At 34.6% G+C, this 121,896-nt stretch overlaps 4 protein-coding genes across 6 annotated transcripts; 2 read left to right on the top strand and 2 right to left on the bottom strand.

The window, feature by feature from the left end:
* The first annotated feature begins 56,795 nt into the window (after positions 1-56,795).
* Positions 56,796-67,103, top strand: LOC130046644 (P2X purinoceptor 7-like). 2 transcript variants are annotated; one of them, XM_056146761.1, is made up of 4 exons: positions 56,796-56,952; positions 57,254-57,424; positions 57,648-57,887; positions 58,003-58,509. In XM_056146761.1, the coding sequence occupies exons 1-4, from the start codon at positions 56,941-56,943 to the stop codon at positions 58,264-58,266; spliced, it is 687 nt and encodes a 228-aa protein (XP_056002736.1). In that variant the 5' UTR covers positions 56,796-56,940; the 3' UTR covers positions 58,267-58,509. The 2 variants fall into 2 exon arrangements, with proteins under 2 accessions (XP_056002736.1, XP_056002737.1); XM_056146762.1 differs by lacking the exon at positions 56,796-56,952 and adding an exon at positions 66,949-67,103 and having other exon boundaries at positions 56,976-57,424; positions 58,003-58,272.
* Positions 58,955-68,564, bottom strand: LOC125661280 (uncharacterized). The gene is made up of 12 exons (XM_056146740.1): positions 67,997-68,564; positions 67,344-67,466; positions 67,005-67,124; positions 66,382-66,468; positions 65,759-66,050; positions 65,297-65,579; positions 63,798-64,031; positions 63,603-63,679; positions 63,386-63,490; positions 63,007-63,224; positions 61,294-61,458; positions 58,955-60,730 (listed from the first exon to the last, which is right to left on the bottom strand). The coding sequence occupies exons 1-12, from the start codon at positions 68,191-68,193 to the stop codon at positions 60,481-60,483; spliced, it is 2,151 nt and encodes a 716-aa protein (XP_056002715.1). The 5' UTR covers positions 68,194-68,564; the 3' UTR covers positions 58,955-60,480.
* Positions 68,565-75,677: 7,113 nt separating this feature from the next.
* LOC130049329 (uncharacterized) lies at positions 75,678-77,594 on the bottom strand. 2 transcript variants are annotated; one of them, XR_008797824.1, is made up of 3 exons: positions 76,768-77,067; positions 76,338-76,470; positions 75,678-76,094 (listed from the first exon to the last, which is right to left on the bottom strand). XR_008797824.1 is itself a non-coding variant. In XM_056146770.1 (3 exons), exons 1-3 carry the CDS (start codon positions 77,469-77,471, stop codon positions 76,085-76,087), a joined length of 432 nt encoding a protein of 143 aa, XP_056002745.1. In that variant the 5' UTR covers positions 77,472-77,594; the 3' UTR covers positions 75,678-76,084. The 2 variants fall into 2 exon arrangements, 1 of the variants encoding a protein (XP_056002745.1); XM_056146770.1 differs by lacking the exon at positions 76,338-76,470 and adding an exon at positions 77,232-77,594 and having other exon boundaries at positions 76,768-76,949.
* Positions 77,595-80,078: 2,484 nt separating this feature from the next.
* LOC125660801 (flavin-containing monooxygenase 5-like) lies at positions 80,079-114,562 on the top strand. Its single transcript, XM_056147750.1, has 9 exons — positions 80,079-80,490; positions 93,119-93,237; positions 94,935-95,149; positions 95,681-95,810; positions 96,221-96,363; positions 102,535-102,629; positions 102,789-103,251; positions 112,098-112,263; positions 113,830-114,562. Exons 2-9 carry the CDS (start codon positions 93,126-93,128, stop codon positions 114,087-114,089), a joined length of 1,584 nt encoding a protein of 527 aa, XP_056003725.1. The 5' UTR covers positions 80,079-80,490; positions 93,119-93,125; the 3' UTR covers positions 114,090-114,562.
* Positions 114,563-121,896: the final 7,334 nt, after the last annotated feature.

Genomic DNA, 121,896 nt, shown 5'->3' on the forward strand with positions numbered 1-121,896 from the left:
TTGATAAGAACAAGCTCGTTTAGATGAACATTTCCGCTTCAATGACTTATTACAAAATATGAATAGTTTCTGAGATATTCTCATAAACCTTTGGACCCTTCTGGGCCCCTAATTTAAAGGGTCAGCCCCTTTTGCTTGATATCGTAAGAAAGTTCATGACATTTCAAACATTTTTTGTTCAACAAGTATTTAGAAATTCTTTACCGTTCTCGAGTTATTTCTAGAAGTAATTTTTAGGGGCCAAACTGTAGCTCCCTAACGGGGCCACATAGGGTAAAGACGAAATATGCATATTGTTCAGGTCATCATTCTGAACAACCTTTGTTCTTTATTGCTTTTCAAAATATTTGTCGTTTTCGAGATACAAGGGGTAAAACATTTATGTTTTTGGCCCTTAAAATCCCTTATTACGTAACATATGACCTAAATTTTTATATGAATAGATTTGGATTGTTGAGATAAACATTTTTTGTTTTTTGACTTATACCAAAATATTAACGATTTTTGAGATATTTGATCTAGACTTTGATCCCTTATAGATCCCTAAATTAAGGGGCTAGGCCCTAAATCTTGTATTTTCGATAAGATCTTGTAAATGTGCACAACTTTTGTTCTACATGTCTTAACAAAATATTTGCAAGAAAAAAGATATTGGAGATCAAAGGTCAAAAATCGCCGAAATCGGCGAAAAATTTTGGCATCCATTTCTTCAGGTCCAGGCGAGTGTTTAGGTAAATCGCCTCCGGTAAAATCGAATCCCCCACAAATCTTCTAAAATGTTTACTCTATCTTGTGTAGAAATTTCAAGACTCTAGCTTCAAAACTAACGGAGGAGATGTGTGGACAACAAGGCCCTTCAAAAAGTCACTAAAAGAGAGATAACTCCTGACCGGAATTGACGTCAAGTACGAAATTATGCAAGCAAAGTCTCCTCACGAAGAGACATCTTTCCTGAAAATTTCGTGAAAATCGATCGAGAAATGGCTGAGAAAAACGCGTGTACTACCAAGGAAAATAATAATAATAATAACTAGTACTTATTGTAACGGGGACCGTTACAGATGTTCCCCAAACATTCCCCCATTTAGTAAGTGGTGACATTTATTTCAGTACAAGTGGTTTTGACTATTGCAAACTGTGTAGCATGTGAATATATAACTATCTTATAACGTTCAGTCCATTTCATACTAGTTCAAATCAGTTATAAAGATCTGAGAATTTTGTGCACGTGCACGTACGTGCATGCACGTGCATATAAATAATTTTAGAAGTCTTACTATATGAGTACAAGAGAAGTTTCACAACTGTTCAATGAAAAACGAGAAATTAACGACAACTCAAAACTACAAAGACCGAGATCAATGCACGTGCATACACGTGCGCTTGAGTACCACACAACAATTTTGTTGATGCTAATCAATAGACATTTGAACAATATATTTACTATATGAATTTGGTATCGATCGCTTCACTCTTAAGAAAGTTATTGGGATTTCAAAATCGTCCAATCATAATTAAGCGCACGTGCATGCGCGTGCAGGGAAGTGATTTTGAGACTATTAATAAATTGACAGGCCCAAAACATACCTGCAACCTAATTTTCAAACCTATTCATTGCAATCTCAAAATGTTATAGACCAATATTCAAAAAATTACAATGCACGCGCATTCACGCGCACGCGATTTTGATAATGGAAAATTTGTTGACACCATTTCATAGACATTCATATCATAGATCCTCAGGGTAAATTTGAATTCATTTCAGTTTTTAATTCAATAGTTATGACCATTTCAATGAAAAACGAGAAATTAACGGCAACTCAAAACTACAAAGACCGAAATCAATGCACCTTCATACACGCTTAATTCTGATTGGACGATTTTGAAATCCCAATAACTTTCTTAAGAGTGAAGCGATCGATACCAAATTCATATAGTAAGTATATTGTTCAAATGTCTATTGAATAGCATCAACAAAATTGTTGTGTGGTACTCACGCGCACGTGTATGCCCGTGCATTGATCTCGATCTTTGTAGTTTTGAGTTGTTGTTAATTTCTCGATTTTCATTGAACTGTTGTGAAACTTCTCTTGTACTCATATGGTAAGACTTCTAATGTATCGAGATGGTCAAATTACTTATCAGCACGTGCATCCACGTACGTGCACAAAATTCTCAGATCTTTATAACTGATATGTAATAGCATGAAATGGACTGTACGTTATGAAATAATTATATATTCACATGCTAGACAGTTTGCCATGGTCAAAACCACTTGTAATGAAATAAATGGCACCGCTTGCTAAATGGGGGAATGTTTGGGGAACATGTGTAACGGTCCCCGTTACAATAAGTACTAGTTATTATTATTATGTTCCCCAAACAAAGTTTGGGAACATATTGGTTTTACTCGGTTTCTTATTATTATGTTCCCCAAACGAAGTTTGGGAACATATTGGTTTTACTCTGTTTCTTATTATTATGTTCCCCAAACAAAGTTTGGGAACATATTGGTTTTACTCTGTTTCTTCTTCTTATTAGGGCTTTCCACCTTTCAGTGGAAAGTCCTATTGTTATTGTTCTGTTTATTATTATTAGGGTTTTCCACCTTTCAGTGGAAAGTCCTATTGTTATTGTTCTGTTTATTATTATTATTATTATTATTATTATTATTTTCCTGCCGTCAAAAAAAATCTTCGTCTTAAGACTTATCGAAAAACTTTATAGTCCATCATATAGTACTTCTTGAGAAACGAATACAGTTCACCCTGCGTAATTGAACTTTGACCCCTTACGGAGTTATTTGACCTTTCGCAGAAATCATTGTTAGCACTTCTACTTTGTAACCGTAAATGATAGGAGGATGAAACCTTTTCTAAAACATAGAGGGTAATTAGTAGAAGCGAAGAATTTCAAATGAAGGGATTCGGTGTCCCCTAAAGGGAGTTAATGCCCCCTCATGTTTTGCGATTTGTCCCCTACAAATTGACGACTCCTAAAGTCTTCGTCGTAGAGAGACGGAACCCACTGGGACGGGTTGGGTGACCTTGACCTTGAAAAAGTAGGTCAAGGTCAAAGGTCAAGGTCATCCAGAATGGCCAGAAAATGGCACTTTTTATACGCTCTTTCCCGCTTCAGATAGCATCGAAATATCACATGGGTCAGCATGGAATTCTGGACCGGTCTCGGAATCCTGAATTACAACTCTGAACTTTGACCGCTCTGCGAAAGGCGGCGACTTAACGTCGAAAACCCCGTTATCGCTACTCCCACTAGACCGCAAGTCGTGGAGAGGCGAGACCTTCGCCGACGAATTCCAGATGAAACACTCTCGCACAGAGAAGTTGACCGAGGGAAATCGAGAACCCCGAAGCACGGTTCTCGCCCCCGAAAGTCTCCGACGTCGTCGTTCGAGCCCACAACTTCTTCACGGATGTAGATAGAGACGCGGGACCACTTAAACGAAGCCCCGTGACCTCTCTGACCTTCAAAATCAGGTCAAGGTCAAAGGTCAAGGTCACACTTTCTCCCCCATGGGTTTTTGAAGTTTGACCTTGAACGTGGGTCAAGGTCAAAGGTCAAGGTCACGCATCCAGGGGCCAGTCTCCACGAGTAAGGCCAACCCACCCATCACGCCTGTCGTCCCCAAGGAAGAAACCCCCCACCCTTCAAGTGATCTGTCTGTCATCAGCTGTTTATAATACACTATTTTGACCGGTTTCATGCCCAACAACAGGATTTTTGAGGTTTGACCTTGAAAGTGGGTCAAGGTCAAAGGTCAAGGTCACGCATCCAAGGGCCAGTCTCCACGAGTAAGGCCAACCCACCCATCACGCCTGTCGTCCCCAAGGAAGAAATCCCCCACCCTTCAAGTGATCTGATTGTGATCAGCTGTTTCAATACACTATTTTGACCGGTCTCATGCCATGCAACAATTACAGGATTCTAGCTAATCTGACCTACACCTACACATCTGACCTACACCCATTTCTTCCATTTCTTGACTTTCTTGTCAATCAAACATGAATTCCATTTACATTCATGAAAAGACATAGGCCAGATTCAATTGTCTGCCTGCATCAACATAAAGACTAAGTTTTTTTTTTTTATAATGATGATGCAACTTTACTTGACAGTTGAACTCATTGACATTCCATCCCGACTGTCATTGTAAACAAATAAACACTTACCTGCAGGATCAGATGGGATGCAGTACTCCTATTCTCCGTTCAGATATCCTACATGCACTCAGACACTTTCTAATTCACCGGCCGCCATTTTGGTTGTTTGTTGTCAAAGCCTATCAATCCGTATATGCATGCCTCCTTGGGTGAAATGACTGAAAGACATTGTCTCCGTGAATTAGAACACATAGGATGAGCCATTACAAACTGTATATTCAATTCCACAATCCACAACACACACGGTCAAATCCAGTGCATCTTCACAACATCTGACAACATGAGGCTTGTATAGACTCCCAGCATGCACCAGCAGTTACTACAATCTAGGAAAATGGCACATCCGGTTTCTTTGCACCTCCAAATATCACATCTAACAGGTCTAAAGTCACCCCAAACACCTGCACAAGTCCCATTACACTTTTACCTGATATGTGCATATGTGCTGGCTACCCAACACCCACACCCCTTTTCTCCCTCAAATTTGACGGGTACTTAATGCGAAACCAAGCATTGAACACACCTCAACACTCAAATTTAGGCGGCAAATTTGAATTTCTTTTCTAGCCAAATCAATTTTTTTTTTTTTTTGGGTGAGGGTGGGGTGGGGTAGGGGCGGGGGGGGGGGGGGGCTTTTAGCATTTCAACACTACTGAAAAACCGCTAGAAGGTGGGAAGCCCTCTAATTGTTCGCGAACAATTAGGATCACTAGTTATTATTATTCTTTCTTTATTCTTGTCACACTTTTTTGTCCACGAGTGTTCTCAGAAACTACTGAAGGGATCAAGATAAAACCTTTTTAGGATGATAGAATACTCTATGTAGATGTGCGGAACGAACGTCATTTTGTCTGAAAATGCATGCATGTGCATGCACGTGCATTGGATTTTTTGTTTACAAACTTTCGAATCAGTCTAACTTTTTTTATTTTTCAATGAAATCGTTTGATATTTATATTGCAGGTATAACATGGGACCCTTAACTGTTTGGCATCGTCAAAATTTCAATTCTGCACGCGCATGCACGTGTACTTTAATTTGATTGGATAATACAAAACCGTTTATAACTTTCATGTAAATTAAGATTATTTAATGATATTTACAGGATAGGTGAAGATTATAAATATCTACAAATCTATGTTATAAAAATTGAAAACGCGCATGCGCACGCACGTGCATTACCATTTGAATATTCAATTCTTTCAATGACCATAACTTTTTTGTTTTTTGTCAAAATCTTTTCAAACTTGTATTGTATATGTATCTTGATACTCTTAACAAAGCAAAACAGTCAAAATAACTATCTGGCACGTGCATGCACGTGTGCTTAATTCTGATTGGACGATTTTCAAATCGCCATAACTTTCTTATAAATGATGGAAACAATATGAAATTTATACTGTAAGTATATCTATCAAATGTCTATTGAATGACATCAACATTGATGCTGAGTAATACTTACGTGCCCGTGTATGCACGTGCATATCATTTCTTTCATTTTTGGGTACTAAAATGGTCATAACTATTGAATTAAAAACGGAAATGAATTCAAATTTACCCTGAGGATCTATGATATGAATGTCTATGAAATGGTGTCAACAAATTCTCCATTATCAAAATTGCATGCGCGTGAATGCGCGTGCATTGTAAATTTTGACATCTAAATTTAATTATTGGTCTATAACATTTTGAGATTGCAATGAATAGGTTTGAAAATTAGGTTGCAGGTATGTTTCGCGCCTCTCAATTTATTAATAGTCTCAAAATCACTTCCCTGCACGCGCATGCACGTGTGCTTGAATTTGATTGGATAATACAAAACCGTTTATAACTTTCATGTAAATTAAGACAATTTGATGATATTTACAGGATAGGTAAAGATTTTAAATATCTACAAATTTATGTTATAAAAATTGAAAACGCGCATGCGCACACACGTGCATTGACATTTTAATATTGAATTAATTCAATGACCATAACTTTTTTGTTTTTTGTCAAAATCTTTTCAAACTTGTATTGTGGATGTATCTTGACATTCTTAACAAATGAGTACAGTCATAATAACTATCCGGCACGTGCATGCACGTGTGTTAAGTTCTGATTGAACGATTTTCAAATCGCCATATTTTTCTTATAAATGATGGAAACAATATGAAATTTATACTGTAAGTATATCTATCAAATGTCTATTGAATGACATCAACATTGATGCTAGGTCGTACTCACGTGCGCGTGTATGCACGTGCATAGCTTTTCTTTCATTTTTTGGGTACTAAAATGGTCATAACTCTTGAATTAAAAACTGAAATGAATTCAAATTTACCCTCAGGATTTATGATATAAATGCCTATGAAATGGTGTCAACAAATTTTCCATAATCAAAATTGCTTGCGCGTGAATGCGCATGCATTGTAATTTTTGACGTCTAAATTTAAGTATTGGTCTATAACATTTTTAGATTGCAATGAATAGGTTTGAAATTTAGGTTTCAGGTATCTTTGGTACCTTTCAATTTATTATTAGGGTCAAAATCACTTCCCTGCACGCTCATGCACGTGCGCTTAATTCTGATTGGACGATTTTGAAATCCCAATAACTTTCTTATGAGTGAAGCAATCGATACCAAATTCATATAGTAAGTATATTGTTCAAATGTCTATTGAATAGCGTCAAGAAAATTGCTGTGTGGTACTCACGCGCACGTGTATGCACGTGCATTGATTTCGGTCTTTGTAGTTTTGAGTTGCCGTTAATTTCTCGTTTTTCATTGAACAGTTGTGAAACTTCTCTTGTACTCATATAGTAAGATTTCTAATGTATCGAGATGGTCGAATTATTTATATGCACGTGTATGCACGTATGTGCACGTGCACAAAACTCTCAGATCTTTATAACTGATTTGTATTAGCATGAAATGGACTGAACGTTATAAAAGAGTTCTATATTCACATGTTTCACAGTTTGCAATGGTCAAAACAACTTGTACTGAAATAAATGACACCACTTGCTAAATGGGGGAATGTTTGGGGAACATCTGTAACGGTCCCCGTTACAATAAGTACTAGTTATTATTATTATTATTATTATTATTATTATTATTCTTTCTTTCTTCTTGGGACTTTTTTGTCCACGAGTGTTCTCAGAAACTACTCAAGGGATCAATATGAAACCTTTTTAGGATGATAGTATAGCATATGTAGATGTGCGGAACGAATGTCATTTTGCATGAAAATGCATGCATGTGCATGTACGTGCATTGGATTTTTTGTTTACAAACTTTGGAATCAGTCTAACTTTTTTATTTTTCAATGAAATCATTTGCTATTTATATCGTGGGTATAACATGGGACCCTTAACTGTTTGGCATCGTCAAAATTTCAATTCTGCACGCGCATGCACGTGTGCTGCAATTTGATTGGATAATACAAAACCGTTTATAACATTCATGCCAATAAAGGAAATTTATTGATATTTACAGGATAGGTAGATATGCTAAATATCTACAGATCGATGTAAAAAAATTGCAAACGCGCATGCGTACGCACGTGCATTGTCTTTTGAAGGTTCAATTCTTTCAATGACCATAACTTTTTTGTTTTTTGTCAAAATCTTTTCAAACTTGTATTGTATATGTATCTTGATATTCTTAACAAATGAGTACAGTCATAATTACCATCCGGCACGTGCATGCACGTGTGCTTAATTCTGATTGGACGATTTTCAAATCGCCATAACTTTCTTATAAATGATGGAAACAATATGAAATTTATATTGTAAGTATATCTATCAAATGTCTATTGAATGACATCAACATTGATGCTGAGTCATAATCACGTGCGCGTGTATGCACGTGCATAGCTTTTCTTTCATTTTTCGGTTACTAAAATGGTCAGAACTATTGAATTAAAAACTGAAATGAATTCAAATTTATCCTGAGGATCTATGATATGAATGTCTATGAAATGGTGTCAACAAATTTTCCATTATCAAAATCGCGTGTGCGTGAATGCGCGTGCATTGTAATTTTTGAGGTCTAAATTTAAGTATTGGTCTATAACATTTTGAGATTGTAATGAATAGGTTTGAAAATTAGGTTGTAGGTATGTTTTGGGCCTCTCAATTTACTAATAGTCTCAAAATCACTTCACTGCACGCGCATGCACGTGCGCTTAATTCTGATTGGACGATTTTGAAATCCCAATAACTCTCTTATGAGTGAAGCAATCGATACCAAATTCATATAGTAAGTATATTGTTCAAATGTCTATTGAATAGGATCAACAAAATTGTTGTGTGGTACTCACGTGCACGTGTATGCACGTGCATTGATTTCGGTCTTTGTAGTTTCGAGTTGCCGTTATTTTCTCGTTTTTCATTGAACAGTTGTGAAACTTCACTTGTACTCATTTAGTAAGACTTCTAATGTATCGAGATGGTCGAATTATTTATATGCACGTGCATGCACGTACGTTCACGTGCACAAAACTCTCAGATCTTTATAACTGATTTGAACTAGTATGGAATGGACTGAACGTTAAAAGATAGTTATATATTCACATGCTACACAGTTTGCAATGGTCAAAACAACTTGTACTGATATAAATGTCACCACTTACTAAATAGGGGAATGTTTGGGGAACATCTGTAACGGTCCCAGTTACAATAAGTACTAGTTATTATTATTATTATTCTTTCTTTCTTCTTGGGACTTTTTTGTCCACGAGTGTTCTCAGAAACTACTCAAGGGATCAATATGAAACCTTTTCTAGGATGATAGTATAGCATATGTAGATGTGCGGAACGAATGTCATTTTGTCTGAAAATGCATGCATGTGCATGCACGTGCATTGGATTTTTTGTTTACAAACTTTGGAATGCGTCTAACATTTTTATTTTTCAATGAAATCGTTTCCTATTGATATGGTAGGTATAACTTGGGACCCTTAACTGTTTGGCATCGTCAAAATTTCAATTCTGCACGCGCATGCACGTGTGCTTCATTTTGATTGGATAACACAAAACCGTTTATAACATTCATGTTAATTAAGGAAATTTAATGATATTTACAGGATAGGTAGACATGCCAAATATCTACAGATCAATGTAATAAAATTTGCAAACGCGCATGCGCACGAACGTGTATTGTCTTTTGAAGGTACAATTCTTTCAATGACCATAACTTTTTTTCTTTTTTGTCAAAATCTTTTCAAACTTGTATTGTATATGTATCTTGATATTCTTAACAAAAGTGTATAGTCATAATTACCATCCGGCACGAGCATGCACGTGTGCTAAATTCTGATTGGACGATTTTCAAATCGCCATAACTTTCTTATAAATGATGGAAATAATATGAAATTTATACTGTAAGTATATCTATCAAATGTCTATTGAATGACATCAACATTGATGCTGAGTCATACTCAGGTGCCCGTGTATGCACGTGCATAGCTTTTCTTTCATTTTTCGGGTACTAAAATGGTCATAACTATTGAATTAAAAACTGAAATTAATTCAAATTAACCTGAGGATCTATGATATGAATGTCTGTGAAATGATGTCAACAAATTTTCCATTATCAAAATCGCGTGCGCGTGAATGCGCGTGCATTGTAATTTTTGACGCCTAAATTTGAGTATTGGTCTATAACATTTTGAGATTGCAATGAATAGGTTTGAAAATTAGGTTGCAGGTATGTTTTGGGCCTGTGAATTTATTAATAGTCTCAAAATCATTTCCCTGCACGCGCATGCACGTGCGATTAATTCTGATTGGACGATTTTGAAATCCCAATAACTTTCTTAAGAGTGAAGCGATCGATACCAAATTCATATAGTAAGTATATTGTTCAAATGTCTATTGAATAGCATCAACAAAATTGTTGTGTGGTACTCACCCGCACGTGTATGCACGTGCATTGATCTCGGTCTTTGTAGTTTTGAGTTGTTGTTAATTTCTCGATTTTCATTGAACTGTTGTGAAACTTCTCTTGTACTCATATGGTAAGACTTCTAATGTATCGAGATGGTCAAATTACTTATCAGCACGTGCATGCACGTACGTGCACGTGCACAAAATTCTCAGATCTTTATAACTGATATGTACTAGCATGAAATGGACTGTACGTTATGAAATAGTTATATATTCACATGCTAGACAGTTTGCCATGGTTAAAACCACTTGTACTGAAATAAATGGCACCGCTTACTAAATGGGGGAATGTTTGGGGAACATGTGTAACGGTCCCCGTTACAATAAGTACTAGTTATTATTATTATTATTCTTTCTTTCTTCTTGGGACTTTTTTGTCCACGAGTGTTCTCAGAAACTACTCAAGGGATCAATCTGAAACCTTTTTAGGATGATAGTATAGCATATGTTGATGTGCGGAACGAATGTCATTTTGTCTGAAAATGCATGCATGTGCATGCACGTGCATTGGATTTTTTGTTTACCAACATTGGAATGCGTCTAACTTTTTTATTTTTCAATGAAATCGTTTGATATTTATGTCGTAGGTATAACTTGGGACCCTTAACTGTTTGGCATTGTCAAAATTTCAATTCTGCACGCGCATGCACGTGTGCTTCAATTTGATTGAATAATACAAAACCGTTTATATCATTCATGCCAATCAAGGAAATTTAATGATATTTACAGGATAGGTAGACATGTCAAATATCTACAGATTGATGTAATAAAAATTGCAAACGCGCATGCGCACGCACGTGCATTGTCTTTTGAAGGTTCAATTCTTTCAATGACTCTAACTTTTTTGTTTTTTGTCAAAATCTTTTCAAACTTGTATTGTATATGTATCTTGATATTCTTAACAAAAGTGTATAGTCATAATTACCATCCGGCACGTGCATGCACGTGTGCTAAATTCTGATTGGACGATTTTCAAATCGCCATAACTTTCTTATAAATGATGGAAATAATATGAAATTTATACTGTAAGTATATCTATCAAATGTCTATTGAATGACATCAACATTGATACCGAGTCATACTCACGTGCCCGTGTATGCACGTGCAAAGCTTTTCTTTCATTTTTCTTTCATTTCAATGCACGTGCATACACGTGCGCGTGAGTACCACACAACAATTTTGTTGATGCTATTCAATAGACATTTGAACAATATACTTACTATATGAATTTGGTATCGATCGCTTCACTCTTAAGAAAGTTATTGGGATTTCAAAATCGTCCAATCAGAATTAAGTGCACGTGCATGCGCGTGCAGGGAAGTGATTTTGAGACTATTAATAAATTGAGAGGACTAAAACATACCTACAACCTAATTTTCAAACCTATTCATTGCAATCTCAAAATGTTATAGACCAATACTTAAATTTAGACGTCAAAAATTACAATGTACGCGCATTCACGCGCACGCGATTTTGATAATGGAAAATTTGTTGACACCATTTCATAGACATTCATATCATAGATCCTCAGGGTAAATTTGAATTCATTTCCGTTTTTAATTCAATAGTTATGACCATTTTAGTAACCGAAAAATGAAAGAAAAGCTATGCACGTGCATACACGGGCACGTGAGTGTGCATCAGCATCGATGTTGATGTCATTCAATAGACATTTAATAGATATACTTACAGTATAAATTTCATATTGTTTCCATCATTTATAAGAAAGTTATGGCGATTTGAAAATCGTCCAATCAGAATTTAGCACACGTGCATGCACGTGCCGGATGGTAATTATGACTGTACGCTTTTGTTAAGAGTATCAAGATACATATACAATACAAGTTTGAAAAGATTTGGACAAAAAACAAAAAAGTTATGGTCATTGAATTAATTGAATATTCAAATGTCAATGCACGTGCGTGCGCATGCGCGTTTTCAATTTTTGAAACTTAGATTTGTAGATATATATAATCTTTACCTATCCTGTAAATATCATCAAATTGTCGTAATTTTCATGAAAGTTATCAACGGTTTTGTATTATCCAATCAAATTGAAGCACACGTGCATGCGCGTGCAGAATTGAAATTTTGACGATGCCAAACAGTTAAGGGTCCCAAGTTATACCTGCAATATAAATATCAAACGATTTCATTGAAAAATAAAAAAGTTAGACGCATTCCAAAATTTGTAAACAAAAAATCCAATGCACGTGCATGCACATGCATGCATTTTCAGACAAAATGACGTTCGTTCCGCACATCTACATAGAGTATTCTATCATCCTAAAAAGGTTTCATCTTGATCCCTTCACTAGTTTCTGAGAACACTCGTGGACAAAAAAGGGTGACAAGAATAAAGAAAGAATAATAATAATAATAATAACTAGACACGATCTCGTTGCGAGCAACGAGTAGGTCTTCCGTCCGATTTGTTGATGCACTCGGAGTTAAAAAAAAGAAAGACAAATGAGTCCCAATTTAGTTTCCGACGTTAAGACACTTTAGATATAATCAATTTTTCATATCATAAGCTTCTGAAGCAAAGTTGCGGTGAAATTCGTTTGAAATTCGACTCTCCAGGCGAGCCATAAGGCCCGCGGGCCTATTTCTTGATGTCATTTGTTAGCCCTCTATAGACTCAACAACTTTAGTTCTATATGTCTTTACAAAATATTTACCTGTAAAAAGTTATTGAGATCGACCGATATCGACAAAAAATCGACTCTACAGGCGAGCCATTAGGACCATAGGCCTATTTCTTGATATCAATCGATAGATCTCGATAAACTGAACAACTTTTGTTCAATATGTCCTTACAAAATATTTACCAGTTACAAGTTTTTGAAATCGACTGATATCGACAAAACTCGACTCTACAGGCGAGCCATGAGGCCCACACACCCATTTTTTGATATTGATCGATAGGTTATGACACATTGAACAACTTTTGTTCAATAATGCTTTTCAAAAAATATGTCGTTTTAAAGATATGAGGCGTCAAATATTTACGATTTTGGCCCTTAAAATCTCTAATTATGTAACATATGACCTACTTTTTGATTTGATAAGATCAAACTTGTTGAGATGAACATTTCCGCTTCTACAACTTATTATAAATCATTAATAGCTTCTGATATATTCTCAAAAACATTTGGACCCTTCTGAACCCCTAATTTAAAGGGCCAGCCCCTTTTGCTTGATATCGTATGAAAGGCCTTGCCATTTTAAACATTTTTTGCTCAACAAGTATTTAGAAATTCTTTACCGTTCTCGAGTTATCTCTACAAGAAATATTTAGGGGCCAAACTGTAGCTCCCTAACGGGGCCACATAGGGAAAAAACGAAATGTACATATTGTTTAGATTATCATTCTGAACAACTTTTGTTCTTTATTGCTTTTCAAAATATTTGTCATTTTCGAGACACAAGGGGTAAAAAATTTATGGTTTTGGCCCTTAAAATCCCTTATTACGTAACATATGACCTACTTTTTGATTTGATAAGAACAGGCTCGTTTAGATGAACATTTCCGCTTCAATGACTTATTACAAAATATGAATAGTTTCTGAGATATTCTCATCAACCTTTGGACCCTTCTGGGCCCCTAATTTAAAGGGTCAGCCCCTTTTGCTTGATATCGTAAGAAAGGTCATGACATTTCAAACACTTTTTGTTCAACAAGTATTTAGAAATTCTTTACCGTTCTCGAGTTATTTCTAGAAGTAATTTTTAGGGGCCAAACTGTAGCTCCCTAACGGGGCCACATAGGGTAAAAACGAAATATGCATATTGTTCAGATCATCATTCTGAACAACTTTTGTTCTTTATTGCTTTTCAAAATATTTGTCGTTTTCGAGATACAAGGGGTAAAAAATTTATGGTTTTGGCCCTTAAAATCCCTTATTACGTAACATATGACCTAAATTTTTATATGAATAGATTTGGATTGTTGAGATGAACATTTTTTGTTCTTTGACGTATACCAAAATATTAACCATTTTTGAGATATTTCATCTAGACTTTGAGCCCTTGTAGATCCCTAATTTAAGGGGCTAGGCCCTAAATCTTGATATGTTCGAAAAGATCTCGTAAATGTGCACAACTTTTGTTCTACATGTCTTAACAAAATATTTGCAAGAAAAAAGATATTGGAGATCAAAGGTCAAAAATCGCCGAAATCGGCGAAAAATTTTGGCATCCATTTTTTTAGGTCTAGGCGAGCCTTTAGGCAAATCGAATCCGGTAAAATCGAATCCCCAACAAATCTTCTAAAATGTTTACTCTATCTTGTGTAGAAATTTCAAGACTCTAGCTTCAAAACTAACGGAGGAGATGTGTGGACAACAAGGCCCTTCAAAAAGTCACTAAAAGAGAGATAACTCCTGACCGGAAGTGACGTTAAGCACGAAATTTTGCAAGCAAAGTCGCGTCACCAAAAGACATCTTTGTTGAAAATTTCGTGAAAATCGATCGAGAAATGGCTGAGAAAAACGCGTGTACTACCAAGGAAAATAATAATAATAATAATAATAATGAAGAAGAAGAAAGCGAACAATAATAGTAAGGTCTTCCGCAGGAGACGGAAGACCTTAATAATAAGAAAAGTGAAAAATCAACAATGAATAATATAAGGGTCTTCCGCTGAAGACGGAAGACCCTAATAATAAGAAGAAAAGTGAAAAATCAACAATAGAATAATAGAAGGGTCTTCCGCTGAAGACGGAAGACCCTAATAATAACTAGATGCGATCTCGTTGCGAGCAACGAGTGGGTCTTGCGTCCAATTTTAGATGTGATGAGATAAGAATTCGACTGGGGTTTTCGTTCATAAATAATGATACAAATATATTGTCTAGACGTACAATTTAGCTTCGGTAATGTTTTATAAATATTGATCATTTAAGTGCTATAAATTAAAGAATATCTGCGGCTCTCGGCCACTAATTAAAGGGGTCAGCCTTTTTTTCGACAAAAAAGTTAATAATGTTATTTACTGCGATACAAATTCGACTGATCAGGCGAGTCATGTTGCCCAGAGGCCTATTTTTTAAAATATCATTCTAGATATATCTTGCAAAACTGAACAAATTTTGTTCTACATGTCTTATTAAAATTTTCTTGAGAAAAAAGTTATTTATTGCGACATTTATCAGACTGTTAATGCGAGTCATTGTCTTGATATTGTTTGAAAAATCTTGCAAACCTGAACAACTTTTGTTCTACATGTCTTATCAAAAGTTTTTCGAGAAAAAAGTTATTGATTATGACACTAATCAAACTGATCAGGCGAGCCTTGAAGCCCGTTTGCCTTTTTCATGATGTTGTTCGAAAGATCTTGCAAACTGAACAACTTTTGTTCTAGATGTCTTATTAAATGTTTCTTGACTAAAATGTTAAAGATTGCAACAATAACCCAACTGTTCAGGTGAGCCATGAGACCTGCAGGCCTATTTCTTAACATAGTTAGTTAACGTTTGTGAAACTGAACAACTTTTGTTTTACATGTCTTATCAAAGGTTTCTCGAGAAAAAAGTTATTAATTGTGACACTAATCAAACTCTCCAGGCGAGCCATGAAGCCCGTTCGCCTTTTTCATGATGTTGTTCGAAAAATCTTGCAAAACTGAACAACTTTTGTTCTAGATGTCTTATTAAAAGTTTTTTGATAAAAATGTTATAGACTGCAACAATAACCCAACTGTTCAGGTGAGCCATGATACCCGCAGACTTATTTCTTAACATTGTTAGTTAATGCTTACGAAACTGAACAACTTTTGTTCTACATGTCTTGTGAAAAGTTTCTCGAAAAAAGTTATTAATGTTATTAATTGTGATACAAATTCGATTGTTCAGGCGAGCCATGACGCCCGGAGGCCTATTTTTTGATATCATTAGATAGATCTTAAAAAACTGGACAACTTTTATTCTACATGTCTTATCAAAAGTTTCGTGAGAAAAAAGTTAATCATTGTAACAGAAATTCAATGGTTCAGGCGAGCCATGAGGCCCATGGGCCCATTTCTTGATAGGGCACGAAAGATCTCAATAAACTGTACAAATTTTGTTATATATGTCTAAACAAAATATTTACGAGTATAAAGTTATGCGACATTTATCACTGTTAAGGCGAGTCATAAGGCCCGTGGGTCTTTTTCCTAATATCGTTTGAAAGCTCTTGCAAAACTGAACAACTTTTGTTCTACATGTTTTATCAAAAGATTCTCGAGAAAAAAGTTAGTAATTGTGATAATAATCAAACTGTTCAGGCGAGCCATGCGGCCCGTTCGCCTTTTTCATGATGTTGTTCGAAAGATCTTGCAAAACTGAACAACTTTTGTTCTAGATGTCTTATTAAAAGTTTCTTGACAAAAATGTTATAGATTGCAACAATAACCCAACAGTTCAGGTGAGTCATGAGACCCGCAGGCCTATTTCTTAACATTGTTAGTTAACGCTTGCGAAACTGAACAACTTTTGTTCTGCATGTCTTATCAAAAGTTTCTCGACAAAAAAGTTATTGATTGTGACAATAATCAAACTCTTCAGGCGAGCCATGAGGCCCGTTCGCCCTTTTCTTGATGTTGTTCCAAAGATCTTGCAAAACTGAACAACTTTTGTTCTAGATGTCTTATTAAAAGTTTCTTGACAAAAATGTTATAGATTGCAACAATAACCCAACTGTTCAGGTGAGTCATGAGACCTGCCGGCCTATTTCTTAACATCGATAGTTAACACTTGCTAAACTGAACAACTTTTGTTCTAAATGTCTTGTCAAAAGTTTCTCGAGAAAAAAGTTATTAATGTTATTAATTGTGATATAAATTCGACTATTCAGGTGAGCCATGACACCCGGAGGCCTATTTTTTGATATCATTAGATAGATCTTGCAAAACTGAACAACTTTTATTCTACATGTCTTATCAAAAGTTTCGTGAGACAAAAAGTTAATCATTGGAACAGAAATTCAATGGTTCAGGCGAGCCATGAGGCCTAAGGGCCGATTTCTTGATATGGCACGAAAGATCTCAATAAACTGTACAACTTTTGTTATATATGTCTAAACAAAATATTTACGAGTAAAGTTATGATTTAAAACGTGGAAAAAAATTGGGCACTTTTATAATTTCCATTTTCGACCCCTACCGAGCTTCCATACTAGGCACTTCCGGAAATTTTGAAAACCCAGGTGCACAATTACAACATGTCGTCTAACATCACTGAAAATTTCAGCACTCTAGCTTATGTCGTTTTTTAGTTTTTGTCTGGACAAAATGGTCATCTGAAAATCGATAAAAGGGGAATAACTTCCAACCAGAAGTGATTTTTCAAAAATTGAAACGGCGGTACAAACTTCAAATGGCAACGCATCAATCCTGCAAATTTGAAGCAAATCGATCCAGCCATCTCCAAGAAATCTTTTGCACAAAAATTGGTAAGGAGAAAAAAAAAGAATAATAATAATAACTAGATTCGATCTCGTTGCGAGCAACGAGTGGGTCTTCCGTCCAAATTTAGATGTGATTAGATAAGAATTTGACTGACATTTTCGTTCATAAATAATGATACAAATATATTGTCTAGACGTACAATTTAGCTTTGGTAATGTTTTACAAATATTGATCATTTAAATGTTATAAATTAAAGACTCTCTCTACCTCTCGGCAACTAATTAAAGGGGTCAGCTTTTTTTCGAGAAAAAAGTTAATAATCTTATTTACTGCGATACAGATTCGACTGATCAGGCGAGTCATGCCGCCCGGAGGCCTATTTGTTTTATATATCATTCTAGATATATCTCGCAAAACTGAACAAATTTTGTTCTACATGTCCTATGGAAATTTTCTTAAGAAAAAAGTTATTGATTGCGACATTTATCAGACTTTTAAGGCGAGTCATAAGGCCCGTGGGCCTTTTTCTTGATATTGTTTGAAAGATCTTGCAAACCTGAACAACTTTTGGTCTACATGTTTTATCAAAAGTTTCTCCAGAAAAAAGCTATTGATTGTGACACTAATCAAATTCTTCAGGCGAGCCATGAGGCCTGTTCGCCTTTTTCTTGATGTTGTTTGAAACATCTTGCAAAACTGAACAACTTTGCTCTAGATGTCTCATTAAAAGTTTCTTGACTAAAATGTTATAGATTGCAACAATAACCCAACTGTTCAGGTGAGCCATGAGACCCACAGGCATTATTCTTAACATCGTTAGTAACGCTTGCGAATCTGAACAACTTTTGTTCTACATGTCTTATCAAAAGTTTCTCGAGAAAAAAGTTATTAATGTTATTAATTGTGATACAAATTCGACTGTTCAGGCGAGCCATGACGCCTGCAGGCCTATTTTTTTATATCATTAGATCGATCTTGCAAAACTGAACAACTTTTATTCTATATGTTTTATCAGAGTTTCGTGAGACAAAAAGTTAATCATTGTAACAGAAACTCAATGGTTCAGGCGATCCATGAGGCCCATGGGCCCATTTCTTGATACGGCACGAAAGATCTCAATTAACTGTACAACTTTTGTTATATATGTCTAAACAAAATATTTACGAGTATAACGTTATGCGACATTTATCACTGTTAAGGCGAGTCATAAGCCCCGTGGGCCTTTTTCTTGATATCGTTTGAAAGATCTTGCAAAACTGAACAACTTTTGTTCTACATGTCTTATCAAAAGATTCTCGAGAAAAAAGTTAGTAATTGTGACACTGATGAAACTGTTCAGGCGAGCCATGAGGCCCGTTGGCCTTTTTCATAATGTTGTTCGAAAGATCTTGCAAAACTGAACAACTTTTGTTCAAGATGTCTTATTAAAAGTTTCTTGACAAAAATGTTATAGATTGCAACAATAACCCAACTGTTCAGGTGAGCCATGAGACCCGCAGGCCTATTTATTAACATCGTTAGTTAACCCTTGCGAAACTGAACAACTTTTGTTCAACATGTCTTGTCAAAAGTTTCTCGAGAAAAAAGTTATTAATGTTATTAATTGTGATACAAATTCGACTGTTCAGGCGAGCCATGACGCCCTGAGGCCTATTTTTTGATATCATTAGATAGATCTTGCAAACCTGGACAACTTTTATTCTACATGTCTGATCAAAAGTTTCGTGAGAAAAAAGTTAATCATTGTAACAGAAAATCAATGGTTCAGGCGAGCCATGAGGCCTATGGGCCCATTTCTTGATACGGCACGAAAGATCTCAATAAACTGTACAACTTTTGTTATATATGTCTAAGCAAAATATTTACGAGTAAAAAGTTATGATTTAAAACGTGGAGAAAAATGAGACACTTTTTAAAACTCCATTTTCGACCCCTACCGAGCTTCCATACTACGCACTTCCGGAAATTTTTAAAACCCAGGTGCACAACTACAACATGTCGTCTAACATCACTGAAAATTTCAGCACTCTAGCTTTTATTGTTTTTGAGTTTTTGTCTGGACAAAATGGTCATCTGAAAATCGATAAAAGGGGGATAACTTCCAACCGGAAGTGATTTTTCAAAAATTGAAACGGCAGTACAAACTTCAAATGGCAACGCATCAATCCTGAAAATTTGAAGCAAATTGATCCATCCATCTCCGAGAAATCTTCTGCACAAAAATAGGTAAGGAGAAAAAAAAAGAATAATAATAATAAGAAGAAGAAAAGTGAAAAATCAACAATAGAATAATAGAAGGGTCTTCCGCTGAAGACGGAAGACCCTAATAATAAGAAAAGTGAAAAATCAACAATGAATAATAGAAGGGTCTTCCGCTGAAGACGGAAGACCCTAATAATAAGAAGAAAAGTGAAAAATCAACAATAGAATAATAGAAGGGTCTTCCGCTGAAGACGGAAGACCCTAATAATAACTAGATGCGATCTCGTTGCGAGCAACGAGTGGGTCTTGCGTCCAATTTTAGATGTGATGAGATAAGAATTTGACTGGGGTTTTCGTTCATAAATAATGATACAAATATATTGTCTAGACGTACAATTTAGCTTCGGTAATGTTTTATAAATATTGATCATTTAAGTGCTATAAATTAAAGAATATCTGCGGCTCTCGGCCACTAATTAAAGGGGTCAGCCTTTTTTTTCGACAAAAAAGTTAATAATGTTATTTACTGCGATACAAATTCGACTGATCAGGCGAGTCATGTTGCCCGGAGGCCTATTTTTTAAAATATCATTCTAGATATATCTTGCAAAACTGAACAAATTTTGTTCTACATGTCTTATTAAAATTTTCTTGAGAAAAAAGTTATTTATTGCGACATTTATCAGACTGTTAATGCGAATCATTGTCTTGATATTGTTTGAAAAATCTTGCAAACCTGAACAACTTTTGTTCTACATGTCTTATCAAAAGTTTTTCGAGAAAAAAATTATTGATTATGACACTAATCAAACTGATCAGGCGAGCCATGAAGCCCGTTTGCCTTTTTCATGATGTTGTTCGAAAGATCTTGCAAACTGAACAACTTTTGTTCTAGATGTCTTATTAAATGTTTCTTGACTAAAATGTTAAAGATTGCAACAATAACCCAACTGTTCAGGTGAGCCATGATACCCGCAGACCTATTTCGTAACATTGTTAGTTAATGCTTACGAAACTGAACAACTTTTGTTCTACATGTCTTGTGAAAAGTTTCTCGAAAACAAAGTTATTAATGTTATTAATTGTGATACAAATTCGACTGTTCAGGCGAGCCATGACGCCCGGAGGCCTATTTTTTTGATATCATTAGATAGATCTTTAAAAACTGGACAACTTTTATTCTACATGTCTTATCAAAAGTTTCGTGAGAAAAAAGTTAATCATTAAAACAGAAATTCAATGGTTCAGGCGAGCCATGAGGCCCATGGGCCCATTTCTTGATAGGGCACGAAAGATCTCAATAAACTGTACAAATTTTGTTATATATGTCTAAACAAAATATTTACAAGTAAAAAGTTCTGATTTAAAACGTGGAAAAAAATTGGGCACTTTTCTAAACTCCATTTTCGACCCCTACCGAGCTTTCATACTAGGCACTTCCGGAAATTTTGAAAACGCAGGTGCACAACTACAACATGTCGTATAACATCACTGAAAATTTCAGCACTCTAGCTTTTACCGTTTTTGAGTTTTTGTCTGGACAAAATGGTCATCTGAAAATCGATAAAAGGGGGATAACTTCCAACCGGAAGTGATTTTTCAAAAATTGAAACGGCGGTACAAACTTCAAATGGTAACGGATCAATTCTGAAAATTTAAAGCAAATCGATCCAGCCATCTCCGAGAAATCTTCTGCACAAAAATCGGTAAGGAGAAAAAAAAAAGAATAATAACTAGATTCGATCTCGTTGCGAGCAACGAGTGGGTCTTGCGTCCAAATTTAGATGTGATTAGATAAGAATTTGACTGACATTTTCGTTCATAAATAATGATACAAATATTATTGTCTAGACGTACAATATAGCTTCGGTAATGTTTTACAAATATTGATCATTTAAATGTTATAAATTAAAGACTCTCTCTCCCTCTCGGCAACTAATTAAAGGGGTCAGTTTTTTTTCGAGAAAAAAGTTGATAATGTTATTTACTGCGATACAAATTCGACTGATCAGGCGAGTCATGCCGCCTGGAGGCCTATTTTTTGATATTATTCTAGATATATCTCGCAAAACTGAATGAATTTTGTCCTATGGAAATTTTCTTGAGAAAAAAATTATTGATTGCGACATTTATCCGACTGTTAAGGTGAGTCATAAGGCCCGTGGGCCTTTTTCTTGATATCGTTTGAAAGATCTTGCAAACCTGAACAACTTTTGGTCTACATGTTTTATCAAAAGTTTCTCCAGAAAAAAGCTATTGATGGTGACACTAATCAAACTGTTCAGGCGAGCCATGAGGCCCGTTCGCCTTTTTCATGATGTTGTTTGAAACATCTTGCAAAACTGAACAACTTTTGCTCTAGATGTCTCATTAAAAGTTTCTTGACTAAAATGTTATAGATTGCAACAATAACCCAACTGTTCAGGTGAGCCATGAGACCCGCAGGCATTATTCTTAACATCGTTAGTTAACGCTTGCGAAATTGAACAACTTTTGTTCTACATGTCTTATCAAAAGTTTCTCGAGAAAAAAGTTATTAATGTTATTAACTGTGATACAAATTCGACTGTTCAGGCGAGCCATGACGCCCGTAGGCCTATTTTTTGATATCATTAGATATATCTTGCAAAACTGAACAACTTTTATTCTACGTGTTTTATCAAAGTTTGGTGAGGAAAAAGTTAATCATTGTAACAGAAATTCAATGGTTCAGGCGAGCCATGAGGCCCATTGGCCCATTTCTTGATACGGCACGAAAGATCTCAATAAACTGTACAAGTTTTGTTATATATGTCTAAACAAAATATTTACGAGTATAAAGTTTTGCGACATTTATCACTGTTAAGGCGAGTCATAAGGCCCGTGGGCCTTTTTCTTAATATCGTTTGAAAGATCTTGCAAAACTGAACAACTTTTGTTCTACATGTTTTATCAAAAGATTCTCGAGAAAAAAGTTAGTAATTGTGACAATAATCAAACTGTTCAGGCGAGCCATGCGGCACGTTCGCCTTTTTCATGATGTTGTTCGAAAGATCTTGCAAAACTGAACAACTTTTGTTCTAGATGTCTTATTAAAAGTTTCTTGACAAAAATGTTATAGATTGCAAGAATAATCCAACTGATCAGGTGAGTCATGAGACCCGAAGGCCTTATTCTTAACATCGTTAGTTAACGCTTGCAAAACTGAACAACTTTTGTTCTACATGTCTTGTCAAATTTTCTCGAGAAAAAAGTTATCAATGTTATTAATTGCAATACAAATTCGACTGTTCAGGCGAGCCATGACGCCCGGAAGCCTTTTTAAAGATATCTTTAAATAGATCTTGCAAAACTGAACAACTTTTATTCTACATGTCTTACCAAAAGTTTGGTGAGAAAAAAGTAAATCATTGTAACAGAAATTCAATGGTTCAGGCGAGCTATGAGGCCCATGGGCCTATTTCTTGATATGACACGAAAGATCTCAATAAACTGTACAACTTTTGTTATATATATCTAAACAAAATATTTACGAGTAAAAAGTTATGATTTAAAACGTGGAAAAAAATTGGACACTTTTTAAAACTCCATTTTCGACCCCTACCGAGCTTCCATACTAGGCACTTCCGGAAATTTTTAAAACCCAGGTGCACAACTACAACATGTCGTCTAACATCACTGAAAATTTCAGCACTCTAGCTTTTATCGTTTTTGAGTTTTTGTCTGGACAAAATGGTCATCTGAAAATCGATAAAAGGGGGATAACTTCCAACCGGAAGTGATTTTTCAAAAATTGAAACGGCGGTACAAACTTCAAATGGCAACGCATCAATCCTGAAAATTTGAAGCAAATCGATCCAGCCATCTCCGAGAAATCTTCTGCACAAAAATCGGTAAGGAGAAAAGAAAAGAATAATAACTAGATTCGATCTCGTTGCCAGCAACGAGTGGGTCTTCCGTCCAAATTTAGATGTGATTAGATAAGAATTTGACTGACATTTTCGTTCATAAATAATGATACAAATATATTGTCTAGACGTACAATTTAGCTTTGGTAATGTTTTACAAATATTGATCATTTAAATGTTATGAATTAAAGACTCTCTCTACCTCTCGGCAACTAATTAAAGGGGTCAGCTTTTTTTCGAGAAAAAAGTTAATAATGTTATTTACTGCGATACAGATTCGACTGATCAGGCGAGTCATGCCGCCCGGAGGCCTATTTTTTTTTATATCATTCTAGATATATCTCGCAAAACTGAACAAATTTTGTTCTACATGTCCTATGGAAATTTTCTTAAGAAAAAACTTATTGATTGTGACATTTATCAGACTGTTAAGGCGAGTCATAAGGCCCGTTCACCTTTTTCATGATGTTGTTTGAAACATCTTGCGAAACTGAACAACTTTTGCTCTAGATGTCTTATTAAAAGTTTCTTGACTAAAATGTTATAGATTACAACAATAACCCAACTGTTCAGGTGAGCCATGAGACCCGCAGGCCTTATTCTTAACATCGTTAGTAACGCTTGCGAAATTGAACAACTTTTGTTCTACATGTCTTATCAAAAGTTTCTCGAGAAAAAAGTTATTAATCTTATTAATTGTGATACAAATTCGACTGTTCAGGCGAGCCATGACGCCCGCGGGCCTATTTTTTGATATCATTGGATAGATCTTGCAAAACTGAACAACTTTTATTCTACATGTCTTATCAAAAGTTTCGTGAGGAAAAAGTTAATCATTGTAACAGAAATTCAATGGTTCAGGCGAGCCATGAGGCCCATAGGCCCATTTCTTGATACGGCACGAAAGATCTCAATAAACTGTACAACTTTTGTTATATATGTCTAAAAAAAATATTTACGAGTATAACGTTATGCGACATTTATCACTGTTAAGGCGAGTAATAAGGCCCGTGGGCCTTTTTCTTGATATCGTTTGAAAGATCTTGCAAAACTGAACAACTTTTGTTCTACTTGTCCTATCAAAAGATTCTCGAGAAAAAAGTTAGTAATTGTGACACTGATGAAACTGTTCAGGCGAGCCATGAGGCCCGTTGGCCTTTTTCATAATGTTGTTCGAAAGATCTTGCAAAACTGAACAACTTTTGTTCAAGATGTCTTATTAAAAGTTTCTTGACAAAAATGTTATAGATTGCAACAATAACCCAACTGTTCAGGTGAGCCATGAGACCCGCAGGCCTATTTATTAACATCGTTAGTTAACCCTTGCGAAACTGAACAACTTTTGTTCAACATGTCTTGTCAAAAGTTTCTCGAGAAAAAAGTTATTAATGTTATTAATTGTGATACAAATTCGACTGTTCAGGCGAGCCATGACGCCCGGAGGCCTATTTTTTGATATCATTAGATAGATCTTGCAAACCTGAACAACTTTTATTCTACATGTCTTATCAAAAGTTTCGTGAGAAAAAAGTTAATCATTGTAACAGAAACTCAATGGTTCAGGCGAGCCATGAGGCCTATGGGCCCATTTCTTGATATGGCACGAAAGATCTCAATAAACTGTACAACTTTTGTTATATATGTCTAAGCAAAATATTTACGAGTAAAAAGTTATGATTTAAAACGTGGAGAAAAATGAGACACTTTTTAAAACTCCATTTTCGACCCCTACCGAGCTTCCATACTAGGCACTTCCGGAAATTTTGAAAACCCAGGTGCACAACTACAACATGTCGTCTAACATCACTGAAAATTTCAGCACTCTAGCTTTTATCGTTTTTGAGTTTTTGTCTGGACAAAATGGTCATCTGAAAATCGATAAAAGGGGGATAACTTCCAACCGGAAGTGATTTTTCAAAAATTGAAACGGCGGTACAAACTTCAAATGGCAATGCATCAATCCTGAAAATTTGAAGCAAATTGATCCATCCATCTCCGAGAAATCTTCTGCACAAAAATCGGTAAGGAGAAAAAAAAAGAATAATAATAATAAGAAAAGTGAAAAATCAACAATAGAATAATAGAAGGGTCTTCCGCTGAAGACGGAAGACCCTAATAAGAAGAAGAAAAGTGAAAAATCAACAATAGAATAATAGAAGGGTCTTCCGCTGAAGACGGAAGACCCTAATAATAACTAGATGCGATCTCGTTGCGAGCAACGAGTGGGTCTTGCGTCCAATTTTAGATGTGATGAGATAAGAATTTGACTGGGATTTTCGTTCATAAATAATGATACAAATATATTGTCTAGACGTACAATTTAGCTTCGGTAATGTTTTATAAATATTGATCATTTAAGTGCTATAAATTAAAGAATATCTGCGGCTCTCGGCCACTAATTAAAGGGGTCAGCCTTTTTTTCGACAAAAAAGTTAATAATGTTATATACTGCGATACAAATTCGACTGATCAGGCGAGTCATGTCGCCCGGAGGCCTATTTTTTAAAATATCATTCTAGATATATCTTGCAAAACTGAACAAATTTTGTTCTACATGTCTTATTAAAATTTTCTTGAGAAAAAAGTTATTTATTGCGACATTTATCAGACTGTTAATGCGAGTCATTGTCTTGATATTGTTTGAAAAATCTTGCAAACCTGAACAACTTTTGTTCTACGTGTCTTATCAAAAGTTTTTCGAGAAAAAAGTTATTGATTATGACACTAATCAAACTGATCAGGCGAGCCATGAAGCCCGTTTGCCTTTTTCATGATGTTGTTCGAAAGATCTTGCAAACTGAACAACTTTTGCTCTAGATGTCTTATTAAAAGTTTCTTGACAAAAATGTGATAGATTGCAACAATAACCCAACTGTTCAGGTGAACCATGAGACCCGTAGGCCTATTTCATAACATCGTTAGTTAACACTTGCGAAACTGAACAACTTTTGTTCTACATGTCTTATCAAAAGTTTCTCCAGAAAAAAGTTATTGATTGTGACACTAAGCAAACACTTCAGACGAGCCATGAGGCCCGTTGGCCTTTTTCGTAATGTTGTTCGAAAGATCTTGCAAATCTGAACAACTTTTGTTCCAGATGTCTTATTAAAAGTTTCTTGACGAAAATGTTATAGATTGCAACAATAACCCAACTGTTCGGGTGAGCCATGAGACCCGAAGGCCTATTTCTTAACATCGTTAGTTAACGATTGAGAAACTGAACAACTTTTGTTCTACATGTCTTGTCAAAAGTTTCTCGAGAAAAAAGTTATCAATGTTATTAATTGTGATACAAATTCGACTGTTCAGGCGAGCTATGATGCCCGGAGGCCTTTTTTGTAGATATCATTAGATAGATCTTGCAAAACTGAACAACTTTTATTCTACATGTCTTATCAACAGTTTCGTGAGAAAAATGTTAATCATTGTAACAGAAATCCAATGGTTCAGGCGAGCCATGAGGCCCATGGGTCCATTTCTTGATATGGCACGAAAGATCTCAATAAACTGTACAACTTTTGTGATATATGTCTAACCAAAATATTTACGAGTAAAAAGTTATGATTTAAAACGTGGAAAAAACTTGTACACTTTTTTAAACTCCATTTTCGACCCCTACCGAGCTTCCATCCTACGCACTTCCAGAAATTTTTAAAACCCAGGTGCACAACTACAACATGTCGTCTAACATCATTGAAAATTTCAGCACTCTAACTTTTATCGTTTTTGAGTTTTTGTCTGGACAAAATGGTCATCTGAAAATCGATAAAAGGGGGATAACTTCCAACCACAAGTGATTTTTCAAAAATTGAAACGGCGGTACAAACTTCGAATGGCAACGCATCAATCCTGATAATTTGGAGTAAATCGATCCAGCCATCTCCGAGAAATCTTCTGCACAAAAATCGGTAAGGAAGAAAAAAAAGAATAATAATAATAACTAGACACGATCTCGTTGCGAGCAACGAGTAGGTCTTCCGTCCGATTTGTTGATGCACTCGGAGTTAAAAAAAAAAAAAAGACAAATGAGTCCCAATTTAGTTTCCGACTTTAACACACTTTAGATATAATCAATTTTTCATATCATAAGCTTCTGAAGCAAAGTTGCGGTGAAATTCGTTTGAAATTCGACTCTCCAGGCGAGCCATAAGGCCCACGGGCCTATTTCTTGATGTTATTTGTTAGCCCTCTATAGACTCAACAACTTTAGTTCTATATGTCTTTACAAAATATTTACCTGTAAAAAGTTATTGAGATCGACCGATATCGACAAAAAATCGACTCTACAGGCGAGCCATTAGGACCATAGGCCTATTTCTTGATATCAATCGATAGATCTCGATAAACTGAACAACTTTTGTTCAATATCTCCTTACAAAATATTTACCAGTTACAAGTTTTTGAAATCGACTGATATCGACAAAAATTTACTCTACAGGCGAGCCATGAGGCCCACAGACCCATTTTTTGATATTGATCGATAGGTTATGACACATTGAACAACTTTTGTTCAATAATGCTTTTCAAAAAATATGTCGTTTTAAAGATATGAGGCGTCAAATATTTACGATTTTGGCCCTTAAAATCTCTAATTATGTAACATATGACCTACTTTTTGATTTGATAAGATCAAGCTCGTTGAGATGAACATTTCCGCTTCTACAACTTATTATAAAATATTAATAGTTTCTGAGATATTCTCAAAAACAGTTGGACCCTTCTGAACCCCTAATTTAAAGGGCCAGCCCGTTTTTATTGATATCGTAAGAAAGGCCTTGTCATTTTAAACATTTTTTGCTCAACAAGTATTTAGAAATTCTTTACCGTTCTCGAGTTATCTCTACAAGAAATATTTAGGGGCCAAACTGTAGCTCCCTAACGGGGCCACATAGGGAAAAAACGAAATGTACATATTGTTTAGATTATCATTCTGAACAACTTTTGTTCAATAATGCTTTTCAAAATATTTGTCGTTTTCAAGATATGAGGCGTCAATTATTTATGATTTTGGCCCTTAAAATCCCTTATTACGTAACATATGACCTACTTTTTGATTTGATAAGAACAAGCTCGTTGAGATGAACATTTCCGCTTCTACAACTTATTATAAAATATTAATAGTTTCTGAGATATTCTCAAAAACATTTGGACCCTTCTGAACCCCTAATTTAAAGGACCAGCCCGTTTTGCTTGATATCGTAAGAAAGGCCTTGTCATTATAAACATTTTTTGCTCAACAAGTATTTAGAAATTCTTTACCGTTCTCGAGTTATCTCTACAAGAAATATTTAGGGGCCAAACTGTAGCTCCCTAATGGGGCCACATAGGGAAAAAACGAAATGTACATATTGTTTAGATCATCATTCTGAACAACTTTTGTTCAATAATGCTTTTCAAAATATTTGTCGTTTTCAAGATATGAGGCGTCAGTTATTTATGATTTTGGCCCTTAAAATCCCTTATTACGTAACATATGACCTACTTTTTGATTTGATAAGAACAAGCTCGTTTAGATGAACATATCCGCTTCAATGACTTATTATAAAATATTAATAGTTTCTGAGATATTCTCATAAACCTTTGGACCCTTCTGGGCCCCTAATTGAAAGGGTCAGCCCCTTTTGCTTGATATCGTAAGAAAGGTCATGACATTTCAAACATTTTTTGTTCAACAAGTATTTAGAAATTCTTTACCGTTCTCGAGTTATTTCTAGAAGTAATTTTTAGGGGCCAAACTGTAGCTCCCTAACGGGGCCACATAGGGTAAAAACGAAATATGCATATTGATCAGATCATCATTCTGAACAACTTTTGTTCTTTATTGCTTTTCAAAATATTTGTCGTTTTCGAGATACAAGGGGTAAAATATTTATGGTTTTGGCCCTTAAAATCCCTTATTACGTAACATATGACCTAAATTTTTATATGAATAGATTTGGATTGTTGAGATGAACATTTTTTGTTCTTTGACTTATACCAAAATATTAACGATTTTTGAGATATTTGATCTAGACTTTGAGCCCTTATAGATCCCTAATGTAAGGAGCTAGCCCCTAAATCTTGATATTTTCGAAAAGATCTCGTAAATGTGCACAACTTTTGTTCTACATGTCTTAACAAAATATTTGCAAGAAAAAAGATATTGGAGATCAAAGGTCAAAAATCGCCGAAATCGGCGAAAAATTTTGGCATCCATTTTTTTAGGTCCAGGCGAGCGTTTAGGTAAATCGCCTCCGGTAAAATCGAATCCCCCACAAATCTTTTAAAATGTTTACTCTATCTTGTGTAGAAATTTCAAGACTCTAGCTTCAAAACTAACGGAGGAGATGCGTGGACAACAAGGCCCTTCAAAAAGTCACTAAAAGAGAGATAACTCCTGACCAGAAGTGACGTCAAGCACGAAATTTTGCAAGCAAAGTTTCGTAACCAAAAGACATCTTTCCTGAAAATTTCGTGAAAATCGAACCAGAAATGGCTGAGAAAAACGCGTGTACTACCAAGGAAAATAATAATAATAATAATAATGAAGAAGAAGAACGCGAACAATAATAGTAAGGTCTTCCGCAGGAGACGGAAGACCTTAATAACTAGAAACTTGTTGCCATGGCAACAATAAGGTCTTCCGTGCTCTCCGTGTCCAGTAAATCACCTTAAATTCTTCATTTGTTATAAAGTGGGAAAAAAATATTCGAGTAATCTGGGGGAAATCCACCACGCTAACCATTAGGCTAGCAAGGACCTCGCTTCAAAATTAAAACTACGAATATCTAGAGTTTCGTTTGATCAATTTAAAAACAAATATCATATTCAGCATTCTATAAATAGTCTCTATTTATCTTACCTTTATCAAAGAAAAACATTAAAAAACAAAAAAGTTCAAAAAATCCATTTTTTAAATTCGCTTCCGGTAGCGACCTGAAGTGATGACGACGTACGAAATAGTGCTCACGCAAATCTATAAGTCATGTTCTATCATCTCTAATAAGTCTCCAGTTCATATATTTAGCCCTTCCTGTAGATCACCCGCGGACAAAGTTTAATTTGAAAATCAGGAAATTGTCCATAACTTAAAACCGAAATGGAATTTTCCAAATTTTTTTTCTGATTAACAACTTTCATAATATAATGCATTTTTCCTGAAAGTTTCACTGAAAACCACTGTATAGTTTTCGAGATAAATTTGGTCAAAATAATAATAATAATAACTAGACACGATCTCGTTGCGAGCAACGAGTAGGTCTTCCGTCCGATTTGTTGATGCACTCGGAGTTAAAAAAAAAAGACAAATGAGTCCCAATTTAGTTTCCGACTTTAAGACACTTTAGATATAATCAATTTTTCATATCATAAGCTTCTGAAGCAAAGTTGCGGTGAAATTCGTTTGAAATTCGACTCTCCAGGCGAGCCATAAGGCCCGCGGGCCTATTTCTTGATGTCATTTGTTAGCCCTCTATAGACTCAACAACTTTAGTTCTATATGTCTTTACAAAATATTTACCTGTAAAAAGTTATTGAGATCGACCGATATCGACAAAAATTCGACTCTACAGGCGAGCCATTAGAACCATAGGCCTATTTCTTGATATCAATCGATAGATCTCGATAAACTGAACAACTTTTGTTCAATATCTCCTTACAAAATATTTACCAGTTACAAGTTTTTGAAATCGACTGATATCGACAAAAATCGACTCTACAGGCGAGCCATGAGGCCCACAGACCCATTTTTTGATATTGATCAGTAGGTTATGACACATTGAACAGCTTTTGTTCAATAATGCTTTTCAAAAAATATGTCGTTTTAAAGATATGAGGCGTCAAATATTTACGATTTTGGCCCTTAAAATGTCTAATTACGTAACATATGACCTACTTTTTGATTTGATAAGATCAAGCTCGTTGAAATGAACATTTCCGCTTCTACAACTTATTATAAAATATTAATAGTTTCTGAGATATTCTCAAAAACATTTGGACCCTTCTGAACCCCTAATTTAAAGGGCCAGCCCGTTTTGCTTGACATCGTAAGAAAGGCCTTGTCATTTTAAACATTTTTTGCTCAACAAGTATTTAGAAATTCTTTACCGTTCTCGAGTTATCTCTACAAGAAATATTTAGGGGCCAAACTGTAGCTCCCTAACGGAGTCACATAGGGAAAAAACGAAATGTACATATTGTTTAGATTATCATTCTGAACAACTTTTGTTCAATAATGCTTTTCAAAATATTTCTCGTTTTCAAGATATGAGGCGTCAATTATTTATTATTTTGGCCCTTAAAATCCCTTATTACGTAACATATGACCTACTTTTTGATTTGATAAGAACAAGCTCGTTTAGATGAACATTTCTGCTTCAATGACTTATTACAAAATATTGATAGTTTCTGAGATATTCTCATAAACTTTTGGACCCTTCTGGGCCCCTAATTTAAAGGGTCAGCCCCTTTTGCTTGATATTGTAAGAAAGGTCATGACATTTCAAACATTTTTTGTTCAACAAGTATTTAGAAATTCTTTACCGTTCTCGGGTTATTTCTAGAAGTAATTTTTAGGGGCCAAACTGTAGCTCCCTAACGGGGCCACATAGGGTAAAAACGAAATATGCATATTGTTCAGATCATCATTCTGAACAACTTTTGTTCTTTATTGCTTTTCAAAATATTTGTCGTTTTCGAGATACAAGGGGTAAAAAATTTATGGTTTTGGCCCTTAAAATCCCTTATTACGTAACATATGACCTAAATTTTTATAAGAATAGATTTGGATTGTTGAGATGAACATTTTTTGTTCTTTGACTTATACCAAAATATTAACGATTTTTGAGATATTTGATCTAGACTTTGACCCCTTATAGATCCCTAAATTAAGGGGCTAGCCCCTAAATCTTGATATTTTCCAAAAGATCTCGTAAATGTGCACAACTTTTGTTCTACATGTCTTAACAAAATATTTGCAAGAAAAATGATATTGGAGATCAAAGGTCAAAAATCGCCGAAATCGGCGAAAAATTTTGGCATCCATTTTTTTTAGGTCCAGGCGAGCTTTTAGGCAAATCGCCTCCGGTATAATCGAATCCCCCAAAAATCTTCTAAAATGTTTACTCTATCTTGTGTAGAAATTTCAAGACTCTAGCTTCAAAACTAACGGAGGAGATGTGTGGACAATAAGGCCCTTCAAAAAGTCACTAAAAAAGAGATAACTCCTGACCGGAAGTGACGTCAAGCACGAAATTTTGCAAGCAAAGTTTCGTAACCAAAAGACATCTTTCCTGAAAATTTCGTGAAAATCGATCGAGAAATGGCTGAGAAAAACGCGTGTACTACCAAGGAAAATAATAATAATAATAATAATGAAGAAGAAGAACGCGAACAATAATAGTAAGGTCTTCCGCAGGAGACGGAAGACCTTAATAATAAGAAAAGTGAAAAATCAACAATAGAATAATAGAAGGGTCTTCCGCTGAAGACGGAAGACCCTAATAACGAGCTATAACTGTGTTGGGATGCCAACACAAATGTCTCCGAACACCTCCCCATGTCAAAAATGCTTTTTGATGTCAGATATGCACTCGGGATTCTCAAAAAACCCTAATAACTGAATTTGGTTGAAATCCGACGGACTTGATTTTTGGCCGCCATTTTCTTCAATGGCGGCCATTTTGAAACATTTGAAAATTGATTGGAAGGAAATACTGATGCTAGAAATGAATTGTGGACCCTCCATTTACCCCAGAACACAAATATTGTAGAGATTTTAACACTTTGAAATATTTCGGTATATGGCGGCCATTTTGAAAATGGCGGCTCCAAAAAATATTTTGATGGTGGAAATGGACTCGGGGTGACCATATTACCCTAGAAATAGAATTTGGTTGAAATCCGACAACCTTGATTTTTTGACGTTTTTTGGCCGCCATCTTGAAACGGCGGCCATTTGAAAATTTGAAAAGTTGAATGCACCCCTCCTAGTGACCCCCTATCAGCTCACAAAGTTTGAAGTTGATCTGTCGAAGCACTTTCACAAAATCGGTCGGACAAATTTCTCACTAAAGAAGAGGAAAAATAAGAAGAAAAGAATAAGAATAATAAGAAACGGAGCAAAAACAATATGTCTCCGACACTTTGTGTTCGGAGACATAATAAGAAAAGTGAAAAATCAACAATAGAATAATAGAAGGGTCTTCCGTCTTCAGCGGAAGACCCTAATAAGAAAAGTGAAAAATCAACAATAAAATAATAGAAGGTTCTTCCGCTGAAGACGGAAGACCCTAATAAACAGTACAATCACCAGAAGGTCTCCCGTTGGTAACGGAAGACCTTAATAAGAAACAGAGTAAAAACAATATGTTCCCAAACTTTGTTTGGGGAACATAATAATAAGAAACGGAGCACAAACAATATGTCTCCGACACTTTGTTTTCGGAGACATAATAAAGAAACGGAGCAAAAACAATATCTCTCCAATACGTTGTGTTCGGAGACATAATAATAAGAAACGGAGCAAAAACAATATGTCTCCGACACTTTGTGTTTGGAGACATACTAAAAAACAGAGTAAAAACAATATGTTCCCAAACTTTGTTCAGGGAACATAAAAAATCCCCATAGCTACATGAACTTAACTATTGTTACATGTAGCATGCACAAGTTATCTAGGCCTAAGCAATTTATGAGTGGTTTTCTACAACAAAGGGGGGGGGGGTCCCAGATTTGGCTACTTAAATACGGCACATAGATTTAATTTTGAAAGATTAAACCCCTTCCCCCTCCATCTGCCGGTTATATTGCTGATATACGAGTATATAAAAAGATTACTGTCATTTGCAATTGATGAGTAAATTCGTGTCATCAATAACTGCACAAAGATACCAAATGCGCGTCAACAACATGGCGGAAAATCGTCTGAAGATATTTGCAAGATAGGCCTACTAATTATTAATTGTATATTATTTAACGTCCCTCTCGAGGATATTTCACTAATATGGAGATGTCACCATTGCCTGTGAAGGGCTGCAAAAATTTAGGCCTATGTTTGGCGCGTATATGGCCATTGAGCAGGAAGGGATCTTTATCGTGCCACACCTGCTGTGACACGGGACCTCGGTTTTTGCGGTCTCCTCCGAAGGACCATCCCATTTAGTCGCCTCTTACGACAAACAAGGGGTACCGAGGATTTATTCTAACCCGGATCCCCACGGGACTACTAATTATTGAAAGAATTAAAAGAGCGTATTCAGTCATCCGGTGGGGTATTCTCTTGTGGTTTTAAAACATTAGCAAACTGATTTTATTGAAGTAAATGTCTTTAGCATTTATTTATGAAGCAGCTAGATTTGGCCACTGTAAATTACAACTTGTAATATTTATCTAAATAAGTAAAATTAGTAACGTTTGAATTAGCTTAATGGATGTTTTCCCGCAGGGGACAGGAAGGCTTAGGGGTTCAAATGATCTGATGTATGCTGGTCACTGCATTTTGTTTGTCAATTAAAACGCATAACACAACGTCTAATTATCCACGATCACGTAACATCATTCCATTAAAAACGGATGTGTTCGCCCCGATCACCTGTTTTCACAGAGTCAGTGAGTGACTTTGCCTCGAGTGGTTTCGACTCATTATACCTATGTGACAGTATTTAGTAATTATAGGTGTCATATTTTTAAACGTTGATTTTAGTTTGCTTTGACAACTCGTGTTTTTGCTTTTTGCACTGGGAAGCTATTTTGATGGATCTAAAACAGTGATACTTTGCATTTATTTGATGAATAGAGTATTTATCAAATAATTGTATTGGTTCAAAATTTCTTAAAAAGATGAAAATTGAGGAAGTGAAATTTATGTGACTTTAACCGACTTATTGCTAAACTTATTCATTTTACTTGTATAAAAATAGGTGAAGTATTCTGAAGAAAAAAAAGGTTTGTATCATCTGTTCCTTAAATCGTAAATTATTTGGTAGTGATCAGCAACTTATTATTGAATTTGATTAATTTAGTGTTCATTAATCATGTTAATCAAAAACCCACTGATCAAAGGAACCACTTGGGGTGAATCCACTCAATGAACAAGGAATGGGGGTTGAAACCACCCAACGCGAACAAGTAATCTGGGAGAAACCTCTCGGATTCAGAAGTCAGTAGCCGATCTCGTAGGTGGATCCCGGAATTGTTGGGGGAAGGGGAATCAATACATGGCCGTTTAGGCAGTTTTTACAAACCCCTAAATCTCCGCCCCTTTTACACTGCCTATATAGTGCATGTTTTCCGGCTGTTCTTAAGAAAACGGTACATAACTGTATATTGAAAAAAAAATAATAATGTCATACTTGTACAGAAAATATGTACAAAACAAACTTATCGATTCCACTATGTTAAGCTTGATTTGACCTTATTTGACCTGTTGATTATTACAATTCACCATTTGGTGTCCAGCTGCGAGTGTATTGTTAAAACAATTATTCTTAAGCATGACCAGGCAATGGTTACCTTGATCTATTTTAGGTCTGAGAGCATAATTAATTAAATCAGTTAATTATTATAATCTTGTTTGTATATTTATAACTTGCATACCTCATAAACGTATGTTGTTTATAAATTTATACATATTAAAAACACAGGCACCTGAAGTACGAATTTCTTGTACGCGCCGTGTGATTAGTTCGCAAAGACATTGCTTAGTCTCGGGATCATCCGAAGGGTATCGGGATTATTCTCGGACCAATCACACGACACATTATCAATTCGTAATATGTGGACTCCTTTTTGGCTGCCAGTGGAAGAGATGAAGCCCTGTCCGATCAATGCACGCAAGATTGTGTCAAATAAAAGAGATGAGATGGGTTTTAAGTTGAAGAGACTTGTAGTATGACATCTCCCCGACCTGCCGCTCGCCAAAATTCCTTAGGTAACGCTGTAATTACTTGGAAAATGTGCCCCGAAACAGGGACCCCTTGTTTGTTTACAAATTTGTGTTTGATACCTTGTGTATTTTATTATATCAGTAGAAGGCCAATCTCTAAAGCTTACAAAAAGCGTGAAATGATTACATGAATCGAAAGAGGGATGAGATAGACTGGAAATTCACACATTTCAGAGAAATTATTGAAACCAAAAAAAAATATGAAAAAGGGGGGGGGGGGGTTAGTAATAATCCATACTTCAGGTACCTGTGATTAAAAGGAGGTCTTGTGTACAAAGTGGCATTTTTTTTTTTTTTTTTTTGTTAATTGTATAAGTCATCCAGCATCTGTCCTTATTTGTGACTAGATTGAGTCAACTCAAAATACTCCAAATACATGCATAAGTGCCAGCAAGTTAACTTGATCATCAAGCAAGTTAACTTGATCATCAAGCAACTTAACTTGATCATCAAGCAAGTTAACTTGATCATCAGAATTATGTTGACCAATGAATCTTGTTCATAAAGATGGATATTGTAGTAGACTTGAGTGTCTCTTGAGATATAAGACATCATTTATTGACAGTGTGTGGTAGGCTCTGTGACATTAAAAATATTTGGGTGAAGTGGGGTAAGTAATTTTAAGTCCCAGTTTTTAATCTTTTAAAAACATTTAAAAAATCATGAATTAAACTTTATTTGGTATTAAAAAACACTTTTAAAATGAACATACTGACTATGATGAACAGTTTGCATTGGTGTTGGATCTCAAAGATTATCTGTTAGTGATGACGTGCATGATCTATTTTAATGATTAGCCCCTTTACTTTAGTGATCAGCCTTTCTGTCCATCCATCTGTCTATAGCTGTCCGACTCAATCTGATTTCAATACCTGAATACAAAATTGTCCTCTTCTACAGTTCTTTAGAACTACCTTTCTTCATAATGACATATGCTTACACTAGGGCTCTGGTCTAGAAACAAGATTTCTAGTTATAGCACTCTATGCTAAAAAGTGTTTTACCTTGGATAAAGTGCATCCAGTTGAATGTTTTAGTTGTTAAAGACATATTACACTCTACAATGATGGTTTTGTCTTTAAATATGTCATTAATGTAAGAAGATCAGGTGTACTCACACTTTGATTTCCTTGCCATCTCTTTATTTAAGACTGAATAAATCCATGAAAATCATTTTGGAAAAACAATTGGAAAGTTCTTGAATCAAAGTTTTTAGTCATATTTAAGAACCTTACAGCCCTTAAATGTGGGCTGAAGATAACATAAATTTGAGCTAAAAGTTTGACTATGTTTCTGCTAAAGTTAAACCTATCATTTTTTATTTAAGTATCATGTTTCAGCCATGCTGCTTTTATCCTTGTTGTATAATTAATGAACTGTATATACATGTATTTAAAAAAAAAACAGATTTACAGAAGATTAAGAATTACATTCAACATATATGCAAAGTGTTATACATAGTAAATATATTAGAGAAATGAATGGTCAGTAAACATTCTGACCTTACAGTATAATTTAAACTGTACAATGGAAGAAAATTTGATAAACTGTACAATGGGAAATTGTGTATGAAAATGACATACACACAAATATATATTTATTGACATTGATATTTTATTTAGAAAAGAAGGATGTCACCAGATTCTGAGGCTAAAGTTTTTTGCGAAGTAGGCATGCTCTAGGACAGTTTGATATCGAATAAATAATTATCATACTATCAAGGTACTATTTTCTTTCCTGTTGTAACTCAAACATGAGATGTTTCTTATTCTTTTTGTTATTATGTCGCTTTGCACTGCCTGTATTTTGAGGAATATAAACAGATTAACATAAAGGAGTGTAACACTTTACAAAATACAAATTTTAAAAATCAATCTTTTAAATATTGATCTATATACAATGTAGCTGTACCATTATGAAATAATGCACAAAGAATATATTTCATGGTTAAAAAATAAAATGATACACGAAGAAAAAAAAATTAGGTTAAGGAAATGCACCTGTATACATTTGCACACTGTATAATCTAAATATACTGTATCACACATTTTTTGTGCCTTATTTTTACCTACTGTGGGAATTGCATTTCTATATTATTTTTTATACAGGGTCTGGTGTGTTTAGCACTACAGCACATGCAAAAGGAGATTTTCTCCTCTAGTATGCTGGGGATAAGATAACAAAGGCAGTGCAGAGGAAAGAATGAAAACTGAGATTTTCTACAGTAACTATAGTCATAAGGGTCAGGAACTATGATTAGAAGAGTCATAATCAATATCTTTATGATATGAGCTGACAAAATTAAGATTAGAAACAAATATACCAGGGTCCAGAAGAATACTGTTTAAAACTATTATGCTGCCTACTGACATGACATTGTTAATATGCCCCCTTCTCATGACCAACTAACTCGATATCAAATCAATATACCGGTACCTATATACCCTACTGACCAAATATAAGATTTTAGATGTTGCTTTCACTTGACATGCTTGACCTCGCAAGGACCCCAAATAACTGACATCACATAAGCATCATATGACATCTTAATGGACTAAGCAGTTTTTACTTCATCGAAAATTATCAACATGATAAAATCGGTACGCAGACACTCATAGGGGTTATATGGAAATATATGGGGTCTTTGAAAATATTGCATATTTAGCTCATCATCTTACACTTTGGCCATTATGCATTTTAAATGAACCCCGTATATTTCCATATTATCCCTCCAAGTGTCTACATAACTTACAATATTTTCCTGTTTAACATTTTTAGCTCACCTGAGCTGAAAGCTCAAGTGAGCTTTTCTGGTTCTCCGTCGTCTGTCTGTAAACTTTTACATTTCCAACTTCTTCTCAAGAACCAATGGGCCAATTTCAACCAAACTTTGCAACAAGCATCCTTGGGTAAAGGGCTTTTAAGTTTGTTCAACTAAAGGGTCATACCCCCTTCAAAAGGGAGATAGTCACAAAAATGCAGAAGTGGGGTGGGGTAATTTAAAAATCCTCTTCTGAAGAACCACTGGGCCTGAAGAGCTGAAATATGCATGGAAGTTTCCTGATATAGTGGAAATTCAGGTTTATCAAAATCATAACCCCTTGGGGTAGGATGGGGCCACAACAGGGGATCAAAATTTTACATACATATATATAAGGAAAATCTTTAAAAATCTTCTCAAGAACCATTGGGCCAGAGAGGCTGAAATTTACATGAAAACTTCCTTGCATAATGTAAATTCAAGTTTGTTTAAATGATTGCCCTAGGGGGTAGGATGGGGCCACAATAGGAAATCAAAGTTTCACATGCGATTCAAGTTTGTTGACATCATTCATGGCCCCTGGGGCTAGGATGGGGCAGAATGGGGGATCAAAGTTTTACATACATATATATAGAGAAAATCTTTAAAAAGCTTCTTCTCTAGAACCACTGGGCTACGAAAGTAGAAATTTACATGAAAGCTTCCTGACATTCTGCAGATTCAAGATTGTTGACATCATGGTCCTACGGGGTAGGATGGGACCACAATAGGGGATCAAAGTTTTATATGCATATATATAGGGAAAGTATTTCAAGATCTTCTCAAGAACCACTGAACCATGAACGTAGAAATTTACATACAAGCTTCCTGAAATAGTGCAGATTCAAGTTTGTAAAAATCATGGCCCTGAGGGTAGGATTGGGCCACAATGGGGGATCAAAGTTTTACATGCAAGTATATATATATATATATATATATGTGTGTGTGTGTGTGTGTGTGTATATATATAGGGGGGGGGGGATTTCCTCAAGCACCACTTTGCCCGGAAAATCAAATTTCATATGAAAGCTTTCTGACATTGTGCAGGTTCAAGTTTGTTAAAACCATGGCCCCAGGGGTAGGATGGGGCCACAATATGGGACCAAAGTATATAGGGAAAATCATTAAAAATATTCTTCTCAAGTACCACTGCGCTACGAATGTTTACATTTATATGAAAACTTCCTGACATAGTGCAGATTCAAGTTTGTAAAAATCATGTTCACCGAGGTAAGTTTGGGCCAAAATAGGATCAATGTATGGAGGCAAAATCTTTGAATATGGGCCAAGGTGACTCAAGTGAGCGATGTGGCCCATCGACCTCTTGTTAAATATGTGATATTTGATTGTTTTTTCATGTAACTTATTAGTACATGTACTAATAAATGATACCATTCGCAATGCCCAAAAATGTTGATTTTTCCTAATTTTGACACTAAAAATTCCCAATTCAGCTCCTAAAGCTTATACTCTTTATGACACTGCTCCCAAGATGGCGATTTAAATGTTTTGTGAAATTATTTTTTATCAATCGATTTGTTTCTCTGTCATCGTAGCTCAATGGTTAAAGCATTGGGATGGTGAACCGCAGATATCGAGTTCAAATATGCCAGTCTCATAGGATGAAATGTACAAATTAACTTTTTTTTTTTTTTTTTTGCTTTTTTTTTTATTTGAAAGTACAGATCAGTCCTTTAATTGCAAGGTGAAGATAACGAACAGTGATCAATCTCATAACTCCTACAAGCAATACAAAATAAATGGTTGGGCAAACACGGACCCCTGGACACACCAGAGGTGGGACCAGGTGCCAAGGAGGAGTAAGCATCCCCTGTTGACCGGTCACACCCGCCGTGAGCCCTATATCCTGATCAGGTAAATGGAGTTATCCGCAGTCAAAATTAGTGTGCCAAGAACGGCTTAACAATCGGTATGAAACACGTCAGACAGCATTTGACCCAATGCGAGATTGTATTGACGAACTAGATCGTTATAACGACCATATAATTTGCGAAATGCTGACTTCAATCGATACTGTTGAAATCCCTGTACCATCAACTTGTTTGTCAGAAGCTTACCTCGATTTAAAAACTGACTATATCCAGAACAAGCTCTCGCAGAAGTGGACGACTCTGTGGTGTCCTTTATTTCGAGCTCACAGGAATATGTTGTAGTCAGCCTAGTATCTTATATTGACAGCTTAAAAATGTGAAAACAATGTGAGAACTAGAGATATTACTGTCTAATAATTTAAAACAATATAAACTTTGTAATGGAGAACCACTGGAACCTCATACTTAGTATAAAGATGAGCTGAGGGTGTGTTATAACCTTGCCCAAGGTCATTCCGACAAGTTCAAAGCCAATAGCAGAAAAGTATTAACATTTTTTTATATCAATAACTTTAAGTTGAGAATCATTGGAAGCTCATACTTGGTTTTAAGATTGTTTATGACCTAAAGGTGTATCATGACCTTGGCCCAGGGTCATAAGAACAAGTTTAAGGTCACTGGCAGAAAAATTCGAAATTCATGATAGGTCTATAATATTCTAATAGAAAACCATCGAGTGTCCATATTTCTCTCAAAGATTAGTTATGACCAGGGTACATACATGTATGACCAGGCCTGGAGGTTATAAAACTTTTACTGTACTCATACTCAAACTCAGCCATTTTTGTTTTGAGTATAACTCTGAACTAGCTTCGAAATATACTTTAAAAATTTGAGTATGTACTCCATTTTAGTGTGAAAATGATTTTATAACAGTTTTATAACCTTCACTTTTGAGTATAAGTGCAATTTAGAATACAGAGGTTGAGTCTGAGTAAGACAACATGTTCAAAAAAGTTTTATAACCTCCAGGCCAGGACTTCGATTGAGCTATCTGAGTTTCATAGCATTGCATGTGTTTAATCTTTCAGGTAGTTCATATAGATTCTGACAAGGCCATAGAGAAGGAACTGGGGAAAGGTAAGCACTCGCTTACTAGTTTAAATGCAAATTTATTTTAATTGGGAATTGTTAAATTATTTTCTTCTTAGTTTGGCCTTATAGGGGTATTAATGCTCATATTAGATTGATAGAAATACCCAATATACATTTTAGTATTCACATTTTTTGTGGTCTACCTAATGCCCATTTATTGCCAGTCTCCATAATGACTATCAAAGTACTGGTTGCTATAGGAGACAAAGAACATACACATTATCCCTGATCATAATAATAACTTTAAATATTTATAATTTTAATTATTACCTTCTATGAAATGACAAATCACTGCAGTAACCATATTATCTGTCTGTTCATTCACTCATTTGTAAGTCTGTTTGTCTGTCTGCAAAAGTTTAACTCTGTGATGTCGTAACCCATATAGATCATAGGAAGAAGTTGATGTTATATCACTTTGTCTGACATTCGAGCATCAAACCTTTAAATGTGATGCTATAATAGTTTGTTCGCTTTGCAACTCGTTCATATCTTATACAAATGATGTTGACCTTAGAAGGAAGACACCCAGGAGAAGTTTTGAGTTTTATCACATTGTCCCTGTAACATATTTATCTCCAAATGAGCCAGTCACATATTCATCTCCAATGATATTAATGTAACAGGAAGGGAGAAAATGCAATCGACCAGACTGGTATTCGAACTATGGCCCCCTGAATCTCTAGTTAGGTGCTCTACCAACTGAGCTATCTAGCCACTGGCGGTGGAACCTGGCTGACAGCTACAATAAAATACATATAACAAATTCTTAAGTACATGGTTTTAGTTTTCCTTTTTATGTCATCAACATTTTTTTTTGCAGATGCTACCGGACTGGGTGGTATAACTGATTGCATTTCGGAATTGACTAATGATTCTGTTTTTTTTCTGAGGACGGTAAGTTTTTTTGCTTGACCATCAGAATAATCTTGAGAGTATATATTTACTATGCTGGTTGTCATATAACTCAGTCATTTAGCGTCTTTCAACCTTGAAATTTCTATTTTTAGTATCTTTGACATCTTCAGAACAGTTCACAGAATTTAACAGCAGGTACATGTATGTTATATTTGAATGTAGAATCAAATTAAAGCTAGTCTGATTGAACAATACAATTCAAAACACAGTTGCAGTTTTAATATAATACCAGGCATAAGCATATTATACATAATTATGTTAAGGCTGTATCATTTAATCTTTAAAAGGTACTGTTGATTCTCTTCAACTAGAGCAGACACTCTTTTATGTCTCATGTCTTTACCAAAAAGAAAAAGAGAAAATGGAATTTTTTGTGATTGTAAATAAATAAAAACTCATTTTTGAATGTGTACTTGCCCAGTCATAGTTTGGCTAATTTCAGTAATTGTCTTAGCAGAAACCAAGGAGATGCTGCAAAGACAGAAAAGAAAAATGTAAGTAAACTCTGTACAAAGGATAATTGAAATGTATTGGGGAAACTAGATGTAGTTTTAGTTTCACCAATATACAGGCAAAGGAATTAAGGGGAAATACTTGCTATATTCGAGTTAAAAATTGACATAACGAGTGAAAAATCACAAGTGATAGCAGCTTTTTGCGAGTGAAAAAAACCCGATCTTTTTCCCGGATTTTTTTGGTTTATTGGCTGTACTTTGACGTTTACCCAGATTTTGTCTTGTGCATAGACATGCTTTACAAAATGAATATACAAGTATTGAAAAAGTAAACGTTGATCGAATAAATAACCAAGACCAAGGTCATCTCAGTCAGTGATGTCGAAGATGGCCTACTTCATGCACACTTTGGGCGTCTCAGATACGTCTGATTTAAATAACAAGCATGCTGATCTCGTCCGTATTTACATGAAACAACACATGAAAGTGTTAGTGTCACGCTTCACGCAGTGTCCTTTTGTAGTCTATAGTCAAACACTTAGATTTCGTGGGTTTTTTTTCAACTAGAATTTTTAGATGAAATTTCCAAAAGTTTTGAACATATAGTTTGAATTGACGCAAACAGTCATCAAGATTTCAAACCACATGATGTTGTAAATATGTGGTAAATCTCTGGACAGCGAGTTCGCCGCACAAGTGTACCCTACGACCCTCATCATGCACCAATGATACATGTATGTTGTCTGATAATTCATTAATATTTGAATGAAAGAATTCTCAATATTATTTTTATTATAGCACTTTAAAGAAGATTTTATAAGATGTTCCCTATATTTTGATATAGATACATGCTTGTTTTCTTAAATTCCTGTAAAAAAGCAATCGATTGAAAAATGCTAGTAAAAGGTAAATTCTGCTAGTTGGAAAATAATCCACAAGTAAAATTTGCTAGTAGTGAAAAAGTACAAAGGTGTATCTGTGACACGTGTAACTACCGTGATCAGACATATTGACGTTGTTAACATTTGGTTGAAAGTGAAAAAAAAAATATATTTTTGATTCTTTATTAAATTACAATTCAAGTAGGGTAAAACATTGATTCATTTGCAATTATTCTTCTTTTTTGGAGAAAAAAAAAGGAAAGAAAAACAAAGATAACTTAATTTAAATATAACTTCAAAAATATATATCAAGAACGCCAGCCTTGAACATTAACACATCTTGTATAACCATTTGGGTCTCTCACACCCATATAATTGTCTGGTATTACATAGTTCGTAGTTGTGTAGTCATTGTATACCCCATTTCACACACCACTTCCAGAAAATCACCCTTGCTTTCTGCATTTAGGGAGTTGGTGTTGATTGTACCAACACCGGCAGACTTTCTTAAGAATCACCCTTTTTATTACCATGCTGTTTCAATTAAAGGATTGTTTCAGACACACCCATACTTATAACACATATATACCATTCCCAAGACAGCGAGAAAAACAGTAGCAAAAGTAATTTTCATTGAAAAAGAAATAATTCTTTATAATATCGATTTCATATCACGCTTTTACATATAAGTATGTTAGATGATCTGAGCAAATCATAAATACGTTGAAGGAAACGTGGACACATTGATTTCTTTTACTTCAGATAAATACCCTTACAATTCTAAAGACCTGTGATCGTGAACTATAAGTCCAAAATTATTTTTAGAGTTGAAAGTAATCCAAATAGTTTGCATAAAATCAACTGGAATTTTCAAATATACATATATTATCCCTAAAGTAACCTGACCCAAAGAGTTGGATCACGTTGAGATTAATTCTTAAAGTTTGATGTTATTTTCAGCGCCTGTCAAAGAGACGTGATCCAAGTATTCTGATCAAGTTACTGTGGTGATGATGAATTCATTTTATAACCCCTTATGCAAATTCAAATCCAAATTCATCAGATAATTTATCAAAAATAACGAAATTTAGCAAAATTATATTTGATGCACGCAGTTTTGTTTGCGACGTGGTCGATATTTTCTACAAAAACGATACGTTTATGCATGTATATTGTGACGTCATCAGGTCCATAGAATCCTGATGTGTAATCAGAAAAAAAACACAGTGTGGAGATCCGGAGAATTGGATCACACTCTGTGAAATCAACAGTTTTAACAACGAAACATTGATGGGTATGTAATAGATGTACCTATATGTATGGAATCTGTACAGGTATAATAAATTATATCACCACATTTGGGGATGTAACAAAAAGTTATGTTTACAAATTGATAAACCATTTCAGATATTCGGCTCACGGTGGGTTTGACTGGTGGACAGGGGCTGTTTAATCCTCATATGCACCTGATTCCACCTCTGGTACATCCGGAGATATGTGTTTGCTCAACTATCTGTTTTGTGTTGCTTATAGGAGTTATGAGATTGATCAGTGTTCGTTATCTTCACCTTTCACTGGGAAGTAATTTTTAATAGCGAAATAGGTTTTATTTCCAAATCTTAAGTTGAAAAATTGGGATAAATGAAGAAACAAAATGAGAACCTCTTGTTTTCATTGCTTTTTTAGTTTATCAGCAATCTTTAAAACACGACGACCTCGTTGAACAGCTGGCCATGGGCTACTATATAGAGATGATACCCCCTTCCCCTAGATTTCAATCTATAATATTATTCGACAAGGAATGCGCAACCGTGCATATCTTGGAGAGTCACCCTCCCCCATCATATTCATTCATTTATGTTATGTTCTGTATGTAATAGAGAATCTTTTCCCCATAAAATAATCCTTAAGCATATGAAGAGATAACCTCTCTCCTCCATTTCTGCCTTAATTATCTCAAAATGTCCTAAAATTCCCCTCAAAATTCACATCTTAACACAGAGCTTTATCATTGTGTATATGTGAGATGGTGGTGTGGTCACCCGATTACATACATTGATATAAGTTGTAGAACACGTTTTTAATCGTTGTAAAATAAAATAAAGTTTAAATTATCCTTTTCATTTTACGCTACCGTTCTTAGATCTTTATCAATAATATATAATTGCATTTGGTAATTGTAATGCGTTTCGTAAAGTCGATAATGCAATTAAAACAAATACATGCATTACAGATGACAAAACTTCTCCGAAACAAACTGGTGTATCAGTTCCACTACAGGAACGTGTTTTTTTAACGATTACTACGCGGTGTTTTCAACTTTTCCACTGTTCTTACCAGGTCTGAAAGAGAATCATTGTCTACCCCAAATGTAAATTGTATTTTAATTCTGTTCGACAATTAGACATAAATAAAAAAAGACGGACTAAATAAAGTATTTAAACTATTAATAATGAATGCACGAGAATCCGGTATCTGCAAGACTTTTTATGTGGTCAGGCTAATGAAATCTTTATATGGTCCGACCAAAATGCACCAACAAAAGTAAGGCATAACGTAGCGATTTTTATTCTAGCCTAATAAATTAAAAGAATCAATCTTGATGCAAAAGAGTGTTATCCAACACAAAATGTGTTTATCAATTAATTACAGAGAAAGTATGTCTTACTTAACCTGCACATCCATCGCGAATGGATATGACATATGTATGATAATGAAAACGGTGTTAGATCCATGGTATGACATATAAACCATCAACGCCGATCTTATAGTCTTCATCAACCAGGTAGTGATTGTAATGTTTTCTCGCCCTTTCCATACATGTCCAGAAAAGGTGAATTTTTCTTGGTGTTATGAACTAGAAGGGTCCTCTTCTCTAGAATAATGGGTGTGTGTATGAATTTTGGGGAGTTTAATGTACTTGAGGCCGTTGGTTTGATCACGAGGAACATTCCATCGGACGACGTATGTATACCTGCTGTTTTCTCTTGTGGTGTTTACAAATTCATAGTAAATTTCGTGTTGACGTGCAGAGGTATTTTTTATCTAGAAATTCATTCTCACTTTGAAGCGCATGAACAAGTTTTTACTTTGGTATATGAGTGTAACTTGAGAAATTCCCATTATACGTATATCGTCAGTTTTTCCTCATTCGAGACAGTGACCAACACGCGGCATCGAATATATTTACATTTCAGACAATCATTGTATCTGACACAGGCGATTTAATGAAAGGAAAACATAAATTGTTGACAGCCCCACCTTTCTACATTTTTTTTTTGTTTCGTTTTAAATTTGCCCTACGAATATAGTTGCACTGTTTTACAATATGGCAGCGTAACCACCAGGCATGCAATAGTAATTAAACAAATTGTTTAATCGGGTGATGAAGGTAACTAGCTTTGCAGAAAAAAGCATAACCCCTCGTAAGCAGGTTATGTAATTCTTTTTTTACAATGCTGCAATGATTGCTACCTTTGTCATCCAAATGAAACAACACAGAAAGACATTTTATTGTTAATATTTATATTTTCAAGCATTGTTTTAAAATGTAAACTAGGTTAAAGGCCGGCAATTGGGTATAAAAGCAGCCAATCGGTGAAAATGGTGGAATGTATGAATTTTCTGGTCACATTCAGGTTGCAGCACTTATTTTGCAAAAATAAAGATTAAGCTGTTGTATTGAAATTTTAAAATGGGTATGCTTGTTCCCCTCATAACTGTGCATATATTGACCATATCTATTTTAGATATAAATTCTCATGAAGTTTTAATTTTGGCCTAAAAAATCTGAAGCAGGGCTAAATTTGTATTTCAAACTAGAGATTGGCAGTTTGTGGGTGTGATTATCTTTTGTTATTGTTTACACCGGATGTTGACTCACATATTGCACGAGCATGCTTGTCTAGTTCTAGATAAGGGGGGTTGCACCAAAGGAAACATGTAATCAAATCACCGTATAACGTGGAAAAAAAGTACTTACTCATATATCATTGGTAAATCCAGATTTTATTTTTTAATTATATATAATCACATTCCTTTAAAAAAATTGTTAACTTTATAAAAATAACTCATTAGGACTGTTCAGTCTGATCACTGTTTCAGAGTTTTGCAGGATTACTGGTACCTTTTCTAGAATAATGTCAAGCATGATGTTTGTCTGATTAAGCAACAATCTCCTAGGCCAGTTGTGTAACTCCTATTGTCTCTCACCAATGATGACAAATGTCCAATTGATCAACCATCACTTTAAAATTACTCTCAATCTGGACTCTTATGTGTGAACATTACAATGTCAAAAGAGACAATCACAGATAGTAGGTCTCCAAATATCATAATGGACAAAGTGTTTCTTAATAATCCTTCAATGCACATGTCCTCCATTGCACAGCTACAATTTCCCCCCCCCCCCCAAATTCTTCTCATAATTGAAAGGTACCAAGAGGAAAATCATAAGAATTATTATATCATATATACCAATATTTTGTGTATATTATCGAAAAACTACATGTTTTAAAAGACATGGATAAAACAATGATGAATTCATTTTGTAATTCCTAGGGTGAAGGAAAATCATAAGAATTATTATATCATATATACCAATATTTTGTGTATATTATCGAAAAACTACATGTTTTAAAAGACATGGATAAAACAATGATGAATTCATTTTGTAATTCCTAGGGTGAAGTTTTGTTAAAGTAAAAACCTATCCTTTCAGTGCCTCACAGATCCAGCAGAGTGGTAGAAAAATGCGGGAAAACTTTAGTTTATTTTGATAAATCATGCCAGTCTCCCTGTTCAAAATATCGTCTGCTACAGAGCACGTGTAGAGTCAAGCATCAAACTGCTCCTTATTCTGATAACACTGCTAAGCCCTGCCCTCTTGCCATATATGCTTAATTGCTGTAGGGGTGTAATTTTTTCTAGGTTACTCCCGGCCTTTAAAGTACTAAAATATAATATGGCTGTTTGTTTGATATTCGTAGGATTGGTTAACTATATATCGTTAACCGATTGGTGACTGTATTATCTGCCATAATACTATCCATCTCATTGCGATCCAGCCTCACCCTCCAACACCTCCCAAATGCACCAACATAGTGAAGTTGAAGTGTGTTGTAGTAACATTCCATATGCTCCGTATGGAACGTATGGGTTGTCCCATGGTTTAAAAATATATAAATATAAATAAATAAGGACCATCGTGTACCAACACGTCTGATGACTGCGGTACTGTCTTTTGATGGCCGGACACATACATGTGATGGTCGTATGTCATAAATCATAATGAAATAAAGAAGTAACTTATATTTATAAAAACTAAATAAAAAGTAAAAATTAATGAAATAAATCATATTTTTTATTTATATAATAATTTTAATAATAATTTTATTTAATTTGTTCAATAAATTAAAAGAAAAAAAAATACAATAAGTAACTTAAAATAAAATAATTAAGATATTTTTTATTTATAATAAATCATATTTTTATTTATATATATAATAATTTTAATAATGATTTTTATTTAATTTATTCCTTAAGTATATCAAAATTTTTGAAAAAAATATAATAAGTAAATAGAAAGAACTAAGTTCGTTTGGTATCATAATTGGCCCCCTGAATTATTCAAAAGTGAAGTATGTACATGTTGAATCAAACTTCTACATTGCAAAATACTGACGGAGATACACGTGTCTCAAAAATAAAACGAAACTTTGAAAATGTGTCACATTTCTACTACATTGACGTGGTCAAAATTCGTACGGAACACAAATTTCCGGAAAATTTCATAAAATTTAACCACTTTTGAAGATATTTGAATAGGTCCGCATAATATCACCACTTTAAAATTTTCACACATGAAACATTTATGTGTAAGCATTTCACATACAAAAAATTACGATGGTGATATTGTGCGGACCATACTTATTTCTTATTTTAACGTTCATATTTTTAGCGTTTTTACAGCATGGAAATACATGTCATGTTTATGGATGTTGTTATATATGTGTTGTTACATAAGTTTACCTATATTTTGTTTACAAAAGAAAATACTCGCCTAACACCGCATCAAATGATAAAATTCCTAACATCAATTTAACGGGGCAATGTCACGATACGATATTTACATGTCTTCCTTAAGTCAGGCTTGTGTTGTGTATCATATATTAATCATGCCATCTTACTTCCGTGTCCTGTAACTAAGCGAAATATACACTAGCTAGGAATACTTTGATATCAATTACTTTTAATCAATGGAAATTGCATTATATGAAACATTTTGCCAAACACAAAATACTACTATAGAGGGTAGTGGAAACGACAAATATGAAGATTTTTTTCATTTAAAGTAGAGCTATTTCAATGTAATTCTTATCTACTTTTTATTTAACTTTACAGTGCATATGCCGTCGTGCTAGACGACTATATTTAGGCCTAGGCCTATATTTGCAGCATTTGTATTGTTATAATTTTTTAATTACCCCAGGATTCGTAACGTGTCACCCTTTCGTGAATAGTAGTATATTACCTATTTTATTACAGACATGTTGGATAGTTTTTTCAAGGGGGAGCGGGGAGCCGGAGAAGTTGACTTCACTATGTCTAAAAATAATTCTTGTAAAATTCAGTGAAACAAAAAGCCAACATGTTCTTCAAAATCCTAATTTGTGGGGTGGGGGAGGGTCAGGGTTGACATACATCAAATATATTTTCATTAAATATAATATTGATTAAAGTTTACGTTTTCCCTAACTTCTAGTTCTTCATTCCGGGGGTGGGGGAGGGGGGGGGTTGCTCCCCTCTATACATGAATTCATTTCATAACTTCTATTAGTACTACTTCGAAACTGCATTCTTACCATTCACTATTACTTTTTAAAAAGTGGCCTAGGGAAGTCACCAAATATATCTTTACTACAAAAATATACGTTGTTAAGAAAGCTCCCCCTATTTTATGTGCCTGTATCATACATCGTGTGTTATACACGGATAAATTGTTGTTCCAAGTAGTAGAGCACGCTTTTCACGCACAGGGAGACCGTTACATCCATCCGCGGTTGACGTAACATTTATATTGGTGTGTGCAAAATACATCGCTTATCTAAATCATACGCGGATCTAAAGTGGGGTCACTGGAACACCACCCCGGCCTGGAATTGAAGTTATTACATCTGTGCGCTAAGCAATAAGAACAGAACTAGATCACAATATTAATATCATGAAACTGGAACATTGTTTAATATCCTTCTTCCATTTTCAATTTACATTATTACCGATGATTAATTTTCTTTATAGTCATTTTTTTATTATATATATACTGCCGTAAAATGGCTGAAATAATACCAATACGATGTAAAACCATAAACAATACTCTACATGTAGGATTAAAAGTATAGATTATAATTTAAACCTTTCACTAGTTAATAACAACAAACTGCTGGATAATACAAACCTTTGACTGATGTATTATATATGGCAGTGAATTGTCATAAAAGACAATTTACCTTTGTACAATTTAAACTGTCACTACTTCATTCATTATTAGAAACTGACCTAAAAGGACTAAATCAGGCTTGTAGCAAGCGGTGTGTTTGTGTGTGTGTGTGTGTGTGTGTGGAGGGGGGTCTTAATGTACGATCCTCTCCCATGCGGACCTCGGACGCGGTTTGAGACGATAATACTGATTTATAATTCAAACTGTTACAATTGCGTAAATACCAATGCATTGAAAGATGTGTTGTATATAAAGAAATATTTATCATATATTTTTAAATAGATACACGTGCATTTGCTAAAATCTTGAATCTTAAAATCCCGCAAGATTATTTTTAGTTATTCTTTTCATTGTGATAGTGTTGCATACGTGTGCAGTACATTCTTAATCCCAATGTAATTTTTTTTTCAAGACATTTTAATATTTCTTCTCACATTACTTTGAATGAATTTCATGTTATTTTCACTATATCCAATGTAGCATTGTTTAGTGTCTTCGCTGAATACACCTTTATTCATGCACAACGAAGAAATCTTATACAGTTGTACATACTACTCCTACGAGTACACTAGCGAGACCCCTACGGTCCTTATGCGATGATAGATCCACTCGTTTGTTTTTAGAGCGTTCATGTTCCGTTGTTTTTACATGCCTAGTTATTTTTACATGAAAACAAGATTTATTTAGTACCCCCCCCCCTTTTCTCCCAGATTTTGAATTTTGGACAAAATAAGACATCTATGTGCGTATTTTTTTTTGGCTTGTCGATAATATCAGCCAACTTCTCCGTACCCCTACCTATTTTGTACTATGTGACTTTATGGTAAATCATATGCACATTTTCTTATTTTTTCTCATTATAAGCTGAAGTTGAATTATTTGATATTCGTTATAATTACATGTAATGTATAATGATAAAATTTACTACTTTCAAAGGCAATAATCAGTTGTGTTTAAGCATGTATATGTTTGTATCCGTTCAATGAAATTAATTACATGGGATATCTAACAAGAATTCGTTTCGGGCATATATAAATTAAATGTTGGAACTGCCATGTGAATATTTCTATAATTGATTCACCCAGGATGTAAGCAAATACTACCAACAGCGGGTTTTTTTTACGTTACCGCGATTTTGACGTTTCAAGTTCAGGAACTTCGATGTCGTTTTCTGTGAATGCTGACGTCGAAAGATAAGAGTCCTTTTCTCATGACACCAGTCATAGATATATAGATAGATAGATTGATTGATAGATAGATAGGTAAATAGATATATAGATAAAGAGAGAGAGAGAAAAAATAGATAAATATATATAAAGCCAACGGTGGATAAGGCTGGTGAAAAGCTTACTCTCCCTAGGAACCTGACTCCTCCTCTCATATGTCCAGGGGTCTATATATGCCCAGCTATCTATTTTGTATTGCTAATTGGAGTTATGAGATTAATTCAGACTACTCAAAATAAAAGATACCAAATAGTCGTCCATTTCTACTTCATATGTAGATATTTTATTGAAAATAGACATGAACGGAACGCTGATAACTCAACTGCATGACAAACGGGGTGATTTCAGCTTCTTCGTGAGCTTCTCATATCTATGTAGCAACATTCCATTATCACCTGCATATGGTGTTTATATCTCTCAACTGATTCAATATGCAAGAGCTTGTTCTGCGTATAGTCAGTTTATAAATCGAGGCAAACAACTGACAAATAAGTTGATGATACAGGGGTTTGAACAGTCTCGATTGAAGTCAGCATTTCGCAAATTCTATGATCCTTATAACAATATATTTCGTCAATACACCCTAGCATTGGGTCAAATGCTGTCTGACATGTTTCATACCGATTGTTAGGCCGTTATTGGCACACTGATTTTGACTAGGGATAACTCCGTTTACCTGATCAGGATATAGGGCTCGCGGCGGATGTGACCGGTAGACATGGGATGCTTACTCCTCCTAGGCACCTGATCCAACCCCTGGTGTGTCGAGGGGTCCGCGTTTGCCCAACTATCTATTTTGTATTGCTTATAGGATTTATGAGATTATGAGAACAAGTAGATGAAAATCACCCAAGTATACAGGCAATAAAAGCAAATAAAACAGAATTACCACAACAACATCCATTTTCCTTTAAAGCTGTCACTGAAGACTTTGTAACAAAAAGTATAAAGAAAATAAATATTAAAAAAGCCACTGGTATTGATGGAATTTCTCCAAAACTCTTACACATCGCTTTACCAGTTATCAGCAAACCTCTAAGTCAACTAATTAACATGTCCCTATCAACATCAACTTTCCCTAACCAGCTTAAGATAGCACAAGTGACACCATTACACAAGAAGAATAGTTCATTAGAGAAGGGCAACTATAGACCTGTTAGTGTTCTTCCTGCAATCTCAAGGGTTTTTGAAAGAGCAATTGAAAATCAGTTAACAATGTTTTTTAAAAATGTTTTCAATCCTTTTTTGGCAGCTTTTCGGTCAGGTTTTGGATGTCAGTCAACTTTATTAAGAGTAATTGAAGATTGGAAACAAGCATTGGATAAAAACAAGTACACAGCAGCAATTTTAATGGACCTTTCTAAAGCCTGTGACTGCCTTCCTCATGAACTACTTCTTCTTAAACTAAAAGCATATGGTATCTCAAAAGCAGCACGAGAGATGTTAAGTAGCTATCTCTCATGTAGAAAACAGTGTGTTAAAGTAGGGGAGCACACCAGCATCATGTCAAATATAATCAAAGGTGTGCCACAAGGGTCTATACTCGACCCCTTACTCTTTAACATCTTTATCAATGACCTCTTTCACTTTGTAAATAAATGTAATCTCTACAACTATGCAGATGACAATACTTTATCAAAATCAGATAAATCTTTCAATCATGTAATAGCAGCACTTCAAGATGACAGTAGATCTCTGATTAAATGGTTTAAATCAAACAAAATGCAGGCAAATCTAGAAAAATTCCAAGCTATCTCTGTTGGAAACAAAACACACAATGAAAACATAGTTTTTGATTTAGATGGGATAAAAATTTCATGTGATGAAGAAATAAAATTGTTGGGTTTTACAATTGATTTTAAACTTTCTTTCAACACACATATTACCAATATTTGTAAAAAGGCAGCAAGGCAATTAAATGTTCTTAAACGAATAGGCAAATATCTTAGCATATTAGGTAAATTAACCATATATCATTCATTTATTATGTCAAATTTTAGTTATTGCCCGTTGACATGGCACTTCTGCACTGAACAAAACACCCGCAAAATTGAAAAGATTCAGGAAAGAGCTCTGAGGTTTATCTATGGTGACTATAAAAGTACTTATGAAAACTTATTAAAACAATCTAAATTGCCTTCACTAAAAACCAGAAGAATGCGAACAATAGCTTTAGAAACTTTTAAAATTATCAACAAACTGTCCCCACTTTTTTTTTACAAGATCTAGTTGTTATAAAAAAAACATTCATACAATTTTAGATATACAAATACAGCGGAAGTACCAAGACCTAGAACAACCAGGAACGGGATTAAATCTTTCAGATATGAGGCAGCAAAGCTCTGGAACTCTTTGCCAAATGAAGCAAGAAATATTACATCATATAATCTATTCTCAAATTACATTCAAAATTGGTGTGGGGAATTAAATTGTAAATGCAGCTCATGCAAATTCCAGCCTCTCCTGCCTAAATCTTAAAGTTTTGATCTAACTTCTAACTATGCTTCTAAGCTTACATGTACAAATTTAACTGTTTTATTTTTACTCCGCTCTGTCTCTTAGGTATGCATATTTATTTTATTCTATGTATATATCCATATTTTTATGTTTGTGTTGCAAACTGTTTTCAGTGCTGCATGCTCATCTTAATATAGCTAGTCCCTGTGTATATATATGCATGACTTGTGATGTCTGTATACAAGTATGCGTCCTGTTTTATTTCAAATTTCTGTTTTTATGTCTATGCATGCAATTATATATCATTAGTGCTTTGTGGTTTTTTTTAATGCTATATAGTCGGTTAAAGAGCTCTTAGCTCATGTTTATTGTTTACCTGTATATAGTTTCCGACTTTAAATAAAAATTACTTACTTACTTACTTATCTTCGCCTTTCATTGATCACTCTTCAACAACTCGCCATAATACAAGCGGGATGAATCCAACGTCGCCATTATCGAATTCATATATGTATGTAGTAACAGTTCATCATCACATACATGTGGTGTTGATGTCACTCGTCTCACTCAATATACAACGGCCTGTTCTTCATATGGTAAGTTTTCATAACGGATAAACATGTTGATATTCATACCAATTGTTAGGCCGTTCTGTACAAACTGATTTTGTCCACCGATTATTCTGTTTACCTTATTGAATATATCGGGTTCACTGCAAGTGTGGCTGGTCGACAGAAGGTGCTTACTCCTACGCACCTGATCCAATCTCTGGAATATTCAAGAATCCGTGCTGCCCAACACCTAATTACGTTTTACTTATTAAAGTTATGAGATTAATATTTGTTTGCGATCTTAGAAATTTAAGGTTCATAAAGTTTCACTCATCTTTTTACTTTTCGCTTTTGAGAAAATAAAAGGGAAGTAAACAATAAAAGTGTATTTCTATTCATTGCCTACATAATTCTTAAAGCTGTATGGTCCGAATTCCGACTAATTTTGTCCACCTTGTAAAAACACTTTTAAACTATCGTACGTACGTATTTATGGGGCTATACGACAGGTAAAACATCATTTCACCTGTTTTAACCAGAATTATTTGATTTTAAATCGATGTTTACAAACAACTGTATCTCGGCCATTTCTTATGCATATTCAGAAGATAAATCATGTGACAATCACGTGACTAGTTCAGACTTCAACGAAACATGGATACAGAGGTAAGATTACCAGTAATATGATTCGCGTAAAGTTGTGTATTCTGATACTATATCGCATTTGACGATATCCAGATTGCAGTCATGATAAATATTGTGTTAAACAATATGAATAAAGGTAATTAAATAACGAGAATCCAAGTTCTTTCCACTTTGCTGTTTGATAGAATCGCGCGAATATCAAGAGGCCCCAAAGGGGTATACTCAAAACGGCAAGATACGAACGTTATAATGCCAGTAAATCTTTTCTAAAGTGTGTATTTAATTTTTTTTTTCTTTTGATATACTTTGAATGCAATTCCAGTCAACTTCTTCAACTGGTGCTGATTCCCCTGTAAAAGGTAGAGGAAGGCCTAGAGGACGCGGCCGTGGCCGTGGTCGTGGTAGAGGAAGGCCAGCAGCAAGAAGAGGCAGGTCAAACAGAAAAGAGGAGGAAGTTCTCCAACATACGGAGCAAAGAACAGAAATTGCGAAGGTTAGTAGTGAATATCAAATTTGTGCATTTCAATGATCGAGTATCAAATTATATTGAGCAAAACAGCATGATGCAAATGCAATTAATGTGCACGTTATATGCACGATATCTATTTCTCTCTATATATATATATGTTATAAAATTATATATACATATATATAATGCAATATATATATATATATATATATATATATATATATATATATATATATATATATTGTAGAGACATGTGCAGAACCTCACCCATGAGGCATGTCAGCAAATGCTCATTGAAGTAGCATCCAGATCAGCAAGTCTAATTTTGGACATAATTGACAAGTCAAGACCTGGAGCCCCTGGTCAGCTTACATCTGTACCCGACGTACCATCCTGGTGTACCTGTAACCGCTGTCGGAACATGCCTACAGAGGAAGAAAAGATCTGCTGTGGCAGAAGTCCAGAACAGTGCACAACCCTGTTGCCAGTATGTACCTTGCCACTAAATTAATATACATCTCTTCCTTCTATGTACAAGTTAGATTTTTGATCAGATTCTTATTTTGCAGTGTTGTATGAATTGATATATACATTGTATTTAGGATTTCCATGTTCTGTGTCTTGATGAGTCTGTCCTTGCCCTGGCCCGCCTGTATAGAGAAGATGTGTTAGCTTTGCCAGCTGATGATGATTACAACAGGGGGAACAGGCACTCTGCATACAGACAGTACATCCTTTGGACTTATGGAAAGCTTGGAGCAGGACATAGAAAAGTCATTCCAAGCTGTTGTGTTTGGAAAATACGCAACAAATACCCAGAACCCTCAGGACAATATGTGGGTTTTGTCCAAGGAAGACTAAATTAATCTTGGGTAAAAAAAACGAAACAAACAAACAACAACGAATCAGTGTGTGCGTTAGAATTGATATTCAGGGGCAAGATCAAATGTTCAATGTCTTTCAAGAAACAAAATTCACATACTTTTCATTTAGACCCTACTACATCCATGTGTAAACTAAAGTATCTAAACTGATTTTCAATTACAAATACTAAGCATGGTATAAATAACATTCTATGTACCCTTTCTACTGTTTATTCACACCGTGTATATGTAATCTTTAAAAGTATATGTACCTTAAAAAAGTAGAATTGACCCCTCCCCCCATCATAAAATTAATGGAATTTGACCCCACCCACCCCCTCCCACAGGAATTTTAATTGTTTTCTTTCTATATCAATTTCTTAGATCTTGCCCCTTAAATAACTTTATTGTATCAACATATTGCTAATATAGAAAAATCAAATTTCACAAGACGCATTTTCATAAAAAATGTCAGTAAGCTTAATTTCTTTCCAGTCTACCGGTATACAATGCACTGAAATTGGCCATATAATTATGATTAGTTACAAAGTACTAAACATATTTTCTTCCACATCTCCAAAATAAATGATCAAAATACAAACCATAGTAAAAGGCATCGAAGATGGAGAGAAATACACAAGAATTTGTGGACTGCAATGCACTAATGGATCAAATTAACACCACTGATTAATAAAATCTGAACCTTTAATCCTAAATGACAACATGGATTGTACACTAAACTTAGTTCACCAAAATTAATCTGTTTATTATAGAGCAATAATATGTAATTGCTTTCATGCCATTTTAAACAATTGCAGCTTATATTGCATGTATTTAGATATTTTTGTAGTTTATATCACCAGTGTATATCCCATCTTGACTTGATCTGTAACCCTTTCCCACATTGCCATTCTTTATTGTCAATTTGTATTTGCATTATTATACATAAATAAGGTAATCAAGTTATCTTGATTGCAGAAATGTCCCTATAATTCTCAATGGAAGTGTCACTTAGAACATTTTCAACAAAAAAATTTAACCTTGGCAAAGCTCGAACTTGTATACAAGATTCATCATTGTAAGCACACAAGAAAACAATTTGCATTGAACTGCATAATTTGGCATATGGCTACCCACTCTTCATAATAATGCACGAGTATTTATTCACAATACACAGAAGCAAGTAAGAGATAATCAAAAAAATCTGAAAGTACTTTCACTATATACACATGTACCATTTGAGCCCCAATTGACAACCTGACCACCTGGTGATGGGGTAGGGACTTTTAAAATTTGATAAACAGCTACATGCTTCTTATAACCATGCAAACATGCACAGAATTAAAACTGACACACATGTAGTTTCACTAAATACCAATCTGGTTCCCAACCAAGTGCTGGAGATTGGGAGCCATGAAATTTTTATACAAAAATCTTTGCTCATTATAGATAATGGACAGATTTCCTTATTTAAAACATATCTTTAAAACATTTAGGATTTGACACCCCTCAGGCCACAGTGGTGCAGTGACAAAGAAATAAACAATTATAAAACCCCTTACCCTTAATAAGTCTCATATCAAATTAAATGAAATATGGCTACATGTATGTACTTACTGATGAGAAGTCAAATAATTAAAAATGCCCAACAGACAATGACTACATATTAAACAACAGGCAGCTACCAAATTCCTTGGTTTTTGGTCAATCATTTTGGTTAAGACAACATAAAGAGTAGCTAACTATCAATGGAATACTAGTATAAGGTTTGTTATCAATGGGAATAATGGTGCAGTTTATGTTCATAATTTTGTAGAAACACGTGATCATGTTTATCATAATGAATTAGTTTTAGTTCGAGGAAATTCTTTCTTCATATCTTAAAAAACTATGGACAAGAATATCTACTTAAACACATCCTTAACACATTTGGAGAGAAAAAAGTATATGTATAATGATTTTATATGGTAAGGAAACCAATCACATCTGTACAGATTTGAAAAAAGAAATGATACAGTATGTGCAATGATATATCACAGTTCATTCAATATAGTTTACAATGTACATTTAAACAGTTTCATTATTTGGACTCGTATGTATCATATATACATGTACAATGACAATAAACTGTGATGAACTAAAATAGATTTGCCTTACATGTGTAATATCCATTGAAACATTTAGCTGCCTTTACAAAAAAGAAAACGTTTATTTAATCTACTTAAATCTTGATTTTTTCTGGGAAACAAGTTCTGCTGTTGGAGGTGGAGACTTTGGGGCAATGGTTTTGGAAATCCGTCGAGGGTCTGTTGCTGATAATTCTGCAGGATGATGCATCCCTCTATCAGACTCCAAACGCATTTTTAGAGCTCTTTCAAAAAGTTTGTCAATATGGGCATAAGTCTTGTTTTGCTTTCGCTCCACAGTTGTCAACCTCCCCGACTTCTTTGAAAAAGTCCTTTGATATCTAAAATAGAAAATATGAAATATAATCAAAGACTAAGTGACCAGTTGTGTGCAAAGCTAAAGCTACAGTGTAGATATTGCCATGGCAAGCATCAGAAGTGGACTCTCCTTTGTCACATTTCGGAATTACATGTATTTAAAGGAGACTCAATCTTGATAAGGAATCCACTGATTTAAGTTCATGTATGTTATTTACAATTCAAATACTGCAGGGAGAGCCACAAAAAGTATGGACAACTATGAATGCATGCATGCAAAGGCTGATAATTAACAATACACAAATAACGAAGTTATCAAAATTAGAGAATGATATACCAGAAAATGGACCTTCACCTTTATGAAATAACTTGGAATATTCCTTAAATATAATATCAATAAAATTCACTAAATAGCTATAAAAAGAGGCTGGAAATCCTGTACATGTTATGCTTTCATAAAATCGTCTCGATATGACATTGTAAAGCACATTGCCCGGAAGGGTGTTTGTGAAGCTAAACCAGATAAGATAGAATAATGAACTAATTGTTACAGAAATAAACTTATAAGTACTAACAAAATCTTTACCTGATACTTCCATCTTTATTTGTAGCTGTTGGCAAATCAACACTATGGTTGTAGTCTAATGCAGCCAATACATTCCTTGCCCTATAGACTGGTGGCGAATAAGAAATTCTCTTTGTTGCATACATCAATATGTGGTTGTTGAAAATCTCCAAGTTTGATGTACTTCTGTTGAAAAATTCAGATTAAATTTAGGAAGATTATCTTTATAGTTCATTAAACCTCATTATCTTGAATTCAATGGGGCCAGGGGAAAAATTGAGAGATATTCAAAAGTTTGAGATATAGTCGTTAAAATACATTAAGAAAAAAAAAATGTAGTTGGGACCTCCAACTCACTTTGACATATCAATGGTATTCGAAATGTTCATCATATGTTCAAGATACTGAAGTTGAACTGAATATGAAAACGGTAAACAAAGAGAGGCCCACAGGCCTTATTAGTCACAGGGGATTATTTAAAAGTATCACTAGCCCCAATGGATACAAAATCTATATTTTGTTTGCTCTGTATATCTAATCCAATTTCTAATATTCATCAGCAACATATGGTACAACAAGGAAACACAAATGCCCCCATACTGATGAACAACATTATATGTAATATATATGAAAAACTAACATTATGTGACTATTTTGGACCTGCCCTGGAGTCAAATACCATGGTTGCGAAATTCCCAATCCGAATTATGCATTAGTTTTTATGTAGTACCACCAAAATGAAGAACTCTTTCGAATAAAAGGATCAATACATTTCATTACCATTTCTGTCCCCACCATGATACCAAACCCCAACCTCTGGGATCATGTAAAAGTTTGGTGAGGAGCTATCTCCTTCTTTTTATATCCATTACGAATCAGTTTGGTATTAATAGCACTTAAGAAAATGTCATTGAAATATCTTGCACATAACCACTATATGCCAAGTTTGGCCAAACGCTGACGTCAGAACCTCTTCCCCATGGGAAATTTTGGTAGACACCTTCCTACTATACATGATTTATGCCCCTGCCACTATTCGAGGAGCATATTGTTTTTGTAACATTTGCTTTTCTGTCTGTCCAAAACTTAAAGCGTACTCATAACTTTTGTTGAATTCTCATAATTCATTTGTGCATTCCTTGTGAAACAACCTTTTTTTTTTGGTACCAAAGCGGTTAACCCCCTGACCTTGGAATATGACCTACTTTAAGAATGTCAATGTCTTCTGAACTGTTCAAGGTATGAATCTCATATTTTGTAAATAGATTGCTTTTCACGTGCTCTTTCATTTAATACCATGATCTTTGAACTGGAGTTTGACTCCAATGTCAACTTTTGTTTTAGTACTTAAAGTTTTTGACCTTGTTTATAGTCCTGTGTTGCCACCAGGGGCGTGTTTCACAAACAAATCTTGTTCTTACAGATGTGTGGTTGTAGAGAAGACAATTCTAAATTGGTTAATTACTGACAATTTTTGCCACGCCCCTAAGACACCTTGATGCAGGAATCCTAAAATTTAAAATCTATGCCCCCCCCCTCCCTGTCCCAAAGATGCTTCATACCAAATTTAACAATAATTGGAAGGGTAGTTATTGAGAGAAAAATTGAATGTTTCATTGTTAACGGACGACACATACAGAACAATAGCAATAGGTCACCTGTGATACTCAGGTGACCTGAAAATGACTAGCAAGAATAAAAAAAGCAGTGCATTTTTGCAGTACATGTATATACCTGAAATTTAGAAAGTAGTGGACATTATTCAGGAAGCGTTTGTCTAGAACAACTTTTGTCAAGGCAGCATGAGCAGAGCTTCCCTTGTCCAGCCATTTCTTATCTCGTTCTGTCTCTTCAAGGTCACCATGAAAACATGATCCCGGTGCCAAACTTCCATAGGATAATGCCCACTCATGTTCGTTATGGACATGATGCAGAACTCCAACCCACACATCCTGTGTAAAAACAATTGTGATGAAAGAAAACAATCTTTATAACCTCACATAAATGGAAATATATCTATCTATAGTTTGATATAATTTCTTCAATCCATTGAAGATTTACAAACTGAGAAAAGCCCAATCAGATTTAAAAGAAAAATTTATTTATCACTTACAAGGAACTCTTCATAGGTGCTGGCAACTTTGCAGCAATGCCAAAAGTGATTCACAATATCTTGGCTCCATGCCAACAAGTCTTTGTTCGATTTTTCTTGGCCTGCCTACAATGATGTGAATTTAACATAACTGATACATGTAGCACTTTTATTTTAAAAATAATTCACAATATCTAAATAGCAAGATACAATTATGATCATTTTGAAACCACCTTACCGCAATTATTTTCTTCCCCAAATTCTTAGCAGCATGCCAGATGTCATGGGAATGCTTTATCTCAGGATACTGTCTCTCTGAATACATAATAAAGTTTGATGAGGATTGTCCTCTGTATCAGTATTAGTTACATGAAATACATGTAATTATTATTACTCAAGAAAAGCAGTGGGTGTATCTGGAACATTTACTTACTCATCAATGCCCCAATCTGTAAATGTGCATCAGTAACAACTTCGGTAACCTGGTTACTTTGTTTAACATCTTCCAGTGCTCTTTGAAAGCCGGCCTTTTCAAGATTCGTACTCTTTCTTCCAGTCTCTCTCTTGTCAAGAGTTTCCAAGGCCACTATCTTTTTGCTGTCATTCTCCATCATTGTGTAGGTACAATACTGAGCACAATGCCCAGGACTGTCCATACGCCCATCTCCTTTACAAGAAGAAAACAAGTAGCTACATGTACATCAAGAATAATCCACTGATAAATGATAGCCAACATGTATAATCTATTCAATTATTTAAGGTAGTTCACTACCCTAAAGTTTATACTCTTTATGACACTACGTTACAAGATAGCGATTTAAATGTTTTGTGAAAATATTTGTATCGATCGATTTCAGTGTTGACAAAAAAGTAGTCAATATGAGTATTGATTGGCCGGTGGTCATACTGGTTAAAACCGGTCAATACTGGTCAATTGAAGATTATTTGGTCATTATAGTCTGTGTTATTTATTTTAAATGTTTAAGTGACCATTATGGTAAATACTGTAATTCATAACATGCACTATCAGTATATAATATACTTATAAGTCATAATATTAGATAAATAATGTACAAATGACTCTGTTGAATTGGGGAAGATGTGAAAGTTTCTGTTCAAATTCCATAGTTTAACAAGAACTACCTATAAGTATTGTTTCATCAATCTTCATTTTAACTGTTGAATAAACATTTGAGGGGGGGGGAGGTGTTGGTGATGTTTTCATAACAATAACAGGCACACTGGTCATCTCTGGTCCCAGCCTATGCTTATTAACACCTGTCAACTCTGCTTCCTGTGCTTAGGTAATGTCCAGCTACCTTTCATTCTTAATCTGTCCAGGTACATGTAGTAAAAGGTCTGTCTCCAATCGTCAAGCTATGCTATAGAACTGTGACCCTCTGGTAGGTACTGAAGATATTTCGGTCAGTTTCAGCAAACCAAATATATTAAACTTATGAAATTACATTTGATTATCTAATGAAAAATATTAATCAACAATTGATCCATATAATGAAAAGACTTAATTTATCTTTATCTTTGCAAGAAATGTACAAAAATAGGAAAATGGACAGTTTAAATCACTATTGACCACTTGGGGAGTATTGACCGGGATGATTAAAACTACTGGTTAAAACCGAGGGCGGTTTTGACCGCCCAATCCTGATCGATTTGTTGTCCATCATCGTAGCTCAGTGGTTAAAGCATTCGGCTGGTGAACCGCAGACCTCGGGTTCAAATCAGAGAGAGTCTATGTATTGAAATATTTTTTTTGAAAATCATGTTTTTATCCAAACTTGCATATTTTCGGTCTTTTTGGCATATATTCTTATTATGTATCATCATATATTTTATGATAAAAATGAATTCATACTGATTTGAGAAACTAATTCAGGGTGTAGTGAGCCACCTTAAAATTATTTTGTAACTTACCCAGTAGTACTAAATTCTTGTCACCAAGATCAGCCCTTATACTCTCTTGATGTGTTTCCCACTTCTCATCAATGGCTGGAACAAGGTAACTCCTCTGTATACGTGTAAAGGATGACTGGCTGGGGAAATGAAGATCGAGGAACTTTGCCATTAGTGCCACCTTACTGAAATTGTTCCCAGAGAAAAGAATTGCAGCTGATATCATCAAATATCCACTGTGAAGTCCTTTGTTGAGCACTGGTTGAGAACACCATCTATGTCTAATGTGTGCATTTGCGCAGGACTTTAAAAGTAAAAACAAGGATTTTCTCAATATCACATTCACTCCTATTTTTTTTTTTTTTATAAAGGATAATAAATTCCAATGAAATCAATCAACTTTGATTGACAAAAATCTGTAAATTGCATGTGCTTGTAAAATAAATTATTCCAACAATAATTTAATAAATATCAAGTACATACCCAAACAATGTACATGGCAGATGCGACATACTTTGTAGAAAGTTTCAATGTTTCCGAGCATCCTTTCACTATGCATTTATCATTTATCTTTGTGGAAGCTAACTGCAGAAGCTGCTCTTCATATGCAATCACTTTATCTGCTTTCAAAACGGATTCAGATTCTGTCATTGATGATATTTGGGTGATGCCTGGGCCGGTGAAGTTTTCTCCTGATTCAACTTCCATATCTGTATTCTCTATATCAAGGACCATGTCACCGCCAGCTACATCTTCAATATCTGTATTCTCTTCCCTGTTAATTTTGAACAAGATAATTAGGTGAAATATTTCATCTAAGGTTAAAGAATATGAAGCAGAGATTAAAAAGAAGGAACCTCTCCTGATTGGCAAGCTCTAACAACACTTTTATATATAAATCATCTAGTATTTGTGAGATTTCTAATGCTAATTGTGTGCTTATCTGCTTATGACATACATTCATGCACAAATATAAAAACACATACATAGAGATCTCTATTACATACATTTCACACCGATAGGGGCTTTTTCAATGCATACAGCTGTGAAATTTGCACTACAATTAATCTATATAACGTTTATGAACTTCAAATAGATTGCCATACCCCAAGGTCACATCAAATTCTGGTACATAATCGTCGTCATGCATATCTTCTTCCTCGTCATAATCATTGGTAACACTAATACTTAAACTGTATAACAAAAAGTAATAATAAATAAATAAGTCATCAATTCGAAGTATTCAAATTCTAAGTCAAGGATTACAAATTTCCATATTATTGACAGATCTCTTTGAAATCATAAAAAGCACATCAGTAAAATATGAAGAACTAGGGAAATTACTTGGATATACATTTGATTTTTTAAAAGACAAGACATTATCTCATTTGCATAGTCTGTTGTTACTTTGAATGCTGTTTGACATGTTTCATACCAATTGTTAGGCCTTTTTCCCCCATACTTATTGAGTAAAGATTCATCTTTTACCATATCAATATAGTGGGCTTATGTTAGATGTGAGTGGTCAAATAGGGAAGCTTACTCCAACTAGGTACCTACTATTTCCAGAGTATGTGTATGCTTTGTTTTCAATTTTGTATTCTTTGTAATTAATGAATATGATAACTAATCATTGTCTTCTTTTTCAACTATCTTAAATCAAACTTTTGCAGTTTAGCTGGAAAGGGGATGGGAGTGATAGCAGAACATGTTATGTTCAATGAAATACCTGAATGGGTCTATGAAGGAGGATGACAGTGCTTTTTTCTGAAATGTAACATGGCTGCTTGTTGGCTGATCCCCAAAGGATTTTTCCATTTCTTCTATTCCTGACACTGCTGTTTCCGTGCTACGGATTTCAAAGAATTTAAATATTAAAAGTTTGTAGATGAAAGATGAAAAAATATATCTATCATCTTGATTACACAGTCTAAGGATAAATATAATCATGAAAACTACATGAAATTTCTCAAGAATTAAGAATTTGCATCATATCCAAACATGCATGTATGTAAAATGCAACTACATAAAACAGACAAACAGAGAAAGCAGTTCTAATAATATCCACCTTTCACTGTCTTTACTGCCTGTGTCTGTACAGGAAATCTCAGACACTGTAAATTCTGGACCTGTTGGCAAGCCCTGTTTTGCAGGAGTTGACATACGTCTAGTACGGCCTTCATAGTGCTTGCTGAATAAAATAAATTTATCTTTGTTAATGTACTTTGTTAATGTATTTCACTTCAGCAATGCAACATGTTTACACATCATATAGGCCTATAAAAAGAAACTAAACCTTTCCCAAGATGTAGTCTACCATCTTCACTCGTATATATATGTAGGTTATAGATCAAAGTTTTGTAACTTAATTTTATATTTTCAATTGTAATATACAACTTTTGCATTATGATAATTACAACTTCATAAATCTCTAATTGGCAAATTCGAAATTTGATGCATATGCCAAGAATAATTACCAAATCAGCCCTATTCAATGTATACATATTAACAGCCGGGGCGCAGAGATAATTTATCCCTTCGTGGGCCCCACAACTTACTACAGAAAATTTAGCTTTCATCTTCCCGAAATCACAGAGACGGAAAACATCTGTAGTACACATTCAATATCTTGCCAATATCTTTTTCGTTTCAATGCACTCAACACACTGTAACTGACTAGAAATAGCGTTTACATCGCATGGGCCGAGGTCGCAAACTTACTGTTGCCTGAGGAGAACGCCTGCAAGTTGTGGGTTTGATTGTAGGCCAAGTGCAACACGAAGCCGATTCCATTCTTCTAGATGGTGTCCTATAGAAATTCTTTGTTGGCTGCGTCGTTTTTCAGATTCTTTCCTCTTTTTCTTCCGTGCTGACTCCGTCAAACTTGGACGACCGCGTTTTCTCTTACCGGACTCCATGCTTCGCTGTTTACATCGAAATGATACGCATGCGCAAAGTTCCCAACACGGAAGCCTCCTGGCGGCAAATTTTATTATATATGTACCACATTTATTTACATTATAAATAATCTTGGTACTGTTTTCTTTTATACGCAGATGTTTTTAAGCATATAATTAAGGGAAAGTTAATAACTTTTAACATTATTTCAGCTGCATTAAAATATTTCTATACATTTATGACGGATGAACATCGGACCATACAGCTTTAATATGATATATCAAATAATACATTTTTAACTAGAAAGGATGTGTAAAACAGAAAAAGAATATGAGTGATGCAAGCCAATCACGGGTTCCACAAAATAAAAAAGAATAGGTCAGTGTAACCCATATCGTCGTTGATAATTGTCCCAAAATACGAAATGCATAAAACGTGCTTAAGTTCATCGGGTCTGTTCTATCGAAATAAGTGATCTACAATTTAAAACTGAATGACAATGGTTCTTTTTTATTTCTAAATGAGCATACTATTTAAACACCTGCTTGGATTTCAGAGTAATAACACTATTTCTTGCACACAATAGTATGGAGTTAATGACCAGTATCTAATGCTTTGATAAATTTTAAGACTGATATCGATAGAGACAGCTTGTATTCTTCGGCACAACTGTCAATTACATAATATTTCGAAAATTTGAAACGATTATATCTGTTGAAAACGCTTATTTATCTTTCATATCTGATGGCAAACATCTAAATTTAAACTTAAACAAATAACGGTGTATTTTATGAGCATATTTGCAAAATGCGTGTCTTTGTGCTATTGTACATACACACCATTCTGTATTCAAACTTATCTTTATACCCTGTGTCAATGATCATGAAGGTTTACCCCCTCGGTGAAACGCTTTATTTCTTGAGGTTCACCTTTTGACATGTGAAGATCGCGTGCATGGGAGCGTGATTAGGAAGTATTCTCGTATGATCCTCAGATACATTTTTCGGGACAGTGATTCATCAAAATTATGTTAAGTACCGATGAAGGGAAGTAAATTAGAAGGAAAATTGATTAATTAATATATATCATATCCTGTTATTAGTCACAGTAGCGCAATGGAAAGTGTCGCTTTATAACCTGGGTGTCGTGATTTCGAACTCTACTAGTGTCATGGCCGCGTCAGACCTACGACATAAATATTTTTTTTTACAATAATGGTACAAAAATCTTAAAGCTTTGAATGACGAAATATTCAAATTCATCGCCGTTGATTACAGGCGTCGTACAATCCAATTACGTCCAAAGCGTTTTTAACATAATTTTTAAGCGAGTGTCGCAAGGACACATTCAGATTAGGAATTGTTGAATATTTAGTAACAGATTGGAGGATATCCATATGTTTTAATATAACAGACAACTATTGCAGTTCACAACAGTGTGTCTTCAATCTTATCTTACATCCGTGATTTTAACAGAAAAAAAAAACTAAAGGGGATTTTGTTTCGTTCGTGAATTCTTGAATTCTGTGTTTCTTGTTTGTTGTTTTATTATTATTATTATTATTATTTATTTACTTTACGGGGACTGGTTCGTGATTTTTAATTTTTTTTTTTTCCTTTTTGTTGTTTAACATTAAAAATATAAGTCATTTAATGTTGACACCCCCCCCCCCCCAAGTAAAGAATGACTCTCGGAATACAAAAATAAAAGCAATATTTTAGCCTTCAATAAGTGTTATGTAAACAAAGACTCGAGTTTTTTATGTATACAAGCAAACCACTGAAGTATCAATTTTGTAACATTTTACAAAATGACACATTTTACCCCAAAAAAGTCCTTGAAATGCGAAAGATGAAGCTGAGGAGCAGTGAACAATCTCATAACTTAGATTGGTATCCATACATTTAGAAAACTTCGTAAACACTAAATATCGCAATCTTTGTTTATAAAACAATTAATACACTTTCTAAAATGTGCTTCTGTGATAACGTATAACCTTATTTTGATGTAAAATCTTTTAAACACATTGGCCAGTAGATTTTTTATCTTTTAAAGTGAACAACGTGAATCAATCCCTTTAAATTTTTTTGTGTGAATATTTTCGCTTCAGTTATTTCCGAGTTCATGCTGCACTTATCAATCAGTATGCACGATTTATTGATGATTTTCAATCTTCGTCTGCGTCACCCTGGTATCTATTGAAAGATTTTAAGTGGGTAATGTTAGTACATAAAAACAAGGGATGTTATTGGCCAAAATTAGCCATGCTGCAAGAGCTGACCATATTTTCCAGGGGAAAAAGTGACAATTTTCTCGTTTCATTCATATATAATTTACATTTGCTAATGCACTTTGTTATATGACAGTACTAATTAAATCGATGTTTAATATCGTGTGACATGAATTTGGTCACGTGATCAGTTTGTTCTTGAGTATGAATACTATCACCGCTTTAAAAGTCAGTTCCTGCACTTTCACCTGGCTTCTTGCTTATGCAATGCAGCGGGGGATTTAGCCCACCCACCCCCCTCTCGCCACAAATTTAAATAATAGAAATAGTGTGAGTAAAGTTCCAATTTAGCACCTATAATGGCTGAGTATTTTGGCTAATGCTTGACTTTCACACATACTCTTTCGTAAACCCTGGATCCGCCTCTGCAATGGCATCGTAACAGAAACAAACGGAGCAGGATATTTATACAGAGGTTATTTTGTAAATAAAGAAGAAGTTCATCAATTTATAAAAGAGAAACATTAAACATACCGTTCCGTTGTTTCATTTTATACAGTTTTAAATACTGTCTGCAACTTCAGCATGGCGAATTTATAAAATAAGGTTTTATGATATTGGAGGCGAAAAACTGTAGGCATAGTTATAAGCTTATTTACTTTATGATGATAAGTTAAGCTGTTGTTTCCTGGCAACTGCCATCACGGCTATGAATCGGCATGATCATCAGCGAAGCTGGTTTCGAGGTTCGAAAAATTTATATGTTCATGTCAGCAGTGGCGGATTTAATGGGGGGCGCAGCCGGCGGGCGCCACCATTAAAATTTTCAAATTTAAGGTAATCTTGTTTCGAAAAATGTAAACGATAAAAGAAGCAATACTTTCTTTCACTTTCGGAGAAATAAATGACCAAATCTTTTGATTTATTAAATTACTTTTATTGGGAGAACTGATTTTTTTCCCCCAAAAACCCTTAAAATTTGCATCATTTTAATAATTTCACCCTATCAAAATATAGTAAAAAGAACTACATATGAGACATATTCCAAGCCCCATAAAACTGTAAAAATCCAGGAGCTTCCGGGGGCTCGCCCCCAACAAGGCATTCACTCTGGACCCATTAGGAGCCTCAAGACGGTCCCACACGTCCTGTTTAAAAAAAAGTGCGCCCCCTCTAACCGCGATTCCTGGATCCGTCCCTGGTCAGGGTACCGGTGCAAGTCTTCATTAAAATCCTACAACAGAAATATCTCAAGTAAACCAAAACTCCGTCAGTTCGTTTTTATTTTCTTTTGCACACACTGAAGGTAAATAAAAGACGCAACACTTTGTTTGAATATGTCCTACTGTCTCAAATCGTCTCCTGCATGGTTACAACCGCGAGTTCTAACGATGAACGTGCCGTTATTTCTTTAAAAAAACCTGACTAAGAGCTTTACGTTAACTTGATCCATCATATCCACCATCAATTCTCTCAGGTCCTTTGAATTTCTGTCGAAATCTGTGTTCAACAACTGCGTTTTCAACTTAGTAAGCTAGACCGACGCCAGTTTCTCCATCGCTGATCGTGACCAAATCACGTCATGGATGTAGTTCACTCCGCTCTTCTTTTCTTCATTTCAGTTAACTTTACGCCCTAAGTTACCTTTATTTTAGACATGGTTCGTCGTTTAAAAAAAAAAAAACATTTTAAATTAAATATCTATATTTTATATTCTCTTTGATACTGTTCCTATTTTTTTTATTCAATATTTAAAATTCTAACGAACTATATTTTGTGTTCTACGATCGTTATTTTGGTCATCTGCTACATAATCATGGAAGCTCGGTAAGAACACAAATCAAAATAGAAATTATAAATACATTGTATAAGAAATAAAATATCATTTTTAAGTGTTATTGGAATATGACATGAAGTTGGTACGTGACCAAATCTACTATAACGCCCTTCGGGCGTTATATTACTTGATCACGTGACCAAATGTTTGTCATATCCCAACAACATTAAAAAATGATATCTTATTTCTTAAATAACATGTACCATTTACTTGTTGCTGATATGGAGAAAATGCCGTTAGAATATTGCATTCTTAACTCTAACGCTGTCTTCCGATTGTCACTTTTTCGGAACGAAGTCATCGATCCTCCTGATTCTTCTAGACTATTTTTTTTAAAGTTAAATTTAAAAAAAAATAAAAATAGTCATTGAAATCAAAGCTTATTTAATACTGGTATGCTATGGAAAATACATTATGCATTTACATGTAACTTTATCGTGTTCATAAATATTTTGCGGAAGAATCTTGTGTTAATTATAGAGTGGGGAAAATAATGCGTGTATTTGCCAAAAATTGTTGAGTAAAATTCACTCATATTTTCGAAGACCTCCTATTTAAATAAATTATGGAAGATAAAATGGCTCTTGAATTTTCTTTCTTTTTTCTTTTTTGTTATCAATATAAACAATTTAATTTGATTAAAAACGTCGATTGAATCGGATAAAATTATGTGTTATGTCATGCATGTACACCAAGGACTCTATAACAGGTCTGCTTACATGTACATGTGTATGTAATATACATGTTACAGTACATACGAATAAAATACGTCTGCCTGCTGTGGGTATTTACAAAGTATATTGAACAGAGCGTGATACAAAAAGATACAAATGTTGCATGAATGGACTATCATTTTCTTAGATACAACAAAACACGTCAAGTAATACGTGTATCTTAAGATATACAGCAGATATATTTAAAAACCTTCCAACAATGCGTCCATTTTTTATATCTTTACATTCCCCTAAATAGTCAACAAATTCTCTCTCTCTCTCTCTCTCTCTCTCTCTCTCTCTCTCTCTCTCTCTCTCTCTCTCTCTCTCTCTATATATATATATATATATATATATATATATATTGTTCATCTTTGATACATGAAAATTACATCAGTCGCTGTGAATGTCATTGCGTATACCGACATTCAGTCTAAATCTAGCATCGCTTATTTTTACTGATGTAAACACATCAAATGTGTTTGTATATATCCGTAACAGATATCAGTTATTCTTCAAATGGTCTCTGGGAAGTTGTTTGAGTACGTGTATAGACAATGTTGTATATTTAACTGCTTTTCCCTGGCAGGTAGAACCATTGGGGAGGGAGGGGGGATGGCCCCATTTTATTTTGTCAATGATCAATATGTTATTGTCGTTATCGAATACTGATATATTGAGTGACCCCCTCCCATTCTTTTTAATAGTAGTTTTGATTGAGAAAAATGTAAATTTGAAAATCGTGATTGTATACAGTGCCCATTTGTAATGAAATATGTGTTTAGACTATTAGTGGTACTACACTATTTATGGATTTTTGTGGTACTATGGAGCGAAACGTATGGGGAAGAAAACGGCCTGATACCCAATAGTAATGGCGCACCCCGTCAAGTTGAGGAAGGTTGGGAAGTTAGGGAGATTACTTGCTCGCTTAGTGGATACTTCAATGCTTCATGTGCAGTGCTGCTTGTTATCAAACAAAATCTACAAAGACGTGGCCCGGAGTTTGCTGGACCAGTGTCCCCACATCGAAGATGTCCGATTGGATAACTTAATGAGTTTGTATAATTTAATCATTAAATCATATAATAACATGAATATTATTTCACTCGTATTCATAAACTATCGTTTTGAAAAAGTGTCACACAAGTATTTTAAATATGTGCTGTTTTCATGTATAATGTATTGCTTTTCTCTTTAATTACATTGTAAGTCATTTATCTTCGATTTCGACTACCGTATTAACGCGCTCCAGCGATTATCGACAATGTTTATTAATAATCTCACTGTCGGCTTAGTTCCTCCCACTAGTTATTTCAGCCCCGCCTACTGGGACCGCTGGGGCTGCGTTTTGGTTTGTTACTGGAACTGCTGTGGGACTGCTGCGGGACTGCACTGGGACTGTCCCGGGACTGCTTTCTGTCACGTGGGGTCTGATTGGTACTGTACAGTACTCACCTAGTCCTTTGGTCTCGGTGAATATTGTACTACTCAGGTGGCTTAATCACTGTATTGACCTCAAAAACAGCAATATTTGTATAATGTTACATATTGATCAATTTGTTGGTCACTGATCAAAGTTATGTATACAAATACAAGGGGAGAATCATTAAAATCTTCTCAATATCCAACGGACCATAGAAGTGAAGATTTATGTTAAAGCTTCCTGGTACAGAGTCGATGTACTATATGGTCCCAGAGTGTAGGGTGTGTCCACAATAGTGGATCATAGTTTCACATTCTGCTATATAGGAATATCTTCTACCCCAGAACCATTGGATCAATTTCTATGAAACTTCATGCAAATTATTTTTAGGAAAAGGGAATACAAATTTATTTCAAACGAAGGGTCATGCCCCCTTTAAAGGGGAGATAATCACAAAAATACAAAATAGGGTCGGGTAATTTAGAAATCTTCTTGTGAACCACTTGGTCAAAAAGTTGAAATTTACATGAGATATTTCTGACATAATAGACATTCAAGTATGTCAAAATCATGACTACCAGCCAACCAAACTTTGCAATTACAATTAACTGTCAGTAAAAATTTTGGCTTTTTTTTGTATTTTGTAAATGTAGGTTTTCGTTATATTCGAAGACGTGTTCATATCATTATTACCTGCATATGGTGTTTATAGATCTCAACTGATTCCATATGCAAGAGTTTTTTCTGCGTATAGTTAGTTTTTAAATCGAGGTAAACTACTGACAAATAAGTTGATGGTACAGAGATTTCAACAATCTCGTTTGAAGTCAGCATTTCGCAAATTCTATGGTCGTTACAAGGATCGATTTCGTCAATACAACCTCGCATTGGGTCAAATGCTGTCTGACGTGCTCTATACCGATTGTTAAGCCGTTCTTTGCACACTGATTTTGACTGCGGGTAACTCCGTTTACCTGGTCGGGATATTGGGATCACGGCGGGTGTGACCGGTCAACAGGGGATGCTTAATCCTCCTAGGCACCTGATCCCACCTCTGGTGTGTCCAGGGCTCCGTGTTTGCCCCACTATCTATTTTGTATTGCTTATGGGAGTTATGAGGTTGATCACTGTTCATTATCTTCACCTTGAATCTATCGCCCTTGTGAAAATCCTGCTCATGGAATGTGAAAATAACGATCAGTGATCAATTTAATAACTCCCAAAAGCATGGTAGTTTTGAAATTGTAAAACAATAATTTCTTACAAACTTCTAGGTTTTATACGTTTAATTTGTACAGTACTTTTGAAACATCTTTGAAATTGCATTCACTTGAAGTAAAAATAAAATATATTTTGTTCTTTTTTATTTCTTGATTTAAAACGTTGATGCTGCAGGGATTTCAACAGCCTCGTTTAAGGTCATCATTTCGCAAATTCGATGGCGGTAATAACGATCTAGTTTGTCAATACAACCTAGCAATGAGTCCAATGCTCTCTGACGTGTTTCATACCCATTGTTAGGCTGTTCTTGACACATTGATATGGAGTACGAATAACTCCGTTTACCTGATCAAGAGATAGGCCTCATGGCGTTTTGACCAGTCCACAGGGATGCTTAATCCTCCTAGGCATCTGCTCCAACTTCTGATATATCCAGGGGTTAATCCTTGTCCAATTCTCATATTAATAATATGACGTTTTGCCATTATGTTCCACTAAATAGAATAAATATTGCAATATTAAAACAAAGACCTTTATTGTTAATCGAAAATAATTTAATGTTTTGCATTCAAATATAGTTGGTTGCTAAGCAACAGCACCTTATCAAATGTTATCAAAAAGTACAAGCCGTTTTTCCTCTGCAAGTTCAACGTTTACGAATGTTCAAGTACTTACTTTCAATCGCTAGATTGAAATGCAATTGCATCATATTTAACAAAAATGTTTTTATATTCTACCTCTTAAAACTTATTTCTAGACATCATTCTTGATACACTGTACTTGGTTGTTCCGATAGCGGCATGCATTGACCAATATATGTCTATCGATTGGAACTTCACAGCAAACATGTATACGATAATGCTCAAAAATCTGATAAAAAAGAATGTCTTAATACTTAGCCCTAAATACTAATGTATTGTCAGAGCTTTTGAATGCTCAATTGGCTCTGTAACTGTTTTCAATAGTCAAGGTCCTCTGAAAATTACTAGTATGCATGTAATTACTTATGAAATTTTATCAGAGGTAATTGTAGTACACATGTAATAAATGTGTTAGACGCACAGCAAAATTAATTTTGGTAAAGATAATCTTTTTATTATGCATTTTATTATTTGTTTTAAACTGAAAATCATTATCACATTATCGGTGCTTTAAAGCTAGTAATACCTGTGCAATTCCTCTACAGTGAGAGGATGCGAATTTCCTTGGGAAGCATAATGACAATTCTTCCCTCGAGATATGGCCATCTCAGCATAATGGTTGGTGGCAATACAGATGGAGAAAACCAAATCTTCTGTCAAAAACAGCTTCAAAAAATCTGCAGTTCTCTGAATAATCGGGTTCCATATCTGAAAGGAAATTGCAAATAAAATCAGTATTGGCCACCTTACGTTATTTGTCAGCATTTAGAAAACTTGTCATACCTTGTAATTAGAAACAGAATAATGCTTTTCCGTTTTTTGTCTCTTTTTGTATGTATGTGATACGTTGTAATGCAGTAAAAAACGCATTTCAGTGTATCATGACGCCATGATTCCATTTGTAAATGTATTATATGGATTTATTTATTATTATTTATTGTTAACCAAATGTATACAGATTTAACCCTATATTTAACCTCTAAGTCATACCAACTGAATGTCAGGTTGACACTCTGAATGAAATGCCATAGTTTTTGAATCAGGTGTCTTTGTGTCCTTCACATCAGCATCCTTCCATCGCATGTCTGGATTTGCCAGCAGACTGTCACTAACGGACGATACCTGGGAACGTCCCACTAAATATTGGGATGTCAATACCCTTTTTAAAGATAAAAAGAAATTACAATTAAGAATTGTTGGTTCATGTTTAAAGCAAAATATAAGTTTCATGGTAGCAAGGGACAGTTTCGCACTTAAGTACAGCTCAAATTTATTTAAAGATAGAGATGTCCTGTATTTGAAGTGACATTTGGTAGGGGATTGCGTACGTACATGTGTTAGAAATGAATGGAATATTTTATTATTCATGGCGAGTGTAGCAGAGTGCGTAATGAAAAAAAAAGATATGCATGATGTAGGTGTCAGCATTATGCCTACCATATACATTTGGGGGGGGGGGGGGGGTACTGAAGAAATTCAGGTTAAAACCTACAGGGTCCAGTGAAAATACTGCAACTCTGAGGGAAAGTATGTGACCCCAGATACAAAAGTAGAATTGAATTGGTTCTTCATGGTACACAGTGTCTAAATCCCCTTGCATGGTACTCTGATGGGGGTGTGGATTTAGTCGAAATAAGAGAAAATCTAGGCAAGATGATAGCTCATAGCATATCAGTACCAGCATGTATGGAATACATGTAATTTATGGTCATAAGCTACTCAGTGTATATAAAACACATGTATTTGGATAAAAGAGAAATCTATATATGATTTTTCATTAGCCTGTCATAATCAGACTTTGATTGATGTTACGTACATGTAACACCCCCCCCCCCCCCTCCATTTCGGCCTAAACACACATTTCGTTTATATTTCTGTTACAATATGAAGAAAATAATTCAAATTATGATAATAAATTTTATCATTACAATGACGTAATATGTGTTTTCCTAGCAGATTGTGTTTTCTTTTCATAGAAATATAATTTTTAATAAACATGGAAAAATCCTGGAAAATAGCCCTCTAACCAGCGGCCATGAATGCCCAGTCTGATTAAAACCACCCCCATCCCCCTATCCATCCCCTTCTTACACTCGAGCGTCAGGTAAGGAGAGAATTCTGGAAAAAGGGGGGGTGTTAATCAGACGGATTAATGCCGGACCAGGACAGATTAAATGATGGCAGCTCTTAATAAACAATTAGATGTTATTCACTTGGTTTAGATATCATAAAATATAAATATTTTCTTTCACGAAACAACAAATTATGGCATCAAATTGCGTTGATTAATCGTAAATTTTTCATAACATAACAAAACTGCAATTTTTTTTCTAGTCGGCCTATGTGGCTACATCAACTTACATGTACATGTTTATACTGAATGCATGATCGTTTGGGTCATCCTGCAACAGGAGATTCATGGCGTCTTCTGACATCAGGTCATTTTAAAGATGTAAAATACAAGCCTTCGCTGTGACAGTGAAGCTGTGTTGTTTTCGTTGAAACCGAAACACGTGTGTTCCCCGTGCACACTTTCAGAAAACCCCGCGGGGCCCGCGATCCCGATCACGGAAAAATAAAAGTATAGGCCTAGAGGCTATATGCGAACTTCTTTTTAGTTTTATTTGTTTGGCAGGGGAAAATTATTACTATTCCGAACAAATATAACGTTTATATCTGAATTTGAAGTACATTATCTATCTATCTTTTTTTAATTTACTCTGCCGATGTAACATTCTCAATAGGTGTTTTATGAAGTTTCATGTAGGTTGTGTAACTGTTATATACCAATATTGGTTTTATGCTTCTTTTTTTTTTAAAAGCAGAGAATACCTGGCTGATTATTTCATACTTATCTGTATATTGTTTTAGTGTATCAAAATGTACTGAATTTACTAAAAGAGGACAATACAATTTTTATAGTTTTCGTGCGACGCGCGTCGATCGCTTTTATAGCGACGACATTTTGTCGCTAATTTTAAAGAAAACCGCACAGCATGTCCCAATTTCATTTTATCGTAATATAACAACTACCGAGAATTATAGCACAAATAAGGGCCCATCAAAAACGAAATGTCCTCTACTTTTACAGGCTGTATTTACTTTTCCCTATTTCCATATATAAATATAGGTAAAACGCCGTTATGTTTAAACATTTAGAAATAAAATCGTAAGAAAACGTACATGTGCAAAAAATTGCTATTTTCTTATAACTTTGCCAGGCATTAAAAATCATTTTTATATCTTCTGAAAGCAGGGAATATATGCTTTTCAAAAATATAAAAAAAATATTGAATTCTTAAGGAAAATAAATAATATAATATCGAGGGGGAAAATGACCTTACGAAAAAGCGTTGCGTCATATTTAGACGAAGACATCCTTCACTTTAAATGGGTTTTTCTTAATCTAATGGCTTTACTTACTTTACTGATTTTTACATAGTCAAAAAATAGAGAAAATTTCCAAAATATGATATATAGATCATATATCTTATGACCGTAGTTTCAAAGATTTAGAGGCACTCCTTTTGCGTTGCCCTGTTTTTACGCTCTACCGGTCAAATTGACCAGTACGGTAGCGAAGGGGTTAAGAAAGGTTTGCAAAACTTTAATCAATAAAACATTTAACAATAAAATTATACGTTATTTTTAAAGTTGTAGCATTTTCACCTGAAATCATCAACATATTTAAGACTTGTTATCAACCGTGTTCTTGCACATTAGGACTGCTTAATTGAAAGCAAACAACAAAAAATCAGAAATCAAAAACAACAACATACGAGTTGCAATATTACAAACAAACCGATTATGTAATGCATATCAGATTCGTTTTCACCAACTATTAGCCTCCGAGTTTAAACGATTCAGCCATATTGTGGTTGTTCACCACTGAATGACTCAAGTTCAAAACGTGCAAAACGATTTGACAATATTACTACTTTTCCTGCCGATCTTCACCGGAAATTTAAAGTTCAAATATGTTTCACCCATTTGAAATCGGAAGCTAATAGCTGGTGAAAACGAATCTGATCTTCCCAAACGAACGATCAACATTCTTTCAAATATTGTGAGGATGACCACAAATAGCTATATTTTAGATAGTAATTCCAAGTTGGACTGCAATGATTGACGGATGCACAAAATTCAACGTAATGAAGGAAACTTGCATATGGAAAATGATGTAGAGTTAACGACGGCGACCTAATTCTCGGAAGTTTGACTCATTTCTTCAAAGTTTCTGTGAAGTCAGGTAAACAATTTATGTATTATAAAACAGAACAATATTCTGGCTTGCAACTATGAAAACTTTGTATACATTATCACTATCAATACCGACGTTTTGAAAGTTTGAAGCGAGCAACTGAGAATTTATGGCTGCTGTGTTAACTCCATTCTCGCTATCATACTATATATACCCGTCTGTTCAGATTGTGCCAAAACTATGTGTCTAAAATCACTTCATAATATTTCCTGAAACGGTAAATTAATTAATGCAACTTATGAAATAAACATGTTTGTTGGGAAATGAATTCTAAACACTGTTTTTCGATGTTCATTTCTGTTCAGGGTTTTTAGCATATATGTCCTTCAGGTCAGATATTTTCTTTATTATTTGTTTTTGTGTGATAAATTCTGACTGCGGGTGCAATACAAGTGTTGTGTATTATAGGATTAAACATTCTTTTTGAAGAATTTATTGATGTGTAAACTTCGGACAATTTACTCACAAACTTGTTTCAGTTTGTGAGTAAAATATTCGGAGTTTTCACATCGATACATTCTTCAAAAAGAATGCTTGATTCTTAAAATTTCAATTCATTCACTTTCTAAATGTAAAACTTATACGGTACCAATTTTGATGCACCAGATGTGCATTTCGACAAATAATGTCTCCTCAGTGATGCTCAACCGAAATGTTTGAAATCCGAAATAACTATGAAGTTTTAGAGCTAAATATAGCCAAAACAACGTGCCAAAAACAATTGCAAAGAAATGAATAGTTTTCCCGTACTATGTTATTTGTTCCCAGGCGTGTATGAATTCCTTGCGTTTTCGGATTCATTGATGTGTAAACTCTTGCTCAGCTTCATTTTTGTCCAATCAAAAGAATTCTAATAAATAACATTCGAATTATTCTCAATCATCATTCCCCTTTTATCTGTAAACATCAATAAATATTGAATTATGCACTCGATTTCTATAAAATGCAAAACCCCTGACCAACCAAGAAAATATCAACTCCGATATATCCCTTTGATTGAAGACATCCTGATTTACACGGGTGAAGGGTGTTGTAGTCTGTATAATGATATGAACACATGTAAATTTCTGTCGAAATTTAAATGGAATTTATTATTTTCTTTCATTCATTTATAATATCTTTCGTTTAAGAAAAAAATAGCATATTATCGGTAGGTTCATATCAAATTATAGCTGTTCGTGTTTAATGCGTTTTCATGACGAGCATACCGTGGTAATTACATACACAATCATAACTGCATTTAGTAAGATTTAAGTGCGAATAATATATGTTTATGTTCTTCACTTAATCCATCCTATAAGTATGTAAATGAGAAATGATGTTTCTGTGAGTTGTGCGTGCTATTTGTATGTTATTATCATATCTGCAAATATTTCAAAGTACATGCACATATGAGAAGAATTTTCTTCACATGTTCTTCTACATTATCTAAACTTCCAAAACATTTTACTAATATATGATATATAATTATTTTGTACCTTACAGCAATGACTTTTTTAAAAACATGATCGTATTAATTTTGCATTTATTATATAGTACTATCGGAGATGGGCACTGGTCGAGTCCTTCTAACGGTGAAAATAACATGTATGGTATATAGAGTAAAATACACTATCTGAAAGGCATGTCAGATAGAACAAACATGTGCACTTATTTCAGAATTCATTTCAGCTTTAACCTTGGTTTAGCTAGGGTAGAACACCCCTGCTATTCTGTACTGATTTAAAAATCATGGTGAAGTCTTTTGTGACAAGGCAAATGTGTTGAGAGTTTCTTTTGTCATTAATTGTATCTAACACTTTACTGGGATTATGTTTGTTTAACAGAATCACTACATGGTGTATGGTTAACCTGCAATGCTCCTTCTCATTCACTTCTTTGATTGGTGCTTATTTCAAGGTCTTATGACTCAATGTGCATTTAAGTATTTTATACGAGGATTTTATGAAAGTCTCTTCTGAGTAATTTGATCACGTTCCCATTCACGTGATCTACACATGTTCAACAGGCACCGATAGGGTAAACCTTGATCTTGACAAATGGTACAAAGATAAGGTTAAATACAAAGCAAAGACACTCGATCTATAAGCATGTTCTACAATCACGTGTTCTAAAATTACATCGCCATTTGTTCTAGTTAAGACGTCAGCAGTTTGTTATCAGAAATGAAAGGCAGATAAGCGTTTCCAATTTCAAACTTTCGAGATACCCTGTAATTGTTATTTGTGCGTAGGAATACAAACTGTCTGCATTGATCTCAGTCTTTAGATTTAAAAAAGCGTTAGACGTTGATCCTTAACTTTATACTATCATGTGCAAAAATATTGTTATTACTCTGGACTCCAAACAGATATTCAACTAATATGTTAAATTACAAATAAAAAGAACCAATGTAATTCAGTTCTCAATTACAAATTATTTATTTCGATACACATAAACATGTTTTATATGATAGTTTCGTATTTTTTGTGCAAGGTGAAGATAACGAACAGTGTCAATCATCAACGACAATATGGGTCACATTGGTTTATTCTTCTTTTTGTGTTTTGGAGCTCGAGATAATATGGCAATATCCATATATTTTGTCTTCTCTACACACTTTTCATGATGTTATTGAATGACATTACATATGTACTTTCTAGAGATAAAAGAAATATAGGAAATAAGAAACTACTATGTTATCAAAGGATTTGAAATTTGAGGTAACGAATAATAATCAAAGAATAAATGATATCCTTTGGAAAAGGAACAGTCACAAAATATATTTATGTCTCAGGTTAAACGTAATTATGGCACGATCGAGACTCGAACGTTTGATCTCCTAGTTACAAAACCACCGCTCCACCACTGGGCTACAACAGCCAAAAACAAGAGCATGGAGATAACAGTGAATCAGCTATATGCGAGGTAATTTCATTCTAGGATAATTTCTATTGTGTTAGCTGTGAACTTGGAAACAGGTTTTGCCATTGCATCTAATTTTTCATATACCATGTGTATATGAACTTTTCAGTAACAGATGGAGTAAATCTATCCATCATTCATATACCGTGAGCAATTTCGTGTTTTGGCAGTTAATCAAGGTAAAGCATTAATTATGTAGAATGTATTGATTTAATGCCTTTGGTATCAACTATCTCATTCAATTTATTTACTTTTCAGTAACAGATGGAGTAAATATATCCATCATGCATATACAGTAAGCAATATTAATTTTCTATTTGGTTTTCCTGTACTTTTCCTCCTTTATTATTTATCTCAAAGGAAATGATGCAAAGTCACATGTCAGCAAATTCAGCGCGATTGACATTTTAATGCACTTCCACTTTTTTTCGTTTATAGTATGTGTTAAATAACAATAGAATCATAATTGAAGAAAAGTATATCTTACCCTAGAAAAATTGTCACTCTGATATACTGAAAGCTAAGATAACTCGAAAGACATTTTTTCAATAATCACAATGAGTTACGTATGTATTAAATCTGCGTAATGGGAAATGTCCAATGAAAACCGACGTTTCATCAATCTGATGACGTAGATACATACAAGCTATAAGAGACAGTTTAAATGTTTTCCCGATCAAAAGCCCTGTATGCATTGTGCAGATAACGACTCGGTACACTTATTGTCATACCAGGAGTAATATATATTCTATGAAAAGCTACAGAGACATGCAGTGCGAATGCCCGGAATTACTCTGGTGTGTAAAGCTTTTTTATTGATTATACGTTACTACAACTTGTGAAAATATTGTATTGCAAACATTTCATACTAATGGAGTATAGTTATGCTTTCAAATTAAAAGAAAGATGCATGGTGAATTTTGGTTTCTGTAGATGTAGACAGGGAAGTATTTTTCATGCGATGTTCGTATGATATATAATTATTATTTTCGTGTTTTGGCAGTTAATTAACGTAAAGAATTAATTATGTAGAATGTATTGATTCAATGCCTTTGGTATCAACTATCTCATTCAATTTATTAGAGCTTCGACTGTCTCTATTAAAAAATAACTTCTGATCATTGTATTCAATGTTTTTGATGAAAGGTAAAGATAACAATAAATGATCAATGATTATAATTCCTATAAAGAAAATACAGTCAAGGGTAGTGCAGCTATATATATATATATATATATATATATATATATATATATATATATATATATAAAGCACTAAAATGATTAATGACACGAACAACCAAATTATCAAATTTTCGGGAGGACCCGTCCCTTCTTGAGGACAAATGACAAAATTTACATAATGTGGTCAATATCAACAGAGCATAATAACAAAAACTGCCTATAAATACATCTAGCACTACAACTACATTAATCTACAAACGTATTTACAACGCAGACTACATGTTTGTTTTGGTCTTTAGGATTGCCAATCAATGTTAAAAGTGAAGCGAATTAGGACATGTCTTATTCGTCCGAAGAGCTGATCCAAAATGTCGGAAATAAAAACAATAAACTTAATTAATTTCAAGTGTAACGAGGTAACCCAATAACGTTGACAAATAGTAAAGCTAACTCGTACCCAGAGATATTCTATTTTAACCATGCATTAAGAATAAATAATTTATAAAAGATAATAATAAGTAACAAATACAAATAAATAAATAAATGAAAATAAGCTATGTAAACGAAGTAAGAAATGAACAAAATTTGAGAGAAAGATAATGTAAACAACAAGTTTGAATAAGTTAACAAAATGAACAAACTCCAAACAAAAACAAAGAATAGGCAGCCCAGGAAATTGAATCAACATCAGACATTCCCGTGCTGATCATGTCTAGGGTAGACGTGCAAAAAGCATAGAATCACGAACACTGATAAATGGGTTTTACATGTAAGCAACCGGCTATGAAGTTCAAAGTAATTAAAAGGGATGGGCTGATTGTAAACATAATTGAAAAGAAAAAAATATGTTCAAAAATGGTCATAGTACCACAATTACATGCATTCTTAGAAGTTGTAGAACATATTTTTAATTGTTTCGTAAAGTCAATAATGCAGTTAAAACAAGTACAAGTATTACTTATGTTATCGCTGAAACACAGATGGTAATTATTATATTCAAAAGGGAGATGATGAAAGTTGTAAAATGGGATGTCTTTTTTTCCGTAATAATCTTTTTAAAATAGGAAAGTGGTTAGAAAGAACACGCAACATAAACACATAAGACACCAAAAGATGAAGTTGACATTTTATCATCTTTTGGGTTGATGAAAGTTGGAAATGGCCATTTCACTGTGTAAAAGTTTTTGGCAGACTATATTTAGTTCATCTTTTCTGAAACTAAAAACGTAAAACCACCATTTGGACAAAAAAAGATGAAAAGGTGGAGTTCCATCTTTTATCAATATACCACTTTCCAGAAAGCTGATAAATTCGCAAAATAATGAGATATTATCAATTTTACCATTCCAGATTAAGTTCACATATACGCAATCATTGTACATGTGTTTAGAACTCACCTTCAACACAAATATGCATAAATAAATAAATAAATAAATGTAGGGTTCAATAGTAAATATATACAGTTCAATGATATTATTTGTTGGCGAGAATTCATTCCTCAGTCAGAGCGAGGAACGGTACATTTTTGACTGGATCTTTTACAAACTTATCTGACCTGTTGGACCATATATCATTGTCTTATGAATTTACTCCATGATGATATAAGTTCATTACTTTTAGACACTCTGTAATGAGCGTTCGTTATACACCGGGAATGAACATGGTGCTACTTCGAAATACGCGACAGATGACAAAACTTCTCCGAAACAAACTGGTGTATAAGTTCCACTACAGGAACGTTTTTTTAACGATTACTACGCGGTGCTTTTAACTTTTCCACTGTTCTTACCAGGTTTAAAAGAGAATCACTGTCTATCCCAAATGTAAATTGTATTTTAATTCTGTTCGACAATTAGTTAGACATAAATAAAATAGACGGACTAAATAAAGCATTTTAACTATTAATAATGGATGCACGAGAATACGGTATCTGCATTACTTTTTATGTGGTCAGGCTAATGAAATATTTAAACGGTCCGACCAAAATGCACCAACAAAAGTAAGGCATACCGTAGCGATTTTTATTCTGGCCTAATAAAATAAAAGAATCAATCTTGATGCAAAAGAGTGTTATCCAACACAAAATGTGTTTATCAATTAATTACAGAGAAAGTATGTATTACTTAACCTGCATAACCATCGCGAATGGATATGACATATGTATGATGTATGATAATGAAAACGGTGTTAGATCCATGGTATGACATATGAACCATCAACGCCGATCTTATAGTCTTCATCAACCAGGTAGTGATTGTACTGTTTTGTCGCCCCTTCCATACATGTCCCGAAAAGGTGAATTTTTCTTGGTGTTATGAACTAGAAGGGTCCTCTTCTCTAGAATAATGGGTGTGTGTATGAATTTTGGGGAGCAAATAAAAGTTTAATGTACTTGAGGCAGTTGGTTTGATCACGAGGAACATTCCATCGGACTACGTACGTATACCTGCTGTTTTCTCTTGTGGTGTTTACAAATTCATAGTAAACTTCGTGTTGACGTGCAGAGGTATTTTTTATCTAGAAATTCATTCTCACTTTGAAGCGCATGAAGAAGTTTTTACTTTGGTATATGAGTGTTACTTAAGAAATTCCCATTATATGTATATCGTCAGTTTTTCCTCATTTGAGACAGTGACCAACACGCTGCATCGAATATATTTACATTTCAGACAATCATTGTATCTGAAACAGACGATTTAATGAAAGGAAAACATAAATTGTTGACAGCACCACCTTTCTACATTTTTTTGTTTCGTTTTTAATTTGCCCTACGAATATAGTTACACTGTTTTACAATATGGCAGCGAAACCACCAGGCATGCAATAGTAATTAAACAAATTGTTTAATTGGGTGATGAAGGTAGCTAGCTTTCCAGAAAAAAAAACATAACCCCGCGTAAGCAGGTTATTTAATTCTTTTTTTACAATGCTGCAATGGTTGCTACCTTTGTTTTCCAAATGAAACAACACAGACAGACATTTTATTGTTAATATTTATATTTTCAAGCATTGTTTTAAAATGTAAACTAGGTTAAAGTACTAAAATATAATATGGCTGACTCATTCGTTACATTAAACGTAACAGCCAACGCACCCTTTGACCTTGAGGAGGCTACAAGCAATCTACATTTCAAAAGAAATATGAGAGAAAAACTCAGTGAATGTAATTATAAAGATATACATGTAGCGGCTGTGTATAAATATGCGCTGTTCACGCTTCACATTTAAATTCAGTTCAGACATGCATGCAACATTTTAAAGAGATCATTTTAAAATTCACTCTTTTTAAAATTCATAGAACTATACCAATGCAAGGTGAAGATAACGAACAGTGATCAATCTCATAACTCCTACAAGCAATACAAATTAGATAGTTGGGCAAACACGGACCCCTGGGCACACCAGAGGTGGGATCAGGTGCCTAGGAGGAGTAAGCATCCCCTGTTGACCGGTCACACCTGCCGTGAGCCCCATATCCTGATCAGGTAAACGGAGTTATCCGCAGTATAACCATTCAAGTAAACGTGAGTTTAGCTGCAGGAACTGCAGCTGTTTGTAAAAATATTGGGATGGATCAGATATATGTCCCAATATTTTTTTCAGAGAGCTAGAGTTCTGCAGCTGACATGCATTGTGACTTATCTACCATTGCTCCTCTCACAGACAGAATTGCATCTTGTGAAAAATCGTATCTTTTTCGAGGATGCTGGCAAAAGAACCACATGGGGTGTAGGCTGTAATTTGACAAAGGGTACTGCAGGGAGTGGCAATTCATATTCTTCACTGTATTGGAAAATCATGTTCGAAAATGAAAGGGAGTGTTTCGGTTTTCAACCATTGTTGCCATGTGACCTGGAATTTCGTTCTTCAGATGCTTCATTTCAATATCATGCACAGCGAAGAAATTTTATACAGTTGTACATACTACTCCTACTAGTACATTAGCGAGACCCCTACGGTCCTTATGCGATGATAGATCCACTCTTTTGTTTTTAGAGCGTTCATGTTCCGTTGTTTTCACATGCCTAGTTATTTTTACATGAAAACAAGATTTATTTAGTGACTCCCCCCCCCCCTTTTTCTCCCGGATTTTGAATTTTGGACACAATTGGACATCTATTTAGGTATCTTTTTTTGGCTTGTCGATAATATCAGTCAACTTTTCCGTACGCCTACCTAGTTTGTACTACGTGACTTTATGGTAAATCATATGTACATTTTCTTAATTCTTCTCATTATAAGCTGAAGTTGAATTTTTTGATATTCGTTATAATTGCATGTAATGTATAAAGATAAAATTTACTACTTTCGAAGGCGATAATAAGTTGTGTTTAAGCATGTATATGTTTCTATCCGTTCAATGAAATTAATAACATGGAATATCTAACGAGAATTCGTTTCGGGCATATATATATTCTATATTGGAACTGCCATGTGAATGTTTCTATAATTGATTCACCTAAAAAAAAAAAACTAAAAATCAAATTCGAGTTCCATTATCTTTAAAATATCTTGTTTGATTAAAAGCAAGTTCGATGAAAAAAGCTACGTTAAGGGGAAATGTTGATTTGTTTTCCCCATTTTCAATGTTATTTTCAGAGATGGTGGTCAAAAACATCTTATTCATTGGATAGGCTCGAAAATGTCTTCTTAAGGTTGCAGTCAGAATAAATTAATGTAATTTAAAAGGGTTAAATTATAATTCAAGTTTTTTTCAGTATATTATATGTTTTCTATTTATAAGATAACACAATGACTTAATCGGGGAGGAGATCAGGGAATGATAACACCAGGGGAAGATGGGTGGCACCCACAGTTGCTTGGTTAATATTTTTCATAATATATTTTAAATGATGGTTTCAAATACACATTTATCAGTCTGAAGTACAAGAAACGGTAGATTCTGGGACTGACTTCCCGCCCTATCTTAAATTTCTTCTTCCCTTTTTAATGATATTCATTTATTTTACAAAATGATATCTGCTTATAAGATCATCGTATATAATAGTTTCTGTTTTTCTTTCTGTGCTTTTGCAACACCCACTTCAAAACATGAGTATTGCTTGCGTTATCACGCACTTTGTAAACACATAACATCATCCATAAGAAGTGGTCCCATGAATATCCGGGTTAGAAAAGGTCCCTAGTACCCCTTGCTTCTCGTAATGGGCGACTAAATGGGACCGTCCTTCGGATGAGACCGCAAAAACCGATGTCCCGTGGCACAGCAGGTGTGATGATAAAGATCTGTCCCGGCTCAAAGACCGCAACCGCCGAACATAGACGTAGATTTTGTAGCCCTTCGTGTGCAATAGTGACTTCTCCATATGAGTGAAATATACTGGAGAGGGACGTTAAACAAAATACAATCAATCAATCAAACCACAAGAAGTACCTTACCGTAAAAATTATTTACATATTCTTAAAGGGGCATGACCATTTGTTGGATGTGAAGATTTTCAAATTTTTTCTCTCCATTTTTGTTGTTTGCAATGCTTAACTAAAGTGTGTCCAATGTTCAACCAAAATTTGAATATCAGATGTTGAGTTCCAAGCGAGATACAGCACTTGCAATTCTTGGAAATGTAAACAAGGTTCGTGTCATGTTTTTATTTACATATAGATGGCTTTATAGAAAATAGCATGATTAAAAGAAAATGAGATGTACCAAACACTAGAAGCTATTTAATTGTATTCAAATTTAACTTGTGAATTAAAAAAACTGCTTTAAAGAAACTTTTACTTATATATTTAAACTATGTAAACAAAAACAATACACGGGCCTTGTGTATATAACAAGGAAGTGTGAACCATTTATCTCCCATGTACCTTGACAACTAGTAATTACTTTTTTTTTTGCAAAACCATCAAAAATACGTAAACATTCTAAACATTGAAAATTCAAAAATAAACTTTAAAACTTTTCGGCTCAAATCGTGTCCATGTCCCTTTAAAGTCCCGCAAGAAGAAAGAAATGCCTATCTTAAGGAATAATCTAAAGGTCTAAATGTGAAAAATCACAGTGAACTGTTAAACTGATATGCATTCCTAAACCACACGTATGTTATGATGACCACTGCCTGTGAAAGGAAACGTTGCTGTGATTTTGCAGTAAATTATGTACATCAAGTGTCAAGGCCGTTTACACTTTAACGGACATTAACCGTCATTTCGTCGCCAAAAATGAATTCAAAGAAAATTGCTCTATATTTCAGTTATCAAACCAGAATCTAATCTTTTCAAACACGTTTTACTTCAAAACAGGCACATTGATATGCGATTCTGGTGATTAAATAATTATTGTTTTGCAATACAATTATTCTTCCTTTTGTATTTGTTTACAATAAAAGCGGCTGTCTAATGTGGTTTGACATGGTTTCTCTTTTTGCTATACCAAATATTTTCATTCTCATGTTATTTAGATATGTTGAGGGGAAAACATGGTCGTCTTCACTAATTCCCCTTTAAGATAAAGTCCGATAAGATAGCTTAAACGGGTGAAGTTAAAAGTAGTGCCATTTCTTAGATGAATTCACAGCGAATATTTTCATTGGATGCTACACAGTAAAATATGCAGGATAACTCTCAGTACTGCTATGAAAAATCAAGTAAGAGTTCCAGTCAAAAGGCCAAAAAAAAAAACCCTAATTTTTATGCTGTGCAAGGATGGACTTCTTGGTTGGTAGAGCGCAGTAGGAACGTTGTCCAACATGCAAGTATAGAACTTTCGCAACATATTAATTGTATGTAAACCCGTGGGGATCCTGGTTAAAACAGGTACTCTGTACCCATTTTCTTGTCGTAAAAGGCGACTAATTGGTTCGGACTTTCATGGGAAACGGCAACAACTGATGCCCCGTGTCAAAGCAGGTATATCACGATAAAGATAGTTCTCTGTTCAAAAACCGTAAGCACCAAGCATATACATCGATTTTGCAGTCATTCACACGCAAATGTGACGTCGTCATATGAGTGAGACTTTAAGTGATATACAACCAGCCAACCAATTATCAATATACACATATTTGTTTGTTGGACGTTCCTAGGATAATTTTTCACTCATATTGGGACCACTATAACTAAGTGTCATGTACTAAAACCATGGCAGTATGTATAGCTGTAAGATTGCAAGTGTCGTTTAAGTCGTAACCAAATATGTTCAATTATATTGATATGGGGACTGAGCTGGTCATGATGCAGTGTTTATATCATTTTTTCCCATATAGGTACTGAGTAATTGTGATCTATGAAAAAAGAAAAACACCCCACGGTTTTCATTTAGAAAATGTCTGATGATAACCGGCCAGAATTTGCTTTCTAATATTTTAATATATTTTTGAAAGTTGTTTTACCGTTAACGCCGGTCACTATTCCAACACCTCCGTAGCATCCCCACATCATAACAGACGATTTGCTCTCTGATGGCTCGCACACAAGATGGGGATTGTCAACTTCGTCGGACTTACTCCAGATGTATACGCGGTTATTGCTACTAATATCTACCTGACACGCATTGCTAGATGTCCAGTTCTTCCACTGATTATCACCTGTTCATTTTTTTCTTTCCTAACACCAAGGAACTCACCTTTTCTGTTACACACTCTGACGACCATCTTCCTGTTCTGTACCTGTCCATTGTAACCCATTTGAAATAATTTTCTTCTAACAGGCTTGGAACAAAAATAGACTCCTTTGTTTCGTTAATTCATTGGTAATATCATCTTTTGCATTGTTCTCAAAAGTTGCACTTCATCGCGCACGGTGAACGTCGTACCCTGTCCAGATCGATGTTTATTTTCTACTCATCCAAGATATTCATTCCTAAAAAAATAATATTGACAATAGTTGTCCTAGATATAGAAAAGTTCTGCTTTATTTTTCTTCCTCTATTACTTTCTTTCTTACTGCAACTTGAATTTCCTCTGATTAACGAGGGGGTGTTTCCGAGATTTATCTACGAAATTGTAATGACAGCAGACAATAATTGTAAATATTGACGTCATAGAAATGGTGTGACAGATGTTTATGCGAAATTCCCGAACCCGACAAGTTTTCTATAAATAACACAATACAAAACTAGCAACGACACATTTTCAAAAACTAACACATTTTGACTTCAGCGACGAATACCTATATCTAATGCATCTTCAACTGAATTAAGGCATTCGAATGATGTGTCTGCTTTATTTGTGATGTGACTAAAATCACATGTTCTTGGCAGACTAATTTTGATTACGGTTAACTTTGTTTACTTGATCAAGATATAGGGCCCACGTCGGGTGTGACCGGTCGACAAGGGATGCTACTCCTCCTATGCACATGGTATATCCAGGGGTCCGTGTTTGCCAAACTTTTTTTTATATTGGTTCTAGGAGTTATGATATTGACCACTGTTCGTTATCCTAACCTTTCATATACATATATAACACACTGACAGAATATTGTAGGCGAACTTTTATCCCTAAACCTCGATCGCTCACACTAAGGATCTGGATAATCATAATGGCCCTACGCATTTCTTTCATTTCAGATGAAAAATGAGTAAAATGGTAGCAGTTATTGGAGCAGGTGGAAGTGGCCTGACTGCGATTAAATGCTGTTTGGACGAGGGATTACAGCCCGTGTGCTTTGAGAGAACAGATCATATAGGTAGTGCATAAAACACTTGTCATATTCATTCTGAATCTACTCATCCATTGCATGTGCTGAAAAAAAAAGAAAGTCACTTCAAATTTGTTAGCAATTCAAAATCATTTGACTCACATATACAGGTGACTCTCGATAACTCGAAGTTCAAGGGACCTTGATAGAACTTCGAGGAATCGAAAGTTCGAGAGATCACAATTCGGAATTGAAGGTCCGCCGGTATGGTTAAGATTTTACAGTAACCAAAAATGTTTACCAACAAGATCATATGATATCGTTTTGAATTGGTTTCCTTCATATTCGTCAGGTACTTTGATATCAAAATACAAAATCTTATTTTGCATTAATAAAAACATTTCAAAGTTTATGTATTTATTTTTTCTTTAATTAAGCTTAGATAGGCATACAAAACCACGTTCCGGTGAGGCTTTACTATTGCAAACTAAACAGAGCACGATGTTATGTTGCTTTACTATAGCAAAAAATTCTAACGAATGAGTAAAACGATGTTTTAGAGTAACTTAACTCAAAGAACTCGAGAAATTTAACAGTCTGTGGATCTCTAAATTATATATAGAACTTACTCGTTGTCAGGTCAAAACAAATTATAGAATTTATCCATAGTTGGATTATATATAATTTTAATCATCACGACACAAAACCCCAGTACAGGGTGTACACTGACCAATTAGCCAATTATATACTCAAGTGTGTCACCTCTACCAAGAAGCACGGGGCGATGTTTCAACTATGTAAACACCTTATTATCCTCCGGCATTCCACAAAATCCAGGTAAGGTCCAAGTGGACATTAATAAACGCTTGGGTAATGGTGGGTATACACTACCACCACTTCGAGACATCGAGAGTGAAAAACGATGAAATGTGTTTTACGGGACCAACTTCACTTCGAGACTGTGTCCAGGACTTCGTGTTTGCCCAACTACCTATTTAGTATTGCTTATAGGAGTTATGAGATTGATAATTGTTGGTTATCTTCACCTTGCATCAATAGTAAATTATGTTTGTTATATAGAGAAAGAAACCGGGACCATGATTTCACTTCGAGAAACCGAGAACTTCGAGAGATCGAAGTTCGAGCCATCGAGAGTCACCTGTATTTGTAAAGCTCACTAGTCTAGATATTACCATGCCACGTCACACTTAAATAAATCGGCCTTGAACACCTGTTTTTGAAGTGTTTTCAATGTTCCAAAATAAATCGCACACAGAGTACAACATATTGTATGAGTCTCCATCCTGGTGGACTTAGCAGGACGATTATTAGTCCAATATCAAACAAGCAGTTCTCGAGAAAATTCCCCCAAAATTATGGCATACCTGTAAATCCATTAGACAACCAATACCAAGATAAATTTAACAAACAGTGATCAATCTCTTAACTCCTATAAGAAATACCAAATGCATAGTTGGGCAAACACGGACACCTGTGTATACCAGAGGTCGGATTATATGTCTAGGATGTGTGTGCATCCTCTGTTGATCGGTTACACCTGTCGTGAGCCTTATATCTTGTTCAGGTAAGCGGAATAATTTGTAGTCAGTCTCAGTGTGCCAAGAACGATCTGACTGCTGGTATGAATCTCGTCATACAGCAATTGGCTTGGATGGGCTGTATTGGTAAACGAGATCGTTATAAAGTTATAACATTTTAAAGTTCTCTAATATTGAATTTTTTAGGTGGTCTGTGGTATTATACGGAGGAGTCTGTCCTGGGACAGGCGTCCGTGATGAGATCGGCTTTCATGAACACTAGTAAGGAAATGTCATGCTACAGCGATTTCCCCGTTCCTAAGGAATTCCCTATTTTCCTGCATAACAAATACGTGATCAAGTACTTCAACATGTATGTGGAAGAATTTAACCTTAGGAAGTACATGCATTTCAAAACTGAGGTAAATTGTTTGATGCGCCTTTTGACCAGTTGTAAACACTAAAACGTTTGCACAGGGCATGGTAGGTCAGTGATAAAGCATTCGCTTCGTCACTGGGAGGTCGTGAGTTCGAGCCCCTATTGCACATGGACGCGTTTAACCTAACACGTTAAACTAGGTGGCGATTTTTCCTACACTAAACGTTCGTCATTTATATGTAGGTATAACCGGTCTTTCAGATATTACTCTAAAACGGTGGTCCCGTGTCGCGACAGGCGTTGACACTATAACGAAACCTCACTACAACGGCAATGAGCGATAAGTATATGTCTAAATCTGTGGTAATCCACATACAGCTGGTGACATTTCTATATGAGTTAAAGATTCTCGATGGGACGCAAAATAATCAATCACACAATCTAAAAATAATGTTATATTATCCAACCTCTGATATAATTTAAATGACTGTTAAACAGCATAGCATATCCTTAAAGGGTTTATAAGCTTGGTCACTGCTTGTCATCTTCACTTTTTGTATATTGTTTAATACAGGTGGTGTCTTTGAAAAGGAGTTCAGACTTCAATACGTCTGGGCAGTGGAACGTAACAACTAAAGACTTGACAACCGGAAACACACAAGACCACGTGTTTGATGCGTGTGACACAAGGGAATATCTGAAATACTAAGTAAAATAGGAGTATATATCTTCTTCTGCTATTTATCTTCGCAAAACTATGCGATTGTTTTATTTTCTGTCATTTATCCACGTATTTAATTCATATACGGTATATGTTTGTTTGTTTTGATGTTTTCCGCCACACTCAACAATTTTTCAGTTATATGGTGGCGCCCAGTTTTTATTGGTGGAAGAGAGAACCCAGATACAATGTACCTGGGAAGAGACCACCGACCTTCCGAAAGTAAACTGGGAAACTTTCTCATTTACCGGCGCGAGCGGGATTCGAACCCGCGCTGACAGAGGTGTGATTTTGAGCGCAATGCTCTAACCACTCGGCCACGGAGGCCCCTTACGGTATATAAAAAGTAACACAGATTTTCAGCTACATGATGGAATATAAAATATTTGACAGGTTTGAAAGACTTCCAGGGCAAAGTAATCCATAGCCAAGATTACAAACGACCACAGGGGTACGAAGACAGAAAAATTGTGGTCATCGGCATAGGGAACTCCGCTGTTGATATTGCCGTGGAATTAAGTCATGTAGCAAGTCAGGTAATAAATTGATGATCACACAAAACGAAAAGCAAATTTGAAAGAGTTTGGTTCAACCATTGGCGTTATTTTAGAATGTTTTATTTATGATGTGACCTTTGAGACGAGCTATGCTCCGTGGCATCTTGCAGCAAGACTTCAGATATCTAATCTGCATATCTACTTTACGCAGGAAATATAAGGCAGGCGATGAAAACAATGTATGTGACGTCATACTTAACTTCCCTGTTTTTCTTCTTTCATACCAAGAACAAAACTTACAAAAGTATGAAAATGTTTGTCTGATTATCAAATGTTTGTGGTTCTTCAGAGAAAAAAAAGTATTTAGAATATGTACAGGTTTTAGCTCACGTGAGCTGAAAACCCAACCAAGCTTTTCTGACAACTTTTTGACTGTCCCTCTCACTATCATGTCGTCAATCTGTCTTTAAACTTTGCACATGATTTCCATCTGTTTCTGCAAAACCAATTTCAAAGAATCTTCGTACAAATTATCCTTGAATGAGAGAATTTCATGTTTGTTCAACTGAAGAAACGTACATTTTAAGGGGAGATAATCTCGAAAGGGCAAAAATAGGGCGGGTTCATTTAAAAACCTTCCGAAGAATTACAAATGCAAAAAAGTGATATTTACATGGCAGCTTCCTCACATAGTGAAGATTCAAGTTTGTTAAACCATTGTCCCCGAAGATATGATATGATGGGGTTACAGTAGAGGATCGAAGCTTTAAATGAGAATATAAAGGGAAATTCTTCCAAACAACCACAGAGCCAGAAGAGTTTAGAATAACATGGACATTTTCTGACATAGAGTTGATATAAGTTTGTTGAAATAGTAATTGTCGGGGATGGGATCACAGTATGGAAATGAAGTTTTATATGCAGGTACATCTTTAAAATGTATTTTGAACAATTTCAGTTATGATTTCAGATTTTGTATATGCAAGGTGAAGATAACGAACAGTAATCAATCGCATAACACCTATAAGCAATACAAAATGTATATTTGGACAAATACGAACCCCTGGGCGCACCAGAGGTGGGATCGGGTGCCCAGGAGGAGTAAGCATCCTCTGTTGACGGTCGCACCCGCCGTGAGCCCTATATCCTCATTAGGTAAACGGAGCTATCCGCAGTCAAAATAAGCGTGCAAGAACGGCTTAACAATCGGTATGAAACACGTCAGACAGCATTTGACTCAATGCTAGGTTGTATTGACGAACTAGATCGTTATAACAACCATATAATTTGCGAAATGTTGACTTCAATCGAGACTGTTGAAACCCCTGTACCACCAACTTGTTTGTCAGTAGCTTACCTCGATTTAAAGACTGACTATACGCAGAACAGGCTCTTGCATATCGAATCTGTTGAGATACATAAACACCATATGCAGGTGATAATGGAATATTGCTACAGACATATGGGAAGTTGACGATGGAGAAGCTGAAATCATCCCGTTTGTCATACAGTTGCGTTGTCAGTTTGTCGTTAATGTCTACGTTAATAAAATGTCTAAGTATGACGCAGAAGTGGACGAATATGTGGTGTCCTTAATTCGAGCTTACGGGGATATATCAAATCGACATATGGATGAAAGTTATTATTGTTAATAGACAAAACGTCATTGATATATTGTAATGTCGAATTGAAGGTCACAGCGAGATATTTTTCTTCTCACGTAGAAGTTCTTGAATAAATGTTGTTTCATATGAATATAGAAAAAGGTCAGCCGACAAAGACACAATTCGTGCCATTGGAATTCCAACAGACTGTTGGAAGACATGATCACCAAAGACCACGAAGATATTGCCAATGAGGAACTCTAGGAAATTTTTTTTTAATTTCAACTTCAGAGTACTTGTGCATTGAATCAAAGTGGTGTTTAACAAAATAAGTTTTTGAATGACTGATCACTAGATATGATTATTTCCGTTTTCCATATTTGTTGACCAAGTAACCGTCTATGATATCAAAATGCCTAGTCTTTAATTTATCGTGAGGAATGGTCGTGTATAGTATTGAAAAGTCATAGGTTTTAATGTTATTGATTTGGGAACAATTCTGGGATTTCAAGTTTACTAAAAGTTCTTTAGCATATTTTAGAATCCACATTTGATTAAGACCACTTCTGGCATATGTAATCGCACAGTAAATTTGAAGTTCCTCCTTCACAGCTGTTAATATTTTCGTGAGGAGCAAAGATAGGGGCTTGGTAGAGCACTTACTGGATCCAGCAATGCATCTTTGTTTGTTACGGGTTTTTATGTAGCTTAGGAATCCAATATAGGTGCCGTAACTCATATTCATTCGACCCATTGACTGGGATATTAAATGTGTCTAAAACTGAAGCATGGTTTTGAAGAATTTCATATTTTGAAAGGGAGTAGAAGTATGATTACCAAAAGTGAAATTAATGCCAAGTTCGTTTAAAATACAGTTGTAATAATGAGCCCTACAAGCAAAGACAATGTTGTTACTAACTTTGTCAGCTTGAACCAAAACATATTCCTCATGTAACCTATCTAATTATCTTATCACTTCTGGTTTACTAAAGATAGAGGGATAGATGGTGCGTACTTTTGTTTTCATGGGTCTAATGCGGGACTGTAATACCCCTCTTATGCTTTTAACCCGTTCTGTCAATGTATCAAGTTCTTTTTTCATATTTAGCCCATCGTCTGGCATAATCTTCGACATAATTCATAATAGAGTTGAAGTTCTGTCGCCAATTAAGAGACCGATGTTCTCTGTATTTAGGACCTTTTAGAATAAGTTGTTTGAGGTTCTCATTTTCAATTATATCAACACCACCAGTAATGACATGTCCAGCTGGACTATAGTTGAATGAAGATCCATTTTTACGAGAAAACCTTCCATGTGGGGCAGTTTTGAGAGATCTTGCGACCTTGACTTTGAAGTTTGACCTACTTTTAATACATAATCAGACTTATTCAGATATATTCAATTCGTTCTGAACCATTTGACACTCACGCATATTTAAGAAAATAAAATGGAATTAAATATATCTGGAACTGTTTTGGTGTATAGGTTGATTAATTGTTTTGCGTGACAAATCGGTCATCTTCTAGTATTCTCGTAAAATTCACATGATCAAAGAGATGGGCAGTCCTTCTCTCACTCGTGCACTCCGCGCACTCGTGACAGAAGGACCGCCCATCTATTTGATAATGTGAATATTACTCGGATGCTAGAAGATAACCATTACATATTAGATATTCATCATCGTGCAAAAGTGCCACGACATCATGTGACCATGATCGGCACATGTTTTTCGAAGCCATAGTTGTGTACAAGGACTTCGTCACTTGATTTTGTCAGACACCTCTTCGGGGTATTTTCGGCATTCTGCACGGTTTCCATGGATCTGGGAATATGCGATTTTCGTTTGCAGTACATGAGACGCGGCTGACGTAATTTGAACATAAAATCTAAATGCATCGAAATTTCGGAGGGTTATGTTTGAATTCTTCATATCACTACCGTCTCCAAATAATGGTAGTGTACGATTATAACGCATTTAACAATTGTTCAATATTTTTCTATAACGTCAGCTATTTGAATTATTTGAAGTTTAAAAAAAGAAAATATATAGTGTTCAAACTTTAATGCTACAAAATATCACGCTTTGCTGAAATCGATATATTATTACCGCGCTATGTCCAAATTCTTGTGCTTTGTTGAGAACTTGCATTTTCTAGTGAAATTGAATGAACCAATAAGTCAACCGTACCGCTTGATTAGAATGGTTACACTAATCACAGGTAATTATGTAAATTGGGCAAAAGATATCAAACAATCGTTCCAGTTCTATACAGATGATTTCATGATATTTTTGTGATCATGTTCAGTCCTCATTACTTTGCGCACAAATTACATGTACTTTTACTTCCAGAGTGGGGGGGGGGTATATGGACGGCCAGTCTAGATCCGCGCATGATTCGGATATAGTCATCAAGCGATGATTTGTGCACATGCCACTAAATGCTAAGTGAACGACGGTGAGTGGGATGGTTAGAGTGTAAATGCAAGAAAAGAAAGCTTTCCTTATGTGTGAAAATCGCGTTCAACTACTTCAACACCAGTTCCACGATTTAATGATGAAAATAGTAACCAATGACTAGCTATCATGTATTCTTAGATAAGATTGTCACAGAACACGTGCGCCAGTTATCTACAAATGCCAAGTGATTCTATAAGCAAATACTTATTACAGCCATGTAGCAACAGCAGAATTTGGCCCACACATTCTTTTGTTTTGAGAATGTAGTTTTTCCATAACGTTTACATGCGAATTTTGATTTATCACCCCCCCCACCCCCCCCCCCCCCCACCCCCACCACCACCACCTTTTATGGTGGTACTGGATGCTTGCGAAAATTTAATCATGAAGCGATTAGAGTTGTAGATCTGTTGAAATCGATTGCATTCAGAGTCGTTCGTTTCTACTAAATTTGTTTTCTTAAGAAATGTTTTTTATCTATTTTTTTTTTTACATGTAATGATTGGGGTTCACCGGGTTTTGTCCTCTTGGAACACACAATACAAGCGTATATTTTATCTATTAGCCTACAAATGAATAATAATTTAGATATCTGGATATTACATCGTTCATCTATTAACTACCAACATTCATTCTTACAACAGGGTAGATGCGAGTATTTCAATACCATATATCATGAAGTAACCTTTCCTAAATGAGTTCGCCAACTTTGTAATATAAACGATAGATCGGTAAAATTAGAATTGTTTTTATAAGAAACATGCATGTCATAAAAATACATGTAGGCCTACTGCAGCATGTAAATTATGAAACAATATATTCTAATGAATTGATTATCAAGTGTATAAATTCAAAGCCTGTATGATTGACTTGCTACTAATTAAATTTTTACGGGGAAATATTTGCATTCGAACTATCGCACTATTATGCTCTGATGTAAAGATACCGATTAAGCTATCATGCTTTCATTTTTGATTTTTGTAATATTAAACTTTTTATTTTATAAACAAATATTGCATTCGGTTGCAGACGTGCATTGTTTTACAAACCAGGCCAAAGCCATACTAAAAGTCTAACTTAATAACTTACATATTATGTATCACGAGTGTTTTTTTTTTCCAGATGGACAATCATTAAATGTATCTGACATATTGCTTAATACAATATTATAATAGGATTTTAAATTATATATGTAATATACCCAATAAGTTAACCTATTTGTACATTAGAATAGTATGACTGGTACGGTGTCATTAGACATGTATATACATATGCATTGTAGCTGGCTCAGTATATACACACCAATTTAGAGGGATAACTCATATCATAAACTATCTATGCTAAAAAAGAGTAGTCGATTGAACTTTGCCACGTGTTACATTAATTGCGATGATACCATTGTGTATCCATATCAAACATAAAACGAGTAAAATTGGAATCCAAAATAGCTGTGTCGAAGATTCCAGTTCTCTGTATAGACACTATCTTCTTCAATACATACTGATAAAATTTGATATTCTGTACCTATGGATATTATTTACTCATTAAACTTGTATATATGAACACCATCAACGTTGGAATATGTATCACAGATTAACGCGGGAAACGGTTTACGTTAAATTTGATAGTCTGCGCATTTATCAACCACGTCGAAATTATGCTCATTACTGACTTTCATCATGATTAAAGTGCACACAAAACATCTTTATGGTTGATGCATATGCTCTATCTTTAAAATGGTTTTAAAGGCATAAAATACAGTAAATTTTGCTGATTTCGGTAAATCTTGTCAATCACAGATGACGAAAATGACGTCACAAAACATAGTACGTCACTAATTTCCACATGTATCATCTGGTCAATGTCCTAGTGCATAACCATAATTATTAAACCAAGTGAAACCACATTTTAGGTTTACCCTAATTTTGAGGCTAAAATGGGGGCTTAATGTACCGTATTCTTTATGGGACCATGCTGTACATCTAAAGTCTATCTGCATAGAATTGTCCCCACACATATGCTTTGCACTGTACTTAGATTCCATAGCAATATATTGTAAGTTTGTAAATACATGTCCTATTAAATATTTGTATTGATATTGATTTTACTAATTATGTATTTAATTATGTATATTTTAAAATCCGTAGGTGTTGTTAAGCACGCGAAGAGGAGCATGGGTGTTTAATCGAGTTGGAGACTATGGCCGTCCAGCTGACATGCAGTTGTTTACAAGATATCAGAGGTACTTATTTGAAAGACGTCTGATTTGATCAAATGAAATACTTCCTAAATCTTGGTTTGCGTTATATTTAGAAGACAGATATCCGCTACTATTGTATAGTGTTCTAAATATGACACACGCACCAAGACATGACAAACTGATTTACTTGTTGCAATTTAGAATTCTAAAGGTGACGAGTAGAGTCTTTGGAGTTCAGGACGAGTTTGTCACCGATAAATTGAATAGAAGGTTTGATCACGCCAAATTTTCCCTGCAACCAAACCACGGTCCTTGGACACAGCAATCCACCGTAATCGACGATCTCCCGAGTAGAATCATGAACGGATCTATAAATGTCAAATCGAATGTTAAAAACTTCACCAAAACTGGCGTTAAATTCGACGACGGGACTTTCGAGGATAACATCGATGTGGTAATATTTGCTACGGGTTACATATTTAGTTTCCCATTCTTGGAGAAGTCCGTAATAGAAGTAGAAAATAACAAGATTGAGCTGTACAAGAACATGTTTCCCCCTGCCTTGGAGAAGAACACCCTGGCGTGCATTGGATTCGCTCAGCCCGCCGGCGCAATATTGCCCATATCAGAACAACAAAGCAGGCTTTTTGCCAGGATTATCAAGGCAAGAATGTTTAATGATAACGTTGGAAACTGTCATTCTATATGAACAGTGGTCAATTTCATAACTCTTATAAGCAATACAAGGTAGATAGTTGGGCAAACACGGGCCCCGGGCACACCAGAAGTGGGATCAGGTGCCTAGGAGGAATAAGCACCCCCTGTTGACCGGCCTAACAATCGGTGTGAAACACGTTAGACAAAATTTGAACCTATGATAGGTTGTGATGACGAACTAGATCGTTATAACGACCGTATAATTTGTTTTATTTTTCTTCTGCTGAGATTAATAATACACCTGTACCTCAATATCGGGGTTTTGTTGATCATAAGATAATGCTATATCTGTTTAGATGCGATTGGAAATTTTTACGTGATTATTAACTCCACATAAGGTGTTTTATACATTTAAGTTTTCTTCCATATCGAAGCTGCAGATTGAACAGCAAATGACAAGTGATTTAATCATTCTTATGTATAAATCAAATACATTCTTCAAACAAAGCAATGTCACCCAATTTTCCGTGTGCCGTACGATCCACATATTGCAAGGCGTCATTTTTATATCATATTTTAAAGTTGTACAGGTTGACACGGGGTGCTTGCTCGTCCTATAACCTGACTCACCTCTGGTATATCCAGGGAGTCGTGTATACCAAGTTCTCTATTTCATATTGCTTATAGGAGTCATGGGATTAATAACTGTTCGTTATCTTCACCTTTCATAAAGTCAGATTGAATTTTGTAGCTACGGGAAATTATGCCAGTATCGTCCACACTTATTTCTGTGGATTTTCTGGGACAACAGTCCTGATGAACATGACGGTCCCTGATATCCTTAGCCGTTGTAGAGTTTTGTGTATCTTGCTACATTTTATCTTCTTAAACTTTGCTCAAAACAAATCTTCTGATTGGCATGCTAGATATTTTTCAAATATTTTTCTTTATCAATTTCTAAATGTTAATCAATATCATTATGTTACTATTTTGTTATAACACTATTTTCTTAATATTAATTTCTTAAGACCGCTCCGGTGGTTTAGAGGTTAGAGCGTTTGCCCTGAATGCGGAAGACCGGGGTTTGAATCATGACCGCGTCAAATCTAAGTCGTTAAAACAGGTAATGATAGTTCCATCACCAAACGCTCCACATCAAGTTTGAATATCACGGGTCCTCGGAGATGACTTTAAGGTATTCAATGTATAATGACCATATTTCATATCTAATAAATGGACGGTGGAATATTTGTAATCATGGTATCATTGTGAAGGGTTCATCAAATAAAAATAATCCACCATAGGAATTTTCAAAATTTTGTTTACTGTTTTATTTATTTCACCTAGAAATTAACATTGAAGTATATGGGAAAAGCATGTTTTATTACAATATTTTAAAAACAAATTATATTTTCATATCAATCTCTTGGTAGAAAGTTACATACACTTTCTTTTAATGAAAATATGAAATAAAATTAATCATTGATCACACACATTTTTAGAAAATTAGATTTTTCTTATTTTTACAAAGGGCAGACAACTCTTCCAAAAAGTCTTAAGTGCAAAAAGGTCAGCTTCTAATAATTTACCAGTCATGTGAATTTCATCTGCTTCACTTTCATCATTATTTAACAATAAACTTTTATGTTGATCTAAATCCTTCAAAATTGTTCATTATCCTTTCATTATACATGGAATACCTTAAAAAACTGATGTCCCGTGTCACAGTAGGTGTGGTACGCTAAATAACCCTCTCTCCTCAATGATAGAAAGTACCGAGTATAGGTTTGAATTCCGAGTTTAGGTCTAAATTTGAATCCCTTCACCAGTCTTGGTGACGTCTCCATATGGGTGAAAAAATTATCAAGGGAGACGCTAAACAAGATACAATCAATCAATAAAAATATGTTACACAAACATCCTCTCAATTACCACGAAAGACGAAGATAACAAACATTGATCAATCTTATATGGTGCCAAATTTCAAGTGAGTAAAATCCGATGAACATGAATTACCGTACGTATACTGAATTCCTAAACTTTATAAAAGAAATGATACATTCGCGGTTGAGTTAAGGCTTTCCCCATAAAGTTTTTAATACCAGTACTGTACATGTATATACTTTGCTACACTGGCATATTGCACGACGTCACAATAAAAATTACGTCATGGCGAAGGTCATGACGTACATATCTACAATTCTTTTGTGGTTGGAATTGTCAAAATATTGTTTCGTTATTTACCACCGCTGTCAAACGGTAAACTGCAAACGCGTAAAAGTTTCTGTCAAATGGGGTATATTAATTCTCTTTGATATTGAAAAAGTTTCAATTTCTTCTTTATATAGCATACATGCTAAAGTAATATCCATATCATATTGTGATCTTGATATTGCCCCTAATCTACACGTATAGTTACTTTCACAATGGACTCATTTGCATAAACAGGGTTTCTGTACATAAAAATTTCATCATTGACACGACACCCCGAGGTTTTTAAGTGAAATATGTTTGATTTATGTGACATTTGAACATCAGTGCCAAAGGAAAGTTAGGAGAGCAAGTTCTGGCTTCAACAGAAAATATGTTTTTCAGGCTAGATTCAACTTCGTATGTGCAAAAATCGCTGCATCTTGCATATTCAATACAAATATTAGACATGTTACAAGACACAATAAACTTGATCTCAGCACTTTTCAAATTAAGTATGGTTCCACGTAAAAATCAGGCAAAATCGCATTTTCGTGATAAGTCCATGTTCACGAAATGAACCCAAACTTAGCATACTAACTCACCGTAATATGTTTAGCAAATATACAAAGTAGTTTTGATTTGTTTCGCCTTGTTCCAAAATTATGGACAGATAATTATGAACATGGATAATTCACGCTTAGTGCAAATCTATACAAAACACTACTTGTAATCCCTTTGAAATCTAAAAACAGCAAAGCGGGTATGAAAATATATCATTATATAACATTAAACAAATAAAAAAGGCATGCTCTGAAATAATTTTTTTTTTTGAAAGTTTCAATATAACATTTTAAAACCTCTCTGAATGTTTCGATTTTAATGCAATTTCGGTTATCGTTCTTGAATTTAACCTCGATGATCGCTAGGGGCGCTGCGTTGTCAACACGCTAAGTGCGCGGAATATGGCGGATCCAAAACTGAATGCCGTGTAGGACAATATTCCGACAGAGTGTGATCTGCCCTCAAGCCTTATCTAAAGGAAACGAATATATTTATCTTCGGAGAGAGTCAGAAAAACATTGATGCATATGGCGTCACTGAAGATAGACCGTGTGTGGAGCAGCCGACAACGAAGACCGAGCAACATATCTTATATGACATGTCACCAAGTCGGCGCATTATGGTAATTTCAAATGGTGTGATTTACATATTTAATAAGTCAAAATTCGCAATATTTATTATTCATGTTATTACTAGCATAAAAATCATAACGAATGTTGTATTATACAATGTAGCATCGTATGAGACGACTGTGTACAGATGACACCTACTGCCTTGTTTCAAAAAGTCTCATACTTTCAACAGTTACGCTATGATATGTTTTAGGCCTAGGCTAATCGACGGCATGTTTCATTTGTAATGGTCTGCAATAATAGCAGACATCTACGTATCCTCCACACAAACGCTTCCTCTCTCAGATAGAAATGTAGATTATGCCTAACTAAGGATCAGTAGGAGTAGGTATCATCTCAAAAGAGTGTGGTTTTATATACTACATGTAGATTTCTGTCGAATTTGCATATAAAAATATAAGACATGATATGACTTTGTGAGATGCAATGTTTAGTATATAATGTAATCCTCAATTATACAAGTCTCGGATAGCGTAGTGGTTAGGTATCCGATTTAGCAGGCCGGAGGTACCGGGTTCAAATCTCAGTTTTGATTGGAAATTTTTTCTTCAATTTATTTTATATACACATCATTTTTTTTTTCCTTCAAGGTATTCTATATAAACACACAATTTTTTAAATATTATTTCATATGCACAAAATCATTTGTTGTAGTGGTCACCATCCAGCTCTTGACAAATCAGAATTCGTATTTTAAAAATATATGCATACTATTAGACATATCAAAGAAAATATTTAGGGTCTGTAGATTTTAAAAAATTCCATTTTATTGTCAAACAATTCATATTGTTAATTATAAATCTTTATATCAATCAATAACACTAAGTTGAGTCTTCTTGACATTTTTATGAGATATCTATTATAATTTTTAAAGTTTTAAGATTTAAAGTCTGCCTCAATTTGATATGGTCATGGGGACTGGTCAATGCATGGGTTCTTGAATGTATATTTCTAATAATAATATATAAATATAACAAAGATCAAGTCATTTAGTTAATGTATATTTCTTTAAAGTTTTCATACCAGCATCATGGAGTGTCATTACCATCACTACATGTATTGGAAACCTCTGTGGTAAATACATGTAGCACATATGTACCAATGAATCTACAGTATAAATGTTTTATAAACCTTAAACTTGGTAGAGCAGTATTATATAAATAATCCTGATATACAAGCACTATATGACCCCTTCTGATAATGAGGTCAAAGTCAACCCCCCCTCCCCCCATTATAGGAAAATATTGGTTACTCAGAAACCAGACTCAAAACCTGATACAGCTGTTGCCCTGACTAGTATCTGAACCTACTTGTCACTGATTTAGAGTATTTGGAATACCTTCTCAATGCCATATACAAGTTTCTTTAAGCATTTCTTGTTTTCAAAAGTTTTATATGCTGTTTTAGTATTTTTATTCTTTCTAACTACATGTATAATTTAGATATCGATGTGTACTATGATTACTAGGCTCTGAGGTGTGTACTTTAATTGAAAGTTTTATGATATAGAATGTTCAAACATTCTCAAAAACTAAAGAAATATATATTATATATTGAGGAAAGAAAAATAAGTAAATTCTTGTGTCCTGAAAATCAGTGTCTATCTTATTGTATTATAGGTCTCTGCAAAACCCAAGGACATACTTAAAAGTGGTGACAGGAGGAAAATTAATCAAACCAAGTGGAAGTACAAAACAATATTACAAAAGGAAAGCAAAGGAGTCCATAAATTCAATGTTGAACATCAAGACAGTCTAAAAAATTGAATCCAAACAAAATATCAAAACTTTATGAAGAAATAAACGACAAAGTGTCAAATAAACATGAAAGCATTCTTATATATGGTGTTTATTCAAATTATTTCAACTGAAATTCCTAATGTACCTAAATTCGAAAGGGAAACAACTTATGAAAAAATTAAACACCAATGGGTTGAACTGTGTAATGAAGTTGTGTTGACATGCAAAAATACATGTATAATGTGATGCATCATAGAATAGCTCAAATGGTTTATTTTAATATGCAATTTTTGGGGTCTTCACCCACCCCTTTCTGGATGGAGAAGGTACAGACACGAGTCACAACCCCTCCATTCCCACCCTTATATTTTTTTCTGGATCTGCCTCTGCTTTGTAAATATGTTCGTAACAAATATATTTCTGTGCTCATTTGTTCCTTTATCATGTTTATGCCTTGTTTGGGGTTACACTTTTAAAAAAGTATGATTTTGAAATAAACTTTTTAAGCTTCAAAGAACTCTTCCGTGTACATTTATCAGTATACAGTTTATAAAGGATCTAAACTTACAAGTTGCAACTGTTAAAAAATCTTATAGATAATGGAATGTATTGATGAAATAATTAAGAATTCATTTTCAATTCACTTTACAGACACTAATATCTACATGGATTATGTAAAACACAGTTGTTTTGTCATCTGAAAGCAACCTGTAATCATACTTGGTAAAAGATAGTGCCATATACATGATAAATGAGTCAACTTACATTTTTTAAACTACATTATTGAATTTTAAAACAACCCCACCTCTACATTACATGTATTTTCATAAAATTATATAAAGTCAATATAAACTGTCCAAATTTTACAATATTAATGACACAAATGTCTGCAGTTTCTGTTCTTATTTTCATTTTTTCCTGAATAACCATATATATTATACGACTGCAAAAACGTACATTTCACTAAAAGTTTTTGTTCCACTCTTACGAAGGATTCATAAGGAAATCAAGTGCTAAAAAGTTTATTTTAAAATTTGAGCCATATCATGTTTCTAGAATTGTTAGCCAAGGATTTTAATGTCCTATTGCTTTGTAATAAATGTTTTAAATTTCATATTACATAGAGCAAAAATGAATTCAAAATGATTTTTAAAATAAAAGATATTTTCAGTGAATCATTTAGGGTAAAACACAAAAGTTGATAAATTATATCTTTGTTTTATCATAAAGGATTCTCTTGAACATGTTGAATGTATTTTCAGTTTTGTTTTTCTGAAGATATACGTTTTAAGAGAGCATGGACATTCATTCTCTTTATGCTCGGGACTATAATGCCAATTTCTTGTCATTCGAGATCCGAGCAACCTACAACGTTCGTCGTTGACCAGCCTCAAAAGAGTTGTTGATAGGCGCATTTCAAAATGAAAAACAATTGCCAACCAAGCATTTTTTCTTTAATCTGTTAATTACCCACCCACTCCAAACTATCCAGCCAAAAATACTTGCAAGTTAAACTCGCCATTCAGTGCAAAATATCCTATAAAGGCCGGTCTAATAAGTTGTTTACAATAACCTGAGGAAATCTGAAAGAAATGGGTTAATAATAAACGGACTTTCGATCCCGACCCAAAATGCTATGCATCGTTTCTCGCATTTACATCTATAGACATATCATTATGGTATGTAGACACATAAAGAAGATCATTTTAGATATTAATAAAGATGATAATTACTAGAACATGAGAGAAAAGTGTACTTGTTGAATAGTTTGTAAGTAGAAGAAAACTTAAAAACATGAAAATATATTATTTTCCCGCCATTTTTCACAATCTTCATATATTTTTTCCCAGTACAGTAAAAACTTTCAAAAAAAATATTGATTAAAAATTATTCAATAGCATGTACTTTATCCGTCTAATTATAAAACTTTTTTGAAAGTGTTTGCTGTTTCGAGAAAAATGGTCTTAAAGTTGGAATGTTTTTCCGTTAGAAAATCCTTTCGTTAATTACAGCAACGGTTACCATGGTAACACATAACAAATACTCACTGTGACAACAGATATTCGTAAACAGTAGCCTTCTTCTTCATTTTATATAAGCCATTTGAAAATGTATGATCTTTTCATGTAACAAAACTTTTAAGAATATATAGCATTTTTATGAGTCAATTTTGGTCAAAACATGGGTATTCTATTTTTAGTAACACAGCTCTGTGAAGGTGCGTCATATGAAAAAAATATTATCACCGAATGATTTCCTATAAACAATGTTACTATATATATAAGTATCGGCTCAATCCCTGACGGTCGACTTATCACCCTCTGCCTGATTTTTACATGGAACCATACTTAAGAAATTAATATGCTTTGAAGTTATATTAACTTCAACTTGCATTGATATCTGGATATCGTGCCAATTCAACGATTTATACATACACGATACGTTTTTATCTTGTTGTTTGATCACGTGATACAGAGTTGATGTAGAGACTGTCGGTCTGGTGAAAAATTTATAAGAGGTCAATATGCACTTAATGATATATACATATTGTTTTTGTATAAAAGGGTTGTATTTACAGAATTTGTCACAAATTGATCTGTTTATTAACGCTTTTTTCTTGACATATTTCTATGGCCCTACTTAACACAACTGCGTTGCTGGATCCAGTAAATTTTCTACCAAGGCACTAGCTTCAAACACACTGTGCGACTATATATGCCAGAAGTGGTGAAAATGAAATATGAATTCCAAAAGAAAATCTAAAGAACGATTAGTAAAATTGAAACCGCGAAACGTTTCTCATATCAACAGCATCGAAACGTATGCCTTTTCAAAACTTTACACTACCACTTCTTACGATAAATTAACTAATTAATCTTTGACATCTTAAACAGTTACCTCTTGAACTGAAATGGAAAAAGGAAATATTCATATATATTGATCAGTAATGCATTTTTTTTTTAAAACACCACTCCGATTTCTCACACCGTGTTATGAGATTGATCACTGTTCGTTATCTTCACCTTGCACCAGTTCATCATTGATAAAATCATTTTAGTCTTTGATGAATCGGTCTCCTAACAGTCGGTTTGATTTCCCATGAATTTGAATTGTGCTCCTTTGTTAGCTGACCTAGTTTTATATTGTTATGAAGCATAATCTAATCGAAAAGAAATAAACATGAAAGGTGAAGATAACGAATAGTGAGCAATCTTTATCTTTGGAAATATTATAGAAAGATATAATAAATATAGGGCTTACGGCGGTTGTACCGAGGGGTCCATGTTTGTCCAACTATCTATTTTGCATTACTTATAGGAGTTTGAGATTGATCACTGTTTGTTAACTTCATCTTTCATGTGTATCACCCAACCAAAGTTCAGTGCACGTGTATACACCTGGTTGTGAGTAATTTGACCATCCCGCTATGTGGTTTCAAAGCAGTCGAACTGTAAGGAAGTGGACCAACAGAGGTCAAATTTCTAACTTGAAATGGGACACAAATTTCCGAAAATAAACCGAATCGGAACTTATTGCAAACATGTATTCTAGTTATTTACACATCAAGTCCTTATAAGCTACATGTTTTCTGGCAATTATGTGTGTGTGTGTGTGTGTGGCCGTTGTATATGCTTAGTATTTATCATGCGTGAAATATTGCAAGTAGTGCTCATGTCAAAATTATGGATAGTTTGATCATAGAATTTATTTGTATTCATTTTGTTTAGGGAGATGCCATTCTTCCCAGCAGAGAAAACATGTGGAACGATGTGCATAAGCAGTTAGACGCTTTGCATCAGCAATTTGTGGAAAGTCAAAGGCATACAATTCAAGTTGACTTCATAAAGTATATGGACGAATTGTCCACATTGAATGGGAATTATCCCCACATAGGTATGTGACAGACTTATTATACAATTAGAATTTGTGGGCTAGTATATCAATGGAAGCTGAAGGTAGCTAACGGTGATCAATCTCATAATTCCTATACGGGATACAAAATAAAGAGTTGGGCAAACAGGTACCCCTGGATATACCAGGGATTGGGTCAGGTGCCTAGGAAGCGTAAACATTCCCTATCTACATTATCCTCAAAGCACCAGTATGGATGTCGAAAAATAATCACTATGTCCACATCTTTTATTTTTCATTTTAATTCACTAAATGAACACCAGTGCAGGATGGTCTACCAATAATGACAACAGTGCACTGATTTTGACTACGGACGACTCCGTTTACCCGATCATGATACAGGGTTCACGGCGGATGTAACCTGTCCACAGGGGACGGTTACTCCTCCTGGACATATGATTCCACCTCTGGTATATCCAGAGATCCGTGTTTGCCAAACTCTTTTTTATTGGTTATAGAAGTTATGAGATTGACCACTGTTCGTTATCATCACCTGTCATAGAGGTCTGACGTTTTAAATGGATGTTTGAATTGTTGTCAACATGAATTGAATAATCGATATGCTTCAATAAATTAATATATTTTTTTATTAGATATTTGCGTGCATTAATTATGTTATTGATATTGTATGCGGTAAATGGAACTTGATTATTAGGAAGTAGTGGGCAGTCCCTTCGACATCCAAGTTTCGTTCCACATGACAGATACTATGTATATTCCTGTTGATAATTAGATTGTGTATTTTGTTTTCATTATTATTGCTGTACATTTATATAGCGCTTCATCAAATCAAGACAATTACCATCAATCGCTTTCCATGTACAGTAATATAACAAATTCAAACAAACAACAATAAATACATAAACGGGACATATAATGATACTTCAACATAGTAACTATAAAAACACAAAATTACATGCGTTCAAACATTTAAAAAATATATTTTATATCAATACCGAATTACATATTAATTCACACAAGAATACCCAATGCTGAGGAGTTGTTTTTTTTTTTTTTGTTTTTTTTTTGTAAGGTTTACTGCAAACCTAAATTATTGATCTCTGAAATTAAATACATGTACCATGCATCATGGAAGGTGAAGATAACAAACAGCGATGAATATCTTGACTCCTATAAGCAATACTAAGTAGATAGTTGGGCAAACACGGGTCCCTGGATACACCAGAGGTGGGATCAGGTGCCTAGGAGGAGTAAACATCCCCTGTCGACAGGTCACACTCGCCGCGAGACATATATGCAGATCAGGCAAACAGAGTTATCCATAGTCAAAATCAGTGTGCCAAGAACGGCCTAACAATCGGTATGAAACATGTCATACAACATTTTTGCCCCAGATATATATACATATCTATCATTACTTGTTAGGACAATTGATGTTTACGGGACTTGCTGCAGTCGTATTATTCCCTGACGTAGATTTACATATTTATCTTTACTTGATAGCGAAGCTGTTGTTTATTGACGGCAGGCTCGCTAAATCCGTCATCTTCTTTCATGTATATTTACATATTTATCATTACTCGATAGGGAAATTGATGTTGACCGATCCCAGGCTTGCCGCAACCATTTTCTTTGGGCCAGCCACCCCATACCAGTACAGAGTTATGGGCCCTGGGAAATGGTCCGGGGCGAGGGAGGCTATACTCACTCAGTGGGAGCGGACTTTTTACCCCTTGGCTACCAGACCGCTTGGATTCTCAACAAAAAGAATCCAAAAGATGACTATCTGGAAAACATGCTTTGTTATCCTAGTGGCAGCACTGATTGTTCAGTGTATATTGTTATAAGTGGGATACCAACCCCATGTTACTCTGCAAGGAACATTTTTTCTAATTACTATGAAATGTGTTTTTACATTAATATAAAACTGTATTTTAGATACTGAATGTAACATAATACTTACGCAACTTATAAATTGCACAAGTATTATGCTACATTTATGAATTTATGAATCAAGCTAAATTACATGTAATAAGACTTTTTTTAGAAACTAGATTTTTTAAAATATCCGAAGCATTCACATATGATATAAATTATAATGGTAAAGGGTCCACCAATGTTCAGGTAACTCCATGGTAGCATTATTATCTGATAAAAGTTTATTTATATCGATTTATCAGAATTAAAAGCAGTTATCAAAGGGAATAAATAGGTCATTTCATTTTGTTAAGAATTGAGATATAATTTAACAGAATCATATATCAAAGTCGGAAAATTGCGATTTTCCTCAAACAACATAATAAAAATTTCTCAACACTCATTATATCGATAGCATATTTTTCATAACAATGTCATCAACTGTTAAAAACATATACAGAATGTCTGTGAAATCAGTTGCATCTCTTCCACGATGGGATTGATTGAGAATCCAACGGAAACATGGGCATTGCCCTTGAATTCAATAATTTGAAACATTTCATTGATTATTCAAATATAACTTTGACTTTTGAAGTATTTCATTTTTAACAGAATGTTTCTATAATAACTACCTTGAAAATACGGATGTATATTTAATTACTGTGATAAGATATAGAAATTCATTTAAAAATTAAGGATCACCGCCCTCGTACATAGCTCTTATCTTATGCACTCTGTTCATTTTCCTAAAATAGCTCTTACAAGTTTGTTGTTATTTCGGATTTCAATAAGTTCGCCTGAGCATCACTGGCGAAACATCAATAGTCCAAATGCGCATCTGATGCATCAAATTTGACACCGTATAAGTTTAACATTTACCAACGGCTAAAATTGTATAGTGCCGAACTTAAATAAATATAAAATACGATGTATACAGGAAATCGATTTCTGGCAACTCACATTCTGCGTTTTAGAACGTACATCAAACCGAGAAACACGTTCCAGTATTTAAAATGGAAAAGTGCGCACAAGCCTTCATTTTATTGGTTTTATTGAAGGTGAAACCATCCGTTATAGGAGTAAAAAAGAGCGGTGGAGATGTACTACACGAAGGCCTTAAAAAATTCAAAACAAACCTTAAAGAAGGGCTATATAGCCACAATGAATTTCATCAAAACATACAAGTGGCGCTATTTGATAACTACAATGGAGTCACGCTATCATCAGATGCAAATGAAAGCAAAATAATGAATAAACGACTTTTTTTAAAAAATGTAAACCTTTTGTGTTGTCTCCAAATACATACACAACCCTGGAATTAAAAAAGAAATGAAAATAAATATGTTCACCTTGCAATAAATCAAAAGATTTTAATGTACTAGTACATCCTCCAGAGAGACAGATATTTCTTTCTTCTGATCTACATATTAATAAAGAATAAGTTTTAGAAATTAACAAATCTATTTAATTATTATTACTGTAATAAATCAATAGTAACAAATCATTAGCATCCGTGACTCAGTTACCTCTTGTTTACACCTCGATTTCTATCGACATCAACTGGTCACTTCTCAACTAGCCTCCTGATTTCCAACTGCTCAGTTTACAACTGCTTCAAATGCCAACGGGCTTCCGTATTTATACATAACATATGTTTTTCCAAGACCCGGATGTAAACAATTAGGTAACTAGTTCACTATTACAAAGAGTATTTACATGTTATACAGAGCAATAGATATACAAGAAAGTATACCAATAATACAAGATAAACACAGAAACATTGGTTATTATACAAGATGTGCCACATTCTCAATATAAACACGTTTATTTCCAATTATAAATAACAAGACCGGGATCGAGATATGTATGACATCGTCTGACTTCCTGTAATTTGGAGGGAATACACAAAATAGTATTTAACGATTTCCCGATGTATTTCAAGTATAAAAGATAAAACAGGTATTTAATATAATGAACTGACAATATTATTAAACGTAGTAAATGATAATAATACTGTAGGAATCTGTAAAGAAACAACATGCACAAAACACAAGAATCGAGCTAATCCACATTTTCTCTATAAGTAAACAAACATTCATTAACATTTATAGCACTTCCCCCTCTCTTGTCTCAATTTCGTCCTCGAAATTATCTTGATATGTACAGTATGATTTTTATCTCATTATTTTATGACACAAAAATATCCATAATCAGTATGATAATGATATAAACAACACATAATAAATTGGCACATATATTATTTAAAAAACAAAATGAAAATTGTCATGTTCATCAGTCACTGAATTCTTTGCTTTTTGGAAACAACATAAACAGCACTTTTAATCGTCCTCTTCTGATCCTCTTCTTCCCACATCTGTTCAAATTCCTCCATTCCAAAATGGGTCACTCCTAGTGATGCAAATCTCTCTAAATTCCTTCTCTTCTTCTTCTGCCTTTTCACATCAGTCTCCTGAGTATTCGTCACATCAGTCTCCTGAGTAATCCTCACATCAGTCTTCTGAGTAATCCTCACATCAGTCTCCTGTGTATTCCTCACATCAGTCTCCTGAGTATTCCTCAATCAGTCTCCTGAGTATTCCTCACATCAGTCTCCTGTGCAATTTCACACTTGATCCATTTTCCAGCCATAAGAATTGCTCCTTTGCTTCGTGTGTTAACAGTGATATCCCATTCATCTATTATGTCACAACCTAAAAGCATTTCATCACCAATTGGTGCAATGTAAACAGGCCATGTAAAACATTTGTCACCAATTGTGATTTCCACATCAGTAATTCCCATCGTCAACATGTTGGTATTTTCTTCTGCAACACGCAAATACAATTCATCCTTTTTAAGTTGTGGTCTACTGGCAGCTGGAATTGATGAATATACTTTATCACTTAACACTGTCACTGATGCTCCCGTATCAACTATTGCTTTCACCATGCATTTGTTGATCTCTAGTGGAACTTTCACTGTGACGGTCTTAGTTCTCCTTATCACAATTTCATCTTTCTTTGAGATTAAAGGACTACATTCCTCTTTTCCAATTCCAGTCCATTCCCCTGCTTCAAATACATCTGCTACATCTGAATCTTTTATATGCGTGTTGGTACTTGAGTGTTCTATATTTACATTTAATGGGGCTGGCACATGACCTACTGTATCAGCCCCTTGGAGTTTAAGGACTGGCTGGTTACATTAGTTTTGTCTGTATTGTAAGTCTGAGTCTTCTGAAACTGTGGTCTTCTCTCTACAGTTCGCTCTTGACTTGGTGGAAATTTTTTATGTTGTCCTGTCTGTCCAAGAAGTGGACATTTTTTCTTGATGTGCCCTTCTTCCTTACATTCATAGCAGACAAACTTCCTGTATCCCCTATGTGATTTTTCTTGCTGATCACATCCTTCTTTTCTTTGTTTGTTTACTAGATCCTTCATACATTGCACGATACTGTCTCTTAAACTTGAACAAAATTGATTTAATCGTTCTTCTGTCACTGTTTGCTGAAGCTTAACTCGGTGGATCATGACATCATCGAGTTGCTGATACTGGCCGTTATCCTCGCATATCACTTGTCTGATATTTGCTCTTTTTCGCATTCCGTTTTTGCAGCATTCATGCCATAAGATCATATCCACTGCACTTTGTACTGTTTTTGGTCTTTTTGTAGCAACATCGTATGCAATTCTACAGTCATTTAGCCCAATTAGTAAATGTCCGATGGCAAGTTCTGCTTTCAGCTGTTCATCTAAGAGCCCTGGGTATGCTTTGTTCATCAGTGAATTTATTCTTGATGAAAATTTCTGAATAGATTCTTCAGATTTTCTTCTCATATTCTGCAGCTGAACTCGATGGGTTTCTGGAAAGTTATGATCACCGAATCGCTGTTTCATGGCAGAATGAAATTGAAAAATACTGGTTCTTACATCTGGACTTAATTGAGACGCAAATGTAAGTGCGTCATCCTTCAAGCAAAAGAATAACTACTCTGTCTATCTACGGGCAGTCCAACGAAATCTCTCTGAAATCATGTTGAATTGAATCCAGAAGGATTCCCAGGTTGTGTTGTTTTTACCATTAAAGATTGGTAATCTTGCTTTGGGCTCTTCAGGATGAGGAATTTCATGGTTTTCTTTAAATGGGTTCCTATTGTTCCTGCACACATTGTGTCCTATGTCTACATGTCCATATCCAAAGCTCTGTGTATTGCCACTCAACATATGATCCTGAGAGTTTGCATTTCTATCATTATCATGATGACAACATTGTGAATCACTCATTGGTTGTCTTCGCATGTAGTCGTAAGGCACAGTTTCTTCTGAGCTGATGTTATAACCATCATGGTGATTATTCATCGGAGATTGTGGCATCATAGTCTGCATCATTTTCTGCATTTCCTGCATAACATTCATTTGTGTCATCATCTGTTGTTGCATCATTGTCATACACTTCATGATTTCTTGAATCTCATGTTTTTGTATAGGCTGACTGAGAATTTCATGTCTAGATACACTATCATGGGTTGATATTTGTATTTCCTCCCTTTCAAGTGGTTCTGTTGGATTTCCCATTTCATTTTCTTCAGGGATTCGAGGCTCCACATTAGTTTGGGATGGTAACTGTCTATTTCTCAAATCCATGGCTTTTTTTAATCAGGGAAATAAAGTTTTGTTACCTTTTGGTCACCCTGGTTCTACCTTAAAATTTAATTAATTTCAATTCAAGGAAAAGGACTTAGCTGTCTTTTATTTTCCTCCTCTAATTAAAATTAAAACTTTGCAAGAATAAAAGATTTTGTCACCTTTTAAATATTCTTCCACTTCCTTAACAGTAAAAAAAAAATTAACCGCTGCCACCAATTGTTATGAATTAACTTAATAAAGAATAAGTTTTAGAAATTAACAAATTTATTTAATTATTATTATTGTAATAAATCAATAGTAACAAATCATTAGCATCCGTGACTCAGTTACCTCTTGTTTACACCTCGATTTCTATCGACATCAACTGGTCACTTCTCAACTAGCCTCCTGATTTCCAACTGCTCAGTTTACAACTGCTTCAAATGCCAACGGGCTTCCGTATTTATACATAACATATGTTTTTCCAAGACCCGGATGTAAACAATTAGGTAACTAGGTCACTATTACAAAGAGTATTTACATGTTATACAGAGCAATAGATATACAAGAAAGTATATCAATAATACAAGATAAACACAGAAACATTGGTTATTATACAAGATGTGCCACATTCTCATTATAAACACGTTTATTTTCAATTACAAATAACAAGATCGGGATCGAGATATGCATGGCATCGTCTGACTTCCTGTAATTTGGAGGGAATACACACAATAGTATTTAACGAGTTCCCGGTGTATTTCAAGTATAAAACATGAAACAGGTATTTACTATAATGAACTGACAATATTATTAAACGTAGTAAATGATAATAATACTGTAGGAATCTGTAAAGAGACAACATGCACAAAACACAAGAATCGAGCTAATCCACATTTTCTCTATAAGTAAACAAACATTCATTAACATTTATAACAGTACATCCTCCAGAGAGACAGATATTTCTTTCTTCTGATCTACATATTATTTCATAAACGCAATACAAATTATGGAGACAGGATCAAATTATGAATTATCAAATAACATAATGGCTGTAAAGTACAAATACAATCCTGATAAGGTCGATTTGGATGCAGCTAAATTTATATTTAGTCATCAATCATATCAATTGTCTTCGTGTCACACCGCCAAAACACTGACTTAGTGTAGAGTCGAGTGATTTTTGGGGTACGTGGCTGATTGAGGTCACATGTTTTCTTACCTAATAAAATAAGATAATTTTATTTCTTAGTGAAAAATATTGCAATACAGTTTAAATATCGCAATTTATCATATGCCCATCAATGTATCGTTCTTTGATACTGTGGATTTCACAGCGTGTGATCCGGTTTTCCGGATCACCACACTGTGATTTTCTGATTCCGTATCAGTATCATCTGAAACTGATGCCGTCACAATGACGTCATAATGCATCAACGCAACGTTATTTGTGAAAAATATTGACCTCATCACAAAACAAAACTGCGTACACAAAACATAATTTCATGGTATGTCTGTGTTTTTGATAACTTGGATTTCATTTATTATCTTTATAAATGTGGATTTAAAATACATAAGGGGATATATAATAAATTTATCATTACTACAGTAACTTGATCCGAAGAGTTGGATCACCTTGAGTTGACAGGCGCGGATCATCAGATCACACGAGACGCGAAACGTCCAGTTTGATCTGATGATCCGCGTCTGTCAACGATATATATATATATATATATATATATATATATATATATATACATACCTATTATAAGACTTCAGCCGACGCAAAATATTTATCGACCACCGTTAGGCAGACGTATAAATTAGGCAGACGTTTTTAAGTCTGCCCAATTTTCTACTTGTAAAATGAAATTATGTATTTAACTTTTGAGTAAAATGTGTTTTCTTTCCTTAAATTTAGAATCTAAACTTTACATTTCGGGCAAAAAGATTTCATTTTATTCATAAAAGTGTAAATTCTAGAGTTGTTAAAAACTAGCGTGTATTATTTTGGCAATATACGTTTCACGACTTGTGTAGACATTTTCCAAATGGGCATCACAAACGAAAGCGGAAATATATTTAAATTTCGTTTGATTTTTTCCTTATTCTGAACCACTAGGTGTCAGATTATCTAGATTAATATTTTTAAAGATGGTATTTAAAAAAATTTAATTTTCCAACACCGTGATTTTTTTGTTGCGTTCTGTTTTGGTGTCATGTTACGGAAATGAACTTCGGGAACCTTCGGAGACACCCGGAAAGGATCCAGCGTCTGCGAAGATGTTGTCACGTGTAAGTAAATTTTTTTTATTTTGGTTTCAAAAATGATTTCAAGGCACATTTCTCGCAAAGTATATATTGTTAGGTTTTAGGCTATTACAATTTCCCCTACGAGTACGAGTAACCACGTTGGTTTTCTTCACTGGGCAGCGAAAGAAGGGTCTACCGTCTCCGAGTCTCGATCTCGTCACGCCATGACACACGACTAGGACAATATTTGTCGCGTCGTTTACTATGGTTTAGCATTGTTATAAAGGTTTTCTAGGATATAGAGAATCCCAAAAATGTGTTATCATTATGCCCTCCACTTAGCGACACAATGCAGGAGACACCGTGCAGTTTGCAATGCAATGTGCATTGTCCTTATTTTGATTGTGTACGTATTGCACCACAGGAACCGGTAGTTTTGTCTGCAATAATTGTAGGGTCTATATTATACCACCCCATTATGTTCCCTACTATTATTACTACAGACTAAATGACTGGTCCCTGTCAAAGGCGCATCTTTCAAAGATATTGCACTATTGTAAACAATGTAGGAAATTCGAAAGATATAACTACATGTATTTCTCACCAATTTATGTTGTCCCTTTTTACGTTTTTCATTTTCATGTTTTAGGAATCTTAGCTAAATGTGTCATTACCACATAATACTAATTTATCCACGTTTTAAAAATATCTTGTCCCACAGGGCTTGAAGCTAACTTTTTATGTCACCAGTCCAGTTGGACTGATGGGGTATAATTTCAACCAGTCCAACAGAGTTTTCCAGAAATAATTAAACATATTTCATTAATGTTATTAAAATGAAATTAAACTCAATATATCT

This window comes from Ostrea edulis, chromosome 8 (assembly GCF_947568905.1).
Source record: "Ostrea edulis chromosome 8, xbOstEdul1.1, whole genome shotgun sequence".
Classification (NCBI taxonomy): Eukaryota; Metazoa; Mollusca; class Bivalvia; order Ostreida; family Ostreidae; genus Ostrea; species Ostrea edulis.

Bases quoted from the DNA above. Each gene is read 5' to 3' on its own strand.
- LOC130049329 (XM_056146770.1), bottom strand. From the start codon at position 77,471: ATGAAACTTATATTTTGCTTTAAACATGAACCAACAATTCTTAATTGT. The intron at 76,950-77,231 runs GTATGACTTAGA...ATTTCCTTTCAG, and splicing joins GTCAACCTGACATTCAGTTG to ATATGGAACCCGATTATTCA.
- LOC125661280 (XM_056146740.1), bottom strand. From the start codon at position 68,193: ATGGAGTCCGGTAAGAGAAAACGCGGTCGTCCAAGTTTGACGGAGTCA. The intron at 66,051-66,381 runs GTATGGCAATCT...CAAAATTAACAG, and splicing joins GAATTTGATGTGACCTTGGG to GGAAGAGAATACAGATATTG. The intron at 63,225-63,385 runs GTAAGTGATAAA...GTTTTTACACAG, and splicing joins GCACCTATGAAGAGTTCCTT to GATGTGTGGGTTGGAGTTCT.
- LOC130046644 (XM_056146761.1), top strand. The intron at 57,425-57,647 runs GTTAGTAGTGAA...TATATATTGTAG, and splicing joins AAAGAACAGAAATTGCGAAG to AGACATGTGCAGAACCTCAC. The intron at 57,888-58,002 runs GTATGTACCTTG...CATTGTATTTAG, and splicing joins AGTGCACAACCCTGTTGCCA to GATTTCCATGTTCTGTGTCT.
- LOC125660801 (XM_056147750.1), top strand. From the start codon at position 93,126: ATGAGTAAAATGGTAGCAGTTATTGGAGCAGGTGGAAGTGGCCTGACT. The intron at 95,150-95,680 runs GTAAATTGTTTG...TGTTTAATACAG, and splicing joins ACATGCATTTCAAAACTGAG to GTGGTGTCTTTGAAAAGGAG. The intron at 96,364-102,534 runs GTAATAAATTGA...TAAAATCCGTAG, and splicing joins TAAGTCATGTAGCAAGTCAG to GTGTTGTTAAGCACGCGAAG.